Source organism: Pelodiscus sinensis, chromosome 29 (assembly GCF_052426305.1).
Source record: "Pelodiscus sinensis isolate ZL-2025 chromosome 29, ASM5242630v1, whole genome shotgun sequence".
Taxonomy (NCBI): domain Eukaryota; kingdom Metazoa; phylum Chordata; order Testudines; family Trionychidae; genus Pelodiscus; species Pelodiscus sinensis.
Genome location: NC_143080.1, coordinates 12,977,414 through 13,101,610, shown reverse-complemented (window position 1 = coordinate 13,101,610; position 124,197 = coordinate 12,977,414). Strand labels below are relative to the sequence as shown.

Sequence of the window (124,197 nt, the reverse complement as noted above, 5' to 3'; positions counted from 1 at the left end):
GAAAACAGAGAAATCTGGGTGGGAATTTGTAAGAGGAGGGGTTGCACAGTGTTTTTGTTTGATAGTTTGCTTCCTTCTTGACATGAAGGGTTGGGGGAAAGCCTACAGGTGCATAGGATCACATGGATCCGACAGAGACATCCTTTAAGGGAAGGTCTGTTAATAGAGATTCTCTATGTCCTAAGAAAGAGGAGAGGATGGAAGATGATAAAATATGGGTAAGATCTGATTAGAAACGGTCAACTGAAAAGAGTCCCATTCAATTACATCATGTAATGGTGGACAGCTACATAGTGACATTTTAAAAATGCTTCTGTACAAACACTGGAAGTCTAAATAATAAGATGGGTGAACTGGAGTCCCTCACATTAAAGGAAGATATTGATATATTAGGCATCACAGAAACTTGTGGAATGAGAATAATCAATGGGATACAGTACTGCCAGGGAACAAAATATATCGGAAAGACAGAACAGATTGTGTTGGTGGAGGAGTGGCATTGTATGTGAAAGAATGCATAGAATCAAATGAAGTAAAAATCGTAAATGAACCAAACTCATTTTCTATGGAAAGTAATTCCACACTCTAATACTGTGAGCATAGCAGTAGGGATATATTACCTTGCCACCTGACCAGGATGGTGGTATTGACTATGAAATGCTAAGGGAGATCTGAGAGGCTATAAAAATAAAAAACCTCAATAATAATGGGGGATTTCAATTATCCCCATATTGACTAGGTACACCTCACCTCAGGATGCAATAAAGGGATAAAGTTTCTTGACAACTTAAATGACTGCTACTTGGAGCAGCTGGTTTTGAAACCTACAAGAGGAGACGCAATACCTGATTTTGTCCTAAGTGGAGCACAAGATCTGGTCCAGGAGGTGAAAATAGCTGGATTTCTTTGAAATAGCGACTAGAATATATATGTTAAAAAAACTTTCCTGTGTCAGGAAAAACATCATAACAGCCCAAATACTGTGGCATTTAATTTCAGAAAAAGGAATTACACAAAAATGAGGTTAGTTAAACAGAAATTAAAAGCTACAGTGCCATAAGTGAAATCCATGTAAGATGCATGGAAACTTTTCAAAGTTCATAATAGAAGCTCAACTTAACTGTAAACTCCAAATTAACAAAAAAACAAAAAACAAAAAAAAACCAGAACAAAAAAGTGCCACGCTTAACAATCAAGTAAAAGAAACAGTGAGAGATAAAAAGTGAAAGTGAAATTGTAGTGAAGAAAATCGGAAGGCGCATAAACTCTGTAAAATGAAGTGTAAAAATATAATCCGGAAGGCCAAATAAATTTAAAGAACAGCTAGCCAAAACCACAAACACTAATAGCAATTATTTGAAGTATGTCAGCCTGCTAAACAATCAGCGAGGCTACTGGATGATCGAGATGCTGAAGGAGCACTCAAGGATGAGAAGATCATTGTGAGAAACTAAATTAATTCTTAGCATCCTTTTTCACAGCTGCAGGATCTGCATGATGGAGTTAGGCCAAAGTTGGCAGCACGGGCACTGACAGACTGGGGTGGGTGATGTGTTCCTGAGATCCCAGGGTTCCTGCTGCATTGAGGGCTTATTTTATTAGGTCCCCAGGTAAGACTGACTAGAACTGTCCCTTCACCCTGTACCCAAGGAGCAGAAGGATGTGACCACTAGGTATCACTGCCCAGAAAGCTTATTTTATCTCTCTGCTCTTATCAGCTCTTCCCTGGGGTGGGACAGCTGCATCATTCCAGGTGTGGTGGTGACCATCGGGATTGCTTCAAAAGCACTCCAGAATGAAATCACAATGGAGGTGATGAGGTCAGGTAGGCTCTCTGGGCCCCAGTATAAATAAGAGAGGCACCCTAGCTCTGTTCTTATTGGCTTGTTGGTGTGGAAGGAGCAGCAGGTTCTTGGGTTTCTTGAGACCCAAGAGCTATGCAGTTAGGCTATGTCTACACTGGCGGCGTGTCTACACTGCATGCGCGTTCTTGCGCAAGTAAATTTACAGTCTAGCGTCGGAAAACAGGGCTTCTTCCAGCCTCCTGCTACGGGACAAGCACAAGAAAGAAACCAACAGAACACCACTGGCCATCACCTACAGTCCTCAGCTAAAACCTCTCCAACGCATCATTAGCGATCTACAACCCATCCTGGACAATGATCCCTCGCTTTCACAGGCCTTGGGAGGCAGGTCAGTCCTCACCCACAGACAACCCGCCAATCTGAAGCATATTCTCACCAGCAACTACACAACGCACCATAATAACTCGAACTCAAGAACCAATCCATGCAACAAACCTCGGTGCCAACTCTGCCCACATATATACACCAGCAACACCATCACAGGACCTATCCAGATCAGCCATACTGTCACTGGTTCATTCTCCTGCACATCTACCAATGTAATATATGCCATCATGTGCCAACAATGCCCCACTGCTATATACATCAGCCAAACTGGACAGTCCCTATGTAAAAGAATCAATGGACACAAATCAGATATTAGGAATGTCAATATATAAAAACCTATAGGGGAACACTTCAATCTCCCTGGACACACAACTGCAGATCTAAAAGTAGCCATCCTGCAGCAAAAAAACTTCAGGACCAGACATCACAGAGAAACTGCTGAGCTACAGTTCATCTGCAAGTTTGACACAATCAACTCTGGATTAAACAAAGACTGCGAATGGCTTGCTAACTACAAAAGCAGCTTCTCCTCTCTTGGAATTCACACCTCCAGATCAGCTGCTAGAAGTGGGCCTCATCCTCCCTGATTGGATCCACCTCGTCATCTCCAGCCTGATCCTGGCCTGCATATTTATTCCTGCCTCTGGAAACTTCCACTACATGCCTCTGACGAAGTGGGTCTTTGCCCACGAAAGCTTATGCTCCTACACTTCAGTTAGTCTATAAGGTGCCACAGGACTCCTCGCCGCTCTTCCAGAAGAGTTATTCCTCTCCCCACAAGGAATAAGCCCTCTTGCACAAGAGGGCAGTGTAGACAGGCAACATGAATTTCTTGAGCAAGAAACTCTTATGGCTAAAATGGCCATCAGAGCTTTCTTGCGCAAGAGAGTGTCCACACTGCCATAGACGCTCGTGCACAAAAGCACATGCCAGTGTAGATGCATTCTTGTGGAAGACTTTTTGCGCATGCAGCGGCGGATATAGGTCAGGGCGAGCGGGGTGGCTGCCCAGGGCCCCACACTTCAATAGGCCCCGCGCCAGGGGCGCACTGGCCTGGCGGGATACCAGGAATTTCCCGGTGGGCCGTCCGCCGAAGGGCCGGCTGGCGGCTGATAGAGGAGGAAGGGGATTGTGATGGGGCGCCAGAGCCCTGCACTTTAAATTCCCCAGCGCCGGCCAGTATGGGCCATGTGGGGCCAAGGGAGTGCATGCGCGGTGTGCTGAAACACCCCACAACAGCTGAGAGGGGAGACGCCTGGACGTGACGTGACAGCACGGCCTGGGACTTTAAAACCATGTGGCCCAGCATTGCACCACTAGGTTCGGCATGTGGTCTGGGGCCTGGCCTGGGGTCGCGGCCGCCCTGCAAACTGGAAGGCAGAAGGTGGAAGGCAGAGGAAGGGGCTTGTGCTAAGGGGAGGAGGGCAGGTCAGGAGAAGAAAGGGGAAGGCACCAAAGGACAGCATGGAGGAGAGACAAACACCAGGGGGCCAAGTGGAGACAATGAGAAAAAGGGCAGGAGGGGAGGCGTCAGTGGGAGGGGGGACAGGGTGATGCTGGGAGAGGAGAGGGGAAGGGCATTGAGGACTAAAGGGAGGAGGGGGAAGTGCTGGGAGAAGGCTTGAAAGGCGGGGTGGGCATGAGGAAGGTGGGGATGGAGCAAGGCATGTGTGAGGACACAGAGACATGAGGGGAATGGGGTGCAGAGGATGGTGAGGGGGTGGGCATCAGGGAAAAAGAGGGCAAAGGGCGCAGGGGCAGAGAGGGAAGGGGGGGGCACCAGGAGGATGCAGGGCTAAGGGAAGGTGCAGGTGCCAGGGGATTCTGGGGGTGAAGCAGAAGGGCAGACACCTGCAGGGGAGGGACCAGCACCAGAGGCGAGAGGCAGGGCAGGTGTGTAGAGGGAGGTGTTAGGAGAGGGGGTAGCTCACATGAGGAGTGGGCACAGGGGCTACTGGAGGAGTGGGTACAGGGTGGATGCCTTTTTTCTAATTTTTCTCCAACAGCTGAGAGGGGAGATGCCCGGGCGTGATGTGACGTCACGGCCCAGGACTTTAAAACCACGTGGCCCAGCATTGCACCACTCGGTTCAGCACGTGGTCTGGGGCCTGGGCCGGGGTCACGGCCGCCCTGCAAACTGGAAGGCAGAAGGTGGATGGCAGAGGAAGGGGCTTGTGCTGAGGGGAGGGGACAGGTCAGGAGAAGAAAGGGGAAGGCACCAAGGGACAGTGTGGAGGAGAGACAAATGCCAGGGGGCCAGATGCCCTGGGCCCCGCAAAACTCTCATCCGCCCCGTGCACAAGAACACTTCTGCAAAACGGTTCTTGCGCAAGAAGCTGCCAGTGTAGACGTAGCCTTAGTGTTTGTCATTCAGAGAGCCCTGGTGGTGAGCTTGAGCCAGGGGGTTCTGGAAGTGGCCATGTGAATTAGCGGCTATTTTCTGAGAAGGGCAGGGATTCAGTGCTGGGGGGCATGTTTAGGGAGTGTTACGTGACAGAGGATACAGGCAGGGTGGTGGCTGGCAGGCTGAACAAGGGCTCATTGGTCTGAACAGCGTCTGGAGAGCAGAGACCTGATCCTTGTCCAGAGTCAACTCCCCAAACCTTGGAGTGTTTTAATTCTCAACCCAGATCCAGATTTCACAATTACACTTTTTTTTCTATAAAGGAATGAATCCCCACACCCTTTGCTCCAAACAACCCCTGAACGTGGGGGTGGGGATGCAAATCTGCATGCAGATCTGAATTCTGTGGCTCCACTTTATCTCTACCAGATGAAGGCTCTCAGGGCCTGATTTCAAGAGAAAGAAGTCAGCTGGCAGGGGAGGGAGGGCTTGGGGCAGAGAGAGGAGGTATGGAAAGAGAGGGAGAGGGGAAGCAAACTCGGAGTTTATAACCAGCTCCAGATTTGGCAGCTGTGAACTGGGCAGAAGCAAAATCTCAGACCCAAATCCAGATCCATATTCCCCCAGCATTTAGATTCAGATCATTCCAGCAATGTGTTTTCAAGGTGACCTCGTATCTAGGGGCTCTGTCCTGGGACTTATTCACACCCAGACAGAGTTCCATTTTTTAAAGAAATCATTTAACAGTTATGCAACTTATTATTTATGGGTCTGCATATTTTAAAAAGGAAGAATAATCCAAAGGCTTAATGGGCGACAGTGATTTGTTGGGAACAAGACACCATGATGGTGAGAAGTGCATGGAAACAAGGATAAAGCATCTCAGCCTTTCAGTAGTGATAAGTGTCAGTAATTGTTGATAACTATCATCAGCCAGGATGGCAGGAGAATGATTCACTATGGCCCCAAGTGTGAAAACTGAACTCCCGTTGGGATGCTCTCTCATATATGAGTAACTCTTGAAATCAATGAGCTTAAACGCCTGAGGAGCTCAAGTGTGGCTTTTGTGGGATGTTGTTGTGAGCTGGTGGGGTGAGTATCCAAGGCTGTGTCTACGCTGGTGTGATCTTGCGCAAAAGCAGTCGCTTTTGCACCAAAACTTGCTGCCTGTCTACACTGGCCGCGAGTTCTTGCGCAAGAACACTGACGTTCTAATGTATGAAATCAGGGCTTCTTGCACAAGAACTATGATGCTCCCACTTAGGAATAAGCCCACTTGCGCAACTGTTCTTGGGCAAGAGGCCAGTGTAGACAGGCAACATGAATTTCTTGTGCAAGAAAGCCCTATGGTTAAAATGACCATCAGAGCTTTCTTGCACAAGAGAGCGTCTACACTGGCATGGATGCTCTTGTGCAAAAGCACATCTCTTGCGCAAAGGCACATGCCAGTGTAGATGCTCTCTTCTGGAAGAGTTTTTGCACAAGAACTCTTCCGCAAAAGAAGAAAGTTCTTCTTCACAAAGCAAATAGTCAACCTGTGGAACTCCTTGCTGCAGGAGGCTGTGAAGGCTAGAACTAGAACAGAGTTTAAAGAGAAGTTAGATAAAGTCATGGAGGTTGTGTCCATGGAGTGGTATTTTCCAGGGGGTAGAAATGGTGTCCCTGGCCTCTGTGGAAGGCTGGAGATGGATGGCACGAGACAAATGGCTTGGTCATTGTCTTCGGTCCATCCCCTCTGGGGTACCTGGTGGTGGCCGCTGTTGGCAGACAGGCTACTGGTCTAGATGGACCTTTGGTCTGACCCAGTATGGCCGTTCTTATGTTCTTATGTTCTAAGCTCAGGGCTCAGGGTCGGGGGTCTCACTGGACCACCTTGATTTTCATGCAAACCTGCTCCTGGGTTCGCATGTGGCCTTTGGTGGCCAGGATGGCAGCTATTCTGCCTTAGACGGCCACTTTCCTGTGCCTAATGCGAAGGTCGTGGACGTTGGAGGCCTCCCCCCAAATCTGGATGAGGTCCATGATCTCCACACTAGACCAGGCGGGCGCAAGAGACACCAGCCTGGTCCCGGGAAGAGGCGGAGGGCTGGGGGGCAGCGGGTGGCTGGCTCGTCCTGTGCCAGGTGCAGGGTCTGCTGGCTGGGTGCTGGCAGGCTTGCACCTGGCACGGGCACCATAGCCAGCCCGCGCCCCTTTAAGGGCTCCGGGGCCGGGAGGGGGGCAGAAGAGTCTCCCTGGTGGTGCCCAGAGTGGCCACCATGGCAAGCTGCGAAGGGCTAGCCTCCCACTAGTTCGAATTAAGTGGCTACACAGCCCTTAATTCAAACTGCTTAATTGGAACTAGGCGTTAGTCCTCGTAGAATGAGGTTTACCTAGTTCGAATTAAGCGCTCCGCTAGTTTGAATTCAGTTCGAACTAGCGGTTTGCATGTGTAGCGCCTAGCAAAGTTAATTTGAACTAACGCCTGTTAGTTCGAATTAACTTTATAGTGTAGACAGACCCTGAGAGAGCAGACAGTGCTGGGTTTAGGAGCGATAGGCAGTGCAGGGTGAGGGAGAGGTGGCAGTGCTCGGTATGGGAGAGGTGGGCAGTGCCAGTGGGTGACCCTGCAGAGCCCTGGCCTTCGTGCTGTCACCCTCTGTCTTCCACAGCCAAACCCAGCCCTGCTGGGACACCACTGGCCACGAACCCGGGCCATGAACTAGGGTTTGAATGGGGCAAAGCAGGGCTGGCGTGCCTGGCTCCCCCATCTGTGGTGGGCTCCGAGGAGCTGTCTTCTGGTGAAGGCAACTCCCTGGCCATGTGCTATGGAGTCTCCAAGATGGATCGCTGTCACCGTCACCGGGAATGGACTCGCACTGAGAAAGGAGCCAACAGCTCGTACATCTCCCCGCTGGCTTCCCAGGTGCACTGTGCAGTGTTCCATTCCCCCTCTGACCAGAGGGCTTTGACTGAGCCTTGGGAGGGGACCCGACCTGCCAGAGCGGCTGCGTTTGCCAGCTGAGGTGCCAGTCGCATGCTATTGTGGGGTCAGGATGTTGCTCCTCTCCCTGTGGGGTCAAGTGGGCCAAGTGCTGGTCTGTGCAGGGACAGGCCGGTGCCTGGGTTGCTGCCAGCCGTCTCCTGTATCTCGCCCCCCTGTGACGGTGCCTCGTCCTGGCCCTGCAGGTGAGGGGGCTTCTCCTGCCGATCATTCGCGCCCTGGTCTCAGCAGGGCTCCTGGACATAGTGCAGGGACAGCCCCTGGGCTACATTAACCTGCTGCTCCATGTGTCAGCCAACTCGCTGGTCAGGGGCAAGGGCATCTCTTCTCACCACCCCCACCCCCAGGGCATGCGGGTGTCTCTCCGTTGGTTCCCTCTCCCTCCACTGGCTTGTTGCCACTTACAACTGGTATTTGGCCAGCTCATCCCCCACACTCGCCCCCAGATCCCTGGCTAAGGGGGTTGCCCGAGAGATGTCACTGGCGGGACTCCCCTGCTGTGTCCCAGCACCCGCACTGGAGGGAGCCCCTCCAGAGGGACCCTGCCCTCGTCTTTCCTAGGGGGAATGATGGGAAATGACCCTGAAAACTAGCCTGGCCACATTAAAAACCATCTTTGCCTTAGACAAAGGGCTCAATGACTCCACTGGCCTAGTGCAGTGACCCCCAGTCTAGCCCAGGCTGAGCGAGAGCAGGGCCAGGCCTGGGAGACCAGCACGACTGGTGACTGTGGGCACTGCAAAGGGAGGGGCAGATCGGGGCTCTGCGGAGAGGGCGGAGAGCTCTGAGGGTGGGGGGGCAGATCGGGGAAGGGCAGAGCTGGGCTCTGAGGGGGGGCAGAGTGGGGCTGGAGGGGGAGGGGCAGAGCTGGGCTCTGAGGGGGGGCAGAGTGGGGCTGGAGGGGGAGGGGCAGAGCGGGGCTCTGAGGGGGGGCAGAGTGGGGCTGGAGGGGGAGGGGCAGAGCGGGGTTCTGAGGGGGCCAGAGTGGGGCTGGAGGGAGAGGGGCAGAGCGGGGCTCTGAGGGGGGGGGCAGAGTGGGGCTGGAGGGGGAGGGGCAGAGCGGGGTTCTGAGGGGGCCAGAGTGGGGCTGGAGGGAGAGGGGCAGAGCGGGGCTCTGAGGGGGGGCAGAGTGGGGCTGGAGGGGGAGGGGCAGAGCGGGGCTCTGAGGGGGGGCAGAGTGGGGCTGGAGGGGGAGGGGCAGAGCGGGGCTCTGAGGGGGGCAGAGTGGGGCTGGAGGGGGAGGGGCAGAGCGGGGTTCTGAGGGGGGCAGAGTGGGGCTGGAGGGGGAGGAACAGAGCGGGGCTCTGAGGGGGGTGACGAGTGAGTCAGTCCACAGGCTGAGGCTATGGAGGGAGGGAGAGGGGCAGGAGTCATTGAGCCCTCTCCCTCCGCAGGAGCTGTGGGTTCGGCTCCTCGGGTATGTCGCCCTCCCCACTGCGCTGACTCCGTGCTGCTGCCTCTGAGAAGCAGCAGTAACACAGATGCAGAATCCACGGCTACAGGGAGCCAGGTCAGCGCGGCCCTGCGGGGCTCCCGGCATCACAGCCCTGAACGGCCCTCACCACGGGCCTGGGGTCCCTGCGGCACCACAGGGATGTGCTGGGGGAGGCAGCAATGTTCCCACCAATCTTCTTCCATCCCTGTGCAGAATCAGTGTTGACGAGCCCCGTGGCCACGTGAGGGGCACCAGCAGCAGGAACACACCGAGCGGCGGGCGCGCTGCTAGTCACCTGGCTGCTCTTTGGATCTCTCCTGAGTGGCCGCACGAGTGCCCAGCTAGCAGGGAGCAGCAGGGGCAGACCCCAGCCTCCCCACAGTGCCCCCCACCTGCTCTCCATGGGATGCAGCCCGGGAGCAGAGGCGGGGTGCCTGTGTGGGCGCCACGGGGCTCATGAGGTCAATCCTTGGGGGAAGAGGCCACATCTGTCAGCTCTGCGTGTGCTCTGCAGTCACGCCAGCCCTGCCTCCAGCACCGCTCTGCTGGCGCCTGCCTTGCTGCTCGGCCCAGATCCGTGGGCAACCCCGCTGCACAGCCTGGGGGCCTTGCGGCGGCTGGGCTAATGAGGGCGATGCAAAGCCCTGCCCCGCCGATGGATTCGGCCCCTTCAGCTCCCGGCTGGGCCAGTGGAGAATAAAACAGGCTCCGCCCAGCTCTCTCTCTGGCCCCACCTCCCAGGGGCAGAGCCGCAAACCCCATTGCTTACAGCCTTTCCTGTCCTTTCCCAGTGGCCTCACCGACTCCACCAGCTGCGGGCCCAGCTCCTGGGGAGTGACTCAAACCAAGGGAAAGCCCCATCCCTGGGAAGCAGCCCCGAGAGGCACAGGCCCTGATTGCCCTGGGGGAGGGGCATCAATGATGGGATCCCTCATTAGCACGGCCCATCTAGGGACATTCCCCTCCCTGACTCCTCCTCCTGGGTCCGTGGCTCAGGAGCCAGTCACTTAGCAAGTGTTTTCTGCAGGGTCCAGGCTGAACAGGTCCTGGGCTCTGCCCTCCCCTCGGCTGGGCTGCGCACATCCCTTCCCTTCCCCTCTCAGACGCTGTCAGCATTCCCCTTGGAGGGAGGGGGCGCGGGGCAGCTGCAATGCTTGTGAACGCCCTGCGCCCGGAGCTGTGTGGGGACGAGGCCAGGCTGTGGCGGAGGGAGGTCACCGATTTAATCCATTACCCTGCGGTCAGAAGGGGTGGGGGTAGGAGCAGCTGGGAGTGCAGCAGACAGGCCCTTGGACTGTGGGGCCTGCAGCATGATGGTTGGCTGGTTGAGTGGTTGGCTGGAGCTGTAGAGGGATCCGAGCAGGGAGAATGAGGGGCAAACAGCTGAGCTGTGGAAGAGAGAGCTGCTGAGGGCACAGCCAGCACCCTGTGGCCAGACTGGCTAGCGCTGGCACCTGGGAACCCCAGATGGGGCATGTCTTCCCTCTGGGGCTGTGCTGGGTTGGAATAGGGCACCGCTATCACAGGAGGAAGGGCATGAATGCCACCAGGTGGGGCCCCCCACAAATGGTGAGAAGGGCTGGAACTCCAGTGTGGGTGGGACCCTGCTGTAGGGACCTCTGGAAAGGGCAGGATACCAGTGCAGGTGGGACCCCACTGTAGTCAAGGGGATCCAGAAAGGCCTCCCTGGGGTGCCCAGTTAATGGCCAGCTCTGTACCACGCTTTGTAGGACACAACGGCTGCGTCTACACTGGCAGGATTTTCCGGAAATGCTTTTAATGGAAAAGTTTTCTGTTAAAAGCATTTTCGGAAAAGCGCGTCTAGATTGGCAGGACACTTTTCTGCAAAAGCACTTTTTGCGGAAAAGCGTCCGTGCCAATCTAGACGCGCTTTTCCGCAAAAAAGCCCCGATCGCCATTTTCACGATCGGGGCTTTTTTGCGGAAAACAAATCTGAGCTGTCTACACTGGCCCTTTTGCGCAAAAGCTTTGCGCAAAAGGGACTTTTGCCCGAACGGGAGCAGAATAGTATTTCCACAAGAAGCTCTGATTCCTTACAGTAGGAAGTCAGTGTACTTGCGGAAATTTAAGCGGCCAGTGTAGACACAGCCAACAAGCGCTCTTTAGACCAGCCAACATGGGAGGATAGACTGCTGACGGTACCTGAGGGCTTCTGTTCATTCTCTCATTGGAGCAGCTGTGGGCTAGTTTCTCTTGCAGGGTGTGGTGGGCTGACATCCCTGAGGTGCAGTCTGGGAGCTGTGAGAAACCACTGCTCCCCTCTAACCGCTCAGCCGGGCTGGCTCTGCCCACACTCTGTTTCTTTGGCTTGGGACACAGCCAAGTCCTGTGCTCAGCAAATACAACAGCAGGTGGCGGCACAACCCCAAACTGAGATTCCCTAAGCTGCTCAAGTGCAAACAGCAGACAGCAGCCAATTTTCCAGCTTCCCAAACTCACATGTCTTGCTGGGGTAGAAACCAGAATTCTGCCATGCTGCACAGGGGCTCAACAGCATAAGCTCCTAGGGTCCCCCCTGCCTTACAGTGCAGAGAAAATGCAGCTGCCCCTGCACCTTGATTTAAAAAGTTGATTAACTATGGAAAGATCTAAAGTGCTGGTAAGAGATAGCAAACAGATCAAAGCAGATGGCCCAGCACATAAACAAAAGCACAAACAAAGCTTAACATACTAGATAGACTGGATGGGGATTGGTAGTTTCTCACCCTGGTGGATGGTACAAGCTGGCTTGCAGATTCTTAAGCACCAGGGGAATTTGCTTTGCAGCTTGGGTTTGGCAGGTTTTTGTGCTCAGGCTAGAAATCCCTTTCACCTGGATTCAGCACTCCCCCCAGTACAGTCTCTTTAGCTCATGTAGTTCCAGGAGCCTTCATGTGTGGGGAGCGAAGAACAACCAGTGACGGCACACCCTGCGTTATAGAGGTGGAGCATAGGGTGGGGACCCTTTGTCCTGGGCACTAAATCTGCAGCCTAGTTTGTAGAAAAATACAGGCACAAGATGGAGATCAATATCGGGTGGTCTGGTCAAATGCCCTTGCTGGGTCACAGCAGCCATTACTCAGACGCTGGCTTGCGCATTCATAGGAAGGCTAGGAGCTTTCTCAGTTCATTGTCTTTGCTCATGGGCCATCAGCTCTGTCTGGCTGTTTCACTGTGCGCCTGACCGGCTAGCTGTGAGGAAGCCCATTGGAAACTCGGAGACATAGTCAATAGTCACAGCTTTAGAATAGGTTCTGCAAATCATAATTGTTCCAATGACACCTCACATGACCGCTCGTGTACAAAATGCGTCATAATGGTGCCATGATCATATCATAGAAATATCCCTGGGGAGATGATGGGGTGCAGCATTACTGAGGGATCTGAGTTAGAGGGCGGCATAGTGGCTGGAGCTGCCCCAGGGGCAGGTCTCTGAGGGTGTGTCTACACTGTGGGGTTTTTCCGGGATACCATCCTGGAAAAACTGCCTTGTCCAGGGAATGTGTTTTCTCTTCTCTTTTTTGTGTGGAAGGCTCTTTCGGGGAGCCCTGTCTGCCTCGTTCTGTGAGGAATAAGAGCTCCTCTAAAAAGGATGCTTTTCTGTCAATTGGCCCCATTTAGATGGGGCCAAATGTCGGAAAAGCCTCTTCTGGAAAAGCAATCGGAAAACGCTATGCAAATTGTGGAGCACAATTTGCGTAGCTTTTTCCAAAAAAGCCCCCATGCTGACGACATTTGAAGTGGCGTCAGGTTTTTTTTTTCTTTTTTAGAGCCTTCATATTGTGAGGCTTGAAGCTGCGGCTTAGTTAGCTGAGACCCTAATCAGACCCTGGGCTGGGGAAGGACCCTAATCAGACCCTGGGCCGAGACCCTAATCAGCCCAGGCTGGCAGCGCAGAGGGGCTGGGCCAGCTAAACCGGGTTGCTGACCATAAGAGGCCAAGGCTCTGGCCCAGCCAGAACCATTGTTCTGATCCGAGTGGGCTCTGTGTGGGCTGGGAGCCAGAGCCCCTGTGTAGCCACATGACAGGATCACAGTGACAGGGTGAGGAGGGGGGATCACAGGCCTGGGGGAGCCAAAGGTTTGTTCTCAGGGGCAGGGAGGGGCAGAGGTTTGGAGCTGGTTGGGGCTGGGGCCATGGGACAATCTCCCCAGCCCGGGAGCCGGAAGGAATCCCTGCTCTGCACCTGGGGAGCTAGGGAGGGAAAGCCCTTTCCCCAGTGATCTCCCTGCCCTTCTCTTCACCATCTCAGGGCCTGCACGGGGGGAGAGGGACCGAGTGAAGACACCCGCCTGCTGTTCTACAGCAACGCAGCAGCCTGGCTGCTCCCTCACCAAAGTCTGAAAGAGAACATCACCCCCCCCAGTCCTGCAGCTTTACGGCACCAGCTTCCAGGCACCTGCCTGCAGTATCCATCCCATGCTCCCTGCCAGCCTGAGATCAGGCTCCCTGCACTGCACAGGATTGGGCCTCAGGCCATGGGGAGAGGGGCCTGGGGTCTGCAGAGCTTACAGACAAATCAGGGCAGCCAGGAGGGCAAGGACCCAGCTAGAATGGGTGGAGTGAGAGAGCTGCACAGGGACCAGAGGGAGATGGAGCTAAGAGACAGGGTGGGAGGGTCTTTTGCGCAAAAAAGCGAAAATGGCGATCGGGGCTTTTTTGCGCAAAACCGCGTCTAGATTGGCCACGGACGCTTTTCCGCAAAAGTGCTTTTGCAGAAAAGCGTCCTGCCAATCTAGACACTTTTTTCCGAAAATGCTTTTAACGGAAAACTTTTCTGTTAAAAGCATTTCTGGAAAATCATGCCAGTGTAGACGTAGCCAAAAAGCAGAACCAAGTCCTGCTACAGGCTGGGGACCGACTGGTTAAGTATCATAGAATCCTAGAGCTGGAAGAGACCTCAGGAGGTCAGCAAGTCCAGCCCCTGTCCCTTAAGCCAAGGCAGGACCAATCCCAACTAAATCAACCCAGCCAGGGCCCTGTCAACCTGAGACTTAAAAACCTCCAGGAACTGAGATTCCACCCCCTCCCTAGGGAACCCAGCCCAGTGCTTCACCAGCCTCCTAGGGAAATAGTTTTTCCTAATATCCAACCTAGACCTCCCCCACTGCAACTTGAGCCCATTGCTCCTTGTTTTGCACCTGTCACCACTGCAGACTAAACAAGCCCGAGATTCTTTCTAAATCTCTTTGTTTCTAAGTTTTCCCTACTTCATCTTTCACTGAAAAGCCAAGTGCCACCGCTTGGGTCCTCCGGGGAAAGGGTAGGTAAGAGAGTTATTATACTCGGTAACTTCCTCTGTATACTTAGATGAGTGCAATGATCTAACCAACGGTTGCTAATGCCACCCTCAGGGGCAAAGAATCGATCTGTGTGATCAGTGCTGTGTTTTGTTTGCCCTCCGAATACCAGTCACAATGAAAATGGCTTTAATTTCATACTATCCTCCCCCGATCCACCTCCAGACATAGAGTTTTTCAGCCCTTAAGCTTTGTGACCTGGGGCAGGAGGGCAAACCTGGAACCTTCTAGTCAGATTGGTGAGCACGACCCACAAAAGTTCTATTTCACTGCTGGGCTCTACCCTCCAGTTCCTGCCTTCTCAACAACCTGCTTTCTCTTAGCTCAGAGCACAGCTCTCCCACCATACCATCAGGGTGCCCCTTATGCCCCAGGGCTGACTGGTTATAGCCACCCCAACTCAACCAGACTGGACCCAACCTGGGACTTGAACCTACGACGCTGTCTGCTCCAGGCCAGCACCCTATGCCCCAGGCCATGCAGGAACCCACCCCAGCACCCTACTGTCAGGGTGCCCCTGGCTGCCCCAGCGGGACCCTACACTGCAGCTTTCAGGGTGGGAGCGAGGAGCACGGGGGCCCGGTCCCCGGCAGTGGCTGCAGTGCGGCCTCCCCAGCATGTCACTCCTGGTTTCCTCCCACCCAACCGAATGTTCCTGCCTGGCGACAGAACGACGTCATCATGTCATCAGCGTCAGCAGGCTCCCGGCGAAGCAAGAGTGGCCAGAGAGAGGGGGGTTGGCGAGAGGAGCAAGCAGGGGGGCAGCCCCCTAGTAATAACAGAAGGATGGGAAGTGTTGGGTGCATCGGGCAGGCTGTGTCTGAATCTGATGTCAAGGCAGAACGAGACCAGAAGGGTCCTTGTGATTCATTCTGTCCCTTTGGTGCTTATGAGAATAGTGAAATAATCGAAGAGTGTTTGAATGTGAAGAATAGACGTTGGAGCGCTAGAAGAACAGTAAACGGGCAGGGGGCTGGACTCAGTGACTCCTGAGGTCCCTTCCAGCTGTAGGATTCAATGATTTCACGTTCACTTTCACCCAAGTGGCCTTCCACTTTCAAATTCTCAACCAGTTCCTCCCTATTTGTTGAAATCAAATCTAGAACAGCGTCCCCCAGTAGCTTTTTCAACCTTCTGAAATAAAAATTTGTCTTCAGTGTTGTCCAAGAACTTATTGGATAGTCTGTGCTCTGCTGCGTTCGTTTCCCAACACGTCTGGACAGTTGAATTCCCCCGTCACCACCAGATCCTGCGCGTTGGATGATTTTGATAGTTTAAAAAAAGCCTCGTCCTCTTCTGCCTGGGTAGGTGTCTGTAGTAGCAAAATGCTAATTCGAACTAGTTTTTAGGTCTAGATGCACTAGTTCGAATTAGCTTAGTTCAAATTAACTAATTCAAATTAAGTTAGTTCGAATTAGCGCTGTAGTGTAGACATACCCCCAGAGCTGCCATGGGCAGTCGGACCCAAGGGCCATGCCCAGTGAGGGAAGCCCCCTTCTCTGGCTAGAGCAGCTCCCAGGACAGGTGCTGGCGCTGTGGCTTTGTGGGGGCAGCGTGAGCCTGGCGCCTGGGAAAGGTCCTGCTCAGGGACAGTCTGGCGGGAAGATGAGCGCGGGAGGAGAACAGGGAGCGGTTCCCGCAGGACAGGAGTTTGCAGCCTGTGCCCCACAGCCCCTGGCAGGCTGCAGACATGCTCTGGGATTTCCAAGGGGCTCTGCGGTGCCTTTGCAGACGTGTTAGGAGCGGCGCGAAACCAGGGGCTTGTGTCTCAGCCACTCGGACTCGGATGGGATGGGATGGGATGGGATGGAGCAAAGAAAATCCAATTCTGCAGCTGAGGGCAGATCAAAGCCCCGCTGCACAGTGGAGGTGGGTGGAGCCCAAAGGAAAGACTGTCTGATCATGGAAAATTGTACCTGGATGCGTCCTTTGTCTTAAGTGTACACATAGACTTAGAGCTCTTTAAAGATTAAGCTGTCGCTTGGTACCACTATTTCTATTTTCTGTCTTTATTTTCTTTGTAACCATTTTTAAGATCTATATTTGCTAGCAGTTAAGAAATAGAGCAATAGCCATTGTAACCTTCTGATTTATAAGCTTCTTTAATAAACCTGTAACTGCTTAAGTTTTAACCTGACTCCTTTAGTTGCTGTAATGGAACCAAGCACAATTTAAAAGAACTCTAGCCGGACATAAGGGACAGATACGGGCATAGCTGGGCATTTGGATCGTGTCGGTTCCAAAGGACAGATCCGAAGGGGCATCTCTCAGTCTTCCCTAGGCTGCCCGCTGCGAAGGGATCCTGTATCCTAGCAGTCAAAGTCTGAGATGTAATAAGCTCTCCCTGTAAACTCTGGGGCATCTGTCAGCCTGTTGGCTGCCCACCGTGAAGGGATCCTGATCCTAGCAGTTAAAGACACGGACGTTAAACTCCTCGGGGCACCCATCAGCCTCCCTAGGCTGCCCGCTGCGACAGGACCTTGTGTCCCAGCAGTTGAAGACTCGGGTGTAACACACACACGCACACGCACACGCACACGCACACGCACTACCCTGACCATCGGATGACATCCTGCCAGGAGGCAAAAGTACCAGACATCTGGCAACCCTCAGACACACTCAGCACCTGGGCCCAGCCCCCCGTGCCCCGGCTCCCTCTCCCGGACCCCCTGCTTACCTGGGGCCACAGGGAAGCTCCCTTCTGGCTCCATGAAGAAAACAAAATGGCTGCCGGCAAAAAGCCTAAAGAACTGAAGCCTTCCCTGGTCTCAGCGCTCAGCCTGTTCCCTCTTGCTATCCCTGTTCTGACTCTGCAGGCACTTAAAGCTGTTTTAACAGTTTTATTTATTCTTTTTTTTTCTTAACTCTTCTTTTTTTGCTCAACAACTTTGGTCTCCCCCCTTTTTTTCCCTCCACAGAATTTTTTCCCTGGTGGTTTTTTTTGGAGGCGGGTGTTCGGTATTTTTGGGTAAATGATCTGGCAACCCTACAGCCCCGGCGAGCCAGTCGAGCTGCGGCGGGCAGCGGGAGAGAAGGGCCGAGGGTGGCTCAGCGTCACGCGGTCCCTACTCAACTGGACTGAGCTAATCGACCCTCCCCTGCAGCACAGCAAGTGCCGACCACTGGGGCGAGGCCTGGGGGCAAGAATGTCAGGGCAGCTGTTTTATTGCCATGGAGCCTTGTGTAACCAGGGCAGCTCTGCCCGCCGGGGCTGGGACCTGGGGGCTGTCGCAGTGAGCGCAGGGCAGGAAGGGGGCAGAGCCGCAGGCCCAGGAGCGGCTGCTCTCAGGCTGCGGAGGAGCCGTGCGAGGAGCAGCAGCCGAGCAGCACAAAGCAAGAGAGCAGCCTCATACACAGGCGGGGGTTGTATCTTGTGTTAGGGTCTCAGCAGGACACACGGCAAACCCCCGGGGTCCCCACAGCAGCCCCTGGTTCCCACGGGTGACGGACAGCTGGGACCCCGCGGCTGGTCTGGGGGTGGGAGGGGGGAGCAGGGGGATGTTTCCAGAGCAACCAGGGAGGCGTTGGCTGAAGAAGGTGCAAAGGGGGAACAGCAGCAGCCGAGAAGATCCTGGGGTGTCCGGCTGCCAGGGCGGCTCTCAGGACGGGCGCGGGGGGCTGCTGGGCAGGGGCTTCAGCGGGAATTTCCCAACATCTCGGCATCAGGGGCTTTAAATAAACAAACACCCCCTGAGAGAGGATCAAACCCCTCCCCCGCCCGATGGACACCTCTCCACATGGCCCCCAGAACTCTCCCAACCCCCAAAGACTCCCCCCTCACAGTCACCCCCAGACCACAGACAGAGTCCCTTGTGCCCCGCATAGACCCTTCCCCCAAGGTATCCCTCCCCCCTCGTGGGTCCCATGCTCCCTTCCCCCGACACAGACCTCTCCCGCCCACGGCCTTGTCCCCCAGACAGGTGTAGGGACTGGAGTTGGGTGGGTGCATCACACCTACCTGAGCCGCAGGGGGCGCTGTACTCAGCCTCTGTGTGCTCCCCTGCAAGGCAAGGGGGGTGAGGGATGAGGAGAGAGCCCCTCCCCCCACTCCCACCCAGGCAGGGTCTGTCGCCCCAGCCCAGGGGAGCCCTGCTGTGGGTCTGAGCCCCAGAGGGAGTGCGAGGTCGCCCAGGTGTCGGAGTGGGGCTGAGCGCTCTCCCCAAGCCCCGCGCCCCCCCCATGAGTCGCCCTCAATGCGCTGACGTAACCGCCCTGCCAGCCCTTTGCACCTAGGGGGGGAGGTTGCACCTGGGGGGGATTCATGGAACTGGGCCCTTGGGAGGGGGAAGAGTTCAGTGACCCCTCACTGAGAGTGGCACAGCCCCCCAGAATATCAGTAACGGGGGTGGGGCCCATACAGGACACTGACTGTGCCACGGTACCCACGGGAGCGGGGGTCCAGGGCGGGCCCTGGCAGGACTCACCCGGCTCGTAGTAATCGTACAGCCTCACAGGCGCCGCTCTGAGATTCTTCACAGGGAAATCCTGCTCCAGGGAGAAGGTGAAACTCGCCGCCTCCTTCGTCAGCTGCCGAGAGGGCGACAGAGCGAACGCCCGGGCTGAGCGTCTGCACTGACAGCTCCAGCCCCCTCCCAGCGAGCGGCCTGGCCCAGCTCCCCCACCCCTGAGTTCCCCACAGCCCCCTTCACGCCCTCCCTGGGGTCTGGCTGAGGCTGGTCCCAGGTCCCCATCCTTCATGCAACTGGGGCCCTTGGGACGGGGGAGATTTCAGTGCCCCCCCCCCACTGAGGGTGGCGAGGCCCACCAGAGCAGTAGTTATGTGGGTGGCGCCCGCGCAGGACACGCCCTCCCCATTGGCACCAGCCCCAGAGCCCTGAGCCGCCCGCACTCACCTGGTCCAGGTAGATGGTCACCTGGTCCTTCTGCACCTCCAGCCTCTTCACCAAGGGCTGCTTCTCCAGCTAGGAGCAGGGGGAGGGAACGGCTGAGCCTCGCACGGAGGGGCTGGGACTGGAGTCTCTGCCCGGCTGGGGGTGGGACATGGGGCCCCAAACACCCCCCACGGCCCAGGGGCCTGGCTGCCTCCCCCGAAGTCAGTCCCACCTGGCACTGGGGGGCTGCAGTAGGAAGGGGAAAGTCTAGGCAGGGGCGCTCTGTTGGAGGGGAGCTAGTCACGGGCAGGAGCTGCTCAGTGACGGGATGGGAGACCCAGGGCTGTTCAGCGCCTCACGGCTGTGTTAGGGGGCGCTGTGCTGCGGGGGGCAGGGCGCTGTGGGGGCAGCTCTGTGGGGGTCAGAGCTGCAATCTGTGTTCTCCTGGGGGGCTGGGCTCTCCCCACGGACCAGCCCCTGGATTCGGACTGTGTGACTGGCACTGTCTGGTCTCACCTGCCCCAGGGAGCTCTTGGCGGGGACGTAGCCGGACGGCAGCTTGGCCTCGATGATGGCCATGTTGGTGGCTGAGCGCTCCCCGCTGTACCTGCAAGAGGAGCCAGGGGCTGAGGCCGGCCTCCTCCAACCCTCTGATTCTAAGATTTCAAGGGGCTCCGAGCCCTGGGGGTGAATAGCTCCCCCAGCCCCCCCCCAGCCCTGCAGTAGGACGATGTGCTCGGGGGGATTTGGGGTTCAAAGGGTTTGCTCCAGGAGGAGTAACTCTCGGTGTCCCTGGGTTATTGGTGTTACGAGGGGAGAGGGGATTCAGGACCCTGGCCAGTGGCTGGAGGGTGGAGTCCCGTGACCAGGGACCTGCGGACCCAGCTCGGGCCACACGGCCGGCCGGGGCCAGCGGGAGGCCAATGGGCGGCAGAGAGAGGACCCAGTGACCTGCCCGGCTGGTTCCAGTCGGGGAGCGGAGGAGGGGGGAGGGGCGAGGGGAGCAGAGAGGGGCCCAGGTGACCCTGGTTACCGGGACAGAAGGCAGGCGGGGGGGGGGGGGGGGGGGGAGCTGCTGGGGAGGGATCTCGGCGGCTTGGCTGGAATACGGGGGCTGCTGGACGGGGCAGAGGGCTCAGGCAGAGGCCCCCAGGCTGCAGGGCAGACTCAGACGTGCTGGCGGAGGGGGCCAGGCCCACAGGCCTGAGAGTTCCTGTGCTGGGTTCAATGCTCAATAAACCTCCTGTTTCACGCGGGCTGAGTCGCTGCGGACTAGAGAACAGGGCTGCGCCGTCCCCTGGGAGTGCAGGCCCCGGGGCCCGGAGCGAGGGGACCCCCTGAGGGGCCCACGGCAGAGCCAGGCGGGCTGGAGCTCAGAGAGGTGGGGGAACGGGGGAGGGGCTCAGCCCCCAGGGGAGAGCGGATCCCCACGGAAGGGGGTTACCCCTGGGACCGCTGGGTGCCCTGTGAGTGTGACAGACAGCTCTGCCCAGCCACTTCCCCGCTGCCTGGGCCTGTCCCTGCCCTGGAGTCGGACCCAGCGGGTGGGGGGCCGGGCTGGTACCGGGCGTGCAGGGCCAGGCTGAAGCGGGATGCGGCGCCCTCGCTGCACTCCTTCGGCTCCGTCTCCACCCGCAGCTCAAAGGTGGCGGCGCTCTTGGGGGGCGGCACGTTGTAGCGCAGAATCAGCTGGGAGAAAAGTGAGAGGGTTGGGGTGGAGCCTGGCACCGTGGGGCCCAGCCGTGGGGCAGTCCCAGGGCCCAGCCACTCACCGCCGGGCCCCAGGGGCTCCTGCCCTCACCTGCACGAAGACACAGCCGCTGCCGCTGGCCTGCACCGTGTACTGCCCGGGGATCTCCTGCAGGGCCGCTCGCTGCAGCACCAGCCGGTTGGCGTTCTCCACGTGGAATTGCTGCCGGGCCCCGGCCGGGGAGCTCACGGTCACCGACACCGTCCCGCTCGCGCTGTACGTCAGGGCTGCGTATCTGGCCAGGGCCTGCAGGGCCACCACCGTGTCCTGGGGCAGGGGAGTCACCGAGCGGCTGAGAGGGCCCTGCCCAGACTCACTGCAGCAGGATCGGGACCTGCCAGGTGCTGACACCAGGGCCAGGCTCCCAGCCCCTGAGGCCGGGGGTGTTAGCCCAAGGGCAGGGCGGTTACCTGTGTGGAGGCAAAGCCCCCGTAGGGGTTCTGCTGCTTGCTGAGCCAGCGGACGATCTGGGAGGCGGTCGCCAAGTCGGCAGCAGACACGTTGGGCAGGGAGAGATGGGCCAGCAGCACGTAAGCCGTCAGCTCTACCTCCGCCGAGGGGGCCTGGTCCCAGTAGGGTCCGGGGCTGGGTAGGGCCTTCACCTTCCTCCGCCAGTGGAGCTGTCCCCCTAGGAGAGGGGCCGAGGGAAGGGCAGCCCCACGGCTGCAGTTACAACACAGCGGGTCACCTGTTTGCCTGGCAAAGGGACCCGGGCCCAGAGGGATTCCTGCCCCCCACCGAATGCAGCCACCTCTGGGGCAGGACACAGCAGCTGGTTCCCAGGGCACTGGGCGGCTACACAGGTGTAAGAGCAGGCCACTGGGCTGGTCATCAGTAGGGTCTGATCCCTGGCTCCAGGGATGCCGGGAGCGTCGGCTGGCTGAGCCAAAAGCCCAGCCCAGGTACATCACGGCTGCAGGTCATCCCGAAATGTCTCTGTCATGCTGGCAGCAGAGGGGGACAGGGATCCCCATGTTAGTTTGGGCTCCTCTCTAGAGGCTGACCCAGCTGAACGACATGGGGCAGAGCTGATGCCTGTTTAACACCCCGCCACCGAGTGATCCCTAGAGTCTTGAATGAGGGACCCTCACCCAAGGGGCATTTCACGTGTGTGCAACAGCCCCTCGGGGCAGCCCAGGAACACAGCTCAGGCCATGTCCACACGGCCGAGCTTTTCCGGGATTTTAGAGGTGTCCCCGAAAAGCTCTTCCGCGCCCAAGGAGCGGTCTCCGAAAAAGCGGCCGCGTTCTCCCAGCATCCCTGTACGCCTCATTGTGTGAGGAAGGAGGATGGGCCGAAGGAGGAGGGTTTCCAACGTTTGGCCCCATGGAGACAGGCTCAATTTCGAAAACGCCTCTTCTGAAAAAAAGGCAGAAAAAGATCCGCAAACTGCGGTTCCCAATTTGTGTCTTTTTCCGACTTTCCTTTGCAGTCTAGACACAGCCTCAGTCTGAGCTCAAAGGGAGCCAGCGAGAAGCCCCAGGGGTGTTGGGGGGCGCCCGCAGGGGCGCGTCCCGTGACTCCCAGAGACGGCAGAGCTGTGAGCCACTGGGTCCGAAGCTGTTGTTTAGCCGGCTTGTGCTTAGCGCTGGCACTTCCAGTCACTGGCAGAGAGCCCCTGCGTGAGTGCGGGGTCCCCCAGGCCTCGGTGCGGGAGGGGAGCACGATGCTGCTGAAGGGCAGGGGTGCAGCTGACGCCCGGCTACCCCCCACCTCCATGGGGTCTTGAGGCCTTGCAGATGGGTTCCCCCAGTGCCTCTTAGCCCCTGGTGCCCCAGGAGCAGAGCTTCCCCGCTCTGGGGCAGAGGCTGGGTGTTGTCCCTGGCACTGCTTACCAGGGGAGGAGGCAGCACACAAGCTGGGCAGAGCGTGGAGAGAGAAGGGACTGTCCCTGAGCTGGCCGGACCGAGCCCCCGACCACGCAGGTTGTGCCTCTTTGGGGGGGCAAGGACCCAGCCGCGTCCCCTTTGCCCCGTGTGCTGGGCCCAGGGACGATCTCGCTCTAGGTGTGGGGGGTGAGAGTCCCAGCCCATTGGCCCCTCGCTGGCAGCCTCAGCAGAGACCAGAGGCGGGTTGGGAAGCTCCGCTGGGAGCCTAAGGAGGCGCTGGGGGAGGGGGCCAGTGTGTGGGCAGGGCCGGGGGGGGCAGCCCTGCCCTGTGTCTGGAGGCCACCAGGGGGAGGGCAGTGGAACGAGGCGCTGCGGTACCGGCGCTGACGCTGTGCTGGGCCAGGCTCTCCAGAAGGGCGTCCCGCAGCTCCGTGCGCCCCGCCAGCCCGAAGGCGTAGGCCAGCAGCGCCTGCGTGTAGAGGTCACTGGTGCGCGAGGACTCCTGGAGGCACTGGAGGGCCCTGGTCACCGTGGGGTCCTGGGACGGGGGGGGGGGACACCCAACAGACGCCCCGTCAGGCTGAGCTCTGGGGGAGTCCCCCAGGTACCACCCCCTGGGGCTAACACTGCTCCACCAGCCAGCTGTCACCTGCCCCTGAACCATCTCCCACCCGACTGCCATCCCCCACCCGACTGCCCATAGCGTGGCCCGATCCCCCCACCGCCCCACACCCAGACCCAGACGCTGGCTGAACAGCTGAATATGCCTGATGACCTGACACCGCTGTCCCCAGCCCCTCCTCTCCCTGACCCGCTTCCCAGAACCAACCCTTCTGCCCACTGCCCCCATCACACCCCAAACCTCTCCCTGGAACCGACCCTCACACCTCCCCCATCACACCCCAAATCCCTCCCTGGAAAGAGCCCTCACACCTCCCCCATCACACCCCAAATCCCTCCCTGGAAACAACCCTCACACCTCCCCCATCACACCCCAAATCCCTCCTTGATACCAACCCTCACACCTCCCCATCACATCCCAAATCCCTCCTTGATACCAACCCTCACACCTCCCCATCACATCCCAAATCCCTCCCTGGAACTAACCCTCACACCTCCCCCATCACACCCCAAATCCCTCCCTGGAACCAACCCTCACACCTCCCCGTCACATCCCAAATCCCTCCCTGGTACCAACCCTTACACCTCCCCCATCACACCCCAAATCCCTCCCTGGTACCAACCCTTACACCTCCCCCATCACACCCCAAATCCCTCCCTAGTACTAACTCTCCCCTCACTATCCCCAAGAAGCTCCAATTCTGCCCCCAGTTGCTCCCCCCCCCCCGGGAAGGCAGGGTTTTGCCTCACCGTGAGCGGCTGCCCCAGTTCCAGCAGCGCCGCCGTGATGTAAGCCGAGAGAGAGATTTCATCCACGATGCCGCCCTGGGGAGGATGGAGAGACAGGGAGCTACCTCAGACCCAGCTGCGCCTCGCTGCCTGGAGCTGGTGGTCTGCAGCCCAGGCCAGCCCCTTTGAGCCAGAGCAGAACCGGCTTGAGCACTGCACGTTGCTAATTTGGGCTCCTCCTCCAGAATTTGAGTTCCAAGCAGCTATCCCAGGGCAGTGAGTTCCACAGGTGTGCGATAAGAGGTGGTGGTTGTTCCATTTCAGAGTTGTATAAAACTGCCAGAGAAACGGACATTTCCCAGATCTCCTTTCTGCAGCGGCCGAGGGATTCGCCCCTCCTGCTCGTTAAATCGTCCCCCTGCTTCAGAATGTGAGTGTTTCCCGAGATTTGTCTCCATCCAGCTCCCAAATGGGAGAGCACAACCCAGCCCTCCTGCAGAGACCCGGCACCCTGCAAGCTGGGGGCAGGGGCAGGAATTAGGCTGGGACTCAAGCTGCGTGGGATTTCCCACTGAAGAGTTTCTTCAGGCCGGCGCAGTTTCCACAAAGCCGAACCTCGGAGGGAGACGTTCGTTTTGCTGAAATGTTTTGATTTCTCTCGGGAAAGCGGAGACGCAACCAGGGTCAGAAAATCCTATGGGCTTGTTGTGACTGGGTGCTAGGAACATTCCTGGCCTGGGGCCCAGCTCCAGTAAAGTTTGGGGCCAGACCTGTCTCCCAGCCCCACCTGCCAACACCATGCGCTGCCCCCTTTGTGTCCCTGGGCACTGCCTGTTGCCCCAGGTGATTTGAAATGACCCAGAGCCCCCACTGCCAGCACGCGCAGCACAGCGGGGATATAGCGGCTTCTGGCCTCTTCTTTGGGCGGCTGCTGGTACATTCGTCCCAGTGGCCCTGGGGGTGGGGGTGTCTCTGCACATTGCCCCCGCCCCGAGCAATCCTGCAGCCAATAAGAAGCTGCAGAGGTGGCGCCTGCAGGCAGCAGCGCCTGGAGACCCCCGGTCTCCCTGCTCAGGAACAGGATGTCCCAGGTAAGCTTTGCACCCGCCCCCAAACTCCCTCCCAGAACCTGCAGCCCTCGTCCCCTCCTGCTGACCCACCCTCTGCTCCAACCCAGAGCCTGCACCCAGCGCCCAGCCTCCATCCCACCCCCACATTCCCTCCCAGAGCCAGACCCCTCTTCCCCTCCTGCAGCCAAACTCCCTCCCAGGGCCCACACCTCCCCCCAATTCCACGGGGGCAGGGGCAGGTGGAGCTGAAGTTCAGCCAGTCTGCAGTGAAAGGCCTCCGTTCAGGTTGACCATCTGGGCTCTGCCGACCAACAGCAGAATGTTGTGTTCAGGCGCGGCAGGTCTACAGAAATTGTGGGGGTGCCCACAACACCTGGAGCCCGCACGTCTCTCCCACCCAAACTCCCTCCCCCCCACCTAGAGCCTTGGCCAGGAAGGGTCAGCAGAGCCCAGATCAGAGCCTCTGGGATTGGAGACCTGAACCAAAACCTTCCACTGCAAACTGATTCCACAGTCAGCTGTACCTGCCTCCTGTCCCCTTTCTGCCATGGACTTGGGCTCCTTCGGACTACATCTCCCATGAGACAGTGGGACTGGCCTTCTGATTCAGCCCTGCCAGGTGTTGTGGGAGTCACATGACTATAGGGCTGGGCTCTCCAAGCCAAGCAATGAGTATAGGGCAGAGGTGGGCAAGGTGCAGCTTGGGGGCTGCAGGCAGCTCACTGGAGTTCTACGTGTGGCCCGCGCATGCCCCCTCCGCCTCTTGTGCACGGGGGGCCCACACATACCTACCCCCCCATGGCTTCCCAGATGGTTTAACTAAAAATACCAAACAGCCTCCTCCCCTCCAAAAAAAGGACCCCGACAGATAGCAGTGATTAAGCAAAATAAAAAAAAATCATCATGGCCCCTTTAAGAAGAGGCCCTTTTTTTGCTGGCGGACATTTTCTTTTTTCTGTTCCAGCCACAAGACAAGCCCCTGAAGAACCAAGTAAGCGGGGGCCTGGTGGGGCCTGGTGGGGCCTCCGGGGGGGCCTGGGGCCGTTTGCTGAGTGTGTCGCAGGGTTGCGAGGTGTCTGGTATTTTCGCCTCCAAGCAGGGGAAAGAAACAGGTGTCTGGCCGAATGGGGCACAAATCACCTGATCCCCGGTGCTCCGGAATGCTGGGAGGGGGAGGGAGGCGGCGGGACGGGATGTGCTCGGGGGGGAAGCAGGGAAGGGGCCGGGTGGAGGTTTGAGGGAAGGGTTGGACTGTGGGCGAGGCCTGCAGCAAAGGGGAGGGTTGAGACAGGCTAGGAGCCAGGAGCCCGGCTGACGGGTCTTGGTGTGTTGAAAAGGGCTGGCAAAGGAGAGCCCAGCGCAACGTATTTCATCTTATCCCTGGACGCGTGGTTAGCGCACGTGTCCTATCCAGCCTGGTGGCCCACTGTGATGAAGGAGGCTACTCATGCGGCTACTCACTAGGGTTGCCCAACGCTGGCATAGTCTGCCCAGTGCCAGCCAGGAGGCCGGGCTGCACCGTAGCCAGGGGTGGATAGACCAGGGCTCCTCCCTCCTTCTGCAAAAACCCTCTGACCCGGCTGTCCTGGGCCATTCAGCTGCCGCTAAAAGGCAGGGAAACGCCCAAAGGAAAGTGGGTTACAACAACCAGCTGCCATGGGGGGGCCCCAGCAACTTCCCCACCTTCTCCCTCCACCAGCCCATCCCCTTGAACCTGCAGGGCGTTGTTCAACAGCTTCCCCACGCTGCGGAAGCAGCCGCTCTCCAGCTGGTGACGCTGCAGCCACTCAAGAGCGTCCTTTAGGTGCTTCTCGTCGATGAAGATGTAGGGTCTGGCCTGGCCAAAGGACTTGAGGACGAAGGCCGTCAGCCTGGGCGGGGAGAGACCCGTTAGAAGGACCCTCTGCCGGAGAACTGTGGGGCAAGAGGGGGGCAGGCCTGGGGGTCAGAGCAGTCAGGGGAGCCCGGGATGGGAATAGGGGATTGGCGAGAGGGCCGTGGGGCAGAGCTGTGTGGGGAGCAGGCTGCAGCCCATGTCTGTCCTGTCCCCACCCAGAGCCCTGACTCGCCCGTGCAGGGCAGCCCCTCACCAGGTGTTGCCCGTGGAGTCGCTCTCCCCGAAGGCGCTGTACGAGCCGTCCTTGTGCTTATAGCGAAGCTGGCGCTGGTACCCTGCGGGGTGGGAGAGACGCACTGAGTCCTGGATCTGCTCGTCCGCAGGGGCTAGAATCCACCCCAGCCTGGGCCCCACGGGGCCTGCTAGCACCACCCCTCCCCCCACGCTGAGACTCAGAGATTCTATGGGGCGGTTTGAATGCACTGACAGAGCTGAGGCCAAATAGGGCCCTGACCCCCCTAAGTCCTGCAGTGCCCTGGCCTGGGGCTGGGTCCCTCCCAGTCCCACCCGCCTCGGGTCCCTAGACGGGAAAGGGCTTTTCTCCCTTTCCCGAACCCCTGAGCCAAACACTCCCCATGCACCTGGGCGGGAGCTGCAGCCCTGAGAGGAAAGACCCAGGATCCCATTCCCTGACCAGCCAGTGCCCAGAGCTGGGGCTGGACTGGAACCCAGGCCCAGAGACGGCATGGACAGGCCCTGGCCTGGCCCCAGCATACCCAGGGGGTGGGGGAGGAGAGGACACTCACCGCTCTGCAGGAATCCCTGGGCCTTGTCTCTGATCTCCGGGCTCAGCTGCCCGCTCTTCTCCAGGTACTGCTGGATGTAGATGTTGGGAGCGAACCGGACCATGTTCTGCTCTCCACAGCCGTAGGGCATGGCCAGCAGGCGGTCTATGTTCTGCAGAGCCGCGCCCATTATGTCTCCTGCCACCAAGGGGTCGGGGAGCAGAGAATGACCAGGCTGAACAACAGCTGCCCGGCCCTAACTCCATGTCCCTGGAGCCCTGGCACCCAGGGATCCGAACCCCCAGCTCAGTTCAGCCTGGGGGGTTACGTGGGTAGCTGGTGAGGAATGGCCCAGAGGCCAATGCCCTGGCACAGCTTCCTGGCACCACCGTGTGAGTCTGCGGCCCCTCGCTGGGCGAGGCCCTGGAGCACAGACTGCAGGACCGGTCCTGCCCCAGCCCAAGGCCCCCACTCCACCTCCTGGGGCTTTCCCGTCCGTGACGCCCTGGCTCTCTGACCGGAGCGCTGGGCACAGCCGGGCTGGCTGGGCAGGCACCACGCCCTGGCAGGGGTGGGGCAGGGGAATTCCTTACCCAGGACAGTCACGTGGGCTCGCTCGGACCCCGCCAGGACGTTCGCAGGCAGCTGCAAGGAGATTTCTTCGGACGCTGCGAGACACAAAGGCAAAGACACAACCGGAAAGGCCTGATGGGAGCCTGCCCCAGCCTCCAGCCAATCAGATCCCCCCGTTCCACACCACTCGGGGCTCTCCCCTGGTCACCACCCCTCGCTCAGTCCCAAGCTCCCCACGCCGCGGTACGCCAGGGCCTTGGGGGAGGGGCAGGGTTCTCAGGGCTGGGCCCTGCCTGTGGGGTCGGCCCCTCTCCTGGCCCCACAGGGCCCTTGTGTTGAGCTCTGCAGGGAGCTTAGGACACATGGGCCAGGCTGACGGGAGGAGGAGCAGGTGCAACGGGCCCAGTGAGACTCGGGAGGAGGAGCTCGGGCCATTGGCCCATGGCAGCCGGTTCCATAACTGCCCACTAGGGGGAGCTTCTTCCCCGGGCAGCTGGGCCTTGCCCCTGTCACAGGCAGGTCACTGGCCTGGCCGGCACCTGGTCTGGTTCGGCCTGGTGGGTCCCGTGCCCCTAGCTGGGCTGCTAACGTGCCATAGCCAAGAAACGGCTCAGGTGTCTTGTTACCTACTAGCTCTCTTGGGGAGCGGGCATGATACTCATGGAGAACACCCCCCACCCTGGGGCTTCTGTTTGAACTAAAGACAAGGCAATGAAAAGGCAGAGGCAGGGAGATTAAGGGACCGCCCCAGGCTCATCAGCATGGAAGATGGAACAGACAGACCGTCCATTAGCAAACAGAATGGAGAACGGCACTTCCAATGCAAGGCCCCCGAACAGTGCGACACCAACAGCAGAAAAGAGCGGCCTGGTAGGGTGCTCTGGATGCTAATGAACCCAGGCCTGCTCACACCCAAATCAGTCATTATCAGACCAACTATGGTAACAGATCCTATTGCTATCCAAAATACCGACACTGCCTAGGCCGTCACGAGCTCTCTCACGGAACAGCGCCCCAGCCAGGAAGGATCAGTCTCTATTGTCCAGCCTAGACAAAACTTTGGAATACTCCCCTGAGCCATCTGTTCACCCATAAACACATCGGCTGTGTCTACACTGGGCCACTTATTCCGGAAAATCAGCCGCTTTTCCGGAATAAGCTGCGAGCTGTCTACACTGGCCCTTGAATTTCCGGAAAAGCAACGATGCTCTACTGTACAAAATCAGCCGCTATTCCGGAAAAACTATTCTGCTCCCGCTCAGGCATAAGTCCTTATTCCGGAACACTGTTCCGGAAAAGGGCCAGTGTAGACAGCCCAGTAGTCTTTTCCGGAAAAAAGCCCTGATCGCGAAAATGGCAATCGGGGCTCTTTTCCGGAAAAGCGCGTCTACATTGGCCACAGACGCTTTTCCGGAAAAAGGGCTTTTCCGGAAAAGCAGCCTGCCAATGTAGACGCTCCTTTTCTGGAAAAACTGAAAACGGAATAGTATTCCGTTTTAAGCATTTCCGGAAATTCATGCCAGTGTAGACAGCTCTTCAGTTGTGTCCCTACAAACATTTCTGCCATTGCTCAAGTCCAGTGTTCTGATGCCTGGGTCTATTCTAAAGTCCGCATCAGTTCCACTGGACGTCATCTGCTCCTGACTGACCGTTCTGGGGGCTCTGCTCCACTTGTCTCCAACACGCTGAACCCCCAGCTACCACCATCAACCTCTGGGAACCCCGATCAGTTCAACCTTCACAGACGGAGAGATCTCTCTTTTTCTCTCCCTCTCTAGGTATAGCCTGCTGATAGGGTTGCCAGGTGTCTGGTAATCTACCGGACACTCCGGTATTTGCTCTCTTTGTCCGGTAAAAAAAATCAGAGAATACCAGACATGTGCAATGTGCAATGTCCGATATTCTCTGATTTTTCCGGCTGCGCACCAGACGGAAGCCTGGCGTGGGCGGGGGGAGCGGATGGAAGGTGGGACCATGATCGGTGCTAGGAGCTTCTGATTGCACAGAAGCCTGGTGGGGGCGGGGGGAGTGGCTGGCCAGACTCCCAGGCTTCTGTGCAATCACAGGCTCCCCTGGGAGTCCCAGCTGGGAGGTGGGGCTGCGATCGCCGGTCTGGGCCCGTCAGAAGGGGCAGGGGAGTGGGGCTGGGAGAGGCAGTAATTATTATTCCGCACTCCTTGACCAAAATACTGTGTTTCTGGTATTTTGGGGGGGAGCATGTGGCAACCCTACCTGCTGGCCCTGCCTTAGGGGATCAGTTCCGGTTCGCTAGCCCTAGGGTTTGTAATCCCATTTCGTGAGATGAAATCGTGTAACTGCTCGTTTGTTTGGCTCCCCTTGTGTGGTTACTGCCTAGAAATAAATATCTCTCATTGCTAAGCTGGCTGCTTCTCCCTCTTTCCCTCTCTCTCCCTCGGGGTGTTGTTGGGCTTCCCCGTTCGCTCTTCAGAAGAGGTTCTGGCACCAAAACTGAAGTTCCCTGGAGCGCCTCAAACTCCGGTGGGGTTTGCTCACCAAGGAGGTTCCCAGCAGGGCGGTTGTGGCGTGAAAGTGGGGACAGGGGGATGCTGGACCTGGGGAGGGACATGAGGGTGGCAGCTCAAAGTGCTGTTAAACCAGCCCACTGAGTCCAGGCACATCTAAGGGGTGGGCTCGTGAGTGCGGATTAACGGGCCTCTCAGACGTGCTCTGGGCGTGGCTGGGTGTTTCGAGGGTGTAAGAATCCCGTCCTGGGGAACTTAGTTCCTGCAGAAGGGCCCCGTTGGGAGGGAACTGGCCGCGGGGAGAAGTGCAGCTCCATATGAGAGCCCAAGTAGCCCATGCACCCCCCATAATCTTCCCTCCCCCATAAGAGTGTGCCCCAGAGTAACAGGCAAACCTGGTAACAGTCTCCCCAACCCACTGACCCCAGACAGGCGCTGGGCTCCTACCTTCCTGGCAGAGCAGGGAGCTGTGCGACTTCTCCTCCAGGATCCCCCCCGGCTGTTGGGAAGGGGCATCAGAGAGACAGTCAGACACCCCCAGCCAGGGCAGGCTCCTCCCCTATACTACAGCCCGTGGAGACTGTTCCCAGCCGGGCAGATCTCAGAGCTTCCTCCTCTGTGTGGAGCTTTCCCCTGCCAGTTCCCTCCGCCCTCTTGAGCTTTTCTGAGCCGCCCCCTGGGACTAACCCCCGTCTCTGTCGGCCCCAGGACTTCCCCCGACCGCCCCAAGCTTGCAGCGAGGGGCCGTGGGACGGGGCAGTGCATGCCTGGGTCAGGAACGTGCTGGGACGCTATTTTCGATGCCAGCACAAAGGACGATCACCGGTGCAGACTCAGCCTGCAGCCAGCGGGACGAGCGGCGCCGCACCAGTGAGAGAGGGCTCCGCGCGGGGGCCGTGCTCCCAGCCTGTCCTGCTCACCCCGGGGCCATGCCGGCTGGAAGCAGCAGGTGTGTGCGCCATGAAAGGGATGGGCGGGGGGAGCAGAGGCCAAGCTCCTGGAGGGGCCTTACCCCCTCCCCCGTACAACAGTACCGGTAAGAATTGTAAGTTACTTTCACCCCTGCCTACAGCCACCCGGGGTTGGGGGGTGAGCCCCAGGCACCCCACCTCCCTCCGCTGGGCCCGGGCCCCAGCAGACACTAACCAGGACCCGCAGGGGCTTGATCACGGTGTCCACTCGCCCCTGGGCCGGCACCACGGCCAGCTCGTTGCCGCACAGCTCCTCGGTGCGCAGGGCCTCCGTGCTGACGGTGAAGTTCACCTCCCCTGTGGAGCCAGGCGGAGACGCCCGTTAGAGAGCCCCACGCCCATGCCCAGCCGCTGCAGAGGGCCCCGGTCCCCCCCACACACACTTTCCCCGCCCCTCCCCCAGCACAGAGCCCCAGCGCCCCTTACCCAGGCTGCTCGCCGTCACCTCCCACGGGAAAGTTTTCCCTTCGTCTGCACAGAGGCAGCTGGTGTAGGCGCCGTCCTCACCCGCCTGCACCTGGAACTGCGCCGACTCCGCCAGCATCACCCGCACCTGTGGGCCCGACACGAGAGCCCCTTAGGGCTGGGGGGGGGCCGTGCTCACACGCGCCAGCTCCAGGCCGAGAGGGGACCCCCTGAGGCTCAGGCCCCGCTCACCGCGTTGTGCTGAGCCCAGGGGTCACTGCGGGGTGTCTGGGTCACAGCCAGGGCCTGCTGGTGCCACTCGCTGGCCTGAGCCACTGCGCAGCCCCAGCCGGTCAGCCCCGGGCGGCGCTCACCTTGATGCACTGCTGCAGGTAGTTGAAGACGGTGGCCTTTAGGGTGAAGGCCTCTCCCCGGACCACGGAGTACGGCAAGGCCAGCTCCACAAAGAAGGGCTTGAAGACTGTGAGGGTGGCCGTGGGGGAGAGCCCAAAGCCCCCCTCTGCCGTGCAGAACATCCCGGCTTTCCACTGCGTGAGGGTGTCGGGCACCGAGAGCGGGACGTCCGTCGAGCCCCCCTCGCTGGGCACGGACAGACAAAGTGATTTTAGACAAACATGCAACTCAGATTTTCTCTGTCATCCCAGCCCGGTGCCTGGACGGCAGCTGTGTGCTGCCCGGCAGTACAGACTCCCAAGGAGCGTCCTTTGTGTGCCGTGGTGTCTCTGCATTAGGAGAACTCACATACAGGCGCCCTCCATCCTCGTGTGCCCCCCGCAGAGAACTGCGACCTCGATGTGGTCGAGCACCTTGAGTGCTCCCATGAGTCTGACAGAAACTGCTGGCAACCTCCCCTTTCTGGCAGAGCAGCCATGGCGGCAAGGTTGCTGGTGGGTTCCAGGTGAACAGTGATCACGTCCCCACCCTACGTCCTCAGCAGCAGAGCAGGCAGTGGAGGGGAAACCACTGGGAGGGGGGCTGGGGATCACTTACTGGACAAGTGAGCTGCTGGGACTGATTGGGAATCCCCACTTGCACAGGACGGGGGTGCAGCCATGCAGAGAGAGAGCAGGGAGGCAAGACATGGCTCAGATGGAAATGATGGAGGGCGGGTCAGGTGCGCTAGGAAGAGACAAGTGAGGCACCCCATGCCTCTCTCCCTTGCACCTGATGAAGGGGGGGGCAAAGTCCCTCGACATTTCCCACCACATAGTCATCTTAGCTGCTTGGCACCATCAGATAGGCCCATCCCAGGACTTTCGGGGTAGGAAAACTGCTGAGCCATGGCCTATCCACTAGGCCTGCTGGCCTCCAAGTGAAACTCATTACCAATGTCTATTAAATAATTATTGTCTGGCCTGCTCTGTTATCTGACCTTCCATCATTTTCTGCAAACATGAAAATGTAAATCAATAGAATTAAAACAAAATAAAAGAAAACATGGTGTAAAACCCATAATATTGTTCAATTGTGAAAATGTAAGTGGATTAAAACTGATTTTTTTTAAATAAACATCAATATGATCTGTCAAAATTATAATTATACAAAAATGAAAACTGAATTCTGCCAAATCAAGACACAGGACTCAGTTCTGCCCTCCATGTGGCCCCATGGAGCATCCAGGATTTAAAGCGGCCGGGAGCCAGCATGGGCTGTGCTTGCTGACTGGCGCAAAGGTATCCCTCCTTTAAAGACTTCCTTTGTTGCTTCTGAGCTCAATCCAAATACCCTGCTCTGTCCACTACTTCCTGGGTATGTCTACACTTGCCCCCTAGTTCGGACCAGGGAGGCAAATGAAGCATACCGAAGTAGCTAATGAAGCGTGGGATTTAAATATCCCGCGCTTGATTAGCATATTCGTGGCCGGTTGCGATTTTAAAATGCTGGTCGCCTGATTTAACTTGCCGCGTGTAGATGGGTCATAGTCTGCATAGACCACCCCATGTGCAACGAGGAGGGAGCACCACCAGCCCCCTCCCAATGCAGCTCAGCTGTGGCTCTGCTCCTGGCCCTGCCTTCGGTCTGCTCGGCTCGGCTCTCTTCCTGGCCCAGGGCTGAGGCTGGGTGCAGGGGCAGGGCTGGGAGAAGAGATGCTCCCGGCTATGGGCCCGGCTGCCAGCTCCCCCACCCCCATGGCCGGGCTGTGCTTCCATCCCTGATGCTCCTCATGGCCCCAGGTCCCACTAATTGCTCCCCGCTGCCCCCCAGGAGTGGCTGCCTCGCTTCTGGCCCGGCGCAAGAGGGAGGAGGAGGGGGTGGACGGTGGTAAGGGGGGGGCCAGCCTGGGAAGTTTGGGGACCACTGCTTCAGAGGGGCAGCCGTGGAGGTAACGCCATAGAAAGGTCTGCAGTGCCCCTCACTCACCCCACAGGGACCAGGTCCCACAGCCACGTCTCTGGGAAGTACACACGCGGCGCCGGCTCCGCCTGGGCGCTGGGCGCTGGCTCTGGCAGGGCGTTAGCTACATGAGCAGTGTCCATGCCCACGTGCGGAATGACCATTTCGACTGTCAGAGAGGGGATTAGGAAAGTGCACAAGAGAGTGTGAAACCGTCACCCCCACACAGGCAGCTCCAGGCCCTTCCTTTCCCAAACGCCGCTTTCAGGGCACTGCTGTCCTTCCCCTCACCAAACCGCCCACATACGGCCAGCAGCACCCGGCGCCCTGGCCCCTCCACGTCAACCACACCCACCCCTGTCTCCTCCCCCACACACACCCACATACCTCCCCCATGCAGCCTTAGCCACAGCCACGCCCTTCCCCCCACACACCCACACCCCTCCCCCATGCAGCCTTAGCCACAGCCACGCCCTCCCCCCCACACCCTTCCCCCATGGAGTCTTAGCCACAGCAATGCCTTCCGTCACACACCCACACCCCTCCCCCATGCAGCCTTAGCCACAGCCACGCCCTCCCCCCACACCCCTCCCCCATGCAGCCTTAGCCACAGTAATGCCCTCCCCCCACACCCACATCCCTTCCCCATGCAGCCTTAGCCACAGCAACGCCCTCCCCCCCACACCCACATCCCTCCCCCATGCAGCCTTAGCCACAGCAACGCCCTCCCCCCCCCACACCCACACCCCTCCCCCATGCAGTCTTAGCCACAGCCACGCCCTCCCCCCACACACCCACACCCCTCCCCCATGCAGTCTTAGCCACAGCAACGCCCTCCCCCCACACACCCACACCCCTCCCCCATGCAGCCTTAGCCACAGCCACGCCCTCCCCCCCACACCCCTCCCCCATGCAGCCTTAGCCACAGCAATGCCCTCCCCTCACACCCACACCCCTCCCCCATGCAGCCTTAGCCACAGCCACGCCCTCCCCCCCACACCCCCACACCCCTCCCCCATGCAGCCTTAGCCACAGCCACGCCCTCCCCTCAAACTAGGGTACCATATGGTTTGAAAAAATACTAGACACACTTCATCTCAGTTTGGGGGTGGGGGGGACCAGGCTGGCCAGGAAGGGGTTGGGAGGAGAGGGGCTAGCTGGGGGGAGAAGCGGGGGGAGAACAGGCTGGCAGGAAGCAGTGCTGGCTGGGAAGGGGTTGGGGGGAGCGGGGCTGGCTGTGGGGAACCAGCTGGCAGGGAGTGGGGCTGGCCGGTACTGGGTTGGGGGGGGGCGGGAGGGGGAACTGGCTGGCGGGAAGCGGGGCTGGCCTGGGCACATGCAGATCCTGGGGTGCTGCCCAGGCCACCCCCAGCCCTCTCTCTCTCTCCTCTCTCCCGTGTAGTTGCGTAAACACGCAGCGTGAGCATGTTTGCCAGCCAGGCCGTACACAGCTATGTACTGATACTCATGATAATAATAAAACTTACTTAATTAGAAAATACCAGACATTTCTATGTCCAGTATTTTCTCCATTTGTTTCCTGGACAGAAAGCTCAAATACCGGACTGTCCGGTTCAAAACTGGACACTTGGCAACCCTACCTCAAACACACACCAACACCTTTCCCCCATAGAGCCTTTGATTCAGCAATGTCCTCCCATCAAACACACCAACACCCCTCCCCTGTACGGCTTTAGACACAGCAACTCTGTTCTCTCACCCGCCCCAACATCTCTCCGCCATATATCCGTAGGCAGCAATTCCCTGCCCTCACAAACACCAACACTCCTCCCCTCACAGTATCAGACACACAACACTCAATTTTTTATGTTATTTCATATGAATAGACCCCAGAAAATCCATGGATATTCATTTCATATCTGTGGGTATCCTCATCTGCAGATATGCATGTGGATATCCTTGGCTGATTCTTGCAGATATGGATGCAGATACAGACACAAATTTGAATCTAAAACCCCTGATTTGCAGATATTCCTGGATGTCAATGTGATACCCACAGACGTCCGCAGCTCATTTTTGTGGATAAAGGTGCAGATATACATTCTGTATCCATGCTTTCCACATAAGCCAGTGCTCTTGGTACTTCAGGTTCTGGTGGAATTTGGGGAAACTACAGATTTTCTCTGCGGCTGGTGAAAAACTCTTAAGAGCGACTCTTGGTCAAAAATTGGCTAGGGCACATTTGTGACCTGAACTTCAAGTGCTCCATCAATGAGGTGCCAGTAGAGGAGAAGCGGGCAGCATGAGCAAGCACACCATTTATGAGGGGTTCCCGAGTTTGAAACCCCTGGATTTCATACTTGAGGTCTTCTTAAGCTGCATGCCCTGACTCCAGAGGCAGCTCATCAGAGTTTGAGTTTGCTTGCCGTTTTGCCTTTGGGGTAGGGAGTTGGTTATAAAAAGAGGAGGGAAGGGTGATGAAGAATATCAGCAGAACTGACTTAAATGGGGCCTGTGCATTGTATAGTCTTGCCTTAATCTTTGTATTCATGCCTGTGAGTGTGAAAGAAGTTATTTGCATATATAGTTGCTTGTATATGTAATCACATATAAGTTGAGGCCCTCAGCATGTTCTGTGAGTATCATTGTGGCCCCCGGGGCTTCCAAAGTTGAGTTCTCTAGCTCATCCCTGACAGGTGTCTGTCTAACCTGCTCTTAAATATCTCCAGTGATGGAGATTCTGCAATCTCACTAGGCAATTTATTCCGGTGATTAATCCCCCTGACAGGCAGGAAGTTTTTCCTAATGTCCAACGTAACCTCCCTTGCTGCAATTTAAGCCCATTGCTTCTTGTCCTATCCCCAGAGGCCAAGGAGAACAATTTTTCTTCCTCTTCCTTACGATACTCTTTTAGGGTATGTCTACACTACCCCGCTAGTTTGAACTAGCGGGGTAATGTAGGCATACCGCACTTGCAAATGAAGCCCGGGATTTGAATTTCCCGGGCTTCATTTGCATAAGCGGGGCGCCGCCATTTTTAAAACCCCGCTCGTTCGAACCCCGTGCAGTGAGGCTACACGGGGCACGAACGAGGTAGTTCGAACTAGGCTTCCTAGTTCGAACTACCGTTACTCCTCGTGGAATGAGGAGTAATGATAGTTCGAACTAGGAAGCCTAGTTCGAACTACCTAGTTCGTGCCCCGTGTAGCCGCGCTGCACGGGGTTCGAACGAGCAGGGATTTAAAAATGGCGGCGCCCCGCTTATGCAAATGAAGCCCGGGAAATTCAAATCCCGGGCTTCATTTGCAAGTGCGGTATGCCTACATTACCCCGCTAGTTCGAACTAGGGGGGTAGTGTAGACATACCCTTAGATCAGTGGTCCCCAACACGGTGCCCGCGGGCGCCATGGCGCCCGCCGGGGCATTTATATGTGCCCGCCGACAACCCGGGCTGGCCCCGCCCCCCGGCGCACGGTGCACTGGAGGCGCCGGCCCCAGGTGCGCGACACTCACCGGTGCCTGGTGCGCGGCGCTCGGGCGGCCCCAGCCCCGGGGCACATGCGGGCGCGCGGCGCCGTTGCCGGCCCCAGGCGCGCAGCTCGGGCGGCGGCGCCAGCCCTGGGCCCACGGCACAAGGGGCTCGGGCGGCCCCAGCCCTGGCGTGCCCCAGGATGCGCGGCCCCGTCCCCGGGCGCCCGGTGCGTGAGTGGCCCCGCCCCCGGGCGCCCGGGAGCCCATAAAGGTTGGGGACCACTGCCTTAGATACTTGAAAGCTGCTCTCAAGTCTCTTTTCAGTCTTCTCTTTTCCAAGCTAAACAAGGCCAATTCTTTCAGCCTTGCCTCACACGTCATGTTCTCTAGACCTTTCATCATTTGTGTTGCTCTTCTCTGGACCTCCTCCAGTTTCTCCACATTTTTACTGAAATGTGGCACCTAGAACTGGACACAATACTCCAGCTGGGGCCTAATGCAGATAGTTCATTCCCTGTCTCGGGGACACGAGAATGGGTGGGTTAATTTACAATCTTCCTGTTTATTATTTTCCTAGCCAGGAGGGCACAGTGGGTGTGTCTAGACTACAGGGTTTGGTCGACAAAAGTGGACTTTTGTCGACAAAACTATACCTGCGTCCACACTGCCTTTGAGTTATGTCGACATAACATCGACAAAACTCAGCAGTTTTGTCGACGTATGTAAACCTCATTCTACGAGGAATAACGCCTTTTGTTGACAGAGTTCTGTCAATAGAAGGCATTATTGCATCTACATTGTCCTTTGTGTCCACACTGTTATGTCGACAAAGTGTCTTGCTTTGTTGACAGAACTGGATGTCGTCTAGACGCTCTTTGTCGACAGAAGCTTTGTCGACAGTATCTGTTGACAAAACTTCTGTCGACAAAACCCTGTAGTCTAGATGTACCCAGTAGTTCTGATGGGGGCTCTGCAGGAAGGCAGTCCGCACTGCCCCCTGCCTGAAACCTTGTGCAGGTGTTAAACAACTGTCAGCCCACCCCAGAGGTGACTGCATTTCAGGGTGCCTGAAGCAACACAGCACCAGCAATGGACAGGGGAATGGCTCCCCGGGCATGGCTTGCTCATGACTGCTTCAGTCCCATTGGATGGGCCTCAGCCCCTTTCCTTCCCCGCCCCCACTTTGTGATGGGGCTGTAGGCTCAGGGGGAGAGGTGTGGAGGCAGGCAAAGGTGTCTCCCTGCAGCAGGTATAGATACATCTCTGTATTAATCATTCTCTCATTGAAGTTTTTAGCTGTGTATTGAGTCCTTTTACATGGAAACTTTACGTCTTGGTAGAATAGATCCTAGGACAAGTGAGGCAGAGACTGTCCCTGTGGGGTGAACGAGGTGGGAATGGATAAGGGGGAAGGTGACACTTCTGGGCAGTTGCAAAGGTTGGAGAGGGGATGGAAGCCAGATCCAAGACCAATGAGCCCTGGGAAGTGGGCCCATTGAAAGGAGACTGCACCTGTGGATGCCTTGGGGGTCAGCAGCAAGGGCCTGCTTTGGGAAGCCCCCTCTTTGGAGGTGAATGTGGCAGCATTGAGACACCACCCAGAAGCCGGCACCACAGACACTAACTGCAGAGTCGTGGGACGGCTCTCACAGATCTTGCACATGCAAAGATGATAGATCTGCAGGAGGGAGGAGCAGTGGTGTAGCGAGGGGGCTGGAGGGGTCAGATGCCCCTGGGCACCATGCTAGGGAGGTGCCAATTTAGTCCACCTCTGCTCCCCCGTCATTCCTCGGCTCGCCTGCTCCTACTCCGCCTGCCCCTGGCAGCTGGAGCCTCCTCCCCGCCTCTCTGCTCCTAGCTCAACCCTCCTCCATCTCCGCTGGTGGGTTAGTGCATGCGGGAGCCCAGCCCCAAGCTGGAGGGGGTTGGGGAAGATACGGCACAAGTTTCCCTTCCGCCCTCCTCCCAGGGTCAGGCTCAGCCATGTACCAGGTTCGGGGCCCTGCCACACAGTGGTGGTGGAGTGGGGGGGGTGCAAATTTTTCCTTTGCCCCTGGGGCACATAACACCCTCGCTCTGCCTCTGGGTCAAGGCTCTCTCTAATGCCATTGAGATACAGTCTCTGTAACCCGCCTCCAACATGGGGCACCTTTGAGTGCTGTTGCACTCTGGGTAGATGGTTTCATAGAGTTCTTTCCCGAGTGACTGAGCGCTTTCCCCAGCCTGAATCCCAGTCCCATTTCTACCCATCAGGGAACGGAGAATCCATGGGGTATTTCAGAAACAAGAAGGATGAAAGCTCACTCTTTGGTGGTCCCGGCATTCCTACAATGCCCTGGCGCTTGAAGTAGGGTTGACTACTGAATTTGTACCATGGAATTTCAGGGCAGATGACAGGTTTCTTGGTGTTGGCATTGGTGAAAACTTTCAAAGCCGCATCCTGGGAAAAAGGAAATAAAAGTAAAAGAATACAATAGGAAAAAAACCGCACAAGAGGCAGCAAGGGGCTGTTTTTCACTGCCTATTTAAGGGAAAAGTAACTATGAAGCAAGAAAACTGCAGTACTAGCAGTCCCAAGAGTGAGATCCTACATCTGTGAGTGGATGAAAGATGGCAAGATGTTCTCAAAACAGCAACTCATCACACAAACAACTCTCCCAGCCCCATGACTCAATCTGGACAATGCAATGAACAACCAGACTAGAAATTAAATTCTACAAAGTACAACAAGGAGTCCGGTGGCATTTTAAAGACTAACACACTTATTAAGGTATCATATATATAGTAGCCCAATGTCTGTGAGTCTGTAACGCTGTAGTGTTACAGTCTTGCCTCTGGGGAGCGCTTTTGCCTCCTGCCATGGTGCTCAGCTGAGTTCTGCGCCACTCAGCTGGGCCACGGCGGGGGAGCAAGCGGAACCCAAACAGCCACTTGCCTCCGCTTGCTCGCCTGCCGCAGCCCAGCTGAGCGGTGCAGAACTCAGCCGAGCGCCACGGCGGAAGGGGAAAGGGGACGAGGCGGTGACATACATGGGCCTGCCCTCTGGCTGTGTACATCACTGGGGTAGGGTGTAAAAATAACCCGACACCCTTGATCGGGGGCGGGAGGGGGGAGGGACTGGCTGGGAGAGGAGTGGGGTTGGCTGGGGGGGGGAAGCAGAATGGGGGGGGTCAGAGGCAGAGTAGCTGACCAGGGGAGAACGGGGGAGGGACGGCCGGTGGGAAGCAAAGCTGGTCGGGGGTGGGAGTCGGGGGCAGTGAGGCTGGCCGTGGGAAATCAGGAGGAGGAACTGGCTGGTGGAGGGGAGAGGGAATCGGCCGGCGGGGAGCCGGACTCACTCGGGCACCTGCAGATCCCAGGGTGCTGCCCACCCCACTCATGCATCCCTGACGGAGACAGAGGAGAGCAGAGAGAGAGTGAGAGGCAGGAGGGGGAGAAGAGAAAGAAAGAGACGGAGAGAGAGGCAGAAGGCAGAGGAGAGCTGGGGGGGGGGGGGAGGCAGTAGGAGGAGGAGAGAGAGAGAAAGAGACACAGAGCAAGAGACCGGAGGCTCAGGAGAAAAGACTGACGTGGAGGAGAGACCTGAAAATCCTGTCTTATGATTGGCTAATCGGCTAGTTAGAACATAAGCTTTCGTGAGCTACAACTCACTTCCTCAGATGCTGAAGAGAAAAGGACAGAAAAAAAAAGGATATAGAGATGGGAGTTTGACAGCTCTGCCAGCTCTGTATTCCTTCCTTCCTTCCTTCCTTCCTTCCTTCCTTCCTTCCTTCCTTCCTTCCGAGGAAGTGAGTTGTAGCTCATGAAAGCGGATGCTCTAATACCCTAATACATTTGTTAGTCTTTAAAGTGCCACTGGACTTGTGTTTGCTGAAACAGACTAACACAGCTAGCTCTCTGAAATCTAAATTCAACAAAATACCCTCACTGCCATTCCACTCTGCCCTCCCCAAATCTCTTGCGAGTGCCAACCCCCTCCCCCCCCCCATGGGCCTTGTAGCATCTGTTGACCTTGAGGGGCAACATGTTCGGGTGACTCTCAACTCAGAGGGCCTCCTGCAGAGAACACCCCACAGCCAGTGTCCCTCTCCCTCGGTCAGTGCATGGGGCTCCAACTACAGGCAGGCAAAGCAGACCCTGGAGCACCAGTCCAATGTGGAGTCCGCACGACACTCTAGTGACTCTGCTGAACAGCAGGGAGAAAGCTGCTGCCAGGGGCAGTGCAGCTTCCTCACTGCTGGGCACCCCCTATCAGAGGCGGCCTGAAAAAACAGAGGGGGTATGACCTGCCTGCCCCTCCCCCCATGTGTGGCCTCATACCCCTGAGCTACATTAAGAGCTTCTCACTGCTCACTGCAACGTCAAGTGTCCTTGGGTTTGTTCCTCAGCTATTGTAGAACATCGATTTGAACCTTTTAGGGGCAAGAATAACGTCTTTGCTATATTATACAGCCCCAAGTAACACTCAGTAATACACTAGAATAACCTTAAAGATTATTTCCACAGATACAGAGAATGAATGAATTGTCACACTGAAGGCATGTCTACACGAAGAAATTATTTCAAAATACCGAAAGTTGAAATAATAGCTCCCGAAATAACTATTTCAAAATAAGTTAACCCATGTTATTAATTCAAAAATTAATTGTAATTAATTGCACTGTTGAACAATAAAATACCAATTGAAATGTATTAAATATTTTTGGATATTTTTCTACATTTTCAAATATATTGATTTCTATTACAACACAGAATATAGAGTGTACAGTGCTCAATTTATATTATTTTTTACTACAAATATTTGCCCTGTAAAAATAGTAAACAATTTGTCCCATATAAGTACTGCAGGAACATCTCTTTATCATGAAAGTGCTTACAAATGTAGATTATGTAGATTTTTTTTGTTACATAACTGTACTCAAAACCAAAAAAGTGTAAAACTTTAGAGCCTACAAGTCCACTTAGTCCTACTTCTTGTTCTGCCCATCACTAAGACAAATTTGTTTATATTACATGAGATAATGCTGCTCTCTTAGGGTATGTCTACACTACCCCGCTAGTTCGAACTAGCGGGGTAATGTAGGCATACCGCACTTGCAAATGAAGCCCGGGATTTGAATTTCCCGGGCTTCATTTGCATAAGCGGGGAGCTGCCATTTTTAAATCCCCGCTGGTTCAAACCCCGTGCAGCGCGGCTACACGGGGCTCGAACTAGGTAGTTCGAACTAGGCTTCCTATTCCGAACTACCGGTACACCTCGTGGAACGAGGTGTACCGGTAGTTCAGAAAAGGAAGCCTAGTTTGAACTACCTAGTTCGAGCCCCGTGTAGCCGCGCTGCACGGGGTTCGAACCAGCGGGGATTTAAAAATGGCAGCTCCCCGCTTATGCAAATGAAGCCCGGGAAATTCAAATCCCGGGCTTCATTTGCAAGTGTGGTATGCCTACATTACCCCGCTAGTTCGAACTAGCGGGGTAGTGTAGACATACCCTTATTTACAATGTCACCTGAAAGTGAAAACAAATGTTTGCCTGGCACTTTTGTAGCCAGTGTTGTGAGATATTTACATGCCAAGATACACTGAACATTTGTATGCACCTTTATGCTTTGGCCACCATTGCAGAGGACTTGCTTCCATGCTGATAATGCACATTAAAATGCATTAACTAAACTTGTTGAACTCTTTGGGAGAGGATTATATGTTTCCTATTCTGCTTTACCTCCATTCTGCCATATATTTCATGTTACAGCAATCTTGGATGATGGCCCAGCACATTTTTGTTTTTAGAACACTTTCGCCACTGATTTGAAATAACGCAATGAAGATATAAAGCTGCAGAGGGGTAGCCGAGTTAGTCTATAACAGGAAAAACGTAAGAAACAGCAAATAGACTAGTAGCATCTTAAAGACTAACAAAACACGTAGCTGGTATCATGAGCTATCTGAAGAAGTGGGCCCATGAAAGCCAGCTACATGTTTTGTTAGTCTTTAAGGTGCTACTAGACTATTCATTACAATGAAAATACTGTGAGATTTCTAAGGTTAGCTACAGCAAGCAATCCCAGGTGTAAGAATCTGAAGTGCTGTCCCAAGTCTTTCCCATGGAGGAACCCCTAAAGTAATTTTTCATATCCCAAGGAACCCCTACCTATGAAAACATTTGCTTGGCCAGAAAAAGTTGACAGTGGGGAGCGCAATTCAATTACTGCTAAATTATTGTCAAGAACATTTATTTGTAAAGAGCTGTTTTATATATATATATATATATATATCAGCTTACATTGTAAGAAAACATTTTTGCATTTGTTTATTCCACGATTTCTTGCAGAACCCCAGACAATGGTCTGCAGAACCCCAGGGTTCCGCAGGACCCGGGTTGGGAAACACTGGCGTAGAGTATGCTTTCAAAAGTCTTAAAAGAGCAGCACTCTGATGCAGAAACTACAGAATCCGAACCACCAAAAATGAATCATGACCTTCTGTTGGTAGCGTCTGATTCTGTAACCAGACAGGAACCCCCCCCCCCCACCTGTAACATCCATCTTAGGTGCCTGGAGCATACAGGGCACACAGAGCAGTAAAATCAGCATAGTCTTTGAAGCCTTGACAGAGGGCCTGGATATGCTGGCTGCTGTGACCCTGGATGGCTGTAAACAGAGATACACCAATTGTTGACCTCGAGGCTGCGAAAACTGCCTTGGCTGAAACCTATATTGATACGAACACACAGCCATCCACGGGCCGGGGGGAGGGGCGGCAAGGAATCTCCTGCCCAGTAAAGAATGTCCAGTACTCACAATTTAGTTCTCTCTCTTGCAAGTGTAAATTAAGTTGAAACTCCCTTGTAAGAACTGGCATCACAAAGACGGACCAACACAATTTGGCATCTTAGCTAAGAAAGAGGATACGGGCCCCTATGGGTATAAAGATGGGTCCAGCAGCACACTTACTCTGAGCGTCAATCTACCATCTATCTGCTGGTCGGGTTAGGTAACTGGCCTCCCGAGGTTCCACGGGGACGCCCACCTCGTATTCGTCTTTCCTAGGAATTGAGGGACCAGCCCTGGCCTGACACGCTGGAGTCGAGAGGCACAGAAGGGGGTAAAAATTGTACCTGGATGTGTCCTTTGTCTTAAGTGTACACATAGACTTAGAGCTCTTTAAAGATTAAGCTGTCACTTGGTACCATTATTTCTATTTTCTATTTTTATTTTCTTTGTAACCATTTTTAAGATCTATATTTGCTAGCAGTTAAGAAATAGAGCAATAGCCATTGTAACCATCTGATTTATAAGCTTCTTTAATAAACCTGTAACTGCTTAAGTTTTAACCTGACTCCTTCAGTTGCTGTAATGGAACCAAGCACAATTTAAAAGAACTTCAGCCGGTCATAGGGATACAGGCAGAGCTGGGCATTTGGATTGTGTCGCTTCCAGGGGGCAGATCCGTAGGGGCATCTGTCAGCCTTCCATAGGCTGCCCGCTGCGGAGGGACTGTGGTCCTAGCAGCTAAAGACACGGGTGTAATAAGTTCTCCTTGTAAACTCTGGGGCATCTGTCAGCCTGTTGGCTGCCTGCCGCGAAGGGACCCCGATCCTAGCAGTCAAAGACACGGACGTTAAACTTTTCGGGGCACCCGTCAGCCTCCCTAGGCTGCCCGCTGCGACAGGACCTTGTGTCCCAGCAGTTGAAGACTCGGGTGTAACATACACACACACACTGCCCTGACCATCGGCTGACAGACTCAGGTGATGAAAATGAACATGTGTGGGTCTGGTCTGGTTTGTACTGTTATCAAGCAGAACTCATCACCACCACAGACTCAAGTCCTCTGGAATGGTGGCTGAGGCAGAAAGGGACACGTGAATCTTTGGTACATCTGGTAAGTACGATCTTGCAATGCCTCATACAACAGTGCCATGCAAAGGCCTGTTCCCCACGGGTGGGGAACTGATTTTTTTGAAAAATCAGACGGGGCCTCACACAAATGAGAAGCAAAAAACCCCTCACTAAGGTGGCCCCTGAGGCTACATCTTCACTGCCAGTTCTTCCTGCAGAAAATATGCTAATGAGGGGCTCATTAGCATAAGTCGCAATCTCATTAGCATCTTTTCTTCTGTTTCTTTTTGTGCAAGGGTTTTTTGCGCAAAAAGAAGCAGTGTGGACTTTTTTTTTTTTGCGCAAAACCCCTGTCCTGCAGAGGCATAAGGATCTTGTTCAAAACGGGTTTTGCACAAAAAAACCCCGTCCACATTAGCATATTTTCTGCCAGAAGAACTGGCAGTGAAGACGAAGCCAGACTGAGAAGCAGAAAGACACGCCCCACATTCCCCTCACACCCCAGAGCCTAGGGGGCCCAGGCTAGTAGAGCGTGTGTGCTCCAGCCTCACAGGGAGATGATGGAGGAGCTGGAGTGCCAGCACGGGATCCCCAATCCTGAGGGGGAGAGCCCTGAGCCTTGGAGACTGGATCCAGGCAAGCTGGGGGCCACATCCGGCCCCGGACCTCAGGTTCCCTCCCTCTTGGTAAACAGAAAGCAGGCAACATTATCTCCTGCAAATTGCAACCAAACTTGTTTGAGCGATTGGCTGAAGAAGTACAACTAAGTGCAGTTATTGGCGCTAAAGTTTGAGACTGTTTTATTTTTGAATGCCGCTATTTTTTGTCCGTAATTCTATACTTGTAAGATCAACTTTTATGATAAGGAGACTGCACTAGAGTCCTTGTACTAGGTGAATTGAAAATACTACTTTGATTTTTACAGTGAAAATTTAGCAATAACGATAAAGTGAGCACTTTACACTTTGTGTTGTGATATAACTGAAATTAATACATTTGAAAATGTAGAAAACAGCCAAAATATATGAATAAAGGGCATTATATTATTTAACAGCGCAATTAATTGTGCAATTCATCAGGATTAATTTTTTAAATTGCTTGACAGCCCTAGCTGCAACAGTGTGACCAGGCTTGTGCGGAGAAATGCTGCGTTAGCTACTGCTGCTATCGGATCCACTAAAAGCAGCCTCAGAGCCAGCATTCCCTGCCTATTGCAAACGTGTAAGTGGCCTGCCCTGGGGGAGGTACTGATATAATCTCTGCCATCTTTTCTGGTTGTTCCCTCCCACCTAATCTCAGCCTTAGGGGCTGGATAGCTCTGCTACGCCCCAGCCTCCACCCAGCCCTGGCTAAAGCACTCAGCTGACCCTGTGCGGCGTAGTGCAAGGGAGACAAGCCAGGATCTTGAAACATGCTCGAAGCCACTCAGGAGCAAAGGGCGAGAGCACCAACCGCTGGGGGCTCTGCTAATGGGACAAGGATACTTAAGGGCACGTTTTTCAGCTCTCTCAGTGCCTTGTGATCAGCAGTCTTCCAGGCAGCCTGGTGCTACCAAGTCCCTCTCTCCCGGGCCAGGCCACCTGCACAATCAACGTCATTTCATTCACTCCACCGGTGCTGGACCCTTTTACACCTGCTAGGGAATCTGGCCCTCTCACCTCCACTGGTGCTGGGCCCGTTTACACCTGCCGGGGAAATGGCCCCAACTCCTACATCTATGTCTTGCCGATTTTGAGGCTCCAGTTACGCACCGGTGGCCTCCTCACACGCTGACCCAGGCGTTACCTTAAATAAATGGTAGGAGTCACTGGCAGTGAACCGGACTCGTGAGCGCCTCCTGCTGGGCCGCCGCCAGGGATCCATGAATACAAAGCTCTCATGGAAAAACGGACAGTCACTTGGTGCGGGCTCTCGCGCCAGGGCAGGAGAGTCTCCTTGGGGAAAACGGGGGAGCAAGCTATAGACCTAAAAATAAACAGAAAACGTCAGTCCTGGGAGCGAAGCCAGGGCCCAGTTCTGGCCCCTTCCCTCACTAACACATCTCCCCAGCCCTGGCCCTGGGGCCCAGACCAGCTCCCGTGTGGGCCTCTCTTGCTGCAGCTCCCCCACGTCCATTCCGCACTGTCACCCGGGCAAGGGGCAAATCCTGCTGCCGCAGAGGAATGGAGGCTCCCACAATGCACCTGACCCACTATCCCCTGCTAGACTTGGGGGCAGAGAATTCTCCTTCCCCTGCCCCTGGGGACCAGCTCTGCCCCGGAGAGCGAGCTCCGGTTTCCCCGGCCATTATCTCAGCTCCGAGCTCCGTGTGCCCAGCCAGAGCCGGGTGAGGGGAATTGGGGGGGCGCTGCAAGGGCTGATGGGAGATCAGACAAGGGAAGTGGGGACCCCGCAGAGGGGGGGCCAAGTGCCATTGGAGCAGCCCTGTGACCAGGAGAGGTGGCCTCGAGGGGTGTCCCCCAGTGGCCGTGCATCGCCCCTCCTGTGAGGGGGGAGGACTCGTCGGGGGAGGGTTGGGGTGAATGGCCGAGCTGCTCTGGACTCACCGTGTCGACGCTGAGCTCGGCCTCAGGCTTCATGAGCAGCACGCTGCGATCCACGGCGCGGACGGCGCACAAGGACCCGGGGGCAGCCTGCACCTGCAGCTGGAGCTCCGAGCCCGGCAGGGCCCGGTCCTGCGAGAAGGCCAGCTTCACCTGGCGAGGCACAGGGCATCACAGTGGGGGAGAGAGACCCCCGGGGCAGGGGCAGGCCCTGCGTGTCACTCTGGCCCCAGGCCCTGCTGGCCGAAAGCCCGGGGCTATGGGAGTCGCGCTGGGGTGGGAGAGACAGCCCAGGCTCATTCAGTGTCCCTGTGTGGCTCGTAGCCGCAGCTATTTCTAGACACCCTGGGAGCGGGTGAATGCAGTCGAGAGGGAGCGAGCCTGGAGCACTGGACCTGGTGCAGGACCCTGGCCGGAAGGAGAGGCTGTGAACCAGCCAGGCCCTGCTCCCAGGCCGCTGTCTGGCCCAGGAACCTGGCAGCTCGTACTGGTGAAGAAGGCAGGAGGTAGTCCTGTTCATCTGTTCCCGCTCACCCAGAGTCATCTAGGGTTGCCAGATGGTTGAACCAAAAATACCGACCCCTCCCCCCACCCCACCCCACCCCACCCCACCCCAAAAAAACCACCGGGGGAAGAAAGCAGGGGAGAGAAAAAAAAAAGACTCTGAGACGTATTAAGCAATAAATAAATAAATAATGAAACAGCATTAAAACAGCAGGGCCCCTGTCAGAGTGAGCGCAGAGTTAGAATGGGGATAGGAACAGGGGCGCGGTTGAGCCCTAAGACCCAGGGAAGCATTGCTTCCCCTTCGTCTTTAGGCTTTTTGCTGGTGGCCATTTTGTGTTCTTGTTCAAGCCAGAACTTAGCTTCCCTGCAGAACCTGGTAAGCACAGGGTCCAGGGGCGAGGGGCTGGGAGTGTCGGGGCCCAGGGGGGAAGGCCGGGGGCTGGGCCCGGGCCCGGGCCCAGGCGCTAGGGTTGCTAGGTATCTGGTATTTTCGCCTTCTGGCCGGGAAAAAAAAATCAGAAAATACCGGACATTTTAGGTGTCTGCTATTTTCTGAATTTTTTTTACCGGAGAGGAGGCGAAAATACCGGACTGTCCGGGTCAATACCGGACACCTGGCAACCCTAGATTCATCCCAGCCTAGCAGAAGGTAAGGTAGCTTGACAAAGCAATGATCAGACATCAGAAACCAGGGGAGGGAAGTGGTTGCCGTGGCGTCCCCCAGTTGGTGTGCACGCTGTGTGTGTCAGTTGTGTGTTTTAGTCTAGCAATGTCAGGGGACTTAGCTGGCACTCTTTGTTCAGCGGAGGGGGCAGCAGAAAGTTCCCCGCTGAGTGAGCCGTTCCTTGCCACGGGGCACTCATGTATTAGCATAACCACAGAGCCAGGGTGCCTTGTCATCGAACCAGGCCTGTGGCCTATTGGGGTGTGTCTAGACTACAGGGCTCTGTCAACAGCCTGGGTAAGCAACATGGCAGCCTGCTGAACGAATGCTCTGACCTGTCTACTAGCAACATGGCAACTGTAAGGATAGAAGCACCGAGCAGCCCAAACCGCGCTACAGAGGCAGCCACATTGCAGCCTCCAGCACTTAAACACACTGCGCAGTGCTGGCTAGGTCTGCTGAAGGAGCTCTCTGCCCAGAGCTGAGCTAGCACAGAGAAAGAACACACAGTGCACACGCACAGACACACATGCCAACACATACGCACGCACACACACACACACGCATGCACACACACATACGCAAGCCACCTGGCAACAGAGGGTCGGGGGTGCGGTGGGATAGGGACGTCATGACAGAATCGCCAGCCGCATGCGATAACCCTCATGAGTCAGACTCCCTCGGGGTATGTCTACACTAGCCCCCTAATTCGAACTAGGGTGGTTAATGCAGGCATTCGAAGTTGCAAATGAAGCCCAGGATTTAAATATCCCGGCTTCATTTGCATCCTCTCATCCGGTGCCATTTTTAAATCCCCTTAGTCCGAACTAGGGCAAGCGACCAAGGAGCTTGCGAACAGGTGATTGCTAACAGGGAGTTTTGAGAGGGAGTTCTCCAGGTGAAGGAGAAGCAGATACAGGACTCTTGAGGGAAGTGTGTTTTGTTATTGGGGCTTTCTTAGTGTGTGCAGAGCTTGAGTGTGTTTGGTGTGTGTTGGGTTTTTTTTTTTCCTTTCCCCCCTCCCCCTGTTTGAGTGAGGCTTTAGAGGGGGAGTTCTCCAGGTAGAGGAGAAGTAGATACAGGAGTCTTGGGAGAAGTGGGTGTTGTGCTTGGGGCTTTCTTGCTGTATGCTGAGCTTGTGTTTGTGAGTGAGGGTTGGTGTGTGTGCTTTTTTGTTTCTTTGTTTGTTTATTTATTTATTTTCCCCTGTGTTTGAGAGTGAGGCTTTTTTTTCCCCCTTCCCCCCCTCCCCTTGATAGAGTTTGTGCTGTGATTGGTAGGGGCTGTGATTGGCAGGTGGAAACTGTTGGCTTCTAATTAAAGTTTGAATTCTAGAAGCCTCTGCTGATTGGCTGAGCCTTGGTAGGGGGAGGGGCTTTATAAGGCAGTGGGCAAGCGACCAAGGAGCTTGCGAACAGGTGACTGCTAACAGGGAATTTTGAGAGGGAGTTCTGAAGGGGAGTGGGAAGGGCGGGAGGTTCTCTTGTCTTTCTTTTTAAATCCCTTCTCCAGGACAGCAGCGATGGTTGATGATGGGTCTGCTGTTGTTACCTGCACGGCGTGTGCCATGTTTGTCTTCCTCCCGGAAGAAAGAACGGATTTCATCTGCACCAAGTGCAAGCTGGTCGAGATTTTGGAAGAAAAAATTAGAGGACTGGAGGCCCAAGTGTCGACCTTACGCTTGATCAGAGAGGATGAAGACTTCCTCGATAGAAGGCAGCAATTGATCCTTCAAGCACAGCAGGCAGAGGAGCCAGTGAGGGCAGTACGTGACCAAAAAGAGAACTGGCAGCATGTAACTTCTAGAAGGGGAAAAAGGCCAGCACGGGATTCCCCCGATGCTATAGAGGTAAGCAATCGCTTTCAAGCTCTCTCCACAGGTTCTGCAGTGCTGAAAGCTCTGGAAGGGACCTCACAAGGTAGAAACCAGAAGGGAGCACCATCTACTGAAAGGCATGGGATGCGTAGTCCTAGGGATGGGGGTTCCATGGCCACCACCCCCAAAAGGAAACGACAGGTGGTGGTGGTCAGGGACTCCCTCCTAAGAGGGACTGAGCCATCCCTCTGCCGTCCGGACCTGGAATCTCGAGAGGTGTGCTGCTTACCGGGAGCTCGCATTCGGGATGTCACTGAGAGGCTTAGCAAGCTGATCAAACCTTCAGATCGCTACCCCTTCCTGCTTCTCCATGTAGGAACTAATGATACTGCCAAGAATGACCTTGAGCGGGTTGCTGCGGATTATGTAGCGCTGGGAAGAAGGATCCAAGAATTTGGAGCGCAAGTGGTGTTCTCGTCCATCCTCCCTGTTGAAGGGAAAGGACTGGGCAGGGATCGTCGAATTGAGGGCGTAAATGCATGGTTGCGCAGGTGGTGTCGCAGAGAGGGCTTTGGTTTCTTTGACCATGGGACTCTGTTCCGGGCGCAAGGATTGTTAGGAAGAGATGGGATCCACTTAACGAAGAGAGGAAGGAGCATCTTCGCGGGCAGGCTTGCAAACCTAGTGAGGAGGGCTTTAAACTAGGTTCGTCGGGGGACGGTGACCAAAACCCTGAGGGGAGTGGGAAAGTCAGATACCGGGAAGAAATGCATAGAGCAAGGCGCAAGAAAGGAGGTCCCCAGTTTCGAATGGAGAAGATAGTGCAATCAACTGGTTACCTGAAGTGTTTGTACACTAATGCGAGAAGCCTAGGCAACAAACAGGAAGAACTGGAGGCCCTGGCCCAGACCAAGAAATATGATTTAATTGGGATAACAGAGACTTGGTGGGATGACTCGCATGACTGGAGCGCTGTCATGGAAGGGTATAGATTGTTCAGGAAGAATAGGCAGGGGAGAAAAGGAGGAGGAGTTGCACTATATGTAAGAGAGCACTATGATTGCTCTGAACTCCAGTATAAAGAGGGAGAAAAACTTGTTGAAAGTCTATGGGTCAGGTTTAAAGGAGCAAACAGCAGTGATGTTGTGGTTGGTGTCTGCTACAGGCCACCGAACCAGGTGGACGAGGTAGATGAGGCTTTCTTTGGACAACTGAGCAAAGCTTCCAGATCGCAGGCCCTGGTTCTCATGGGGGACTTTAATCACCCTGACATCTGTTGGGAAACCAATACGGCAGTACACAGGCAATCCAGGAAGTTTTTGGAGAATGTTGGGGATAACTTCTTGGTACAAGTGCTGAAGGATCCGACCAGGGGCCGGGCACAGCTTGACCTTCTCCTCACAAACAGGGAGGAACTAATAGGGGACGTAGAGGTGGGTGACAACCTGGGAAGCAGTGATCATGAGATGGTAGATTTCAGGATCCTGACCAAAGGAAGGAAAGAGAGTAGTAAAATACACACCTTGGACTTCAAAAAAGCAGATTTTGACTCCCTCAGAGACCAGATGGGCAGACTCCCCTGGGATGCTAACATGAAGGGGAAAGGAGTTCAGGACAGCTGGCAGTATTTTAAAGAAGCCTTATTGAAGGCACAGAAAGAAACCATCCCGACGCATAGCAAGAGAGGCAAACCTGGTAGGAGACCAGATTGGCTTACAGGGGAAATCCTTGGTGAACTTAAGCACAAAAAGGAAGCTTACAGAAAGTGGAAACTTGGACAAATGACTAGGGAGGAGTTTAAATGTATAGTTCGAGAATGCCGGGGGTCTATCAGGAATGCGAAAGCGCAAATGGAGTTGCGACTGGCTAAGGATGTGAAGGATAACAAGAAAGGTTTCTACAGGCATGTCAACAAGAAGAAGGTGATCAGAGAGGGTGTGCAGTCCCTAATGGATGAAGGAGGTAACCTAGTGACAGATGTGGGGAAAGCTGAAGTACTCAATGCTTTCTTTGCATCTGTATTCACGGACAAGGTCGGCTCCTGGACTTCTGTGCTAAGTGACGCAAGACAAGAAGAAGATGGACAGCCCTTGGTGGGTAAAGAACAGGTTAGGAACTATTTAGAAAAGCTAAACGTACACAAATCCATGGGTCCAGACTTAATGCACCCGAGGGTACTGAGGGAGTTGGCAAATGTCATTGAGGAGCCTTTGGCCATTATCTTTGAAAAGTCGTGGAGATCGGGCGAAATCCCGGATGATTGGAAAAAGGCAAATGTAGTGCCCATCTTCAAAAAAGGGAAGAAGGACGATCCAGGGAACTATAGGCCGGTCAGTCTTACCTCGGTTCCTGGAAAAATCATGGAAGGGATCCTAAAGGAATCCATTTTGAGACACTTGGATGAGAGGAAAGTGATCAGGAATAGTCAGCATGGATTCACAAAGGGCAAGTCGTGCTTGACCAATCTGATTAGCTTCTATGATGAGGTAACTGGCTCGGTGGACATGGGAAAGTCAGTGGATGTTATATACCTTGACTTTAGCAAGGCTTTTGATACGGTCTCCCACGCTATCCTTGCCAGCAAGTTAAGGGAATGTGGATTGGATAAATGGACGGTAAGATGGATAGAAAGATGGCTAGAAGGCCGGGCCCAGCGGGTAGTGATCAACGGTTCGATGTCAGGTTGGCGGTCGGTTTCTAGTGGAGTGCCCCAAGGTTCGGTTCTAGGACCGGTTTTGTTCAATATCTTTATTAATGACCTGGATGAGGGGATAGATTGCACCCTCAGCAAGTTTGCAGATGACACTAAGCGAGGGGGAGAGGTAGATACGCTTAAGGGCAGAGATAGGGTCCAGAGTGACTTAGACAAATTGGAGGATTGGGCCACTAGAAATCTCATGAGATTCAACAAAGACAAGTGTAGAGTCCTGCACTTGGGACGGAAGAATCCCAAGCATAGTTACAGGCTGGGGACCAACCGGTTAAGTAGTAGTTCTGCAGAAAAGGACCTGGGGGTTACAGTGGATGAGAAGCTAGATATGAGTCAACAGTGTGCCCTTGTAGCCAAGAAGGCTAATGGCATATTAGGATGCATTAAGAGGAGCATTGCCAGCAGATCCAGAGATGTCATTATTCCCCTTTATTCGGCTTTGGTGAGGCCACATCTGGAGTATTGTGTCCAGTTCTGGGCCCCCCACTACAAAAAGGATGCGGAAGCATTGGAGAGGGTCCAGCGGAGGGCAACCAAAATGATTAGGGGTCTGGAGCATATGACCTACGAGGAGAGGCTGAGGGACTTGGGTCTGTTTAGTCTGCAGAAGTGAAGAGTGAGGGGGGACTTGATAGCAGCCTTCAACTTCCTGAAGGGAGGTTCCAAAGAGGCTGGAGAGAGGCTGTTCTCAGTAGTGACAGATGGCAGAACAAGGAGCAATGGTCTCAAGTTGTGGTGGGAGAGGTCCAGATTGGATATTAGGAAAAACTTTTTTACTAGGAGGGTAGTGAAGCATTGGAATGGGTTACCTAGGGAAGTAGTGGAGTCTCCATCCCTAGAGGTGTTTAAGTCTCGGCTTGACAAAGCCCTGGCTGGGTTGATTTAGATGGGATTGGTCCTGCCTAGAGCGGGGGGCTGGACTTGACGACCTTCTGAGGTCTCTTCCAGTTCTATGATTCTATGATAAGGGGATGGTTGGATGAAATAACATGATCTTGGTAACTAATTGACCATTCATTATCAGTTGGAAATAGGTCAATGGAGGGATGATAGGAGTTGCTATAGGGAACTTTCTGGGTGTCTGGCTGGTGAGTCTTTCCCACATGCTCAGGGTTTAGCTGATCGCCATATTTGGGGTCAGGAAGGAATTTTCCTGCAGGGTAGATTGGCAGAGGCCCTGGAGGTTTTTCGCCTTCCTCTGTAGCATTGGGCACAGATCACAGCTGAAGGACTCTCTGCATGTTGGGGCCTTCAAAGTATTTGAAGGCTTCCATATCTGAGACATAGGTGAGAGGATTATTCTAAGAGGGGTGGGCGAGATTCTGTGGCCTGCACTGTGCAGGGGGTCAGACTAGATGATCATAATGGTCCCTTCTGACCTTAAAGTCTATGAGAACTAACTGCCCGTGGCTACACACTGCAGTCTAACGTTAACTCGAACTAAGCACTGGGGGGGTGGCTGTGGGAGGACTGGGGGTGGCGGAAGAGCGCTGTGGGTGGCTGTGGGAGGGCTGGGGGTGGCGGAGGAGCGCTGGGGGTGGCTGTGGGAGGACTGGAGAGACATCTGCTCCTAAATTGGAAAAGGGCGGGGCCCTTCCCATCACTGCACCGGGGCGTGTGTTAAGTGGCGACCTGCGACACGGGAGCTAGAACGACTGTACTGACCCTGGTGCTGTCATAAGAGGGGGGGCCCAGGGCTCCAGTTACAGGGCAGGAGCGGTTCCCCCCAAGCCCCTCGGCCCCGAGCCCCAGGCTCACCTTGTTGGGGAGGCACTTGGCCACGCGCAGTAGGGCGCTGTCGGCAGCCATCTCTCCGTCGGGCAGCACCGTGTAACCCAGCACCTTGGCAGCCGGCGCCAGCTCAGTGCCGATGGGCAGCTCCACTGAGAAGGAGCCTTTCAGTCCTAGGGGCAGTGGGGGGCAGTCAGGGGCAGCCAGCAGAGCCCCACCCCCCGCCCGGTCCCTGCCCGGGGCTCCATCCCCGACACGCACCCCTCCCCCCCACTTACCAGCCTCCTCGCCGAGCTCCAGCCCCTTGTGGAGGATCCTGGCGATGGCTCCCTTGGCCACGACCTGCGGAGGAGGAGACGGGAGTCACTGAGCTGAGGCTGAACAGGGGCTGGCGAACGCCCTGATGTGGGGATGCTGCACAGGGCGGGGCAGCCTCCCCCCCCACCCCTTGGACTGAGCCAGCGGAGGTGGATGTGCTGACTGCACACCCCATTCTCTCTCACACATGCACAAATACAGTCACACACACACACACACAGGCGCGCGCGCGAGCACAGACTTTAGCTTCCCAGGTTGGGGCTCACCAGGAAGATGAAATCCAGGCTCTTGGACCCGTTCCCCAGGGCCTCCCTGGCCAGGACATAGTCCACGTGGAGCCGCTGGGCCTGGTCGCAGGGCAGCTCCCCGCCCAGCCTGCGGATCTTCAGGAAACTCTGGCTCTTGGAGTAGAAGGGCTCCACATGGTGATGGGCATCTGGGTAACTGGGACCGATTCTCCCATACTCAATGGTCTGATCCACATGCTTGAAGTGGCCCTGGGGAGAGACAGCAATGAGGCGCGCCGAGTGCTGAGCGCCCTGCACAGGAATGCCAGGGCAGGGCCATCTTTGCCACCTGAGTTCCTCAGCCAGCCCCCTCGCCCGGCGTCCACCAGAGCTGTAATTGCAGCAGAGCGAGCGAGTCTGGAGCACTGCAGGACCTGAGCCCCGGAACACGGTCGTGAAAGCCGGGCCATGCTATGAGCAAACATGGGGCCCTGTCACAAAGCAGGCGCTCGCTTACAAGTCCACTGTCTAGACACAGGCACTGCTCCGTGGCCCTGGTACTCAGTACTGGCCACACACTCCAGACACTTAGCGCAAGTACATCCCCAGCCAGAGTCTCCCGTCATGGCCGCCCCCCCGGCCTGGGCGATGGCTCAGGAGCTGGGCGGCAGAGCAGTGACTGGGGATGTTTGTTTGGCCCAGCAGGTACAAGGTGCAGGGAGATGCAACCTGTTTATATCAATGTGTACAAGGAGACGTCTCTGGGGGGAGGGGAGGGCAACTTTCTCCAGCCTCTGGGGCAGCAGACGCTCCTGGGGCTGACTGAGTGGCCTGTTCTCGTGGACCTGTAACCACAGAGCCAGGGAGCGAAGACGGCGCTTCATCGACGATGAACCGGGCCGAGGCCCTGAGCCAAGCCAGTGACCCTTCTTTGTGTGACGCGGAGGTCTGCTCAGCCCAGCGGAGATGATGGAGGCAGGCATGAGAGTCACCACAGGTGCTGGGAGGCCCATAACTTACCCGCAGAGTGACCGACCCGGTCCAGCCGGAGGTGTCCAGCGCGAAGGAGGCTCTGCCAGCCTCGTCCGTCAGGAAGGTCTGGTTCTGCCTCACACCTCCATAGGCAACAAACAGCTGCAGCGGCTCATTTCTCAGCGCCGAGCCATCCGCCGCCTTCAGGAGCATCTGAGCGGAGAGAGGAGGAGACGCACGGCTTGAAGGGGAGCATTACGCGGGTGGGAGCAGACAGGGGAAAGCCAGGGAGGATCAGTCTATTGTCCAGACTAGACAACACTTTGGAATACTCCCTTGAGCCATCTGTGTACCCATAAACACATCCAGTGTCCCCTGGAACCAGTGTTGTCTCCAGTCCATGGAGTGGTATTAGCCAGGGGGTAGAAATGGTGTCCCTGGCCTCTGTTTGTGGAAGGCTGGAGAGGGATGGTACGAGACAAATGGCTTGGTCATTGTCTTCAGTCCATCCCCTCCAGGGTCCCTAGTGTTGGCCGCTGTCAGCAGACAGGCTACTGGGCTAGATGGACCTTTGGTCTGACCCAGTACGGCCGTTCTTATGTTTTTATGTTCTAAGCTCAGGGTCGGGGGTCTCAGTGGACCCCCTTGATTTTAATGCAAACCTGCGCCTGGGTGGCCAGGCTGGCAGCTCTTCTGCCCTAGACGGCCACTTTCCTGTGCCTAGTGCGGAGATCATGGACATTGGAGGCTTCCCCCCAAACCTCGATGAGGTCCACGATCTCTGCACTAGACCAGGCGGGCGCCCGCCTCTTGCGGCCCTGGGCAGGCTCCTGGGAGCTGCCAGCCTGGTCCCAGGAAGAAGCGGAGGGCTGGGTGGCAGCGGGTGGCTGGTTTGTGCCATGCCAGGTGCAGGGTCTGCTGGCTGGGTGCTGGTAGGCTTGCACCTGGCACGGGCACTGTAGCCAGCCTGTGCCCCTTTAAGGGCTCCGGGGCCGGGAGGGGGGCAGACAAGTTTCCCTGGTGGTGCCCAGGGTGGCCACCAGGGCAAGCTGGGGAGGGCTAGCCTCCCACTAGTTCGAATTAAGTGGCTACACAGCCCTTAATTCGAACTACTTAATTCGAACTAGGCGTTAGTCCTCATAGAATGAGGTTTACCTAGTTCGAATTAAGCGCTCCGCTAGTTCGAATTAAGTTCGAACTAGCGGTTTGCATGTGTAGCGCCTAGCAAAGTTAATTTGAACTAACGTCTGTTAGCTCGAATTAACTTTGTAGTGTAGACATAGCCCAGCTGGTGACCCTGCCTTAGGCGATCAGTTCTGGTTTGCTAGCCCTGAGGTTTGTAATCTGATTTCATTTAGATTTAAGCATGTAACTGTTCTGTTTGTTTGGCTCCCCTTGTGTGGTTACTGCCTAGAAATTAATAACTCTCATTGTTAAGAAGAAAAGAAGAAGATGAGTGGTGGTGGTCGGGGACTCCCTCCTAAGATGGATAGAGCCATCCATCTGCTGTCCAGACCTGGAATCTCGAAGTGTGCTGCTTACTAGGAGCTCAAATTCAGGATGTGACCAAGAGTCTTCCAAAACTGATCAAACCTTCAGATCGCTACCCTTTCCTGCTTCTCCACGTGGAAACTAACAGTACGGCCAAGAATGACCTAGAGTGGGGGCACTGCAGATAATGTAGCCCTGGGAAGAAGGATCGAGGAATTTGAAGCGCAAGTGGTGTTCTCGCCCATCTCCCTGTTGAAGGAAAAGGTCCAGGGAGGGATGCTCAGTCAGAAAAACAAAGATTGTAGAGCAGATTGGTTTACCGGGGAAATCCTTGGTGAGCTTACACACACAAAGGAAGTTTACAACAAGAGGAAACTTGGACTGATGATTAGGGAGGAGTGTAAATAGGCACAAACGCCATGCTCATTTCCCGGGATGCGACTTTATTATGACTCCCCCCTCCCCCCTGAGTTACATAGAGTCCCACGGTGTATCTTGTCCCAGAGTAACCCTGGCCTTGCTCACGCCGGCTGGTCGTGCCCGAGGGATTAAGAGGGCGGAGTAGAGGGACTCGGGCCTGCCCTCTCTCCCGAGTCCCGAACCAGGGCCTTAAGACAGGGAGAGCACTCCTTGTTCAGTTAGCTACCCCTAAACTCACCCGCTCGCATGGTAAACGGCCCCGCCCTGGGCTGCTTCCTACTCCACCGGTCCCTGAACCCGAGTTACCTCACTTGGCACCGGCCTTACCCATCTCCTGTCCACAGTCCTTCTCCCCCCTTTTCCCTTTTGAAGTTTGGGTAGGTAGGCTGGCGTGGGACGTCATCTCCCGGCAATCTCCTCCATCGCACCTGCTCTGACGTCATCCCCCGGTGCCTCTGGGGTGCGCCACGCGGCAGTGATGTCACTAGCCTGAGCTGGCTGGATGATGCAGTGGGCGCTCTCAGCCAACTGATCGTGGGTGTCCCTCTCCCACAGACCCTGCGCGGCGGCTTCGGCTGCTTCCCCACGGGTCTCCTTGCCTGCAAATCCCCTCTCCCAGGCCTTCCCTGACTGCCCCTGCGTGCGGGGTTGCGGCACTCCACTACAAGGAGTATAAACATATTGCTCCAGAATGCAAGGGAGTTATCAGGAAGATGAAAGTACAATTGGAAATGTAGCTTGCAGGGGATGTGAAGGGTAACAACACAGGTTTCTCCAGGCAAGTTAGCAAGAAGAAGGTGATCAGAGGGGATGTGGGGCCCTTACTGGATGAGGGAGGTAACCTAGTGACAGATGATGTGGGAAAAGCTGAAGTACTCAATGCTTTCTTTGCCTCTGTATTCACGGACAAGGTCAGCTCCCAGACTACTGCACTAGACTACTGGGCTACGTCTAGACTGGCCCCTTCTTCGGAAGAGGCATGCTAATTTCTAACTTTGGAATAGGGAAATGCACGGGGGATTTAAATATCCCCCGCGGGATTTAAATAAACATGGCCGCCGCTTTTTTTCCGGCTTGGGGAAAAGCCGGAAAAAAGCGTCTAGACTGGCGCGATCCTCCGGAATAAAGCCCTATTCCGGAGGATCTCTTATTCCTACTTTCAAGTAGGAATCCCCCACGGATTTCCCTATTCCAAAGTTAGAAATTAGCATGCCTCTTCCGAAGAAGGGGCCAGTCTAGACGTAGCCCTGCAGTATGGGAAGAAGGTGGGCAGCCGTTGGTGGGGAAAGAACAGGTTAAGAACTATTTAGAAAAGCTAAACGTACACAAATCCATGGTCCGGATTTAATGCATCCGAGGGTACTGAGGGAGTTGGCAAATGTCATTGCAGAACCTTTGGCCATTATATTTGAAAACTCATGGAGATCGGGAGAGATCCTGGATGACTGGAAAAAGGCAAATATAGTGTCCATCTTCAAAAAAGGGAAGAAGGACAATCCAGGGAACTACAGAGCAGTCAGCCTTACCTCAGTCTCCAGCAACTCCAGGACATTGGCATACGAAGGTGTTCAGATCCCTAAGGTCTAATATTGGACACCGAGTTCCCGACTTCTTGGGGACCAGAGACCGGTGGGAGTAAAATCCCTGTCCCCAAAAGTGGGGAGGAACCTTCCAAGAGATATAGAGATTCGAGTGACTAACTGTCTAGCTGTAAGGAGGGGACCCTGGTGGGACAGGGAAGATGGATGGGGGCTTGGGAGGACTGGGCACAGCTGTTGAATTACCTCTAGTAGGTCATTTGAGATGGGTTGGTAGCTCTCCATGGAAATGTCACATTTACTGCTGTAGATAAAGGAGGGCAGTGACCGTCCGCTTTCTTTTGTGAGGCTCTTGCTTCTTTCTGGACTGCTCTGAAGACCTCTGGCAGATGTGGGGGAATGCAGCAGTAGCAGGATGTCTCTGACATGGGTGGAATTGCTGCCTTTCAGTCTTTGGGGTGTAAGTACTCCAGGGCCGTGTTGGGTAGTATGCAAAGATTTGGGAATGTGTAACCCCAGAGCCCAGGGCTCCTTTGGCAGAGAGCACAGGGGACATAAGGCCAGGTTGCCTCCGAGTCTGGGTTGTCTGTGTGACTGTACCCTAGTTATGTTCCTCCTTTTTACTAGACTATGATCCATTCTGCACAAAGGCCTTGGGAGGTATCATCTGAAAACTCATACTTTGCCAGTCATTTTGATCCTTGTGAAATATGGGCAGCAGTTGTGTAAAGTTATAAAATTCTTCCATATGTTCCAAGTCTGGAGAGCAGTCATAAACCAGACCTCCAGAGACAAAAGGACATGACGCTTCTGCCAGGGATTGACAAAATCAAATGGACCATCTCGTGGGTAAGTGGCCACGCTTCGGCAGGAGAGGATGGGGGCAGAACCCGGTATCTCGACAAAGAATTAACTTGAGGTTTTCACGCGAACAAACTTCCTGTTGACCCTCAGGTGAAGATAATTCTCAGGGAAGAGGGAAAACGATAAGACAAGCGAGCAGATGTCCCAGACGATTTCCTCCTGTTTCTCTACCCACTGTCCTGACAGCACGTGAAGAACAAAGGAAGCAGCACTGAACTGGGGAAGGATCCTCTCTGGAAGAGAGTCGGCCATAAGATTGTGGTGAGAGAGACCTTTGCTTTGAATTGACTCAGCGTGTAAGCTAGGTATCAGCTGTTCTTTAACGTAACCAGTTCTGGGCCCCACCGTTCAAGAAAGATGTGGACAAACTGGAGAAAGTCCAGTGATGAGCAACAAAAATGATAAAAGGTCAAGAAAACAGGCGCTATGAGGGAAAAATGAAGAAACTGGGCTTGTTTGGTCTGGGAGAGAGGAGACGGAGGGGGAAGATGACGGTTTTCAATTACATAAAATTCTGTTACGAGGAGGAGAGAGAAAAACTGTTCTTAACCTCTGAGGACAGGACAAGAAGCAATGGGCTTAAATTGCAGCAAGGGAGGCTTAGGTTGGACGTTAGGAACCACCCGGACAGTTCAGACGTTTTTAAGCACTGGAATAAATCGCTAGCGATGCTGTGGACTCTCCGTCACTGGAGAGCTTTACGAGCAGGTTAGCTAAATACCTGTCAGGGAGGATCTAGATCAGGGTGGGGAACCCCAGGCCGCTTGCCTGGATCCGGCCCCCAAGGCGCAGTTCTCCCCTCCTACCTTTGGGGAGCCTGCGCCTACTGAGGGCCTGCAGCACACCGGGAGCGGCCCTAGACGTGCTGCTGGCAACTGGAGCCCTTGGCGAGACGTGCGCCTCCAAAGCCCTCAACGGCCGTTTTCCTTGGTGCCCGAGGTGACGGCCTATGTCGCCTGTATTGACGGGCCGCCACCGGAGCACACACACTCTACTAGCCTGGGCCCCACGAGGCTCTGGTGTGTGGGGCATGTGGGGAGTCGTTCTCCTTCAGCCAGGGGCCATGACAGGGAGGGTTGTTTTGGGGTTTTTTTGACTTCTCACTTGTGTGTAGCCCCCGACTGATGTTTGCATGGGTCAGCAGCCCCCGGCCCAAAGAAGGTTCCCCACCCCCTGCTCTAGATCAGTGGGTCTCAAACTTTTGGGCTCATGGACCTCCTGGCTCAATGCAAACCTTTCTGCGGACCACCAGCTGCTAATGGAAACTCTCCATTAATTACCCCGAGCCATTTTGCTAGTGCTGCAGCTGGGGAGGTCGGTTTAACTAAAATGATTACACAGATCAAGAGTTTTAACTTTCTCATGTTCGTTTATATAAGGTAAAATATTAATTTATGTCCAAAACAAGAGGTTTGAATGTTTTCTTTATTAACTAGCCAATTAGCCCGTCATAAGACAGGATTTTCAGGTCTCTCCTCCACGTCAGTCTTCTCTCCTGAGCCTCCGGTCTCTCGCTCCGTCTCTCTCTCTCTCCTCCTACTGCCTCCCCGCCCCAGCTCTCCCCTGCCTCTCTCTCCGTCTCTCTCTTTCACTTCTCCTCCCCATCCTGCCTCTCACTTGGGGGACCGTGGAGCCCAAATGGTCGTTTGGGCTCCGCACACCCCGTGCTGCATGGGGAGTGTGGAGCCCAAATGGTCACTTGTGCCGCTTGCTGCCACGCGGCGGCCTGGCTGAGCAGCGCAGAAGTCAGCCGAGCGCCACGGCGGGAGGCGAAGGAGGGCGGGGCGGTGACGTTCATGGCCAGGGGGCGGGGCCTGGAGCCGCTGTCACGCCGCACGTCACCGCCCTGCCCCCCTTCGCCTCCCACCGTGGCACTCGGCTGACTTCTGCGCTGCTCAGCCGGGCCGCCGCGGGGGAGGAGGGGCGGGTAGGGTTGCCAGGTGTCCAGCATTGTACCAGACAGTCCGGTATTTGCACACTCTGTGCTGTAAAAAAAATCTGAAAATACCGGACATGTGCAATGGGCAATGTCTGGTATTTTCAGATTTTTCCGGCTGCGCACTGGATGGAAGCCTGGTGTGGGCGGGGGGAGCGGGAACCCTCAGTCGGTTGAGTGTGAGGAGGAGGGGAAGCCTCCCTCTCGCTCGTGTGTCGCCGGGACCCTGCGCGGGACGGGCAGCAAGTGCCCAGGTCAGTCCCGCTCCCCGCCGGCCAATTTGCTCACCCCCTCCTTCCCGGCTGGCTGGTTCTCCCCCATTTCCCCTCCTGATCTTCCCCGGCCAGACCCCCTGCACCACCCCCAGCTCTGCTTCCCACCGGCCCATTCCTCTTCCTGATCTCCCCTGCCCCCGCCAGCTCTGCTTCCCGCCCCCCCTTCCTCCCGGCCATCCTCGCAGTCCCCAATCCCCTCCCCCAGCTCTGCTTCCCGCTGGCCCGTTCCTTTTCCCGATCTCCCCGCCCAGCAGCACTGCACCCACCCCCCACCAGCTCTGCTTCCCGCCCCCCCTTCCTCCCGGCTACCCTTGTGGCCCCTGATCCCCCCCAGATGTGCTTCCTGCCCCCCCTTACTCCTGACCATCCCTGCCCCCTCCCGGCCGGTCCCCCCCACTCCCTGATATCCCGCGGCCAGCCCCATTCTGCCTGATGCCCCCATCTGCTCCAGCCAGCCCCATTGCCCCCCCCTTCCCACCCAGCACCGCTCCCTTCCTGGCCGGTCCCCCAATGAAGTGGGCCACTGCGGGGAAGGAAAAGGGAGCGGGGCGCTGACATACATGGCCAGGAGACGGGGCCGTATACGTCACCGCCCCGCCCCCCCTTCCCCTTCCCCTTCCGCCGTGGCGCTCCGCTGAGTGCGGCACTCTCAGCCAGGCGCAAACGGCTCCCCGTGGTGGCCCAGCTGAGTGCCACGGCAGGAAGGGAAGGGGGGCGGGGTGGTGAAGTACACACGTACACTTCGTCCCCCCGTTGCATGCATGGGGAGCGCGGACCCCAAACAGCCGCTTGCCGCCGCTTGCTTCCCCGCCGGGGCCCAGCTGAGTGGCGCAGCGCTCAGCCGAGCCGCCATGGAGGGGGGAAGGGGGCCGTGTACGTCAGCGTTACAGAACTCACAGACACTGGGCTACTATACATATGATGGCAGGGGCGGGGGACCTTTTTCGTGTCAGGTCCACTGACCCACAGAAAAATGAGTTGGGGACCACACAAGTGAGAAGCAAAAAGATTCCTCCCAAACCCCCAACGCTCAGAGATGTGGCCCCCATGTGAGACTTCTCGCTCTTCTGGAGCCCCAGTCCCATGGGGCGAGGGGAAGGGACAGGGGGACTGAGGTTCAAGGCTCCCCAGAGGCCAGATTTACCCTTCTGGGGTTCCAGAGTTACTGGACTTTGTGGACCCCTTTAGGCTCTGGAGTGGGGACAAAAATGAGGGGTTGAGTGTGCCAGCAAGTGGGAGGGATGGGGTGCAGGATCTGGGGGGGGGAGGAGTGCAGGAGAGCGGGAGCTCTGCTGGGAGGTAGGGTGCAGAAGCAGGCTGGGAGTAGGGTGTCTGGCCAGGGAGGAGGGTGCAGGAGCAAGTTGGGGGTGCAGAGTCTTGGCTGGGGGAGGGGGTGAGTGAGGGTCTGGGCATGGTGGGGATGCTTATCTGGTTTCGTTCCCCAGTTGCTCCCATTGGCTGGTTGTCTGCAGAGAGCTGCTCCCTCGTAAGACTGTGCTACCGGGAGCAGGAACGGCTGCTATAGTGCATTGCTAGCGCAAGCAGGGCGCCAGATTCCAAACCCTGCCCCTTCCATTTCCCATTCCCTTTCTGGTGCCTTACCTGGAGCACGGCTTCTCCGCGGCCAGGAGGGGGGTAAGTCCTGGGAGAGGCAGCGCGGGGGGGGGGGGGGGTCGGCCCGGGGGGAGGAGGAACACGAGGGGGGGTATCCCTTGTGCCGCGGGGGCGGGTCGGCCCCAGGGGAGGGAGGAACGCGGGGGGGTTGCCCGTGGGAGGGGGGGTCAGCCCCGGGGGAGGAGGAATACGGGGGTTTCCCCTGCCCTGCAAGGGGGGGGGGTTGGCCCCGGGTGAGGCAGGTCGCCTGGGAGAGGCCCTGGGAGAGGCGCATGCTGGCTCCTCTTGGGGGGAGGGATCTTGGGAGGAGGCGGGTGCAGGGGACTCTCTCCCGCGACTGGCACCCTGTTCTCTCTCCCCGGCCCCCAGTCCCCGAACTACATCCCCAGCCCCCCTCCCCAGCACAGAACCAAAACCCTCAGTCGATATCTGCCCCTGGGGTTGGGGGAGGGGGCGCCGATTGCGTGGTTTGCCTAGGGCGCCAGTGGCTGGCAGCTCGTCTAGGGCCGGCCCTGAGCGGAAGCAGCACAATCCTACAGGCTTTTGCTTCTAAACCGAAACCCAGATGTTTAGAATTGCTGCCCGGTTCAGCCCTCGGGCCCCTCCGTTGTCCTCTCCACGGGCTTTGTGCTTATGGCAACCCCATGGCACCTGCCAGCACAGGGAACCCTGAGTCCCGGGTAGCGTTTGGTGGTGCGACAGAGCCAGCCGGGGGTGGGCACTGGGCAATACAGAAGCGTTTCTCGGTTTACACCAGCTCTTCAGTGAGGGTGAAGGTGGGGGGCAGAGTCCCCTAGTGACTCCGCCCCTCTGGTTACACCCTGCCAACCTCCTGGGGAGACAGGCAGCCCCCCCAGGCTTCTGGAGGAGCCCCGCTCTGCATGGCTGCCCGACAGAGCACCCCGCCCCGCCTCGCAAAGGCAGCTGCCTGCGCCGCTGAGCAGAAGGCAGGATGGGCAGGTGCCCCGGGGGAAAGGCCTCCGGGCTCCTCTGCATGTTTCCCAGCCCCGTAGCGCAACGGCGCCAGCCCTGCCGCTTCCAGGGCTTGTCCGTGGCCAGCGCGGCGCCTCCCCCGGGCAGTACCTCCCGGAGCCGGCTCCCCGCAGGCGGGGCTGGATGTCGGGCTGCGGCGGCCCTAGCGGGCTCCCAGAAGTGGTGTGGAGCACGACTGCTGCTCTCCCGCTGGGCACAGCTGAGACCGCTGCCCGGGTAGCACCGGCCAATGGCAGCAGCGGGGAAGGCCTCACTGCTCTTCCTCCAGCGGGGAAGGGGGGCAGTGGGGAGGCAGCGCGGGCTCCCCACCTTCATGGGTGGGGCTGAGCTCACGCTGTGGATCACCTGCCTGGGAGGTGGCTGCGCACCACCCGTGGTCCATGGACCGCACTTTGGGAACCACTGGCCTGGCTCATGCTTAGTCCTGCCATGAGGGCAGGGGACTGGACTAGCTGATCTCTTGGGTCCCTTCCAGGCCTCAGGATCTGTGACCATGTATCTCCATTGGGAGCTCACGTGTCTCTGAGAATCCTCCCCAACCCCGAAGTGGTTTGCACCGTCCCTGCGCACGGCCAAGCGCCTGTGTTGTGAGCAGAGGGACCCTAGGCCCGAGAGCTCCCTAAGCTCCTCGCCCATTGGCGCCAGTGAACTATCAACAAGTAGTGTGTCAAAAAGGTAAAGAGAAAAACTCCCGCGACGCGGGAGACCGAGCGCTGCTGCCGGCCCCGTCTCACTGCCAGAGGCTGGTGGTTGCTCCATCGCCTTTCTGCCCTCTGCGGCGGGACGGCACGACGAGCGCGGGTAAAGAATTCTCATCCCCACGGGCACGTCCCGCAGGCCCTCCCCGGGAGCAGAGGCGATCGTGTGGCACGGACACATTCACCCTGCCCCGGCGGTTACCCTCTTACCTTGCCAGTGTAGGGGATTCCAGCCTTGTAGGTCCTGTCAGCTTCCTCAAAGGTCACCGTGGCGATTTCAAACATGATCTTGCAGCTCTTGGTCTCATTGAGCTCCACCCCTAGCAGGAGAAGGAGAGACCATTGGAGGAAGGTGCCAGGAAGGACACCAGAAACGAGGCTGCACCCCGATTTCTCTCCATAACAATCGGTGTGGCCATTTCTACCCCCACTAGCTGTGGGCTGCAGGGTGCGAGCCGGGGAGGATTTGGGAGGTTTCGCTGCATTCGGGGGAGGATACAGCAACTCCCCACTTATCGACATCCTGGTTTGTTTCCTTGTTATGTTGCTCATCTATAAGAGCCCATGCTCATTTGGCGTTGCACAGTGTGTCCTACTAGTGTCACCTGGCTCCTGCTTTGCACACGACTCGCAGGGCTTTCTGGAAAAGCAGCCTGTCCTGGGGGGTTTGGAAGCAGGGTGGGCTGGCAGCCCCCACCAGCTCCCCTATGTTCCCTGTGTAAGGTTTGCTGCTGTCCAACTCCCCCCCCCCCCCCGTGCCCCTTTGCCCTGCTGCTTCTGTCTTCTGCCTTAGAGCTGCTCAGGAAACCTCCTGCTTGCTGTGCGGGGGGGGGGGGAGGTGGGAGAAGGGTGCTGATGTCAGGATGTCCCGCCCCCATAGAGCCCCCCCACTCCATGAACCAGCTCCACAAAGCAGAATCTCACCCCTACAGAGTCCTGTGTCTGGACTTCCTGGGCTACTTCCAAGGGCAGAGTATTTGAAATGGAGCCGCCCCCCCCATTAGCGATTTTAGCCAAGCAGGTGCTGGCTGCTCTGGACATCAGGGTTCCCAGGGGTTAAATGTGGGGCGCTCTGGGTTCATTACCGAGCAATTGGCACCGGGCTGGGCAAAATATGGCCCGTGGGCCACATTCAACCTGGCAAGCTGCCAGATCCAGCCGGCGGACACAGTGCGGAGCTGCAGGCAGGCTCCCTGCCTGTCCCGCCCCCCCCGCCGCTCAGGAAAGGGGCTGCAGGGACCTGTTTGTCTTTGACCAGCTGTGAGCCCGGGGGCGGGAGAGGCTTTGCGGCTAGTCCTGACCCAGCATAATCCCAATGACCGGCTTCTGGCCGTGGGAGCTGCCTGTCTGAGGAGCAGGCACGGTGCAATGCACCCCTCCGCCCTCTGCTCAGGCTTGCAGCTATTCACAGACCCACATGGCCCCTGCCATGGCCAGGCAGGCCTGAGAAATGTGCTGGGCTGCTGGCCAGGAGTTGCCAGTTGCCCGGGTGAGTTTCCCTGCCACAGCCTTCCTCTGGCACCACAACCCTCTGCCCCTCTCCTGCACCCCAGTCTCCTTGACCCAACCCCCCTCCCAGTCCCTTACCCCAAGCTCCCTTCTGCACCCATGTGAGGAAGTGGGGAGTTTTGGGGTCCGAAGGGGGGTGTTGCATACAGGGGGGCACACAGTGCCCGGAAGTTACTGGTTTAATGTGACAAGGGGGGGGGGGGGAGTTTGTTGTTGCAGAGAACAGCCCAGACTTGGGGTATGTCTACACTACCCTCCTAGTTCGAACTAGGAGGGTAATGTATGCATTACCGCACTTGCTAATGAAGCCCGGGATTTGAATTTCCTGGGCTTCATTAGCATAAGCGGGGAGCCGTCATTTTTAAAACCCCGCTGCTTCGAATCCCGTGCAGCGCGGCTACACGGGGCTTGAACTAGGTAGTTCGGACTAGGGTGCCTATTCCGAACTACCGGTACACCTCATTTCACGAGGAGTAACGGTAGTTCGGAATAGGCACCTTGTCCGAACTACCTAGTTCGAGCCCCGTGTTGCCGCGCTGCACGGGATTCGAAGCAGCGGGGATTTAAAAATGGCGGCTCCCCGCTTATGCTAATGAAGCCCAGGAAATTCAAATCCCAGGCTTCATTAGCAAGTGCGGTATGCATACATTACCCTCCTAGTTCGAACTAGCGGGGTAGTGTAGACATACCCTTGGAGCCGTGGGGTCTGGGACTCTGGTGACCTGAGATGTAACCACATGTGCCAGTGAGCCCCCCCCCCCTTTTAAGGGCTCCCTGCTCGGGGTGCCTGGGCACAGATCTTCTTGGGTTCAGGCTCACCTGTCCCCTCCTCCACGAGAGAGGCCGTGGCCCGCAGCCTCATCCTGTGGCCAGAGCGGGTCAGGTTGAAGGAAGCCATCCCCACCTCCCAGGAAAGGCAGCCGTCGCTCTCAGTCTGCAGGGAGAGAAGCGCAGCCCGTTAGCAGCAGCCCGGTCCCAGACCCGCAGAGTCAGCCAGCAGGTCTCTAATCCGGCTGGGAGGGGAGACGCCCAAAGAAAACCCGAGGGTGAAATCTCTCGCCGTGGGCGCTGCTCTCCCAGATGGCACCAGGGGGCGCTGTGCAGCCGGGGTGCTGCGGCTGGTTGAGACGTGAAACAGGCCCTGGCCACACTGACCATCCCGGACGCCGGGTGCTTTCCAGCCACGGCTCACCCTGGCTCAGCCCAATGGACTGAGCCGCCGGGCAGAGCTGTATCCCGCTCCGACCGATTGCTGCTGCTGAGGACGGGCGGCCCGTAGCCTCGGGGACTAGGCTAGGACTCCAGAGAGCTGGGGCCAAGTCCCTGCAGTGCCCCCAGCTGCCTCCCCACCCCGAGTGCAGCCACACACAGAGACACCGTGCACGGCGCGTAGCACAGCCTGGGGTCGGCGTTCAGGTCCAGCTCCGAGAGCTGGGCGGGGAGGGGCCCCGGGGCCCAGGCTCCAGGCGAGCATCCGCATTCTCACATTGGCCCGGCAGCCGGCAGGCCTGGGCTCGGGACTCACCGCCACAGGGTGTTGGCAGCGCAGATGGACTCAGCCACGCTGTGCCTCAGTTTCCCATCTGTGACAAGGGCCCTGCCCTGCCGTCCAGGGGCTAGCAGGATAAGGCACCTCCCTGCAGCTCCTAGGGCGGGGGCTCCGCTCGCTGGCCCTGCCTGCAGGCACCGCCGCCCAGCTCCCATTGGCTGGGAACAGGGAACCGTGTTCAGGAGAGCTTTGGGGGCGGTGCCTGTGGACAATGGCATAGAGCTTCCTTTCCCCCACCCCTTCTTCCCCAGGAGTGGCTAACAGCTCCCAGCCAGCCCTGCCACTGCGGAGAAACCCTGCACCCCCCCCGGGCCCTAGGCCCCTGTCCAGCCCTATATTCATGGCCCGCCGGCCCGCTTTCCTGCATAATGGGGCCCTCAGCCGGGCTAACAGCTCTCAGTCCCACCCCGAAGCCTGCCACAGGGGGACCCTGATGGATCCAGCGCACCTGAGTCCCCTGCTTTGCCCCAAATGCCGTTAACCTCAGCCAGGCAAATCTCAGCCTGGAGAGAAGGCTCCTGAGCAGCAGGCCTGGGACCTGCCCGCCCTCCCCAGGGACACTCACCTGGCCAGTGAACTCGGTGCACACGTCCCTCGGGACAGCGGGTTCATACCGGTACCAGGAATACAGCTCCTGACACAGGCTGGCCTGGACTCTCCCCAGCACGGGCTTCCCATAGGTGTAGCTGTGCAGCAGAGGGGAGAGGATAAGTGGGAGGGGAGGGAGCCAGCACTCCTGCCCTGCCTATGCGGGGCTCCCTGCTGGTGTGGGGCTAGCCATGTGGATGGCAGCAAGAGCCCCAAGGAGCACGGGGGGCAGGTCCTGGCCGGGGAGCGCAGGAGAGGGGAGTCAGGTCCAGGGGGCACTGGGCCCGGCAGGGCTGGGTTCGCACTCACCGGCCACACACCCGCAGGTGGAGCGTCTTGTCCAGCACCGTCACCACGGGGGGCATCTGGAGGGTCACTTCGAACGTGGGCAGCACTGGGGGCAGAGAGGGAGGGGCTGAAACCGACCTGCAGCCCCAGCTCTGGGTGACATGGGGCCGCCCCACGTGATGCAGGCCCCTCACCAGCCTGCGGCAGGGCTAGGAAGGCGAAGGGCCAGGATGCAACGAGGCTTGGAAGAGGCGGGAGGCTGCAGCGAGATTCTGTTCAGTCCCCCACTGGCAATCCAGGTGAAAGCCAGGCTCTGCCTCCCACTGCCTGGCGCCTAAGGGCAGGGGCCACGTGTGAGCTGGGGTGACTGTATGTCCCGAAGGCCAGGGCTGGCGGCAGAGCTGGTTCGGGCCCGGCCCCACCCCCAGAACTGACATGGCTGCCTGGGCGCCCACACGCTCCTCTGCCCCCAGACCAAGTTGGCAAGAGCCAGCGGGACAAAGGCCGCCCGGCTGGCCAGGGCAGGGCTCAGCAGCGCCCGTGTCAGCTGGCTGGAGAGCTGCCCTTTGGACGGCTGCTGAGAGCTGAGGTCTGGGCCCAGGACCCGGTGGGTCTGAGCGGAGGGTCAGACCCAGGTGCACCCAGTGCTTGTAGGCGAGTCTCTTGGCTGATGAGGTCCCTGCTGTGCCCATCTGGGAGCCAATGTTTGGCTGGGACCTCGCTCCCTGCAGGGCCCCACCATGCAGCCTGGACAGACAGGGCCGGATTCACACCTGGGCTCAGCCCAGGGCAGTTTCTCCTCAGGGTCTGGGCCCTCCTGGGGTACTGACTGGAGCATGTTCTGGGGCCGGCCAAACGGGAGGGGCTGGGACAGGTCAGCGGGGGGGTGGAGTTTGGGAGGGAGCCTCATTAATCTCTTCTGCTTAGGGCCTGAGGTTTGGCAGCAGGAAAGGGCGGGAGCGTTGGGGGGCTCAGAGGCTCGTGCCTGAGGGTGCTGGGGTGTAGGAACAGCTGGGGACTCACCGGCTCGTGTCTGAGGCAAGGGAGGGGGTAGGAAACAGCTGTTGCAAGGAAACCAGCAAAACTCTTCTCTCCCCCTGCTTTGCCGGAGCCTGAAATTTGGGGGAAGGGAGGCCAAGAGGGAGCCAATGGGATTTCCTGCTCCCTGGCATCAGCAGCAGTTCTGGGAAGGGGCCGGGGAATAGTGCGAAGAGCCCTTGTGCTCCAGACCGTGCCCAGCTGGGCCCAGAGTGTATGTCGGAACCGCGCCCTCGGTCGCTGCCCCGGCCCCGCTGCGCACCGTACTCCTCCACGCTGAACCAACGCCTGGTCCCCTGCACCTCGATGGCGTACGGCCCCAGGGCCGGCTCGGCAGCCAGCGGGAGGGACAGATCCACGATGCCCTGCTGCGGAGTCACATCTCGCCACTGGGCGATGCGGTTCCCGTGGGGATCCTGGCACACGGACACGCCCTGCTCAGCCGCTGCCCGCACACGGCTCCACCCGGCAGCCCCCGAGTGCCTGGGGTTGCTGGCGGGGCTGGATCGATGGCCGGGGCCTCAGATCTTCTCCTTAGCCTGGAGCAGGCAGCGCTGGGCAGCCCTGGGCAAGTTCCCACCCCCCACGGTGTCCCGTGCTAGCGCCCCACAGCCCTGACCCAAGGGCACCGGCTCGGGAACAGGCTCCCGTGGGCTCCCCATCTGCAGCCTGGACAAAGCCCAGGGAACAGCCGTAGGGACCATCTCCATCTCAGCTCTAGGCCTCCCCTCCCCTAAGCCTCCCCAAACCTCCACCCCCCACCTGGTAGCCCACAGAACCCCCCCCAAGGGAGCCCCCACTAAGTTCCCCACTGGCCTGACCCAGCGTGTGGGGGCTGTGAACATTCGGGGTGAGTGTCTCATGCAGGGATCCCCACCAGGCCCCCACCACCTGGACAGCCCCAGATGATGCAAACACGGGTGGGGAGGACGTAACCCAACGGCACAAATGTCCCTCCCCACCCCCACGTGGCCCAGCCCAGAAACACCCTCTGCTCTGGGACCCTGTGCATCCCACGGGCAGGGGGTCTAGGGTGGTTGCTGGACCCTGTGGTCAGAGCCCAGACCCCTCTGGGATCCCCACGACTGAACCCCCCCCCCCCCCCACTGCCCTCGGCTGAGCCAGACGGGAGGAGGAGGAGGCTGGGGGGACAGACTGACCTGCAGGGTCACCAGGGGCAGCTGCAAAGCAAACAGACAGGAGATGCCAGTTAGAGGGACAGGACCCCCCCCCCCCACGGCTCTGCCTGGGACTCCCCAGGGCCCGAGTGCCTCTGATACCCCCTCCCACCCCCGCTCTCACCAGCCCTCATACCTCCCCCCACCCCCCTTTAACCGGCCTGCTCGCCCTGCCTCCCCCCCACCCTCTGCTCTGCCCCGCCCCCGCTCTCACATGCCTGGTGGAATGTGTTACCCTGCCTCCATCCCCTTCACCCCGCCCCACCCCACCCTCACAGGCCACATGTAACGAGTTACCCTGTTACCCTGCCCTCCCCCTCCCCCCGCCTGCCCCGCCCCCGCTCTCACCCCACCCCCGCCCCCACCGGCCTGCCCCACCCCCGCTCTCACCCCACCCCCACCCCCACCGGCCTGCCCCACCCCCACTCTCACCCTGGCCCCGCTCTCACCCCACCCCCGCCCCCACAGGCCTGCCCTGCCCCTGCTCTCACCCTGCCCCCGCTCTCACCCCACCCCCGCTCTCACCCCACCCCCGCTCTCACCGGCCTGGCGCTGGGAACAAAGTCTTTGTCCAAAGTGACGATTCGAAACTTCACTGCAAAGGGGCAGAGGCAGAGGGGAGTCAGCCCCGGCCTGGTTCTCTGGGTGATTCCCGGGGGACGGTGCCAGCCGGACGCCCAGGCACTGACGGCCTCTGTGACCCCTCGCAACGGGCACAGCCCGGGCAGGGCGGCGCGAGCTTCCCCACGCTGCCTCTGCCCACGGGCCGTGGCCCTGCCCTGGGCGGCTGCCGGGAGCTGAGCCTCCAGGGCCCGGCCAGACCCCGGCCTCCCTGCGGAGGCTGCCAGAGGAGGCCGATCGGGGCCCCTGCAGCCAGCACCAAGGATGGGCTGAGACCCCCCTTGGTTCCATGCAGCCCCCAAACGGGCTCAGGCTTTGGACCTCTCACCCCTGGGCCGGGTGCAGACAGGGGCCTACAAGTGAGAGTCCCGTATCCCCTGAGCCCCCCTCCCCTCCCCACAGCCCAGGGTCCCTCCCAAGGGCCTGGGGCCCCACCAAACCCCTCCTGCAGCCCCTCCCCTCACCTGTCTGTCCCGGCTTGTAGACGGCCTTGTCCGTCTGCACAAAGGTCCCCGGCTCCAGCACCCGCAGCAGCACTGTCGTCCGCTCCGAGAACTGCAGGGTGTCCCCCCGCACCGAGAGGTGCAGCTCTGCGGCTTCCTGCTGCCCCCCAGACGGGGCTGGAACCTGCACAGGGGAACCCCAGCAAGGCCACAGTGACCAGTGACAGGCCGGTCGGGGCGCAGACCCACTACTGCGCGGGGTGGGGGGTGTCACTGACACGTATGGAGAGTGAGAGGTCTCTGCACCCCCCATCCACAGCCAGATGTGACTCTGTCAGCGCGTAGAACACCCAAAATTCCCATCCCCCATCCAGTCATTGTTGCAGTACCCAGGGAAACTGAGGCACATGCCTGGGGTTATTATAACACCTCAAGGCTCACATGCAATCTAACAAGGGGAATGAAACTTTGTCACAGGGGGGCATTGGCAGCGTGTGTTGAATATGGGATGCCTGGTGAAACTACTCGTATTCAGGGGAGTTCAACGGCAATCAGCTGACTGGGCCCCAGTTAACACACAGAGCGGAGCTGGATTCTCCGCTTTGTAGCTCGAGGGGTCCCACGGGGAGAGGACACAGCAGGGGGAGCGGCAGGCTGGGGTTTGCACTCCCACTGCCATCATCGGCTACTGAACCTCACCATCACTGGGGGGCAGTGGGCAGCAAACAGGGATCTGGCCAGCAGCAGGACCAGCTGGTGCTGGTGGAAGTAGAGGAGAGAGACAGGAAACACAGGACAATTTGCCTGCTTGTAAGAAAAAGTCAGGCACCTCCAGGAGAGCTTGAATATGGGCCGTCCTGGGAATCTGGTTGTCTGAAGAAGTGGGCTGAGCCCATGAAAGCTCATGATCCCATCTGCACGTTTTGTTAAAGAGCTACCAGACCATTTAGGGTTTTTTCCTGTTAAAAACAGGACGTCTGGTCACTCGAGGCAGGGCTGTTCGCGAGTCCCTGCTCCAGCCTTCCCCAAACTGTGGGACCCTCCTGCCCAGCCAGTGGCCCTCAAGGGGAGGGGCAGTGAACCAGGCGGGCGCTCAGTGGAGCTGAAAGCCAAGGCTCCGTCTGCGCCCCCATCCCTGCCCCCTCCGGCTTGTCGCTGCTGAAGGACGCTCTGTGGCTACAGCTGCCCATGGCCAGGGCCGGGATCAGTCTGTGCCTGAGGCCTGAGGCCGGGCTGGGGCTGCAGGCCCAGGGCTGACGGGCTCGGTGCCCATGGCCAGGGCCGGGCTGGGTGGGGGGGGCTCACCTGGAAGCTCAGGTTCTCGTGCAGACGGGGCTCCTGGACCTCTCTCTCCAGCAGGGTGACATTGCTGAGCCCCTCCCCCCTCTCCAGCCGGACGCTCACCCGGACGGTCTCGTTGAGGTCGCTGAGATGAACTGACACCGTCCCCGTGTGCGGGTGGTAGAGCTGGGCTGGGCTCACCACCACATAGTGCCTGGGGAGGGGGCAGCACCGTGGGTGGGGGGTAGGGGCAGGGGAGGGGAGAGCCCAGAGAGGGGTCCCTCCTGTGGGGGACAGAGCTGGGTCTGTGGTGCTGGAGGCTGATTTATCTCTCTAGCTGCAGGGCAGGGCAAACACCCCCTGCTCTTTCGCCCCATGGACCTGGAGGGGCCCCCAGGGCACAGAGAGGAGCTGAGTCCCTGCCCATCCCTGGCCTCTCGCTTGCCCCTGCACCAGGGTTGGACAGACCCATTACCGGAGCCAGGCCATGGCCCGAGGAGGGGACCGCTGAGGGAGCCGGTGGCCCCAGGGGATTACCAGCCTATGGTACCGAGGGGCTGAGGCACAGAGAGGGGGTGTCTGGCTGAGGGCGCACAGGGCGTCTGCGCAGAGGTGGGCACTGAACCCAGCTCTCCTGTGCCCCCAGCCACTGCTCAGCCGGAGCCAAGCTCCCCCTGCCTCTGGGAGCTAGGAAAAGGGGGGCCCCATCAGGGACCCAGCATCAGGGGCTGAGCTCCCGGGGAGAATGGATCTGTCCCCTCAGCTTCTGGTCAAGCAGCCCACTACACACAGACAGACAGACAGACAGACAGACACGGACAGGGCTTACGGCTCTGCAGACGTCCCAGCTGTGAGGTGCAGGAGGAGCAGCAGGCCGGCCGGGGTTACCGGGGCCCCCATTCCTGGGTGCAGGCAGACGTGCTGGGACAAGGGACACACACACGTCACGCCCCTCTGAGTCCTTCTTCCTCCCTCCCACGCTCTGAGCCGGGGACCAGCCTGCTGGGCCCTGATATAAACTCTGGGGCCGGAGCTTCGCCTGTGGGCCGGGCACAGAAGGGTCGGGTCAGGTCTCTGGCGGGGGCTGGTACATGCAGCTAGGACAATATTTACCCACCACCCCCAGCTGCTGGATCCGAGTCTGACGGTTCTGGCTGGCAAAGGCCCAGGCGGCCAGGGGGCCCCTCGCATTGGTTACAGGCCTGGGGGCAGGACCCCCTGTGGTCAGTGGCCGGGCAGTAGCCGGGATGCTGGGAAAGCCCTGGCAGGAGTGGGGGGAGGAGCTTGCTGAGAAATGAGGCTGAATGTTTTTGTAAACTTTCAGCAGAAACAAGCTGAGCCATTTCAGAGAACACGTTATAGCACAGGTGGGTTTTTCCAGAGAAATCCATTTTTCTGAGTATTTTTTTAAGGAGCTCTAGTGACTTCAGGGTTGGTGCCTGGATCTGAAATTTGGCAGGGGATTGTGCTAGGGAAAGAGAAATGTTTTTCCCATTTCTATGGAAATGCATGCTACTCTGGCTGGGTTCGAAATTAGGGACTTCTGCTGTTTGCACCTTTTCTGTAGAGAGTCCGACATGTTCCCGAGTCATTGAGCTCTTGGAAGAAAATGACCGTGAATGGTTATGGGGCAGTGTCCTAACTGATACACACAAGATGGGGGTTAGCTGGGGGGTAACACAGGTAGATCACCCAGTCACACAAAGGAGCAGGATGAGCAGCTCCTCATGCCGCTCTTAATATGTGTAGGGATAAAGCTGTGTGACTATGGGGAGTTCATAGTGAGTGATACGCGCTGGTGGTCTGGTGCTGCTCATACTAAAATATTCTCAGAATTTTGTATTATACACGACAATTTCCCAACTCAAAACATGTTGCATCTGCTATGGGAGTATTCTATATTAGTCCTTATCTGCAGTCATAAAGAGGAACTTATCACAGCTATATTTCTATCCAGAGTTTGAAAGGGCCAGTTTCAGAAAGCGAAAACAATTATGAGATGAACCAGCTGGGAGGAAGAATTTACGCAGAAAAATGTACTTGATTTAAATTGTTTAAGATGTCCCAAAAGCCAAAGAATGTCACCATAGTGGTTAAAAATCTGACCCAAATTAGAAGGCACAGGAAAGCAACTATAAACTATTTTTTAAATGATGTGTATCGAAGGGAATAAAAAGAAGTTGATAGTGATCGGTATAAATCAAAAGCTAAGAATTGTTGAAAATTGAAAAGGGAAGCAAAGGGATACGAAGCTGGGAGGGGTTGCAACTGCTTTGGAGGATCGGGTCATAATTCAAAATGATCTGGACAAACTGGAGAAATGGTCTGAGGTAAATAGGGTGAAGTTTAAAAAGGACAAATGCAAAGTGCTTCACTTAGGAAGGAACAATCAGTCTCACACATATAGAATGGGAAGCGACTGTGTAGGAAGGAGTACAGCAGAAAGGGATCTAGGGGTCATAGTGGACCACAAGCTATATGTGAGTCAACAGTGTGATGCTGTTGCTGATTGGATTAGAGACAAGGCTTTGAGCCGTGCCTACTCTCAGCCTTATACAAAGGCAGCCAGAGTGAATGCAGTGAGCAGCCGACAGGGGAGCTTGCCTGGGAAAGGCCTGAGAGGAGCTCACGTAAGTGTGGCTTTTGGGGGACTGTGTTGTGAGCTGGTGGGGTGAGTATCAAAATGTTTGTCTCTCGGGGTGTGTCTAGACTACATGGCTCCGTCGATGGAGCCATATAGATGAGTTTACTAAACATAGCAAAATGAAGCAGCGATTTAAAGAATCCTTTACATCAAAATGGCCACAGCGCTGTGCTGATCAGCTGATTGTCGGCACAGCGCGGTAGTCTAGATGGGGATCAGCCAGTCCCAGAACCCTTTGTCATCAGACCCTGTAAGCCTCGTTTCATTTTGCTATGTCTAGTAAACTCATCTACATGACTTCATCGACGGAGCCATGTAGTCTACACACACCCTTTGTCTGTGAGCATTTGTTTGACTGTTTGAAAAGAGCAGCAGTTTGAAAAGAGCCACAGTTGTAAAGTTTGAAAAGTGTGAATTGGGAGTGCTTTGTTTCAGATGCTGAAACACCTTTGATCTGAGGAAGTGGGTCTGGCCCACGAAAACTCGTCACCTAATAAACCATCTTGTTAGTCTTTAAAGTGTTGCATAGTCCCGTCTGTTGTTTCAGCAAGATCAGACTAACGCGGCTGCATCTCTATTACTATTGTTTCAGATGGGCCTTCAGGGGCTGATTGGATTAGAGACAAGGCTTTGAGACGGGCCTAGTCTCAGCCTTATAAAAAGGCAGCCAGAGCGAACGCAGTGAGCAGCCAACAGGGCAGCAGCCAGGGGAGTTTTCCTGGGAGTTCACCCTGGAGGGAGCCCCATAGTGTTTGGTGCTCTTTTCCTTGGAATAATTATCCTCTTCTGCTTTTCAAGGGAGTGTTTAAGCACATCTGAGGAACCTCTCTGAAGGAAGGCAGGTATGGAGGTGATAGGTCTGCTGTTGTTACCTGTACAGCATGTCCCATGTTTGTCTTACTCCCGGAAGACAGAAGGGATTTTGTCTGCACTAAATGCAAACTGGTTGCCATTCTGGAAGAAAAAATTAGAGGACTTGAGGCAACCAGTCCTCTAATTAGAGGACATGAGCATCAGCCCTACGATTCATCAGAGAAGATGAAGACTTCCTTGATAGAAAGCAGCATTTAATCCCGCAGGCACAGCAGACTGAAGAGCCAGTGAGGGCAGTACAGAATAAGGAAGAGAATTGGTAGCATGTAACCTCTATGAGAAGATGGCCAACTCAGGTATCCCCCACTCCTGAAGAGGTAAGTAACCGCTTTCAGGCTCTCTGCACAGGCACTACGGTGGAGAATGCTTTGACAGGGACCTCTCAGGGAAGAAATCAGGAGACACCATCTACCGGAAGGCATGCAATGCATAGTCCTAGGAATGGGGGGTTCCACGACCACCACCCCCAAAAGAAGAAGACAAGTGGTGGTGGTGGTCGGGGACGCCCTCTTAAGAGGGCTGGAGTCATCCATCTGCCATCCAGCCCAGGAATCTCGAGAAGTGTACTGCTTACTAGAAGCTAGAATTCAGGATGTGACCAAAAGTCTTCCAAAACTAATCAAGCATTTGGATCACTACCCCTTCCTGCTTCTCCATGTAGGAACTAACAATACGGCCAAGAATGATCGTGAGTGGGTCACTGCAGATTATGTAGTGCTGGGAAGAAGGATCAAGGAATTTGAAGCACAAGTGGTGTTTTCGTCCATGCTTCCGGATGAAGGAAAGGGTCCAGGGAGGGATCGTCGAATTGTGGAAGTAAACGCATGGTTGGTCAGGTGGTGTCAGAGAGAGGGCATTGGTTTCTTTGACCATTGGACTCTGTTCTGGGCACAAGGATTGTTAGGAAGAGATGGGATCCACCTAACCAAGAGAGAAAAGAGCATCTTTGTGGGCAGGCTTGCAAACCTAGTGAGGAGGGCTTTACACTAGGTTCATTGGGGTACGGTGACCAAAGCCCTGAGGGAAGTCGGATAACAAGGAGGAACGAGCAACAAAGGAAGACCCCTGACTCAAATGGAGAAGGTCAGGCAATCAACTGGTTATCTAAGGTGTTTATACACAAACGCAAGAAGTTTGGGGAACAAGCAGGAAGAATTAGAAGCCCTGGCCCAGTCAAAGAACTATGATTTGATTGGAATAAAGGAGACTTGGTGGGATGACTCGCATGACTGGAGAGCTGTCATGGAAGGGTATAAATTGTTCAGGAAGAACAGGCAGGGGAGAAAAGGAGGAGGAGTTGCACTGTATGTCAGAGAGCAGTAGGATTGCTCAGAACTCTAGTACAAAGCAGGAGAAAAGCCTGTTGCAAGTCTTTATGTTAAGTTTAGAGGTGGAAGCAACAGGAGTGAGGTTGTGGTTGGTGTCTGCTATAGACCAAATCAGGTGGATGAGGTAGAAGAGGATTCCTTCAGACAACTAAGAGAAGCTTCCAGATCCCAGGCCCTGGTTCTCATGGGGGACTTTAATCACCCTGACATCTGTTGGGAGACCAATACAGCAGTACACAGACAATCCAGGAAGTGTTTGGAGAATGTTGGGGATAACGTCCGGGTACAAGTGCTAAAGAAATTGACCAGGGGCCATGTGCAGTTTGACCTGCTGCTCACAAACAGGGAGGAACTAGCAGGGGAAGTAGATGTGGGTGTAAACCTGGGCAGCAGTGATCATTAGATGGTCGAGTTCAGGATCCTGACCAAAGGAAGAAAGGAGAGCAGCAAAACACACACCCGGGACTTCAGAAAATCAGGCTTTGACTCCCACAGAGAACTCATGGGCAGGATTCTCTGGGATGTTAACATGAAGGGGAAAGGAGTCCAGGAGAGTTGGCTGGATTTTAAAGATGCCTTATTAAAGGCACAGGAAGAAACCATCCTGCAACCATTCTTGCAATAAGAAAAGCAAGTATGGTAGGTGACCAGACTGGTTTACTGGGAAAATTAGGACATTAGGAAAAAATTCCTAACTGTCAGGGTGGTCAAATATTGGAATAAATTGCCAAGGGAGGTGGTGGAATCTCCCTCTCTGGAGATATTTAAGAACAGGTTAGATAGACATCCGTCAGGGATGGTGTAGACGGAGCTTGGTCCTGCCTTGAGGGTGGGGGGGCTGGATTCGATGACCTCTCGAGGTCCCTTCCAGTCCTATTATTCTATGATTCTGTGAAAATCTATGGTGAGCTTAAACACAAAAAGGAAACTTACAAGAAGTGGAAACTTGGTCAGATGACTAGGAAGAAGTATACATATATTGCCTGAGAATGCAGGGGGTTATCAGGAAGGCAAAAGCACAGTTGGAATTTCAGCTAGCAAGGCATGTGAAGGGGAACAAGACATGTTTCTTCAGGCATGTTAGCAATAAGAGGGTGATCAGAGAGGGTGTGGGGCCCTTACTGGATGAGGGAGGTAACCTAGTGACAGATGATGTGGGAAAAGCTGAAGTACTCAATGCTTTCTTTGCCTCTGACTTCACAGACAAGGTCAGCTCCCAGACTACTGCACTAGGAAACGCAGTATTGGAAGGAGGTGGGCAGCCCTTGGTGCAGAAGGTACAGGTTAAGAACTATTTAGAAAAGCTAAACATACACAAATCCATGGTCCGGATTTAATGCATCCAAGAGTACTGAGGGAGTTGGCAGATGTCATTGCGGAGCCTTTGGTCATTATCTTTGAAAACTTGTGGAGATCGGGAGAGATCCCGGATGACTGGAAAAAGGCAAATGTAGGGCCCATCTTTAAAAAAGGGAAGAAGGACAATCCAGGGAACTACAGTCCAGTGAGCCGTACCTCAGTCCCCGGAAAAATCATGGAGGGGATCCTCAAGGAATCCATTCTGAAGCACTTGGAAGAGGGGAAAGTGATCAGGAATAGTTAACTTAGATTCACAAAGGGCAAGTCATGTCTGACCAACCTGATTAGCTTCTATGATGAGGTAACTGGCTCTGTCGACGTGGGAAAGTCAGTGGATGTGATATACCTTGACTTTAGCAAGGCTTTTGATACGGTCTCCCACAATATTCTTGCCAGCAAATTCAGGGAGTATATATTGGATAAATGGACTGCAAGATGGGTAGGAAGCTGGCTAGACTGTCAGGCCCACCGCATAGTGATTAACAGCTCGATGTCAGGTCGGCGGTTGATTTCTAGCGGAGTGCTTCAAGGATCTGTTCTTGGACTGGTTTTGTTAAACATCTTTATTAACGACCTGGATGAGGGGATGGATTGCACCCTCCACAAGTTTGCAGACGACACTAAGCTAGGGGGAGAAGTAGATACACTGAAGGGCAGGGACAGGGTCCAGGGTGACCTAGACAGATTAGAGGATTGGGCCAAAAGAAATCTGATGAGGTTCAACAAGGACAAGTGTGGAGTCCTGCACTTGGGACGGAAGAATCCCAAGCTTTGTTACAGGCTGGGGACCAACTGGCTAACTGGCAGTTCAGAAGAAATGGATCTGGGGATTACAATGGATGAGAAGCTGGATATGAGTCAACAGGGTGCCCTTGTTGCCAAGAAGGTTAATGGAATATTAGGGTGCATTAGGAGGGGCATTGCCAGCATATCCAGAGAAGTCTTAGTCTCCTTTATTTGGCTCTGGTGAGGCCACATCTGGAGTATTGCGTCCAGTTCTTGTGCCCCTACTATAGAAAGGATGTAGACGCATGGAGAGGGTCCAGTGGAGGGCAAGCAAAATGATTAGGGGCTGGAGCACTTGACCTATGAGGAGAGGCTGAGGGACTTGGGTCTGTTTAGTCTGCAGAAGCAAAGAGTGAGGGGGGATTTGAGAGCAGCCTTCAACTTCCTGAAGGGAGGTTCCAAAGAGGCTGGAGAGAGGCTGTTCTCAGTGGTGATAGATGGAGAACAAGGAGCAATGGGCTCAAGTTACAGTGGAGAAGGACTAGGTTGGATATTAGGAAAATCTATTTCTTTTGGAGGGTGATAAAGTACTAAGGGTATGTCTAAACTACAGCGCTAATTCGAACTAACTTATTTCGAATTAGTTAATTCGAACTAAGCTAATTCGAATTAGCGCATCTAGACTTAAAAACTAGTTCGAATTAGCATTTTGCTAATTCGAACTAGCACGTCCACACTGATTGGACGCTGGGGCGCACTTAAGAGCAGCTGAAACCGGTTCTGACAGTGTGACGGACCGGGTCGTGTCTGGGCACAGCTGAGGGCATCTGCTCAGGGCGAATTGCTCAAATCCGGGGCTCCTTACAGTCCCCAGACTGGTGACCTCTCCAAACAGGCCACAAACCAGTCCCACAGAGCGCTCCAGCAGCCTGCCTGAAGCCTCCTGAGCAAAACCCCTCCGACACCCCAGAAATATCCGTGCCCCAGATGGCCCCGGGCCTATACACAGGTGGGGGGGTCCTAGCACCCAATCCCACCTACCCTGAACAAGTTCTGTCCGGTTCCAAGAAACCAGCCACAGATCCCTGGTCAATTTACCCTCTGGATCTTACCCACAAATCACGCTGGGCCAATCCTTTAGAATCTATATCTAAAGGTTTATTATTACAAGAAAGAAAAGCCTGAGAGTCAGGTTGTTAAAGAATAGTACGTTACATGCACCGAATCTCCCAGTCCTCAATGCAGGCTCTAGCAGAGATGTTACAGCTGCTGGTTTAAAAGTTCTTGTTGCACATCCTAACATCAGGATGGGTTCACAGGTCTTCCGGGCTCTTCGATCCCTGCAGTGCTGCCTCTGGGATGAAGTGCTGAGCTGAGAACAAAATGGCATCGACCACATGGCCTCTTTATACCTCCTTCCTGGCCTCTTCTAGTATGTAGCCGGTCACCTGGACAGAGGCCAATCTCTGTGTTCCCTGCTGGCTGCTCTCAGATGACACCTTCCTGGAGCTCTGCGAGTGGCTCGCCCCTGCTCTGCGGAGAAGGGACACTCGCATGAGGCCCGCCATCCCCCTCCAGAAGCATGTGGCCATCGCCCTCTGGAAGCTCTCCATGCTGGACAGCTACCGATCCGTCGGGAACCAGTTCGATGTGGGGAGATCCACCGTCGGAGCAGTGCTCATGCAGGTACGGCACTCGCCGGCCACTGGGCCAGGGGCGAGGGGGGCTGCAAGGAGGGGATGGGCCACCCCAGGGAAAACGGGAGGATGGGGGGGAGGAGGCGAAAGTGCCCCACAACGGAGGGGCCGGTCTCTCCCGGCCGTACTACATGCTGCCCGGGGGTGTTGCTTCCAGGAGTGGGCATGAACACTGCCAGGGCATGAACACTCCCAGCCACCCGGGCGCCCCACTGATTCGCACTTTGCTGTGTCTCTCCGCAGGTGGTCAAGGCCATCAACCAGGTGCTGCTCCGCAGGGTGGTCCGCCTCACCGACCCGGACGCCGTCATCCGGGGGTTCGGCGCCCTCGGCTTTCCCAACTGCGGGGGGGCCATTGACGGGACACACATCCCCATCCGTGCCCCGGAACACCAGGCCTCCCAGTATGTGAACCGCAAGGGGTATTTCTCCATCCTCCTGCAGGCCGTGTGTGACCACCGGGGCCAGTTCACGGACATTAATGTGGGCTGGTCCGGCAAGGCACACGACGTACAGGTGTACCGGAACTCCTCCGTGTGCCAGAGGCTGCAGGCCGGGACCTTCTTCCCCGACCGCCACATCAGGGTCGGGGACGTGGACATGCCCATGTGCCTGGTAGGGGATGCGGCCTACCCCCTACAGCCCTGGCTGATGAAGCCGTACACGGGGCACCTCAACCCCTCCTGCCAGGCCTTCAATGCGAGGCTGACCAGGGCCCGCATCCTGATTGAGAGGGCCTTCGAGTGACTGAAAGCCTGATTTAGATGCCTCCTCACCCGTTTCGACCTCGCAGAGCACAACATCCCTCCCGTGGTGGCAGCATGTTGTATGCTGCACAATTTGTGCGAGCGAAAGGGGGAGGATTTCCTGCCAGTCTGGATGGCTGAGGCTGACCGCATGGCTGGCCACTACGCTCAGCCCAGCACCGCCGCCGTCCGGGAAGCCCAGCGGGGGGCCATCCGGATCCGGGAAGCCCTGCGGGAGAGCTTCCATGTGGAGGAGGAGGACTGAACTCTCCCTGCATGCCCCACTGGGGCCTTCTTCCACCCTCCCCCCCTTCCCCTTTTCCCTCCCTAACCCCCCTTCCTAATGTCAAATAAAGACACCTGTTTTGGGGAAAAAAATCTCTTTTTATTTTACATAACTGGGGTGCGGGGAGGGAGGAGTGAGGGTGGGAGAGGGGAGGGGGAAACCTGGGAGGAGGGAGCTGGAAGGGGGTGGAAGGGGAGGAAGGGAAGGGAAAGCTCAGGGTTGGGGGTCGGGCTGGCTCTCCCGTCTCGCAGCACTGCGGGTGCGGGGGCGTCGGGGGGGAATGAGTGTGGAGGGTGGGGCAGGAGGGACGGGGGTGCGAAGGAAGCGGGAGGGGGAGCAGGGGCAGGGGCAGGGGCAGCAGGGGTGGGAGGAGGAGTGAGAGCTGGGGCAGCCGCAGGAGCTGGAGCAGGAGGAGGCAGGAACCAGTCGACCAGGGTCTGGAGGTGGCCGCTGAGGGCACGGCCCTGCTCCTCCAGCGCCTCCAAACTCCGCTGACCCAGTGCTCCTGGTTGCGGAGCAGCTGCTCCAGGAACCAGAGGTGTCGCCGCTGGTAGTCCTCCTGGTTCCTGGCACGCCTGCTGGCCCGGGCTGTTGCAGGCGGGGTGGTGCGCCCTGCAGTCCCAGGTGCTGCGGCTGTGGTGAAACAAGAGCAGCGGTCAATTCTCCCTGGGGACAAGATGGGTGAAACCCAGCCCCCCTCTGCAAGGCCAAGACCAAGGCCAAGGCCTCTGCATGACACCCAGCTGCTGCTCCTTGGTGGGCAAGGCCCAGGCGCACGGTCCCTGGGCTCCCTCTCCCCCCAGCCCCCCGTACACATAAGGGGACCATGATGGCACTCACATGTGGAGCCCTCCCCGGCCTCGGACGACACAGGTGATGTGGTCTGTGGGGTTTCTCGGGGGTCCTGGGTCCTGGGCAGGCTCCCGGCAGGCTCCTGGCTCTCGGTGTCCTCCGGCTCCTCCTCCTCGGTGTCAGTGACGGGTCCCTCTGCCCCGAGGTCGATCACCACCCGGGGGACATGGACGACGTGAGCCCCCAGGATGCAGTCCAGGGCCTGAAAGTGGGGGCAGGCCTCCGGGTCGGCCCCTGGCTGGCAGGCCCGGGAGTAGGACTGCTGCAGGTCCTTGATTTTACAGCGGACCTGCTCCCGGCTCCGCTGGTAGCCTCTGGCGGCCAGGCTGGCAGCCATGCGGCTGTACACGGCCGCATTCCTGTGGCTAGTGTGGAGATCTTGGACATTGGAGGCTTCCCCCCAAACCTCGATGAGGACCAAGTGGGTGCCCGCCTCTTGCGGCCCCGGGCAGGCTCCTGGGAGCCGCCAGCCTGATCCCGGGAAGAGGGGGAGGGCTGGGTGGCATCGGGTGGCTGGCTCATGTTGTGGCAGGTGCAGGGTCTGCTGGCTGGGTGCTGGCAGGCTTGCAACTGGCACAAACACTGTAGCTAGCTCGTGGCCCTTTAAGGGCTCCGGGGCTCAGGAGGGGGGCAGAAGAGTTTCCCTGGTGTTGGCCAGAGTGGCCACCAGGGAAAGCTGGGGAGGGCTAGCCTCCCACTAGTTCGAATTAAGTGGCTACACAGCCCTTAATTCGAACTAGTTAATTCAAACTAGGTGTTAGTCCTCGTAGAATGAGGTTTACCTAGTTCGAATTAAGCGCTCCGCTAGTTCGAATTAAGTTCGAACTAGCAGTTTGCATGTGTAGCGCCTATCAAAGTTAATTCGAACTAACGACTGTTAGTTCGAATTAACTTTGTAGTGTAGACATACCCCAAGATAGGCTCCCTAGGGAGGGGGTGGAATCTCCATCCCTAGAGGTTTTTAAGTCTCGGCTTGACAACCCCTGGCTGGGTTGATTTAGTTGGGATTAGTCCTGCTTTGGGCAGAGGGCTGGACTTGATGACTGCCTGAGGTCTCTTACAGCTCTATGATTCTATGAAAAAAAGCAAACATGATTCTGGAATGCATTAACAGGAGTGTTGTGAGCAAGACACAAGAAGTCATTCTTCCGCTCTATTCTACACTGATTAGGCCTCAATTGGAGTATTATGTCCAGTTCTGGGCACCGCATTTCAAGAAAGATATGGAGAAATTGGAGAAGGTCCAGAAAAGAGGAACAAGAATGCTTAAAGTTCTAGAGAACATGAGCTATGAGGGAAGACTGAAAGAATTGGGCTTGTTCAGTTTGGGAAGGGGAAGACTGAGAGGGGACATGATAGCTGTTTTCAGGTATCTCAAAGGATGTCACAAGGAGGAGGGAGAAAACTTGTTCTGCCTGGCTCCTGAGGATAGAACAAGAAGCAATGGGCTGAGGGTATATCTACACTAGCCCCCTAGTTCGAACTAGGCAGGTAGGCATTTGAAGTTGCAAATGAAGCCCGGGATTTAAATATCCCAGGCTTTATTTGCATCTTTCCGTCCGGGCGCCATTTTTAAATCCCCTTAGTCCGAACTAACTGCCCGCGGCTACATGCAGCAGTCAAACGTTCACTTGAACTAAGTCCTTTGTTCAAGTTAACTGTTATACTTCAGGTAACTTCGAAAGCCTAGATTAGCCTCCCTGGTTCGAACTAGGGGGCTAGTGTAGACATACCTTTAAACTGCAGCAAGGGAGGTTTAGGTTGGACATTAGGAAAAAGTTCCTAACTGTCAGGGTGGTCAAACACTGGAATAAATTGCCCAGGGAGGTTGTGGAATCTCCATCTCGGGAGATATTGAAGAGCAGGTTAGATAAATGTCTATCAGGGATGGTCTAGATAGTACTGGGCCCTGCCGTGAGGGCTGGACTCGATGACTCTCGAGGTCCATTCCAGTTCTAGTGTTCTATGACACAAAATGAAATAGAAGGCCAGCAGAGTTAAGGACAATAAGAACCAGTTTTAAAGTATGTTAAGAACAAAATGAATTCTAACAAAGGCATTGGTCCATTGCCAGATGAAATTTTAGAATGATCAGTAACAATGCAGAGAAGGGGACTGGAACAGGAATACCAGAGGACCAGGGCCACATCGCTTTTAGAAGTGGCAGAAGTACTGTAAGGGCAACTGACGAGTGGGGGGAGGGGGAGAGGAGTGGGGGGCGGGGGAAGGGTGTAGCTGGGATTATGTTTTCCAATATGCCTTCCCTTGCATTTATCAACAAATTCATCTGACACTTTGTTGCCCAGTCACCTTGTTTTGTAAGATCCTTTTGAAGTTCTTCATAGTTTGCTTTTGACTCAACTATCTTGAGCAATTTTGTATCATCTGCAAATTTTGCCAATTCAGCGTTTACTGCATTCTCCAGGTCATTTATGAATATGTTGAATAGGATGAGTCCTAGTACAAACCCCTTCTGGACACCACTAGTTCCCTCTTGCTGTTCTGAAACTGCCCATTTATATCTGCCCTAGGGTGGGGTCTGTACAGTGGCATGTAGGGAAATGCTTTTCTTTAATCCTCCCCCAGCACTGGAAACGAAACCCAAGACTCCATCACAGGAGCATGAAGTTTACAAAGTCTAAAGGGAAACGTTCAGCGATGCCCAGTGCAGATGTCCCGGATAAGCCCCATTCAGCCACCTTGTCAGGTAAATCAAGCGCAGTCTGTGCTCACACAATCACAGCCTGGCTACGTCTACACTGGCAGGATTTTCCGAAAATGCTTTTAACGGAAAAGTTTTCTGTTAAAAGCATTTTCGGAAAAGAGCGTCTAGATTGGCAGGACGCTTTTCCGCAAAAGCAATTTTTGCGGAAAAGCGTCCGTGGCCAATCTAGACGCGCTTTTCCGCAAAAAAGCTCTGGTCGCCATTTTTGCGATTGGGGCTTTTTTGCGGAAAACAAATCTGAGCTGTCTACACTGGTCCTTTTGCGCAAAAGTCTTTTGGAAAAAGACTTTTGCCCGAATGGGAGCAGCATAGTTTTTCCGCAAAAGCAGTGACAATCTTACATGAGATCGTCAGTGCTTTTGCAGAAATTCAAGCGGCCAGTGTAGACAGCTGGCAAGTTTTTCCGCAAAAGCAGATGATTTTGCGGAAAACTTGCCAGTCTAGACACAGCCCCTGTGTGTTCCTTGGTTCAGCATTTCCTACCCCCAGCGCTCAGCTGCATGGCGGGAATAAGGTGCTTTCCAGGAGGTTTATGGTATGAACTAATTACTCAGGGTGCAGCAACCTCCCAGCTGGCTGAGCACTCGCAGTCACACTTGGGCACTCACAAACACGTGTGCACAGACGCACACACCACCGGCAGACCACCAGCTGGGGTGGGAGGAGAACTCAGTTTCTACATTTGCCCTCGCTCCTGGGGGCAGAGGAGAGCTGGGGTTTCCTTGAGCCATGGGCAAAGCGGCTGGGTAACAGAGACACCCGCTGCCCCATAGCACCCACCCTGGTCCATTCTGAGTCCCTGCAGTGGGGTGGGTGTGCACTGAGCCTCGTTCACTGCCCGGCCAGGGCTGGTCAGATGGGGAGGGGCTGAGGAAGGAGTGTGCCTTGTGTCTCAGCAAAGTCCTGTGCAGCACAGAGGTCTGGTGGGGGCGGGAGAGGGATGTACGATCCATTGGGACAGGCTGGGTCCCGCAGGGAGACTCCCAGAAAACCCAAGGGAGTGAGTTGGGTTTGAGACAAGGGGGAGGGCAGAGGGCTGCCCCCCATACACTGCAGACACCTACACAAGGGGGCTGCAGCCTACTTGCTCTGGCCCTGTGTCAGCTCCAGGGCTGCAGAGATCTGGCCTCAGGTCACTGCCCCAGGCTGGTCTAGCCTCAAATATTTACCAGTCCCCTGGGGCAGTTCAAAGGTCACAGGAATTTCAGCCCCAACAGGCAAACAGGGCCCTCAGGGCTGGTGGGGCCGGGGGCAGGGTGGGAGGCCCCCAGAGGTGTAGCGAGGGTGTTATTCACCCTGGGGCAAAGGAAAAATGTACCCCCCCCCCAACCTGGCACACAGCTGAGCCCGACCCTGGGAGTAGGGGGGGAGCTTGTACCATGTCTTCCCCTGCCCCCCCCCCCCCCGTTTGGAGCCGGGCCCAGAAGGGTGGAGAGGCAGGGAGGAGGCTCCAGCCGGGGCCAGCAGGCGGAGGAGGAGCAAGCGAGCCATGTGGAGGGGGACTAAATTGGTGCCCCTTTAGTGTGGCAGCCGGGGGCAACTGCCCCCCCCCCGTCGCCCCTTCGCTACTCACTGGAGGGCCCAGCCCGTGCAAAGCGATTCAGGCAGGGGGAGTATCAGGCATCAGACCAAGGTCCCATCTCCCTTAGGTCCGTGTCCGTGGAAAGGCTCAGGTCTCTGCCACAGCCAGTCCTGGCGCCACGGAGCCCAGTTCTGCCCTCGGTTACAGCTGTGCATCCCCAGAGCCCAGCCAACCACCCGAACAGGCTACGCGGCCACGGCCTGGTCTGGGCACCGCCGCAGGAGCGTCTGAGACCAGCCTGCACCCTGGAAAGCAGAGCTGGGACGGAGCCACTGGGGACAGCTCGTCCTGCCCCTCCGGACCCATCCCTGTCCCTGTCCCTGTCCCATGCAAACATGGCCCGGCTGGGTGGAGATGGCCCAGGGGATGGGCCTGCAGCGCCCCCTGCTGAGCAGGCCAATGACTCTCGTGATGATGAAACGCTTGGGGGGAGCCATCAGGGCTGTGCAGATGCCTGATACTGTGGAAGATTTGAGTGGACAACATGCAAATGAAGCCGATACGCCAGGGCTGAGAGGACACGAACCAGCCGGGTCCAGCCAGGTGAACACTGGCCCCACCCCCGAGACACCCTGAGTGTCTCAGAGATTTCTCCCCCCCCACACCCACCGGCCTAGCTGTATCTCAGGCTTCACCCCATCCCCTGTGGGAAGCCCCCACCTGGCTCCCGGCCTTGTGCACCTCCTGTCTAAGGAAGGACCCCCAGGGGCTAGAGAACACGGTGGCATCACCGCCTGCATCCCCTCCACACAGTCTGAAGAGACTCCAGGAACCCCCGGGGGGCCCACGGCCAGTGCCCAGAGCCCCCAGTAGAGGGAACTCTGGGCGAGTGGGACCTGAGCCCACGGGGGCTGGGCAGGGACCCGCTGCTCTTGCACAGCCTCCATTGGGTCTGCTCCGCGGGTTCCCGTTGTGTCCCAGAATCCCAGGGCTGGAAGAGACCTCAGGAGGCATCGAGTCCAGCTCCTTGCCCAAGCATGACCAACCCAACTCAATCATCCCAGCCAGGGCTCGGTCAAGCCGAGACTTAAAAAGCTGGGACAGATTCCACCCTGTCCCTAGGGAACCCATCCCAGTGCTTCCCCAGCCTCCTGCCATCGATACCATAGAGAAGAGGAAAGGTGAAAACTCCGACTGGTAGCTCTCATGGGAGCTCGTATTCTTCATCCAGGGGAAGGCTCTGACTAGGGGACTCTCTGAGCATCTGCTAATCATATGCCACTGGCATCACAGTGCACTTTTAGGCCAATGGGAGGAAGAGCAGGCATGATATTTGTAGCCTTCAGGTGCATTAGAACAGCAACGGGATCATCCCACTTCCTTTACTGACCTGGCGAATGCGTTTGACAACCCCAGGAGACCTGGGCTTTTGCTGCGATTATAGACTGTGGGTTGCCCAGAAAAATCTGTCAACATGCTGGGGCTAAGTGATGGGGGAATGTGTGGAGGAGTTTGCATAGATGCTGCTCTGTCTGACGCCCCAAGAGATTCGCAGGGCCTGCAGAAAGGAACCGGCTGGCAATCGCTGGGCAAGAGAGAGGCCATAGATTAACCTGTGCTGGGAAACTCTGCATAAAACCAAAAGCCGCCATAAGCACCCGCCACGGGATGGGGTTCCAGACGTCTGCTCTCTGGAGAAGGAGCTGACAAGCTGTGCAACAAAGCTCAACATCATCAACAGCTCTGGTCATTAGGCAGAGTCTGGCAGCAACTTGGTATTAAGTTTCAGTCCCGGTCTCTAAAGTGATGTTGCTGTCCAGCTTCCTGGATGGGTGTGAGACCTGGACTTGCTGTGTCCGTGTACAGTCTCTGCAGGCCGTGCGCTACGCCCTGTGGCAGGGTCGTTATCCGGGGTTTGGAACATAGTCACTGCTCCGGGTGGAAGATCAGTGCCCCACGGTCCCCAGGAGCCGGCTGTGTGGTGAGGTGGACAACAGCAGATTGCCAGGTGCTGTTTGGCAGACTGAGGTGGCTGAAGAAACACGTCCAGGACACACGGGTGCCTGCCTGGAAATGGTTGACAGCCAGGCGCCACCAGCAGCAGATCACGCTGGCAAGAAACCGTCAGCGATAGGGTGACCCGGGTCAAGGTCAGCCAGTGTGCGTCAGAAACAGAAGTAGGCTCAGCAGGCACAGATGATAATCCCTTTCTCGGCTCTGAGCAGCTGACGCACGTCAGACAGGAAGCACTGCCGCTCGCGGATCAGCCTTGGTTACAGCCGGACGCATGAGCTGACAGAACAGCACACAGATCAGAGTGCCTGGTGCGTGTGTTACCAGCACACTTCTGTATGGGAGTGAGACACAGACCTTCGCTCTCGGCAGGAAAAGCGGCCCGGTCCCTTTGCCAAACCTTGGGAATCTCCTGGAGGGGCAGAGCCACCCACACCAGCATGCCCAGCATGCAAACAGCCCCCAGACAGAGACGCCTCCACCGCCTGGGGCCAGATGAATGATGGGTGCACCCCAAAGGACAGCATCCGTGGCAAACTGCATTTGGGAAAGGACCCAAAGGATGCCCAAAATTGCCTTTCAAGGATGAGTGCGAACGCGACCTCAACGAAGTGGAGTTCTGAGACCAAGCAGCCCAGCTAAACCCAGCCCAGAGGGTGGAAATGTCACCTTTAAATACACCCAGCAACGTTCGCCACTGCCGGAAACCCAACTGGGGTGCTCAGACGCAGGGTCTCGTGAGACCGAAGGATGCTCACTAAGTCTCAAGTGTGAAACTCTCAGTACTGGCATCTTTGGCCCTAAACAGCAGCAGCCTCACGACCATTCACACCAGTATCAGACCCCAGAGGCCCAAGTCATGAAGTCTGATCCAAAGCCCCTTGAAGCCAGTGGAAACGAAGTGCATATGGGCTACTCTACACTGGCAGCTCCTTGCGCAAGAACAGCTGTTCTTCCGCAAAAACTTGGGCTGTTTACACTGCACGAGTGTTCTTCCAGAAGTGAATTGCCGGTACAGCGTTGGAAAACAGGGCTTCTTCCGGAAGAGCTGTTCCTCTCCTCTCTGGCGCAAGAGCTCTTCCAGAAGAGGCCAGTGTAGACAGGCAACATGAATTTCTTGCGCCAGAAGCCCCTCTGGTTAAAATGGCCATGTGACTGGTGGGTGCCCAGTCTGTTTATTGAGTCCTTATTAACACAGTTGCTAAGGTCCCGCCACCTCACTCCAAGTCCACGCGCTTCAAGTCTTTTACCCGTCTTTGATTTAATTAATGGTAGTCGGATCTTGCCTTATGACCGGAAGTGATGATTTACCTCTGAGTCACCAGACGACCCTCCTTGGGTATGGCAGGGAGAGGGGGCCCAGCCCAGGGCCCTACGGACAAGGACTTGGCTGCAGTCCTGTCCGACCGGCGGGGCTTTCCGCCACAATTCGCCAGCCCACGGTCTTACCTCTGCTGCCTCGCCCTGGGCTACTTCCTCTCCCCCCCATTGCGTGCACCTCCCCTTTCTTTCAGCGTGCTGATGTCAGCTTACGTTGTTTATCTGCTTCCTCCTCCCCCTCCCCTTCCGCTGCAGTCTTGAGGGAGCTGGCTGTGGTGTGCCTGTTTGGCAGCGGCTGAACAGCTGGTGCACCGCCGGCATCCTGCCCCTCGCGCCGCAAAGCACACAGTGACCAGGGGATCTAAAGTGCGGAGCGGCGCTGCCCCGTCACACACCATCAGAGCTTTCTTGCGCAAGAGAGTGTCTACACTGCCACAGACGCTCTTGTGCAAAAGCACATCTCTTGTGCAAAAGCACATGGCAGTGTAGACGCCCCCTTGTGGAAGCGTTTTTGCACAAGAACTTTTCTGCAAAAGAGTTCTTGCGTGAAAAGCTGCCAGTGTAGACGTATGAGTTTGCTCATAGCACAGGGAAGATAACGGTCAGTTCCAAATATCTGCCTAATCCCCGTGAGCCATCCCGCCGCCCCCCTGAGGGCCAGAATGAGCGCTAGTCACAATTTCACTGCAAGTGCCAACTAAACCAGATTTACACATTGGATGGACCTTGCTCCCCCGCCCCCCCTTCCCCCCCCCCCACACAGCAGGGATTGTAACTGTGAAGGAGGCAGTGATCCTGTGCAAATACCAGCATGTGATCCTGCAAAGAGCATCATAATAGCCATGAGGGCCAGGGGGGCAGAGTTAAGGCCATGCAGATAACTTTGCTGTTCACATTTCCAGACTCATGGGTGCTCCACTGGGCCATTGCAATGACTTTCCTGCTAGTCCCAGGGTATTAGAGAGACCGGGGGGGGGGGGGGGGGGGTGACTGTTAGTTTGACGGCATTCTAATAACACTATTCATTATTATTTCTACAAGAATCATGCAATGGACCAGGGCCCCTCTGTGCTGGGAGCTGTGCAGATAGGGAACAAGCAGCCCTGTCCCAGGTTGAATACTCACCACCACGGTGCCCCCTGCTGGTCACTCTGGGAGTTAGCTCAGTTCAAGCCTGGAGCGCCCCCTTTTGGGTGGGGTCTCACCTCCTGTGTATGTGTTCGTGGTGCTGTCGCCTTAGATTAGGACCCACGTCCCCCCAGACAGCGGCACCCTCCCATCTGGTTACTGCCCTGCTGCAGGGCCTGCACATTCCGGGGTCCTCCCCCTCAGGGAACCCCCAACCCCCCACACCCACCTTGCCTCAGTGACCTTCTGCCAGTCGTCATTTAGCCCCTGCCCAGGGGCACACTGCAGTCTGCCACGGGCCATCAGCATGGGCTGAGGGGGGACCTGCCGCCTTCTGCCCTGGCTGCCTCCCTGCAGCCCTAGTACCCTCACGCCTTGCCTCAGGCCCTGCAGCCTGGGAGAGGTCAGGCCAGAGCTCCACAGCCCCTCCTGCCTTTCCCCAGCCCTGCTGTGTCTCAGGCAGCCTCCAGCTTCCCTGGCAGCCAGGCCCCTCCTGCTCCCCTGCTGGGACAAGAGCGTCTGCTCCCCTCTCAGGAGCCCTTGTTTCCGGAGCTCTCGGCTGGGCCCCTGCTGCAGCTGCTGGCTCTCCCGGGGCTGGATTTAACCCTCCTTGGGCCAGCGCAGGGCACACAGCCCGTCTCAGGCCCCAAAGAGTTTGCAGCCTCCTCAATGCTGCACGTTCCGCATGTTTCCCTCGCCCTGGGCTTGGCCGCTCTCTCCAGGGCTTGGCCGTGGCTGGCATTAGGACTCGCTTTATGCTCAGGGGCCGAGGGGGAGCTGGAAGTTTCCGCCTTGGCTCTAGACAAGGGGTGATTAAGCTTTTCTCCCCCGACCCACCCCCCTCCCCGAGTGACTCCCCGCCCCTCCCTGACAGCCGCTTGGCTGGCTTGAAAGTTGTGTCGTGTCTGACTCCATCAGGCGTCTCCCAGGGCACGTCCGGCCTGGGCACAGCACCCCGTCTCTGTGTGCTCACCCCATCTCTGCACGCCTCCCCCTTGGCGTGTCGGGAGCGAGAGGAATGGAGCCCCACAGATCCCCTGCTTCCAGCCCTAGAAACGGGGATAAAGGAGCAGGAAGGGACGGAGGCCTCCAGGCAGCGAGGAGTCTGTGGGGCTCCTGATGGACGGGGAGTGCGCAAGGGGGAAGCGAGGGCACTGAGCTAAGGGAAGGCGGATTCGCTCTGCCTTGGCAGAAGGGCAGTGACCCCCGGCAGCGTCCGGCAAAAAGAGGTTTCTGCTCCTTTCATGACAGAACCTCAATTTTCTGAGCCACTGTCATTGAACAAAGGCACCTGGGGGGGGGCAGTGTGCCTGGGCCGGAGCAGTGAGCGGAGGTCGTGCCCGCTGGGGGGGGGGGGGGGGCAGTGTGCCTGGGCCGGAGCAGTGAGCGGAGGTCGTGCCCGCTGGGGGGGGGGGCAGTGTGCCTGGGCCGGAGCAGTGAGCGGAGGTCGTGCCCGCTGGGGGGGGGGGCAGTGTGCCTGGGCCGGAGCAGTGAGCGGAGGTCGTGCCCGCTGGGGGGGGGGGGCAGTGAGCGGAGGTCGTGCCCGCTGGGGGGGGGGGGCAGTGTGCCTGGGCCGGAGCAGGGAGCGGAGGTCGTGCCCGCTGGGGGGGGGGGGTGTGCCTGGGGCGGAGCAGTGAGCGGAGGTCGTGCCCGCTGGGGGGGGGGGGGCAGTGTGCCTGGGCCGGAGCAGGGAGCGGAGGTCGTGCCCGCTGGGGGGGGGGGGCAGTGTGCCTGGGGCGGAGCAGTGAGCGGAGGTCGTGCCCGCTGGGGGGGGGGTAGTGTGCCTGGGCCGGAGCAGTGAGCGGAGGTCGTGCCCGCTGGGGGGGGGGCAGTGTGCCTGGGCCGGAGCAGTGAGCGGAGGTCGTGCCCGCTGGGGGGGGGGGGGCAGTGTGCCTGGGCCGGAGCAGTGAGCGGAGGTCGTGCCCGCTGGGGGGGGGGCAGTGTGCCTGGGCCGGAGCAGCGAGCGGAGGTCGTGCCCGCTGGGGGGGGGGGCAGTGTGCCTGGGCCGGAGCAGTGAGCGGAGGCCGTGCCCGCTGGGGGGGGGGGGGGGGGCAGTGTGCCTGGGCCGGAGCAGCGAGCGGGGGTCGTGCCTGCTCAGAAGGGGGGTGCAGGGCCTTTTCCAGGCTTTGCTGAAGGCCCCTTCGTGCTGCGCCAGGGCCAGGCAGAGGGGGAGGCCGAGGATGCCCGTGCACCGTGCTCAGTGCTGGAGGGCGAGCAGAGATCCCGGGAAGGCTGGACAGAGGAGACAGTGACGAAGGGGACGTCCATGGGAGCCGGGAGGGCTTGGGTAGAAGCTGAGCGAGCGGGTGCTCTGAAAATGGCAGGGCAGCCCCAGCCGGACTGGCGAGCTGCCCAGGTACATCCTGCCCGAGGGCTTGGGGCGGTGAGTCCTCCCCGCTGCCTCTGGAGCCAGTGACTGTCCGGCTGGCTGTAGCGTGCAAACTCGGTGGGGCAGCACAGGGACGTCTCCTTGGGCTGGAAATGATGAGGGGACCCAGGAGCTGGGAGCAGTGACATTCCCACTGCCTCGCGGAATGAAACAAGGGCAGACGCTTGGCTTGGGGCGGGCAGGGCCCCAGGCCGGCTGAGGTTCGGCACCAGAAGCTGGGGCAGGAACCAAGCGCTGGGTCCATTTCGTTTCCTCGAAGCCTGGGGAGAGTGTCAGCAAGAAAGAGAAGGCGCCGGGCAGGCCGCCCGGGCCGCGGTGCCTGCGCTTCCTTCCCGCAGAAGGGACACCCTGGGGAGCTCACATCAGGGCCGCGCCGGCATCGAGGTGGGAGAAATGAACCTCCCCTCCCAGGGCACCTCCTCCCGGCTCGCAGGCCCTGAGTCTCTGGAGAGCAAGAAGGGACGAGAACCCAGCAGGACCGTGGGCAGACACCACAGCCACGCTCCACTGCACCAGACCCTAAACAACTCCCACCCTGCCGTGGAACATCCTGTGCCTCGGTTTCCCACCTGGGCGGGAGAGTCCTGCTGAATGCCTGGCTCTGTGCCCCGGCCCCCCGCACTGCCCCAAGACCCAGAGATCAGAGGTGCCTGCACGGTGCTTTGCCTCCCTCCCAGGGGTGGGACATTGGGCAACGGCTCCCTTGCTGCGGCTTCATCTGGCTCATGGCCACCACGATCTCCCTGCCGCCGGCCCGCTGCTGCCTTTCTCTGCTAGCCCTGTCGCCCTGCCGCCGGCCCGCTGCTGCCTTTCTCTGCTAACCCAGTCGCCCTGCCGCCGGCCCGCTGCTGCCTTTCTCTGATAGCCCAGTCGCCCTGCCCCCAGCCCGCTGCTGCCTTTCTCTGCTAGCCCAGTCGCCCTGCCCCCGCCCCGCTGCTGCCTTTCTCTGCTAACCCAGTCGCCCTGCCCCCGGCCCGCTGCTGCCTTTCTCTGCTAGCCCCGTCGCCCTGCCGCCGGCCCGCTGCTGCCTTTCTCTGCTAGCCCAGTCGCCCTGCCCCCGGCCCGCTGCTGCCTTTCTCTGCTAGCCCAGTCGCCCTGCCCCCGCCCCGCTGCTGCCTTTCTCTGCTAGCCCCGTCGCCCTGCCCTCGGCCCGCTGCTGCCTTTCTCTGCTAGCCCAGTCGCCCTGCCCCCGGCCCGCTGCTGCCTTTCTCTGCTAGCCCCGTCGCCCTGCCCTCGGCCCGCTGCTGCCTTTCTCTGCTAGCCCAGTCGCCCTGCCCCCGGCCCGCTGCTGCCTTTCTCTGCTAGCCCAGTCGCCCTGCCGCCAGCCCGCTGCTGCCTTTCTCTGCTAGCCCAGTCGCCCTGCCCCCGGCCCGCTGCTGCCTTTCTCTGCTAGCCCAGTCGCCCTGCCCCCTGCCCGCTGCTGCCTTTCTCTGCTAGCCCAGTCGCCCTGCCCCCTGCCCGCTGCTGCCTTTCTCTGCTAGCCCAGTCGCCCTGCCCCCGGCCCGCTGCTGCCTTTCTCTGCTAGCCCAGTCGCCCTGCCCCCGGCCCGCTGCTGCCTTTCTCTGCTAGCCCCGTCGCCCTGCCCCCGGCCCGCTGCTGCCTTTCTCTGCTAGCCCAGTCGCCCTGCCCCCGGCCCGCTGCTGCCTTTCTCTGCTAGCCCAGTCGCCCTGCCCCCTGCCCGCTGCTGCCTTTCTCTGCTAGCCCAGTCGCCCTGCCCTCGGCCCGCTGCTGCCTTTGTCTGCTAGCCCAGTCGCCCTGCCCCCTGCCCGCTGCTGCCTTTCTCTGCTAGCCCAGTCGCCCTGCCCCCGGCCCGCTGCTGCCTTTCTCTGCTAGCCCAGTCGCCCTGCCCCCGGCCCGCTGCTGCCTTTCTCTGCTAGCCCAGTCGCCCTGCCGCCGGCCCGCTGCTGCCTTTCTCTGCTAGCCCAGTCGCCCTGCCCTCGGCCCGCTGCTGCCTTTCTCTGCTAGCCCAGTCGCCCTGCCCCCGGCCCGCTGCTGCCTTTCTCTGCTAGCCCAGTCGCCCTGCCCCCGCCCCGCTGCTGCCTTTCTCTGCTAGCCCAGTCGCCCTGCCCCCGGCCCGCTGCTGCCTTTCTCTGCTAGCCCCGTCGCCCTGCCCCCGGCCCGCTGCTGCCTTTCTCTGCTAGCCCAGTCGCCCTGCCCCCGGCCCGCTGCTGCCTTTCTCTGCTAGCCCCGTCGCCCTGCCCCCGGCCCGCTGCTGCCTTTCTCTGCTAGCCCCGTCGCCCTGCCCCCGGCCCGCTGCTGCCTTTCTCTGCTAGCCCAGTCGCCCTGCCCCCGGCCCGCTGCTGCCTTTCTCTGCTAGCCCAGTCGCCCTGCCCCCGGCCCGCTGCTGCCTTTCTCTGCTAGCCCAGTCGCCCTGCCCCCGGCCCGCTGCTGCCTTTCTCTGCTAGCCCAGTCGCCCTGCCCCCGGCCCGCTGCTGCCTTTCTCTGCTAGCCCAGTCGCCCTGCCCCCGCCCCGCTGCTGCCTTTCTCTGCTAGCCCAGTCGCCCTGCCCCCTGCCCGCTGCTGCCTTTCTCTGCTAGCCCAGTCGCCCTGCCCCCGGCCCGCTGCTGCCTTTCTCTGCTAGCCCAGTCGCCCTGCCCCCGGCCCGCTGCTGCCTTTCTCTGCTAGCCCAGTCGCCCTGCCCCCGCCCCGCTGCTGCCTTTCTCTGCTAGCCCAGTCGCCCTGCCCCCTGCCCGCTGCTGCCTTTCTCTGCTAGCCCAGTCGCCCTGCCCCCGGCCCGCTGCTGCCTTTCTCTGCTAGCCCAGTCGCCCTGCCCCCTGCCCGCTGCTGCCTTTCTCTGCTAGCCCCGTCGCCCTGCCCCCTACCCGCTGCTGCCTTTCTCTGCTAGCCCAGTCGCCCTGCCCCCGGCCCGCTGCTGCCTTTCTCTGCTAGCCCAGTCGCCCTACCCCCGGCCCGCTGCTGCCTTTCTCTGCTAGCCCAGTCGCCCTGCCCCCGGCCCGCTGCTGCCTTTCTCTGCTAGCCCCATCGCCCTGCCCCCGGCCCGCTGCTGCCTTTCTCTGCTAGCCCAGTCGCCCTGCCCTCGGCCCGCTGCTGCCTTTCTCTGCTAGCCCAGTCACCCTGCCCCCGGCCCGCTGCTGCCTTTCTCTGCTAGCCCAGTCGCCCTGCCGCCGGCCCGCTGCTGCCTTTCTCTGCTAGCCCAGTCGCCCTGCCCCCGGCCCTCTGCTGCCTTTCTCTGCTAGCCCAGTCACCCTGCCCCCGGCCCGCTGCTGCCTTTCTCTGCTAGCCCAGTCGCCCTACCCCCGGCCCGCTGCTGCCTTTCTCTGCTAGCCCAGTCGCCCTGCCCCCGGCCCGCTGCTGCCTTTCTCTGCTAGCCCCATCGCCCTGCCCCCGGCCCGCTGCTGCCTTTCTCTGCTAGCCCAGTCGCCCTGCCCCCGGCCCGCTGCTGCCTTTCTCTGCTAGCCCCGTCGCCCTGTCCCCGGCCCGCTGCTGCCTTTCTCTGCTAGCCCCGTCGCCCTGTCCCCGGCCCGCTGCTGCCTTTCTCTGCTAGCCCCGTCGCCCTGCCCCCGGCCCGCTGCTGCCTTTCTCTGCTAGCCCAGTCGCCCTGCCGCCGGCCCGCTGCTGCCTTTCTCTGCTAGCCCAGTCGCCCTGCCCCCGGCCCGCTGCTGCCTTTCTCTGCTAGCCCAGTCGCCCTGCCCCCTGCCCGCTGCTGCCTTTCTCTGCTAGCCCAGTCGCCCTGCCCCCTGCCCCCGGCCCGCTGCTGCCTTTCTCTGCTAGCCCAGTCGCCCTGCCCCCGGCCCGCTGCTGCCTTTCTCTGCTAGCCCAGTCGCCCTGCCCCCGGCCCGCTGCTGCCTTTCTCTGCTAGCCCAGTCGCCCTGCCCCCGGCCCGCTGCTGCCTTTCTCTGCTAGCCCAGTCGCCCTGCCCTCGGCCCGCTGCTGCCTTTCTCTGCTAGCCCAGTCGCCCTGCCGCCGGCCCGCTGCTGCCTTTCTCTGCTAGCCCAGTCGCCCTGCCCCCTGCCCGCTGCTGCCTTTCTCTGCTAGCCCAGTCGCCCTGCCGCTGCTGCCATGTCATATTCTGAGTCCCCCCTTCTGCCGGGTCGCAGTGACTTCAGCAGGCAGGAGGGCAGTTCCCGCGTTCACTGGTCCCACACAAGGGCTCAGGCTCAGCCCCCAGACTTGCTCTGCAGTAGGATCAGCTCTGACAATGACCAGCTGGTAGGGTTGCCAGGTGTCTGGTTTTCTACCGGACAGCCTGGTATTTGCACCCTCTGTCCGGTAGAAAAATTCAGAAAATACCAGACACGTGCAATGTGCAATATCTGGTATTTTCTGAATTCCCAGTGGTTCTCTTAAAATCAGGAATAAGGGACCTTCCGGAAAAGGCTTTATTTTCCAAAAGATCCCGTCTAGACTGGCGCTTTTTTTCGGCAAAGCCCCGAGCCATGTTCATGCAAATGAAGCGGGGGATATTTAAATCCCCACTTCATTTGCAGTTCTGACTTGTCTCATCTGCATCCCCTCTCCAGAAAAGGGGTTCAGTGTAGACACAGCCTGTGTGTTTGGGGGTTACTTGCTAGTTGCCTGAAAGAAACTGTGTGCTGCGCTTGTGTCTGTCTGTCTGTCTGGAGATTCAAGCGCTGAGCTGTTTGTTGGAAGGACTCTGTGCTGTGGCCGGTGGTTGGAAGCCGGGAGCTTCTTAATAAGGATTTGAAATCTAGAACCCGCTGTTCTTGTGTAGCGGGTTTGACTCACTCCCTGCCCGGCTCTTCCCTCAGGGTGGCTTTGGGTGTGGTGTCTCGGCAGTGACCACCCCGATCTTGGTCTGCGCCCCCTTCCACGGGGGAGCCATTGTTCTTCCTTCAGTCCTTCTTCCAGGGTCCTCCCTACTCCCTAAGAGCTCTAGCTCTTCCCGGGAACACCCAGCTCCCTCCTGGAACACACAGGTCCTCAGCGCCCTCCGTGGCCCGCTGCCAGTCCCTCACTAGCCCCTCCGGACAGACTGCAATTTCTCCAGGCCCCTCCTCCCTGGCCACGGGCGCACCTCTGCCTGCCCGGTTGCCTCCTGCAACCCCAGCTTGTGGCCTTATGGCCTGAGGCTTCTCTGGCTCAAACTCCCCCAGCCTACCGCAGCTGCATCCTTGCAGCCCAGCCTTTCAGAGCTGCCTCCATGTGAGCCCCGTCCTCCACGACTGCCTCCTTGCAGCCCTGGGCCTCAGGCCAGGTCGCTTGGGTTTGCTAGGCCAAAGCCTGTCTCATTGCAGGCAATACTCTCTCCTCCTTCCAAGAGTTGCTTTATAATGACCTCCAGCTGGTCTCTCCTTAGCTGCCTCAGCTGGGCTGCTCTCCTTCACTCCAGCTCCCAGCTCTTTAAAGAGCCAGTGCAGAGCAACGCCCTGCCACCATTGGTTGAGCCTTAGCCAAGGGGCAGGGCTAGCAGGAAGACCAGGGCTTTATAAAGCCTGTGAGTAAGTGACCAGGGCAGCTAACAGGGAGTTTCGAGAGGGAGTTGGGACGGGCATGAGAGGCACTTGCCATTCTTTTAAACTAAACTATGACCAAAACTTCCTGATTTATATAAAACCCCTATTAATAACCTAAGTAGCTGTAGGAGAGAATGCAGGCAGAAGCCCAGCAGCAGAGTGGGGGCTCTCCTGTTTATTGCACTCAATGTAGCATGTATGATCACCTGCCCACAGGGCAAGTAGTGTACGTGCATTCAGTGCAAGGAGCTCCTGGCCCTCAGAGACCACGTATGGGCTTTGGAGGCGAGGGTGGCTGAACTGGAGGAGCTAAGGGAGGCCGAGAAGTGTGTAGATGAGGCTTTCCAGGACACTGTAGAACTGTCCCACCTCTGGTCAGACAGCCCCTGTGCTGTTAAGGGGGATGAAAGGCTCAGGGAAGGAAAACATGGAGGAGGGAAATGATCCCATAACTGGGACCCTCCTTCCAGAGGATCATAGAATCATAGAATCGTAGGACTGGAAGGGACCTCGAGAGGTCATCGAGTCCAGCCCCCCACCCTCAAGGCAGGACCAAGCTCCGTCTACACCATCCCTGACAGATGTCTATCTAACCTGTTCTTAAATATCTCCAGAGAGGGAGATTCCACCACCTCCCTTGGCAATTTATTCCAATATTTGACCACCCTGAAAGTTAGGAATTTTTTCCTAATGTCCAATCTAAACCTCCCCTGCTGCACTTTAAGCCCATTACTCCTTGTCCTGTCCTCAGAAACCAAGAGGAACAAATTTTCTCCTTCCTCCTTGTGACACCCTTTTAGATATTTGAAAACCGCTATCATGTCCCCCCTTAATCTTCTTTTTTCCAAACTAAACAAGCCCAGTTCATGAAGCCTGGCTTCATAGGTCATGTTCTCTAGACCTTTAATCATTCTTGTCGCTCTTCTCTGTACCCTTTCCAATTTCTCCACATCTTTCTTGAAATGTGGCGCCCAGAACTGGACACAGTACTCCAGCTGAGGCCTAACTAGTGCAGAGTAGAGCGGCAGAATGACTTCACGAGTTTTGCTTACAATACACCTGTTGATACAACCTAGAATCATATTTGCTTTTTTTGCAACAGCATCACACTGTTGACTCATATTCAACTTGTGGTCCACTATGACCCCTAGATCCCTTTCCGCCACGCTCCTTCCTAGACAGTCGCTTCCCATCTTGTATGTATGGAACTGATTGTTCCTTCCTAAGTGGAGCACTTTGCATTTCTCTTTATTAAACTTCATCCTGTTTACCTCTGACCATTTCTCTAATGTTATGGGATCCTCTCACATTGAGTACACATCTCCAGGGGAAGGGGGACGCTCCAGTCATTAGGAAAAGGCAGGTGTTCGTAATGGGGGATTCGATTATTAGAAACATAGATAGCTGGGTTTGCGATGACCGGGAGAACCGTATGGTGACTGGCCTGCCTGGTGCAAAGGTTGCGGATCTCTCGAGACATCTAGATAGACTTATGTGTAGTGCTGGGGAGGAGCTGGTGGTTGTGGTACACGTTGGTACCAATGACATGGGGAAGGTAGGAGAGAGGTTCTGGAGGCCAAATTCAGGCTGCTAGGAAAGAGATTGAAATCCAGAATCTCTATGGTAGTGATCTTGGAAATGCTTCCAGTTCCATGTGCAGGGCCAGGCAGGCAGGCAGAGCTTCAGAGTCTCAATGTGTGGATGAGACGATGGTGTAGGGAGAAGGGGTTTAGCTTTATTAGGAACTGGGGAAACTTGGGATAGGGGGAGCCTGTACAGGAAGGATGGGCTCCACCTAAGCCAAAGTGGATCTCGATTGCTGGCACTTAACATGAAAAAGGTTGTAGAGCAGTTTTTAAACTAAGGGAAGGGGAAAAGCCAACAGGTGCGGAGGAGCACATGGAGCGGACAGAGACATCTATTAGGGGAGACTCTATTAATAGAGATTCTCTATGTTCTACTCAGGAGGAGAGGATGGAATATGGCAATGTCTAAACTATACCCCTCTGTTGGCAGAGGGATGTAAATTAGACGTATCGAAAGTGCAAAGAAGCCGGGATTTAAATATCCCATGCTTCATTTTGCATAATGGCGGCTGCTGATTTTTTTGGAAATGGGCCTTCTTGAAAAAAACTGGCAGTTTAGACTGGGCATTTTCAACAGAAATGCCCCATTTCAACAGATCCTGTACTCCTCATTTCTGTCAAAAAATCCCTTTCCAAACTGCCTTTTTTTGTTTTTGGTTTTCAAAAAGCCCCGTTTCCAAAAAAAGCAGCGGCCGCCATTATGCAAATGAAGCATGAGATATTTAAATCCCAGCTTCATTTGCACTTTTGATATGTCTAATTTACATCCCTCTGCCGGCACAAGGTTATAGTTTAGACATAGCCTATGGGTTGGATCAGATGAGACACAATCAAAAGAAAAAGAGTCTAACACATCAGGAAATGGCAGGCAGATAAACAGTGATAAATTATTAAAATGCTTATACACAAATGCTAGAAGTCTAAATAGTAAAATGGGTAAACTAGAGTGCCTAGTTTTAAAGGAGGATATTGATATATTAGGCATCATGGAAACTTGGTGGAATGAGGACTATCAATCAGACACAGTCATACCAGGGTACAAAATATATTGGAAGGGCAGAACATGTCATGTTGTTGGCGGAGTGGCACTATATGTGAAAGAAAATGTAGAATCAAATGAAGTAAAAATCTTAAATGAGTCAAAATGTTCCATAGAATCTCTATGGATAGTAATTCCATGCTCCAATAATAAGACTATAGCTGTGGGGATATATTATCGACCACCTGATCAGGACAGTGATAGTGACTATGAAATTCTAAGGGAGATTAGAGAGGCTATCAAATTAAAAAACTTGATAATAGTGGGGGATTTCAGCTATCCCCATATTGACTGGGTACATGTCACCTCAGGACAGGATGCAGAGATAAAATTTATTGATACCTTAAATGACTCTTCTTGGAGCAGCTGGTTCTGGAACCCACAGGGGAGAGGCAATTCTTGATTTAGTCCTAAATAGAGCACAGGATCTGGTTCAAGAGTTAAATGTAACTAGACTGCTTGGAAATAGTGACCACAATGTAATAAAATTTACCAAAAACACCTCAGCAGCCCAACACTGGCATTTAATTTCAGAAAGGGGAACTACACAAAAATGAGAAAGTTAGTTAAGCAGAAATTAAAAGGCACAGTGACTAGAGCCAAATCCTGAAAGCTGCATGGAAACTTTTCAAAGACACCATAATAGAGGCCCAACTTAAATGTATACCCCAAATTAAAAAACACAATAAGAGAACTAAAAAAGTGCCACCGTGGCTTAACAACCAGGTAAAAAGAAGAAGTGACCGATAAAAAGATATCTTTTAAAAAGTGGAAGTCAAATCCTAGTGAGGAAAATAGAAAGGAGCATAAACTTTGTCAAATTAAGTGTTAAAATATCATAAAAAAAGCCAAAAAGGAGTTTGAAGAACAGCTAACCAAAAACTTAAAAAGTAATAGTAACATGTTTTTTAAGTACCATAAATTAGCATATATAATCTGTGGGTTATACATGTTTTTCCAACACCCCCCCCCATGGGGTATACATGTCCGCGGGGTATACACATTTATTTTTACTCACGGGGCCTGGGGGCTCTCCATTTCCCCGGGTTGTGCCTGGCTGCAGCTGTGCAGGGCCTGGGCGTGAGTGCAGTGAATGCAGTGAGTGGATGAATGCAGGACCCGCGGGCTATACGCGTCCACAGGTTATTTAAGGGTTCTTTTACACAAAAAAGAAAAACTGTGGGTTATACACGGGTGTGGGTTATAGTCACTAAAATACAGTACATCAGAAGCAGGAAGCCGGCTAAACAACCAGTGGGGCCCTTGGACGATCGAGATGCTAAAGGAGCCCTCGAAGATGATAAAGTCATAGTGGAGAAGCTAACTGAATTCTTTGCTTCAGTTTTCATGGCTGGGGATATTATGGAGATTCCCAAACCCAAGCCATTCTTTTTAGGTGACAAATCTGAGGAATTGACACCTCAATCTGGGACATTAGAGGAGGTTTTGTGTTGGATTGATGCAAATATTCTTTTTTATATGTGTAGTTTAGGGTTAGTAATGTAGTAATGTAAGGTAATACATAATTATATTTAATACTGTAGTAAGTCAAATCCTTTAGTTAAGTATATAGCTCCTCTATTTCTTTGTTTTAAAGTGTAGTGAGTAAAGAGATCAAGTTTTGGCATTGTGTCTGTGTTAATGAGACTAGAGGAATGTTGAAGGCTAAGGCCTTAATTGTTTGATTTACAATACCTCTTTGCTTTGCCCAATGCAGATACTGAAGTTATGTTCTTCCTTGAGACATCCTTGTAAAAGATTGTTTATGTGTGAAAGAGGTATGTATGTGTCGAGATAAAGGTGCAAAAGTTATTGCTCAGAACCAGATGGCCGAAGAAGGAGGGGTGAGCATGGGCGAAAACTAGACGACCTGGCGTTAAAGAAAAACCATCTATAACCATCATGCATACCCCTACTCACAAGATGATTGGATATTGGCAGATTGACGGCCTTAAAGCAGAGCTAGCACCCCTGAAAGATGACTGAATTCAGGATGAGCTTTGGAAAATGTTTTGGGAACACTGACACCAAAGAGATAACACTCCGGTCACGGGCTGACACAGCGAAATCCATAGACTTCAACAGAAAAAAGGATTAGGAGAGCAGGGTGCTTTGCTATGGAACTTTGGGTTCGTCTTGCCACCAACTCCAGAGGAGCATCGGATCGATTGATCGACAAAGGCCCTGCTCTCCCTCTGTGTTCAATCTAACTGGCCATGAGACTGATACAGAATCTGGCGGGACTGTGTGTATGGTGTTTGTGTGAGTGACTGAAAAGCATATGCAACTGTTGTATTCTCAATAAATGCAGCGTACTGCCTTTTCCCCTCTAAAAGATCTCAGGTGCTTCATTGAAGCATAACTTTTGGACCAGATGACATTCACCCAAGAGTTCTGAAAGAACTCAAATGGGAAATTGCGTAACTATAAACTATGGTTTGTAACCTATAATTTAAATCAGCTTCTGTACCTAATGACTGGAAGATAGCTAACATGATGCCAATATTTAAAAAGGTCTCTAGAGGTGATCCTGGCAATTAGACTGGTAAGTCTGTCAGTCTGAGCAAATTAGTTGAAACTATAGTGAACAATAAAATTCTCAGATACATGGAGGAATACAATTTGCTGGGGGAAAGTCAACATGGTTTCTGTATAGGGAAATTATACTTTAGTAATCTGCTAGAGTTCTTTGAGGGGGTTAACAAACATGTGGACAAGGGGGATCCAATGGATGTAGTGTACTTAGATTTCCAGAAAGCCTTTGACAAGGTACCTCACCAAAGGCTCTTAAGTAAAGTAAGCTGTCACGGGATAAGAGGGAAGGTCCTTTCATGGACTGATAACTGGTTAAAAGACAGGAAACAAAGGGTGGGAATAAATGGTAAGTTTTTGTAGTGAAGAGGTAACTAGTGGGGTCCCCCAAGGGTCTGTCCTGGGACCCATCCTATTCAATTTATTTATAAATTATCTAGAGAAAGGGGTAAACAGTGAGGTGGCAAAATTTGCAGATGATCCCAAACTGTAGAAGATAGTTAAGACCAAAGCAGACTGTGAAGAGCTTCAAAAAGATCTCACCAAACTCAGTAGTTGGGCAACAAAATGGCAAATTAAATGTAATGTTGATAAATGTAAAGTAATGCACATTGGAAAAAATAATCCCAACCACACATACAATATGATGGGGACTAATTTGGCTACAATTACTCAAGAGAGAGGTCTTGGAGTCATTGTGGATAGTTCTCTGAAAATATCTACTCAGTGTGCAGTGGCAGTCAAAAAAGAATGTTAAGAGTCATTTAAAAAGGGATAGAGAATAAGAAGAAAATATTTTATTGCCTCTATGTAAAACCATGGTACACCCACATCTTGAATGCTGCATACGGATGTGGTCACCTCATCTCCAAAAAGATATATTGGCATTGGGGAAAGGTTCAGAAAAGGGCAACAAAAATTATTAGGGATTTGGAATGGGTCCCATATGAAGAGAGATTAAAAAGAGTTGGACTTTTCAGCTTTGAAATGAGGAGACACGATAGAGGTCTATAAAATCAAGACTGGTGTGGAAAAAGTGAATAAGGAAAAGTTATTTACTTATTCCCACAATAAAAGAACTACAGGTCACCAAATAAAATTAATAGGCAGCAAGTTTAAAACAAACAAAAGGAAGTTTTTATTCACTCAGCGCACAGTCAACCTGTGGAACTCCTTGCCAGAGGATGTGGTGAAGGCCAGAACTTTAACAGGATTCAAAAAAGAGCTAGATAGATTCAAGGAGGTTAGATCCATCAGTGGCTATTAGCCAGGGTGGGTAGGAATGGTGGCCCTTAGCCTGTTTGTCTGGAAATGGGTGACAGGGGAGGGATCATGTGAGGATTACCTGTTGTGTTCCCTCCCTCTGGGGCATCTGGTATTGGCTCTGTCAGTGGACAGGATACTGGGCTAGATTGACTGTTGGTCTGACCCAGTGTGACCATTCTTGTGTGTGTGTATGTGTGTGTGTGTGTCCAGTTACTGAGACAGAGAACAAAGTGTCCACAAAAATCTATTAGCTTTGTCAGAAACTCTCTGATAGTTCTGACATTTTTAATTATCCTGCCAGGTGCCAGATCATTAGCATGGACCAAGCACACCAGGATTCTGAGGAAAGAGCTTTTTCATAATTCTGTCTTTCCACCACATGATACAGGCTGACATCTGATTAGCAACCCCCGTGCAGCCGTGCCTTGGACCAGATTTCTAAAGGATTCTCATCTGTTTATATAGACACCAGAGGACTGCACTCAGCATCCCTTGCATATTTCCCAATTAAGCCTCCCTTTCTGTCCCCTGAGGCAGTCTCCATTAACATACTTGACAAATCTCTGCCAGTGGCCAACTTGTGCATCAAGGAGAGGTGCATCAGGGAGTTTTTAGGTCTAGCTGCACTAATTCGAATTAGCTTATTTCGAATTAACTCATTTGAATTGTTAGTTCAAATTAGTGCTGTAGTGTAGACATGCCCCTAGTGACAAATGGTGTGGGGAGAGATGAAGTACTCAATGCTTCCTTCGCCTCTGTATTCACGGACAAGGTGGGCTCCCGTACTAATGCGCTAAGTGACGCAAGATGGGATGAAGATGGACAGCCCGTGGTGGGGAAAGAACAGGTTAGGAACTATTTAGAAAAGCTAAACGTACACAAATCCATGGGTCCGGACTTAATGCACCCGAGGGTACTGAGGGAATTGGCAAATGTCATTGAGGAGCCTTTGGCCATTATCTTTGAAAAGTCGTGGAGATCGGGCGAAATCCCGGATGATTGGAAAAAGGCAAATGTAGTGCCCATCTTCAAAAAAGGGAAGAAGGACGATCCAGGGAACTATAGGCCGGTCAGTCTTACCTCGGTTCCTGGAAAAATCATGGAAGGGATCCTAAAGGAATCCATTTTGAGACACTTGAATGAGAGGAAAGTGATCAGGAATAGTCAGCATGGATTCACAAAGGGCAAGTCGTGCCTGACCAATCTGATTAGCTTCTATGATGAGGTAACTGGCTTGGTGGACATGGGAAAGTCAGTGGATGTTATATACCTTGACTTTAGCAAGGCTTTTGATACTGTCTCCCACAATATTCTTGCCAGCAAGTTAAGGGAATGTGGGTTGGATAAATGGACGGTAAGATGGATAGAAAGATGGCTAGAAGGCCGGGCCCAGCGGGTAGTGATCAACGGTTCGATGTCAGGATGGCGGTCGGTTTCTAGCGGAGTGCCCCAAGGTTCGGTTCTAGGACCGGTTTTGTTCAATATCTTTATTAATGACCTGGATGAGGGGATAGATTGCACCCTCAGCAAGTTTGCAGATGACACTAAGCTAGGGGGAGAGGTAGATACGCTGGAGGGCAGAGATAGGGTCCAGAGTGACTTAGACAAATTGGAGGATTGGGCCACTAGAAATCTCATGAGATTCAACAAAGACAAGTGTAGAGTCCTGCACTTGGGACGGAAGAATCCCAAGCATTGTTACAGGCTGGGGACCAACCAGTTAAGCAGTAGTTCTGCAGAAAAGGACCTGGGGGTTACAGTGGATGAGAAGCTAGATATGAGTCAGCAGTGTGCCCTTGTAGCCAAGAAGGCTAATGGCATATTAGGATGCATTAAGAGGAGCATTGCCAGCAGATCCAGAGATGTCATTATTCCCCTTTATTCGGCTTTGGTGAGGCCACATCTGGAGTATTGTGTCCAGTTCTGGGCCCCCCACTACAAAAAGGATGTGGACGCATTGGAGAGGGTCCAGTGGAGGGCAACCAAAATGATTAGGGGTCTGGAGCATATGACCTACGAGGAGAGACTGAGGGACTTGGGTCTGTTTAGTCTGCAGAAGCGAAGAGTGAGGGGGGATTTGAGAGCAGCCTTCAACTTCCTGAAGGGAGGTTCCGAAGAGGATGGAGAGAGGCTGTTCTCAGTAGTGACAGATGGCAGAACAAGGAGCAATGGGCTCAAGTTGTGGTGGGAGAGGTCCAGATTGGATATTAGGAAAAACTATTTTACTAGGAGGGTAGTGAAGCATTGGAATGGGTTACCTAGGGAAGTAGTGGAGTCTCCATCCCTAGAGGTGTTTAAGTCTCGGCTTGACAAAGCCCTGGCTGGGCTGATTTAGATGGGATTGGTCCTGCCTAGAGCGGAGGGCTGGACTTGACGACCTTCTGAGGTCTCTTCCAGTTCTGATTCTATGATAAGGGGATGGTTGGATGAAATAACATGATCTTGGTAACTAATTGACCATTCATTACCAGTTGGAAATAGGTCAATGGAGGGATGATAGGAGTTGCTATAGGGAACTTTCTGGGTGTCTGGCTGGTGAGTCTTGCCCACATGCTCAGGGTTTAGCTGATCGCCATATTTGGGGTCAGGAAGGAATTTTCCTCCAGGGTAGATTGGCAGAGGCCCTGGAGGTTTTTCGCCTTCCTCTGTAGCATGGGGCACAGATCACAGCTGAAGGACTCTCTGCATGTTGGGGCCTTCAAAGTATTGGAAGGCTTCAATATCTGAGACATAGGTGAGAGGATTATTCTAAGAGGGGTGGGCGAGATTCTGTGGCCTGCACTGTGCAGGGGGTCAGACTAGATGATCATAATGGTCCCTTCTGACCTTAAAGTCTATGAGTCTATGAGTCTATGGATAGAAGACCGGGCCCAGCGGATAGTGATCAACGGGTTGATGTCAGGATGGCAGTCGGTTTCTAGCGAAGTGCCCCAAGGTTCAGTTCTAGGATCGGTTTTGTTCAATATCTTTATTAATGACCTGGATGAGGGGATGGATTGCACCCTTAGCAAGTCTGCAGATGACACTAAGCTAGAGGGGGAGAGATAGATACACTGGAGGACAAAGATAGAGTCCAGAGTGACTTAGACAAATTGGAGGATTGGGCCACAAGAAATCTGATGACGTTCAACAAGGACAAGTGTAGAGTCCTGCACTTGGGACGGAAGAATCCCAAGCATTGTTACAGGCTGGGAACCAACCAGCTAAGTAGCAATTTTGCAGAAAAGGACCTGGGGGTTACAGTGGATAAGAAGCTGGATATGGGTCAGCCGTGTGCCCTTGTAGCCAAGAAGGCTAATGGCATATTAGGATGCATTAAGAGGAGCATTGCCAGCAGATCCAGAGATGTCATTATTCCCCTTTATTTGGCTCTGGTGAGGCCACATCTGGAGTATTGTGTCCAGTTCTGGGCCCCCCACTACAAAAAGGATGTGGATGCATTGGAGAGGGTCCAGTGGAGGGCAACCAAAATGATTAGGGGGCTGGAGCATCTGACTTATGAGGAGAGGCTGAGGGACTTGGGTCTGTTTAGTCTGCAGAAGCGAAGAGTGAGGGGGGATTTGAGAGCAGCCTTCAACTTCCTGAAGGGAGGTTCCAAAGAGGATGGAGAGAGGCTGTTCTCAGTAGTGACAGGTGGCAGAACAAGGAGCAATGGGCTCAAGTTGTGGTGGGAGAGGTCCAGGTTGGATATTAGGAAAAACTATTTCACTAGGGGGTGGTGAAGCATTGGAATGGGTTACCTAGGGAAGTAGTGGAGTCTCCATCCCTAGAGGTGTTTAAGTCTCGGCTTGACAAAGCCCTGGCCGGGTTGATCTAGTTGGGATTGGTCCTGCCTAGAGCAGGGGGCTGGACTTGATGACCTTCTGAGGTCTCTTCCAGCTCTATGGTTCTATGGTTCCCTCTGCACCCTCACACATAACTTGTTCCATCCCCTGCCTTCTTCATGCCCACCCCTCCTTTCAGTACCTCTTCTTCAGGCACCCACTCCTCCCCTCTCCTCTCCCTCCCTCTTGCCCCCATTGTCCCTCCCCTTTCCTCTCCCAGCATCTCCCTGTCCTCTCCTCTTTCCCACTGCCACTTATACCTCCCCTCCCGTCCTGTCCTTTTCCTCATTGTCTTCTCTTGGGCCCCTGGAATTTGTCTCTCCTGCACACTGCCCCTTGGTGCCTTCCCCTTTCTTCTCCTGCCCTGCCCCGGCCCCAGTACAAGCCCCTTCTTCTCCTCACCCCGCTTCGCCTTAGTTCTCCCCCTGCCCCTTCCGCCTTCCAGAAAGCAGTCTGCGGGGCTGGAGCCTGTGGTCTGGCCCTAGAAATCTCCACAGCCCAGGCCCCAGCTGCTCCTGAGGCAGGACTGTTTGCCGGTACTGGAATGGAGGCTGCCCATGGTGCTATTTCTAGTGCTGTGGTCCCGTCCCCGCAGGCTGCCGGGCTCCAGCTGGAGTCAAGCAACAGCCGCACGAGGCCCATCCTGGTGAGGCTACCCTGGCTGGCAAATGCCTTGTGCGGCTGCTGCCTGATTCCAGCTGGAGCTGGGGCCGCCCGCGGGGACCTGGACTGCAGTGCTAAAAATAGCACCATAGGCAGCCTCTGCTCAAGTCCTAGCACCTGCTGAGCCCAAGCACCTCCAGGCCCCGAAGCGCCCCAGCCGGGCTCTGCGTGGCTCCTGCCAGAGCTCCAAGGTGGCCTGGAAGAGGAGGGGCCGGTGCTGCCAGACCAGGACCCCATGCGGCAAAGGCAGTTCTGTGGGGGGAGGGAAAAAGCGAGGGGCCACGCACCAGCAGACGCTTGGCTAGCTGCCCTATGCGCCTGCTGGGGGGGAGGGGCTGCTACGCTGTCCCGGGGCCCCATCAAGTCGTGAAATGTCTGGCATGGCTTTCTGGGACATTTGACTACTTGGCGGGGCAGCGGGACAGAGCACTGAAATTCAGGACACTCCCGGGAAAATCGGGACGTCTGGTCAGCGTATATTTGGGTGATCACAGCAAGGCCCTGGGGACAGACAGATGAAGAGTCCCAGGCAAGAAACATCAGCCAGGTCTTAATATTTCTCAGGTGCGCTAGGTCTGGGCAGCTGTGGCTGGCGGGAGCGGCTGGTTGGCTCTGAGTGGCCCGTGATAGGCGCCTTTCCTGCAGTCCTGTGACATTGGGACCCGCGATGGGTGGCCTTGCCGGGCCGGGTGAAAGGCCGTGCCTGTCCGGCTCTGCGCCGGGTGCACACAGGCAGCCAGCCCTCTTAGCGGCCCTTCTCTGCCAGGCCGGGTTTCTCAGCATTGAAGCTGCTTGGCTTCCGGCAGGCTGAATAAAACCAGAACAAAGCAAACCTTCAGCGCACGGGGGCAGTGAGACACCACCACACTGAGCAACGCACCCGAGAGCCGGCAGCCGGCCATGCGGCTTCAGCAACAGCAGGCTGTGGCAAAGTGAAGCAGGCACCAGTTCATTCCTGCTCCCACTCTTCCCACATTGCTGCCAGCCGAGTCCAGGGTCACACTCAACAACATGCCTCCGGTGAGGACTCCAACTCACACAACTGTGTACGAGCACGTGCAAGCCTGTGCAAGCGTGTGCATGAGTACGTGTGTGCCAGCGAGCGTGCAGAACGCACACGAGTCAGTGCATGAGTGAATTTGAGTGTGCAAGGGTTTGTGTGCACAAGCGTGACTGTGTGCATGAAGGACACGTTATGTTCACATGCTGGGAGCTTCTGGCGCCCTTCTTTGCAGGGCCTGGCTGCAGGCTTAGGCTGCAAGGAGTATTCCACATCTTTGGGGTGCCAGCACCCCTGGAAAAGGTATAGCGGGTGCTCAGCATCCCCCCCAGCCCCAGCTGCTTGGCACACCTGTGGGCAGCTGGGGGCAGAGACCAGCGAACCTTGGGAGAGCAGGAGCCTCGGGGAGGTGTTGGCGCAGTGGGGGGAAGAGGCAGAGTCAGGATGTGGCTCAGAAACGGGGCAGGGTCTTGGGCACGGGCCAGGGGGGTGTGAAGGGGCAGAGCCGGGGGGAGCATCGGGGGGTGGGGGCAATGAAAGTTAGCGCCTACGTCCCCAGGCCCCGGTTAGCGACTGTGCTGAGTGTGCCCAGCCTGACCCAATCCCCTCACGTTTGCTCCCCCCCAGCAGGTTACCCCCCCACATTCCCTAATTCTCAACTGTGCGCCCCAACTGAATTCACGAACTCGCCCTCTGCGGCGGCGTCTTGGGAGCGGTGCCTTTCGCAGGCGCCTCGCTGCCACTCGAAAATCGTCTCCCTTTAGCCACTGGAGCCCGCGGGCCGAAGCTGCCGTGGGCAGAAAACGGCTCAAGTGAGCCTGGCCGGGGAGCCGCGGTCCGGGGGGGCGGCAGTGAGTCGGAGCCAGGCTCCCCTCGCCGACCCTGCCGGTCCCCTCCACCCAGCCTCAGGCTTCCACCTGGCTCCAGCCGTAGCCACCGGGCGGGGGATTTGGGCAGGAAGAGCCTGGGCGCGGGCAAATCGGCGCACGTGCCACACACCTGAGCACCGGTGCGGGCTCGCTGGCTCCTGCCCCAATAGTTCCCGTAGCCGGGGGCGGGGGAGGGAAAAGTGCGGCGCGCCTGGGCCAGCAGCACCACAGCGCCCTCGGCCAGCGCCGCTGGTGCGCTCGCCCCTAGATCCAGCCCTTGGGTCCTTGTACAGGGTGGCAGCTGGATCAGAGAGAGGCTGAGTGACCAATCGGAGAGGGGAGCCTGGCCCCTCGAGGTAAAGGGCAGGCTCCTGCTTTAACCACTAGACCGCACTGCTTCCCAGAGCCTGGCCTTGCTGCAGGTCACAACTGCTGGAGTAACATGAGCCAGGGCAAGCTGAGAGGGAGGCTCTCACCCCCTGCGCGCTGACACTGCCCCACAGGTGTGTGTGGGCGTGGGGAATGATTTAGCAGCTGCGGGTCAGTGGGATCGCAGCTAACAACGCGGATGGGGCGAGGGGCAGGCGGCCGGACCCCTCTGCAGAGCCAAGGACTGGCCAACCGGCGGCTGTAACCGCAGGGCAGGCCACACAGAGCACCTGGGGGGCAGAGAACCCTCTCCCCTTGCGCCCATGCCCGTGGGACACGCCCGTTTCCCAGTAGCAGCTGGAGGGAGGGGGGAGTCTGAAGCCCCTGGCGCTGCCTGTGACGTGTCTCATCTCCCTCCCGGTCCCCCAATCTGCCTCCTGCTCCCCACCTTCTGCTGCCCCCGTCTGCCCCCCACCCCGTCCCCTGCCCCCCAGTCCACCTCCAGGCCCCAACCTTCCCCTGCAGCCCCTCAGGCTACCTCCAGTGGGGACGCAGCATCAGTCCCCTCTGAATAAGGCCAACTAGCCCACAGCCTCTTTCTGCTCCGTTTTCCTGGGCTTGGACGTGCTGCCCACACGCCCGTTGGTGGGAGGCTGAACCTGACTCCCTTGGGTTGTAGCAAGCACCCCCTCCCCCAGTGCATACTGGAGCCCCGTGGGGAGTCTTCTCTCCAGTCCTTGCTTTGCTTTCCTGGCTGATTTCACCCAGTCTGTGACCTGGCTGCGGTGTCAGAGCACAGCCCTCCGGCCATCCCAGACAGCAGGAGCCCTCGGCCCTGCCTGCTTCCTTTGGCCTCCGGCCTCCTCCCTTGGACTGAGCAGAGCCCACACCCATCCCGCCGGGGCTGCGATGGAGCTCCCGCGAAACTCTGCCCGTTGATTATTCCCCCTCGGGGTCTGGCTCAGGTCCCTCTCTAGCGCCCGTTACCATAGCAATCTCCATCGCTGCAGCATAATCGTGAACGTAGCTGTGCTCCCCGTGCCCCGGTGAGGTAGGGCAGGGCCCCATGCCCCCCCCACGGGAGTGACACGGTGGAGAGACACCCCAACCCAGCGCCCATCTTCTCCCCGTGCCCAGTGCCAGGTGCTTCCGAGGGCGTGGGCCGAACTGGGCCCTGATCCCGCCCCCTCGCGAGTCCTGGCCTCTGGCAGTTGAAGGGTTAAGGGTGGCCAGTGCGTGGGGCCCTATCCCTGAGCCCCCTGGCGAATTCCGAATGCCCCTGGCTCTTCCTCGGCGCCGCGGAGCTTTGGCCTCGCCCTGGTGATGAGTCCTCAGGGGCTCTGCGAGACGCCTCCGGGGCTCCGCGAGGGTGACAAACTGGGGACCACACACAGTCAGTGGGCCGCTGGGGCGCCGCACACGTTTTTACGCATGTAAAGGGCTCCAGAGCCCAGAACGTTTGAGAGCCGCTGGCCTACGGCATCGGGGCCTGACCCGCGATTCTGTGGGCTGCCAGGGCACTCAGAATGGATTCAAGGCACGTGTGGCCTTGCCCTCTCTCGGATCCCGCTGCGGCCGGCACTCCGGGCGATAGACGTCCGCTCCCTCCCACGCCTCCCCATGCACACGGCGCTCGGCTCGGCTCGGGAAGAGCCTCTGTTGATCCGGGTTCAGTCTTTGCCTCCACCCAAGCCGCTCACAGAACAGTAACATGGCTCTCGCGTGTGATTATTGCCTGGCATGGCTCCCTGGGGGTAACCTGCCTGCTCGTCCCAGCCTTGCGGCCCAACCGAATGCCACTTCCCAGGGAGGCCCCTTCTTCCAGCATCTCTCAGGATCAGACCCTTCCAGGGACAGGGACACTGCCCTCCGCCTGCAGCCGGCTGTCTCAGTGCAGCTGAGCAGGACTTTCCTGTGGCTGGGGGAGGAGGAGCAAGCCGAAGGCTGCGGGGCTTTTCTTGTCACATGGATTCATTGCTGACAGTCTTTGTGTGTTGCAGACCGTCCGGTTGGGGCTTGCAGTTGAGTCCTGAGCAACCCAAAGCACTGGGGCCGGGTCCCGCACTTACTCCCAGAGAGCCGTGCCTGGAGGGCAGCAAAGGGCAGGGGGCTGGAGCGAGGAGCAGCCCCACAGACGCCACATGAGCAGGGTGGAATCTCTGCTTCCCCTCCGAACAGAGCCCCACTGCAAAGACGGGCTGGAGAACGAGACGCGTGTGAGGGAAGCCGTGAAGGCTGCCTGGGCTTGCCGGGAGCCTGCGTCAATAGTTCTTAAACAGGGGAGCTGCCTGGGAGTCCTAAGGGGATGTTAGTGCCCAGCCTGACAGCTCTTGGGGGGTCTTGCCCCTGCAAGGTACGTGGCCCTGGTCCACACGGGGGTTGGGTTGGCAGAAGGGGCTGGCTATAACTCCTGCTTTCCACACGGAGCAGCGCTGCTTTCGAATAGCGCCTGCGTGGACGCTCCACTGCTGCTATGTCGAAGTTTCGACTCCCCGGGGCCATTCCAAGCAATCGCTCCCAGCACCTCCTGGGGCGCGAAGCCGAGGGAGCACGGGAGCCTCCTCGGCCTCATTTTGAGGCTGCCCCCATTGTGGGGAGCGGAGGGAGGGAGAGGGGCCCCAGGGGCTCAGCCAGGGAGCTGGTTTCCCCTAGGCCGGCCCTGGCTGTGATGCCCAGGGCTCCAGCCCCGCTCTGCGAGTGCCATGGCTGCTCAGAGGCAGGGAGCTCTGTGCTGCACAGGAAAGGCAGCCGTGGCCATTGGGCAGCACTGCCAGCACACGCACAGCCGCTGGGACAGAGAGAGGTGCCCACAGCCCCCCCCCGGCAGGACCCCAGCAAGGGCAGCTGGGACCAAGGCCCAGAGCTGCTCAGACCTGTGGCTGGGGGTAGCAGGAGCTCATGGTCAGGCTCCAGGCTGGGGCCAACACCAAGGACCAGGGTCCAGGCCTGGAGCGGGATGCAAAGCCCCAGTCCTGCCAAGGCTGCAGCTGGGAGCTCGGGGGCCAAACGGTCCCAGCTGCTGCAGACGAGCCGCGCTCCGCCTGGACCCCCCCGAGTGTGTGTGGTGGGGGGCCCATCGGGCTAGGGAGCTGCTCCTGCCCCTTGAGGCGGGTTGTGGGCACAGGGGGCAGTAACTGCGGCTGGCTGCCTGTGGGGCCTGCAGCCTGGCACACTGGGCTTTGACCAGGAGCTCCGTGCGTCTCCCCCTAGCACCCGGCAGCCCCTTTAGAGCGAGGGTGTGACGCAGCTCTCGTCCATGCAACCCCCTCCTCCGCCCGGCCTGCCTTACGGCTCAGCTGCATTGGCTGTGGGCCCGGCTCTGGCCACCGAGGCTCCTGAAGGGTCTCCCATCCCAGGGTGCTGCTCCCAGCCCTGCTCGGCGCCCGACAGCTGCATGATCCATACGCCAGGGAAACACCTTCGTCCCGCAGCATCCCACGGGCGGCGATGCAAAGCCAGTACTGCTCATAGCAGTCCTACCGCGCGCTTCCCCATTGTCACAGCACCAGGAGCCTCTGCCACTGTCCTGCTGGGTGGCCTTGGGCAAGTCCCTTCCCTTCACTGTGCCTCAGTTTCTCCTCCTACTCTGTCCGCCTTGTCTATTTAGACTGGAAGCTCTTCCTATGGGTACGTGCAGCGCCTAGCACAGCGTGGCCTTGAGCTCTGTGATGCCCTCCAGGTGCTGGCATCACAAGAGTCCTGCGCCAGTCACAAGGGGGTGCTGGGCTGGCAGCTGTCAAACCCAGACCTGGGAGCAAACCCCGGGGCTGTTCCTAGGAGGTCTGGCCTATTTTGAGATTCATGTCAGTGCTAATTGACTAATGTCGGTCTTTGCAAATTGCCCTGGTAACGAGCGGAACAGCCACAGCCTGTGCAAATCACCCTGCTAATGACACTCAGGGATGCACTAAGCAGCTTCGCTTTGTCATAGGGCCAGGCTGGAAATAATTGGAAGCTGAAAGGTCAGGAGAGGGGGGAACCTCATCTCCTCAGAGCTCTATGGCAACCAGGGCGCACGGGGAGGCTGCCCGGAGACACTGCCCTTGGGCCTGGTGCTTCGTGCAGGTCCTGCTGCTTCCGTGGGCTTGGCCAGCTCTTGCCGCCGGGCCCTCCCCATTGAGGGCACCTGCTGCAGGGCTCCCCTGCCCGCTGCAGGGCGAGGGCACCGCGCTCCTGCCGCCTGCGCCCCAGTGGCGACTGGAACACGGGCGCCCAGGCGTCCGGCCCCACGGCCGAGCAGTGAGGGGCATGATTTAGAGTGAGGGCAGGTCTGCGCTGAGTGACCGGCCTGGGGGGAATCTCCAGAGCTGGCCGCACTCGCTGAAGAGCCACAGACTGAGAGTGGGTGCGATCCCACGGGGCAGCTCTGAGGACACGGGGCTGGGAGCAGAGCCTGCCCGGGGGTGGCCGTGGCTGAGGCCGTGGAGCAGCCGAGAGCTGTGTCACAAATGCTCCCATTTATCCGTTAATCAGCTCTCGCCGCAGCTTCACGAGGGACCGTGGCTGCTTGCCCACGTGGGAAGAAGGGCAGGGCTGAGACACCACGGGCAGCCATCTTTCCTGTGGCCTGGAGCTCTGTCCCTCGTCACTGGCACCCGCCTGTTCCAGGCAAACCCTGTGCAGCGAGCGAATCGCTTCTCAGCCGGTATTTACCTGCCACGCTGAGCTTTTAGATTAACGGGGGTTCTCCACGTTACTGGGGGGGGAGCAAGGGCCGGGGAAGAGGTGAGCATGGAGTGACAGGAGGTGTCTGGGTTTAGTCCCGGCCACACGCTCGCCCCAAGAGGAGCCTCGTCCGTGCCCACGAGGAGGGACCCCCCCCGAGGACTGGCTGCTGGCAACTCCAGCTCCCTGCTCCGTGCTCAGCAACCCCCACTGGCTCTCACCAGCCATTTACCCCTCCCGCTCGTCACAGCCCAGTGCCTAGTCCCCACAGCGCGGCCCCGCCACCGGATCCACGGCCGCGCCGCACGCTCCCAAACGGCCGTTTATTTAATGGGGCCCGAGCTGGAGATTCCAATGGGAGGGTTTGAGGTCGGGGCAAACCTCCGCCCCTACTGTTAACGAGTGAGGAATGTCGCCCCAACCCCCCCGCAGCACAAAACAAACTCCCACGAGAATCAACTGATGGAAGAATCCTGCCTCAGGTCCTGTCGCCCATGAAACGGCCTCCCTGCCGGTTGAAATCCCAGGCCACCAAGAAACCCTGCAGTGCAACCTGATTAGCTTGCTCCTCTCCCCAGTCACCAGTTGCATCTTCTGGCTCCCAGTCCCGGATCTAAATATCTCCTGGAAGGTGCAAGCGATAGGATTCGGTTCAGGCTACAGCCAGCAATGGTTTCTAGTCAAGCCCAGCCGGAAGGACACGAGAAACAGAAGGAAAAGGCCACCGCTTTCCAGGACCAGCATACGCAAGGAATTGCAATACTGAGATTTGCCAAAGCAATTGGTTAAAGAAACGCTAGTGACCTGTCCATGCACAGGACCCGAGATCCTGCCTGCCCATGCACAGGTCCTGAGACCCTGCCTGCCCATGCACAGGTCCTGAGATCCTGCCTGCCCATGTACAGGTCCTGAGACCCTGCCTGCCCATGCACAGGTCCTGAGACCCTGCCTGCCCATGTACAGGTCCTGAGACCCTGCCTACCCATGCACAGGTCCTGAGATTCTGCCTGCCCATGCACAGGTCCTGAGATCCTGCCTGCCCATGCACAGGTCCTGAGATTCTGCCTGCTCATGCACAGGTCCTGAGACCCTGCCTACCCATGCACAGGTCCTGAGATCCTGCCTGCCCATGCACAGGTCCCGAGACCCTGCCGGCCCATCCACAGGTCCCTAGACCCTGCCGGCCCATGCACAGGTCCCTAGACCCTGCCTACCCATGCACAGGTCCCGAGACCCTGCCTACCCATGCACAGGTCCCGAGACCCTGCCTGCCCATGCACAGTCCCCAAGACCCTGCCTGCCCATGCACAGGTCCTGAGACTCTGCCTACCCATGCACAGGTCCCGAGACCCTGCCTGCCCATGCACAGTCCCCAAGACCCTGCCTGCCCATGCACAGGTCCCGAGACCCTGCCTACCCATGTACAGGTCCCGAGACCCTGCCTGCCCATGCACAGGTCCCGAGACCCTGCCTGCCCATGCACAGGTCCCGAGACCCTGCCTACCCATGCACAGGTCCCGAGACCCTGCCTGCCCATGCACAGGTCCCGAGACCCTGCCTGCCCATGCACAGGTCCTGAGACCCTGCCTGCCCATGCACAGGTCCTGAGACCCTGCCTGCCCATGCACAGGTCCCGAGACCCTGCCTGCCCATGCACAGGTCCCGAGACCCTGCCTGCCCATGCACAGGTCCTGAGACCCTGCCTGCCCATGTACAGGTCCCGAGACCCTGCCTACCCATGCACAGGTCCTGAGACCCTGCCTACCCATGCACAGGTCCTGAGACCCTGCCTGCCCATGCACAGGTCCTGAGACCCTGCCTACCCATGCACAGGTCCCGAGATCCTGCCTGCCCATGCACAGGCCCTGAGACCCTGCCTACCCATGCACAGGTCCCGAGACCCTGCCTGCCCATGCACAGGTCCCGAGACCCTGCCTGCCCATGCACAGGTCCCGAGACCCTGCCTGCCCATGCACAGGTCCCGAGACCATGCCTGCCCATGCACAGGTCCCGAGACCCTGCCTGCCCATGCACAGGTCCCGAGACCCTGCCTGCCCATGCACAGGTCCCGAGACCATGCCTGCCCATGCACAGGTCCTGAGACCCTGCCTGCCCATGCACAGGTCCCGAGATCCTGCCTACCCATGCACAGGTCCCGAGACCCTGCCTGCCCATGCACAGGTCCCGAGACCCTGCCTACCCATGTACAGGTCCTGAGACCCTGCCTTCCCATGCACAGGTCCTGAGATCCTGCCTGCCCATGCACAGGTCCTGAGACCCTGCCTGCCCATGCACAGGTCCTGAGATCCTGCCTGCCCATGCACAGGTCCTGAGATCCTGCCTGCCCATGCACAGGTCCCGAGACCCTGCCGGCCCATCCACAGGTCCCTAGACCCTGCCGGCCCATGCACAGGTCCCTAGACCCTGCCTACCCATGCACAGGTCCTGAGACCCTGCCTGCCCATGCACAGGTCCTGAGACCCTGCCTGCCCATGCACAGGTCCCGAGACCCTGCCTGCCCATGCACAGGTCCTGAGACCCTGCCTGCCCATGCACAGGTCCTGAGATCCTGCCTGCCCATGCACAGGTCCTGAGACCCTGCCTACCCATGCACAGGTCCTGAGATCCTGCCTGCCCATGCACAGGTCCTGAGACCCTGCCTGCCCATGCACAGGTCCCGAGATCCTGCCTGCCCATGCACAGGTCCCGAGACCCTGCCTGCCCATGCACAGGTCCCGAGACCCTGCCTGCCCATGCACAGGTCCTGAGATCCTGCCTGCCCATGCACAGGTCCTGAGACCCTGCCTACCCATGCACAGGTCCTGAGATCCTGCCTGCCCATGCACAGGTCCTGAGACCCTGCCTGCCCATGCACAGGTCCCGAGATCCTGCCTGCCCATGCACAGGTCCTGAGACCCTGCCTGCCCATGCACAGGTCCCAAGACCCTGCCTGCTCATGCACAGGTCCTGAGACCCTGCCTACCCATGCACAGGTCCCGAGACCCTGCCTGCCCATGCACAGGTCCCGAGACCCTGCCTGCCCATGCACAGGTCCCGAGACCCTGCCTGCCCATGCACAGGTCCCGAGACCCTGCCGGCTCATGCACAGGTCCCTAGACCCTGCCTACCCATGCACAGGTCCCGAGACCCTGCCTGCCCATGCACAGGTCCTGAGACCCTGCCTGCCCATGCACAGGTCCCGAGATCCTGCCTGCCCATGCACAGGTCTTGAGACCCTGCCTGCCCATGCACAGGTCCCGAGACCCTGCCTGCCCATGCACAGGTCCTGAGATCCTGCCTGCCCATGCACAGGTCCCGAGACCCTGCCGGCCCATGCACAGGTCCCTAGACCCTGCCTACCCATGCACAGGTCCTGAGACCCTGCCTGCCCATGCACAGGCCCCGAGACCCTGCCTGCCCATGCACAGGTCCTGAGACTCTGCCTGCCCATGCACAGGTCCCGAGACCCTGCCTGCCCATGCACAGGCCCCAAGACCCTGCCTGCCCATGCACAGGTCCTGAGACTCTGCCTGCCCATGCACAGGTCCCGAGACCCTGCCTACCCATGTACAGGTCCCGAGACCCTGCCTGCCCATGCACAGGTCCTGAGACCCTGCCTACCCATGCACAGGTCCTGAGACCCTGCCTGCTCATGCACAGGTCCCGAGACCCTGCCTGCTCATGCACAGGTCCCGAGATCCTGCCTGCCCATGCACAGGTCCCGAGACCCTGCCTACCCATGAACAGGTCCCGAGACCCTGCCT

The 124,197-nt window shown here is 56.9% G+C and overlaps 1 protein-coding gene across 1 annotated transcript; it reads right to left on the bottom strand.

Annotated features, from left to right (window-relative positions):
• Positions 1-16,246: 16,246 nt before the first annotated feature.
• Positions 16,247-76,612, bottom strand: LOC102461409 (alpha-2-macroglobulin-like protein 1). Its single transcript, XM_075911657.2, has 36 exons — positions 76,407-76,612; positions 75,602-75,791; positions 74,318-74,480; positions 73,775-73,827; positions 73,215-73,235; positions 72,317-72,470; positions 71,038-71,122; positions 70,706-70,826; positions 69,411-69,525; positions 67,293-67,402; positions 57,302-57,466; positions 56,321-56,551; positions 56,015-56,078; positions 55,764-55,909; positions 48,312-48,461; positions 47,551-47,730; positions 40,232-40,367; positions 34,523-34,664; positions 32,515-32,740; positions 32,162-32,288; positions 31,911-32,032; positions 31,212-31,263; positions 28,302-28,376; positions 27,730-27,906; positions 27,177-27,258; positions 26,801-26,957; positions 24,038-24,112; positions 23,045-23,204; positions 21,248-21,465; positions 20,889-21,104; positions 20,652-20,776; positions 19,604-19,694; positions 19,109-19,177; positions 18,680-18,782; positions 18,214-18,255; positions 16,247-17,924 (listed from the first exon to the last, which is right to left on the bottom strand). Exons 1-36 carry the CDS (start codon positions 76,475-76,477, stop codon positions 17,890-17,892), a joined length of 4,449 nt encoding a protein of 1,482 aa, XP_075767772.2. The 5' UTR covers positions 76,478-76,612; the 3' UTR covers positions 16,247-17,889.
• Positions 76,613-124,197: the final 47,585 nt, after the last annotated feature.

What these genes read in the sequence shown, in the direction of transcription:
- LOC102461409 (XM_075911657.2), bottom strand. Translation starts at nt 76,477, where the DNA reads ATGGGGGCCCCGGTAACCCCGGCCGGCCTGCTGCTCCTCCTGCACCTC. An exon ending in ACTCCTACCATTTATTTAAG is followed by an intron (nt 40,368 to 47,550) that starts GTAACGCCTGGG and finishes CCTTTTTCCCAG; the next exon opens with GATGCGGCTTTGAAAGTTTT. An exon ending in ACCTGCAGCAGTGCATCAAG is followed by an intron (nt 32,289 to 32,514) that starts GTGAGCGCCGCC and finishes TCGGGCCCACAG; the next exon opens with GTGCGGGTGATGCTGGCGGA.